This window comes from Mangifera indica, unplaced genomic scaffold (assembly GCF_011075055.1).
Source record: "Mangifera indica cultivar Alphonso unplaced genomic scaffold, CATAS_Mindica_2.1 Un_0022, whole genome shotgun sequence".
NCBI lineage: Eukaryota > Viridiplantae > Streptophyta > Magnoliopsida > Sapindales > Anacardiaceae > Mangifera > Mangifera indica.
In genome coordinates this window covers 283236-395306 of record NW_025401114.1, presented here as the reverse complement: position 1 = coordinate 395306, position 112071 = coordinate 283236, and the positions used below count along the sequence as shown (strand labels likewise).

The following is a 112071-nucleotide window of genomic DNA, read 5'->3' as shown; positions in this document are numbered from 1 at the left end:
TTTTTCATTCAAATCTTTGGGAGAATTTCTTGTACTTCATTTGTGTAATCAGTCCTTGAAGGCAATTAAACATAAAAACTTGTATTTATACTCTTGTGGGTGAAATCTCATATAACTAATTATATTGGATGCAATCCCACACCAACTAAGTGTACAAGTTTCAAGTGGTACAAAAATTTAAAACCAATTGCTTAAAAAATGGATATAAGAGACTATAAGAAAAAACTCCAAACTACTATAAAACACTAAACATTTTCTTTCCCTTAACTTTTTATTTTTAGCTTATGTTTATTGTTGTGTGAAAGTTTTAATTTGTGGATTAAAATCTTTAAAAATCATATTCACTTCTTATCTAGATCATTTTAGCCATCGAATGATTTTTTATATTTCATTCTCAAATGAAACATGTTGTCATTGAGTTCCATTTTGTCCATGATCATGTAACGAAGGATAGTTACAATTTGCCCATGTATCATTTGTTGATCAACTAACATATGCCTAAACAAAGCCACTCCCTTATAAAAAACTCCAACAAGTGCATACCAAGATTAGAGTCCATGATGAAACCCCAATCTTGTAAGGGCATATCAAGTTAGAGTCAACAACTCCAGAATCTACTTGATAACTCATGCATCATAATCATGCAACTTAATTAAAGGAATTGAAGAAATCAATCAAGACAATTTTCATGCAACTTAATAGAAGGAATTGATTTTCACTTGTACGATTTTGCTCGACCTCATCCCTAGCTTGTTGTAGCAATTTACTAAACTTGTATTACTTTACAACAGTATATTTACATGTGTACAAATGAACAAGAAAACAATTCTTTCACACAAAACTTTATCTCACATTGTACCGTAGGCTTTCCAACATATTGAAGCATAATGGACTTTAATTTTTAAAGGGAAGCTCATAATAAATAATATATACCAAACCAAAGCAGACTCATAGCCTAATTTTCAAGTGAATACATATCTTTGATGAATTATTCAGTTTAGAAGCTCTGGAAACATTACAACTTACTAAACTAAATCATGAAATAGCTAGGCCTAAACTCATCTAACCTTTGCCATATGGTTGATTAATTGAAAAGGGAAGAGTACCACTGTAATTATTATTATAAAAACACTTTTATCAATACTAAGTGTAAGATCAAATATAAAGCAAATTAGCGTTCATAGATCTTCAATTTAATTTATGAATATGTGGGATCATCAATCTTCTACAATCTTATTGCTCCATTGATTCATAAAAAAGAACCAAAAAAAAATTTCATTAGGGATGATGTCAGCATAGCACACAAAAAGATTTTTATTATGTTTCAATTAATTTTGCATGTAGTAGAACCAAGGTAATATCGTAATTGTTCTTGGATAATATAATGAAGGCCAAAAGACTTATTCCACTCAAGATTTAGTGTAAATACAAATTTATACCCATGAAGTTTTAAAAACCTGAATACCCACCTGACATTCAACTTCTGTTAATATTTTATGTTATATGTAAGGGCAAAACCTTTATTTTAACAGTATTATTAAAACTGTATATAATTTTATCTAATTTTTCTCCAAAATTTTGAAAACTAACAATTTCACTCATTCCTAAATTTTTCCAGTTTTGAAAAGTGACTATTCCCCTCACATACTTAGGTTTTTTTTTCTCCCCTCTCTAGCCATCATTTTGTCTCTGGTAACTTCTTCATCCCATTTCTTCCGTTTGGTTGTCTCTTACCACTGGTATCGTACGACCAACTCTCTACGTAATGAAAACACAAATCTCTTTGTCGCATAGAGAGCTAATTGATGATTCCGATGGTGAGAGACAATCGAATAAAGGAAAAAAGGTGGAAAGAAAAAGTCATCGGAGATAGAGTGATGGCTAGAAAAGGGATAAAAAACCAAACTTTGGTGTGGGAGAAAATAGTCACTTTTCAAAGGGGAAAAGGACTATTTCCCACCCAAATTTTAGGCCATTCTCAAACCTACACCCATGGCCAAACTGCAGTCCAAAATTTCAGTTAGAGACAAGGGTAAAATCATTATTTTACCTATAAACTTTAAAATTTTATCATTTCCCTCCTTCAGGTTTTAAAAACTAAACACTTTAACTCAGTCTCAAAGTTTGAAAAGTTTAGATTTCACCCCTAGGGTTCGCTTCCTTCTTCGACCAACATCAGCAATCGACACATTCTACCAATCTCTCATCCCCAACTACAAATGACGATGAAGGATGACCCTTCATTATCCAGATTTGGACGATGAAACGTCGTCCAGATCTGGAAGAATAGATGAAGGATGACGTTTCGTCGTTCTGTCTGAATGACGCTTTGTCGTCCTTCGTCATCGCTTCTGGATGACGCTTCGTCATCACGTCTGAACAACACGACAAGCAGCGAAGGATGACGAAGCATCGTCCTTCGTCATCTGGGTGGTGCAACGAAGAGAGTCTCTTCATTGCACGGTGGTGCGACGAAGAGATCTTTATCTCTTCGTCACATGATCTTCGTCTCTTCATCGCACCACCGTCGTCACACCAGGAGAAGGAGGAGGTCGGAGACGATGTCGGAAGTTAAAGTTGAAGAATAGAGTTGAAACTGCTATTTTTGAAAGTTATAGGAGGCGAATGAGTTTTAAAAAATATGAAAACCCTAGGTTTGGAGGTGTAAATGTTACTTTTCAAAGTTTAAAAACTTTAGATAAATGTGAAATGTTAGTTTCTAAAACTTTGGGGAGGGGGGGAGAGTAATAAACTTTATAACTTTTTAATATAAACAGTAAAATAATTATTTTACCCCTCACTTTAACAAAAAAAATTAATGAAAGTTTGGCTATGGGTGAAAATTGGGGTTTTTTATCTCCCGTAGGTATAGGTTTAAGAATGGCAAAAAATTTGGATGGAAAATAGTTCTTTTCTCTTTTCAAAACTATAAAATTTTAAGTGAAATAAAGTTGTTAACTTTTAAAATCTAAAAAAGAAAATTAAATTAAATTATATATTTTGAATATTAATATTAAAATTATAATTTTACTTTTATATATAATAAAAATTAAATAATATATGAGTATTTAAATTTTTAAAATTTCGTAAATATGAATTTATATTTGCCCTAAACGTTTGATAAGAATAAGTCTTTTGGCCTATAATGAAACTTGAAGTTCATGCATAATATGATGCTAGCAGACAAAAGCTTATAACAAAACAAAAGATCAACTAATTACATAACGCAATAATATAAAGAAATAAATTCTCCCATCACATAAATTATACAAAATAATAATAAAACAATTTTTAGAAAGGTGAGAATGTTTTTGATGGGTGATAGCAGGCGAAGGTTTTGTGGGTAGAAATCCATTAATATTGCTCTTGTAGCTAAGGCCCGGTCTCATTTGCTAACTTGACTGTGACTGATTTGCAGACATGTATCTGCCCAACTACCACGCTTAATCCTATTTTTGCCTTCCAATCCCTGGCTGAGTCCGATTCTGGGCCGCCCATTTTGTAGTCATCCATCATTTTTCATAATTAGATATGTAATCATACTAGATAATATATAGTAACATATACATTCTAATAAATAAATAAATCAAGTTGTTCAATATGCGTTATGTCCTGGATTCATTATGATTTTCCTTCTTAATTAGGCAAAAATAAATATTATTAAGACCAATATGGGTCTCATTAAGTCAAACCCAAACCCAGATAAATACCCAGGTCCAACCCCCAAAATTTTGACATTTTATGTGTATAACAAAAAATTAGAGCTCTACCCAGATTAATAATTATGAAATCGATTATTCAATTTAAAATTTATCTTATTTGATATAATAATTTAATTTAGGTAAAAAATTTTATTATAAAAAGAAAGAAAAAACCTGAAACCTTCAAAATTCCAAATGTATTTTTTTTTTTAATGGATAATTACAGGCATATAGAACGAGAGGAGGAGATAGGATAAGTTATGTGGTTGAAACAGGAGGCCTCATCCACAATACAAACACAATTTATGTTCTTATTATTTTATATTATCAAAATCTTCCAATTTTTTTTTTTATATAATTTGTCATAAAAATCTTCATCGCCATCACATTTCCCAACACAAAATCTAGTTCTCAGCATACTCACGACACGTGGCGTCTCGCTAGTAGCTGAATCCACCACCAACCGGCCCCACCTTATACCCATATCAACCTAATTTTGTCTCGGTTTTCTAAATCACGACCGTCCAGTTTACAATCATGCAGGAGAAGTAGAGCAGTCAAAGGGGCAAAATTGTATATATAAGTTTCCAATCCATTAATAAACAGCTTTCAAGTTTCGAGCCCACTTAAAAACAAAACAAAATGAAGCATGAGATTGAAAGCTGATGATGTCCATTTGTTATTGGGAAACTCAATTGTTTGAAAGCAAGAATTGTATAAATAAATAGAATAAAAAAGATTGTTCAGAGAAAGAGAGGTTATTCAGAGAATGGGAAGAGCGTTTGTGTATGTGATTCTTGGAGGAGGAGTGGCAGCTGGATATGCAGCCCTTGAATTCACAAAGCGAGGAGTTGCTCCTGGTGAACTCTGCATCATTTCTGAAGAACCCGTTAGTCTTTTTATTTTTATTTCCTATTATTTTAGTAAGCTGTGCGTAGTTTCTTCATATGTTTATGCTCTTTTTTTAAATTTAATTTGGTATGATTGTTTTTATATATGTTCTTGGAATTCCATCTCCCTGGTGAAAATTTATCGAAGACTGAAACTTCAATTACTAGTTGTCGTGGGTTTATTTGGGGTTGATATCTATAGTCTTTTCCCTGATTTTGTACGTGTTAGTAAGTTAACGTTTTTCCTGTAAGGTTTTTGATTGACCAATGGCGCGACTTTGATTATCTCTTTAAGGATGTTGCTCTGAAATTTTTTGTAAGAATTCCTTGTTGATGTTTCGGGCTAAATCTCCATAAAAATTTTAAGCTAGAAGAGAGAAGTGCACATTAGTAATTTATTGTCGTTTATTAGAAAATTATGTTTTGTTATATATTTTAAGGATTTTAAGAAATGTAATCTTGCCTAATGGAGTCTTGAGAGAATGTTCAATTGGGATTAGTGTAGAGAAGTTGGAAGCTTCTGAAATTGTTGTCTTCTTGTGCATAAACTTAGATTGATTAAGCTTTTTACTTTTCTCTCAGGTTGCGCCTTATGAAAGACCTGCATTAAGCAAAGGTTATTTACTTCCAGAGTGTATGTTCCCTAAACTCCTGAACTATATGTTTGATTCATATTTATGTAGCATGCATTTGATGTTTCTCTTTAGGAAAGAGAAGAGGTGTGTCAAGACTAGTTTAATGAATGGCATTGCCAGTGGCACCCTGTAGGCTCACAATCACTGGATCAGTTGCTTTATCTGTGATATATTGTCCAACACTGTTATCAAGAAGTTTTATGGGACATTCTTTAAGGTTTTCTTAAGGCTTGTGCTATTAACTCTAGCCTTTAACTCATTGGATTTTGAGATTATTTGCCCATGGAGGTTTTTTTTTTTTTTGGGGGTTTTCTTTTTAAGGCATATCTTTTTAATACTGAAATCTTTTGACAGTATCATTTGTTCCTACTGAGACCATTTATTCCTGAAGGCCTTCAGAAATGCCTCCTTACTGTGTAAAAGTTTCATATGAATATTAAGTTTTAATTTATCAGCATAGGTTTTAGTGATTATTATTTCCATGTTTAGTTATTCACTCAAATCTGTAGAATATGTGTATATGCATATCTTCAATCTTCTAGTCTTATCAAAGTAGAAATATATTACCTGGTTTATTAGCTGACTGTTTACAAATAAAAGTTTGAAAGTTTAAAATGGATTCTAGGGATAGTTATGGACTAATATGCTTATATTTTTTTAATGGGAAACTAAAAGATGTATATTAATTTGTTTCCTGATATTGAACATTGTAGTTCTCAATCTTACGAAGAAAGCAGTGCATACCATTTTTTTTTTTTTTTGTGCTTTTCCCTTTCCTTTGTCTTAGATTTTGACATTATATGCAATCTACTTACTTTAACTTCTGGTTTGCACAGCTGCTGCTCGACTTCCATCATTTCACACTTGTGTTGGTGCTAATGAGGAAAGGTTAACTCTAAAATGGTACAAGGAACATGGTAATTATTACCTCATTTATGTTTCTATCAACTTGAAATTATATCATAATTGATAGCGACATTCCTTTCCTAGAATATATAAGTGGTTAAGACCTCTAATGGAAACATAGATTGGTGTTTTGACTGTAGGCTATATATCACATGAAAAATTTATGTCTTCATTCTGCAAGTTAATTTGGTGCCTCATTAATAATCTCCCTGTTTCTGTATTCAGCATACTTCTCATTAGCTTCGAAAACAATTTAAATGAGGTTTTAGCGACAGCTATCACTGCAAAAAAATGTATATGTACAAATCTCTTTACTACTTGTGGAATGTGACTGTTTACCTCTGTTGACTTTATAAACAGTTTAGAATGAAGGGTCCTGTCTTCAAGTAAAAGACATTATGTTTATCTCTGATACAAGCTTAAAAGCCTCTTGGATAAGTGTGAAAAATATATGATTGCACTAATTTATCTCTCTCTCATGATCAAGTGTTTTTAAATTGGCTTAGTACTAAATGACCCACACTCAGAAAGTTAAAATTACAGTATCAAATTAACTGCATTGCTACATATTCATTGTTGTTTTACTTAATTGTTGGCAGATCTTATTGAGAAATAATTATGGCTGACATTTCTCATTGCAGTTTTGCTCATTAATCTTTTTTATCAATTGTAACTATAACTATATATTCAAGATCGATGATATAAGCTACTCTATTAAAGAACTCCTATTTTCCCATTATGCCTATTTCAGTCTGATCATTCATTTTTGAAATGGCATAATGTCAAGGAATTGAGTTGGTTCTTGGAACTAAAGTTAAGTCTGCCGATGTAAGGCGTCGGACATTATTAACTGCAGCTGGAGAGACTATAAGTTACAAGATCCTCATTGTTGCAACAGGTGCTCGGGTATTGAAACTAATCTTTAAATAACTGAAAACATTTATTGCTTTTAGATGGTCAATTGATCTTGTTTTTAATGGTTAAATGAATTTTTAATTGAATAAAATGAAGGCAGTATTAATGTTTGGTTACCTTCAGTTGTAGTTAATCGCAGAGTCACTTCCTTCAAAAAGAAAATGTTTTTATTAATGGATTTGTTTTTTAAAATCTTGACCTTAGATCTTCAAACTTTTAGGTTATTTGAGATATTATCATGTATTTGTGACTTGAGGTGGTTTAAACATAGAAATCTTACTGAATTCTTATGGCTTAAAGTGACTGTGGTTTTGACTTTCTGTGCCCCAAAATCAAATTTAGGCTTTGAAGCTTGAGGAGTTTGGTGTGAGTGGATCAGATGCTGAAAATGTGTGTTATTTACGAGATTTAGCTGATGCAAATAGGATTGCAGATGTCATGCAATCTTCCGTTGGCGGGAATGCTGTTGTCATTGGTGGTGGCTACATAGGAATGGAGTGTGCCGCATCTCTAGTGATCAATAAAATAAATGTAACCATGGTTTTCCCAGAAGCGCATTGCAGTGAGTATTACTGCTCTGATAGTTTACAAAGTTACAGCAGATATTTGAACAGGTAGAAGTAGAACCAAATAAAAATTCTATGTTGCCAAACGTATTTATCATTTTTGCTATTGCTGTTGGGTTTTACAGTGGCCCGGCTATTTACACCCAAGATTGCAAGTTATTATGAAGATTATTATACATCTAAAGGGGTGAAGTTCATTAAAGGAACTGTCTTGTCATCATTTGATATCGATTCCAATGGGAAGGTAATTTTTTTGTTGCTTTGATATCTGGAAATTTTTTTTTTTTTTTTTGGTTCCTTTACCTGCTGGAAATTCATATGGGCTAAATTTTGCTGATCAACTGATACACAGGTTGTAGCTGTTAATCTTAGGGATGGAAGTCGATTGCCTGTAGACATGGTTGTAGTGGGGATCGGAATACGTCCAAACACAAGCCTATTTGAAGGTCAACTAACTTTGGAGAAGGGTGGGATTAAAGTAAATGGACGATTGCAATCAAGCAACAGCTCAATCTATGCAGTTGGCGATGTTGCAGCATTTCCACTCAAAATATTTGGTGAAATTCGAAGGCTTGAGCATGTTGACTCTGCTCGAAAATCTGCGAGACATGCTGTTACTGCAATTATGGAACCAGACAAAACAGGCGAATTTGACTACCTTCCATTCTTCTACTCTAGAGTCTTTGCATTGTCTTGGCAATTTTATGGGGACAATGCGGGGGAAGTAGTCCATTATGGGGATTTCTCAGGAAATACATTTGGGGCTTACTGGGTGAGCAAGGGTCATCTTGTTGGATCTTTTCTTGAAGGTGGAACAAAAGAAGAGTATGAAGCTATTGCCAAAGCCACAAGGCTGAAGCCAGCAATTAACGACTTAGGCGAGCTGGAGAGGCAAGGATTGGGTTTTGCTTTGGCAGTTAGTCGAGAAGCAGTGCAATCACCACCTCCTGCTGATGTAAAGCAGAGTGGTGGTCTTGTTTTAGAGAGACCATTATATCCTTGGCATGCAACAGCTGGTGTTATTCTTGCTGCATCTGTAGCTGCATTTGCATATTGGTATGGGAGGAGGCGTAGAAGATGGTAAAAGCCGCTTGAGGGCAAGTGGTATTCATGTTGTAACATTCATAGCAGTAGGATTTGGGAGATACTTGATCTTGTATATGATAAAATAATTCTGTATTCATCAGAGGATGTATTGTATACAGAATCATATACATTATCTGATAAAAATTCTAGGATCATTTACAGGTTGACTAGAGCAGATGTTAAAGAAATATATTTTGGTTGCATTTGGATAAAAGGAAATTAGCCTCTCTAATGTTGGATTTGCTGCAAAATGTAGTTGTGTACCTTTTGCCTAACTTGTATGAATAGACTAATATATTATTTGGTCTCAAGCGTATATACCAACAAATTCCACGTGTTGAGAGAGTAATTATTTTTCAACTAAGATTTGATTTTAACTGGGTTTGAGGCCAAACTCTTAAGCTCAGCTCTGGTGACTTTGAGCCTAGAAATTTAATATTTTTTATTTTTAGAGTGTTCGACAAATAAAGTTTGTAAGTTTAAAAATTTTTAATATGAATTGATTAAAGTAATGTTATTTTAACTATTATACATTAAAACGATATTATTTTAGTATTGAATCAAACTCAAACACTTTTAAAACAAACTCAAGTTTGACTCTATTGAATGTGCTCAAAGCTCTACCTAATTCGAATCCAACCCTACTTTCAACCCTCTTGGAGATGGAAAAAGTAATAGAAGCCCTATACTAGCCGCATATACAAAATATTGCGGGCACCTTGGAAATTTTAGCAGGGAGCAGGTACAGACAAAACCTATTATGTTAACATTAATTGAAGAAAGCCAACACCAACAAGCTGGGCATTTGGTCTAGTGGTATGATTCTCGCTTTGGGTGCGAGAGGTCCCGAGTTCGATTCTCGGAATGCCCCTATCTTAATTGCGTTTTGGCCACTCTCCACTCATCTTCACGACCAACAAGAAGGGTAATATCGTCAGTTAACACACGAACTCTCACCATCTATGACCCTTCGCTTCCCATTTCCCCTTATCCTTTCCTTTTTCTTCAACTCAAATTCCATCTTCTTCAAAACAAAAACCAAATCAAACCTTCCTAAAAATGGCGACAACTCTTTCAGCAACTACGACACTCACTCTACGCTCTCACCCTTCCCCCTCAAACTCCTCTTTTCCCCCTTCTCACCCCAAACAATTCCTCAAATTCCCTTCCTACCCCCACCGCACCTCTCACCTCCGTCCTCTTGCCGCCGTCCAAGCCCCAGAAAAGATCGAAAAACTCGGCGCCGAGATTTCTTCCTTGACTCTCGAGGAAGCACGTATTCTGGTGGACTACCTTCAGGATAAGCTCGGTGTCTCTGCTGCAGCTTTTGCTCCCGCTGCCGTTGCCGTGGCACCGGCGGCCAGCGGTCCAGGAGACGGGCCGGCTGCTGTGGAGGAGAAGACGGAGTTTGATGTTGTCATTGAGGATGTCCCGAGCAATGCGAGAATTGCTGTGATCAAAGCTGTGCGAGCGCTAACGAGCTTGGCGTTGAAAGAAGCGAAAGATTTGATTGAAGGGTTACCGAAGAAGTTTAAAGAAGGAGTGTCAAAAGACGAAGCTGAAGAGGCTAAGAAACAGCTTGAAGAAGCTGGAGCGAAGGTTGCAATCGTCTAGGCTCTAGAGAGAGAACCTTACATTGATTTCGTCTACTTCTAGGGGGAATTTTCAGTTTTCACTGTAAAATTCTACGTGGGTTATCGATTGTTTCTCATGGTTTTTAGCCAATACTTATTGTGGTCACTTCAAAAGCTCTTATTGTGTTTATTAAATTGCTTGCCTGAGTTGCATTTCAATTAGCAGAAGAGTAAATTGAAGGTCTCATTTTTATGAAGAACAATGGGATGTTAAATATGAAACTTTCGACTGGTGATTAACTTTTCTATTATCCACTCGGAAAGGCTGAATTACTATTTTTTATTATTAAATTTTAAAAATTTATATTATTTTTTTCTCTTAATTTAAAAAATTAATAATTTTTTTTTTATTATTAAACTTTGAAAAGTTATATTCTCCCTCTGCCCCCTAAGGTTTTAATTTTTCAGGTAGCTCAATAGAATTTGTCCATCGAAAGAAAAAAACATCGACAATCTAAAAAAAGCATCGTTGATGAAGCATTGTCGATCTGGATGATGTTTCATCATTCAAACACCGTCATTTTATTGTTCAGTCATCATTCGTCCATTAAATTAGTTGATCGAAAATGTTTTCAAATTTTAAAATGAAAATAATAATTTTTTAAAATTTAATTTTATAAGAAAACTATTAACTTTTTAAATTATAAAAAAATATTTTTTTTTAAAATTTAATAATAAAATAATAATTTTAATATTATTTTTTTGATAAAAGTTAATGTGTAAGATTATAAATAAATATTTAAATATTTAAATGGGTATAACTATGCTTTTAAAATAAGTATTTGGCCACTCTGAGAATAGAAAGAAAGGCGCAAAACCCGAAGCCCAACTAACTCCCACACCATATTTGTGACAGCTGACAGGTAACTAGATTCAATAGCCGTACTCTTTAAAGCGACGACGTTTTTACCAACATAAAAAAGGAAGTTAACAAAAGTTTCCTTATATACACTTATTTCTAAATATTAGAAGTTCATAAGAAAATGAATAAATATTTGGTATAAAATAATTGTTGAATTTATTATTAAAATTTCAAAGCGTGTCAAAAATTAATTCCTTATATACACTAATTTCTAAATATTAGAAGTTTAATTCAATAAAAATAAAAAATTACTGGATTTCTAGCAATTTAAAAACTTCAGAAAATCTAAAATAAAATTTTCCCTTGGCTTGGCACGGACAAACCGAACAATGAACACACAGCGGGCAAACAGAGCGCGAGTGTCAAATAAAAACCACTCGCGCGCGTACCAAACGTGGACCTTCAGACAACATAACATAAATGTTTTATTGCCTTAAAATAAAATTCTTGAAAATTTTTATCTTTAATATTTTCTTTTAACGCTACAGATTTTCCATCTCTCTGATTAAGTTCCTCTGTCTCTTTTTCGTAGTCTTGAAAATGGTATAGAGAGAAAATATTACTCTTCAGCAGTACCAGCCCGGAAGCTCACATCTTCTCCAGCAGGTAGATTTTGTTTTCTGGGTTTTTTGGGGTTAATTTTTTTTAGTACCGTTAGATTTTTCTTTGTGTATGTAAAGAGGAAAGAAAGATTTTATTTTTTATAATTGCTGAAGAGTTTTATTTTGATGTATGTGAAGCAAATTTTATATATAGTTCAGTACTATTAAAGGAAAACCCTAGAAATTGTGTGTTTGGTTTTAACGTTCGTTTTTGGTCTTTTTTTGAAATTTTGATGTTTCAGTGATTAAAGGAAAGTATTTTTAGCTTGGAAGGCTGATTTTCTTAAGAAGGTTTAGTGTTTTCGGGGAAAATGGAAGAAAATGTGCCGGACAGAATAAAATCTGAGAGCCCTGATATCAGACGTTTAAATCAAAGCTCAAAGTCTTCTGTGTTAATGGATGGTGGTGGTTCAGCCGAAAATAGCAAAGAATATGGGGTTAGCGTTTCTACAAATGTGAATGATAATTTATGTGGCGGTAATTTGGGTGGAGTTGTTACAGTTGTTAAAACCAAGGTTGTTGAGACTGAAGTCGAAGTTAAAAATAAAGGTGATGGTGAAAGTGCGGAAGAAACAGCCTCTTCGGGGGATGCTAAAATTAAATTGGTTGATGATGGTATTGGCAGTGGTGACGAAGATGGCGTTTCACTTCTTGCTGATATCAGTACTGAAATAGGGAAAATCAATGCAAATGAAATTAGGGATTTTGGTGAGAGGGAGAAAAATATGCAAAATCCAGATGAGGTGAATGGCAGCAACGATGAGGAGGAAGAGAATTTCAGTGATGGAGAGTACAAGTTCTGTGTGGGTGATTTCGTTTGGGGTAAGATTAAGAGTCATCCATGGTGGCCAGGGCAAGTTTATGATTCGTCCTATGCTTCAGATTATGCATTGAACTTAGAAAAAAGGGATAGGCTTCTTGTGGCATACTTCGATGGGACTTTTGCATGGTGTCATCCATACCAGTTGAAGTCCTTTGTGGAGAATTTTGAAGAGATGTCAAAGCAGAGCACCGCAAAGAACTTTATCAATGCTGCTCAGAAAGCGGTGGATGAGATTGGTAGACGTATGGAATTGAAGATGACTTGTTCTTGTGTACCAAAAGAGAGTTTGGTTGGACTTGAAAGACCATTGACCACAAATAGTGGGATTAAGCAAGGTGTTCTTGTGCCTGAATGTGGAATTTCAAAGCTTTGCACCTATCATTTTGGACCATCTGAATGCCTTACCGAATTGAAACATGTTGCACAAATTGTTTCTATGACTAATATGCTTGAGCTTACTGAGTTAAAGTGCTGGCTGTCAGCTTTTTATCGTGCAAAAGGGGGGTATCAATTGGCTTCATACCATGAACCGCAGCCAATTCCAGGACTCGAAGACAATGACCAAAATGGAGTATTAGATGAAATTCATGTCAAGAACATGACAAGAGTCCCTATCCAAGGGCCCATGGAGGAAGAAACCAATATTCCCTTGCTGCAGAAGTCCCTTGAGGCCCCGGGGAATGGGCAATGCCAGAGAAGAAAACAGAAAAGCATTTCTGAAATTATGGAAGTAGATGTGGATAATGGAGCAAAAAATGTGGGGGATGATTCAGTAAATCCGGTAACATCATCTGGAAGAAGGAAGAGGAAAGGCAATGATGAAGCTACTGGTGGGAGTAATTCTAGTTCTAAACCAAAGAGGAGGAATGTGGCCAAGATTTTAGAAACCACTCTAGTTACTAAGGGTGAAGTCCACAGTGATAGAGGGAATGGTGTCAGGACCAAGGAAGAAACAAAAAAGGTTATTTTATCAAGGGAGAAGCAGAAGAGTAAAGGATCAACAATTGAAAATGATGGTGGTGGGAGCAAAGAAGAAAGTAATGCTAGTCCTGTGTCTAGAGAAAAGAAGATGATTCAAAGAGATGATAGCAAGTCCAAAGACCACAATGAGATGGGCTTCTTGTCAAGGGAAAGGAAGAAGAGCAAGTACCTGTCACCTCCTTACACAAATATAAATAGGAGGCAAAGCAAAAAAGACATGATAGCTGAATATTTAAAAATTTCTACTGAAGCTCAGGTTGCGCAGCAGATGACAAAGGCTTCTCGCAATGTTATTGAGTTGGCCTCCCCTCCAATTATTTCATGTAGTGATCAGGTGGTACAGAAGAAAGACTCTAAACATGATGGTGTAGGATGTGAGATGTCTCATGTCTCATGTCCTGAAACACTAAAACTTGACCAGAACACAAACATAGATGCAAAGATAGTTAAGGTATCCACAAAAAAAGTCATATCTGGAATCCGTTCCATTGCAGTTGATCTGAATTCTTTGAAGAATCATTCTGTTGATGTGGTCAGGGAATTTCTTTCCATATTTAGAAGCTCATTCTTTCATGATGGATCCAACTACCAAATTTACAACAAAAGTCAGCCTGTAAGACAGAGAAAGACACTAGAATATGGACCTGTTTCTTCAGCAAACCATCAAACTCAAACTGATCAAAAGTTCTCAGAACGGACAACTAGGCGAAAAAAGTTAAAGAAGAATGAGGAAGAAAAATTGGACATGGTGAAACTCAACCATGCTGCAACGGCACCTGAAGCAATGACAAGAGAAGAGGAAATTGATGGTAATGCAAAATTGTCTAAAGCCAATCAAGCTGCAAGGGTAGAAAATAAGAAGGGGGACAATAAAGAAAATGATGGGGAAGCTGTGCAAAGTAAAAATGCGAATGAGAAGAAATCAGATGGGAAAGCCTTACCTGCATCTCTCTCTCTGACATTTGGCCCAGGATCTAAATTGCCTTCCAAAGACGAACTTATCAAAATATATAGCAAGTTTGGGTCTCTGAATGAAGAAGAAACAGAAATGTTCTATAACAATTTTAAAGCCCAGGTTGTTTTTTTAAGAAGCTGCGATGCAGAAAAAGCCTTCAAAAGTTCTGAGGTTAGCCGGCCTTTTGGAGACTCAAGTGTCAAATTCAGGCTTCAGCATTCCCCATCTCGTTCCAAGGGCCAAAAACGTAAGGAGATGTCAAACACTAAATCTCTTTCAGGTAAGGGCAGCAAGACACCAGAAAAGAATTCTGCTTTGAAATCAATTGTTGATGAGGCCTCACCATTTAACTACATAAGGCAGAAACTGGAGACAATCATCTCAGTGTTGGAGAACTCTGCAGGAAAAATGTCCCCCGAGTTGAAATCCAAATTAGAGGGTGAGGTAAATGGCCTCTTGGAAAAGGTAATACCGGTTAGTTCTTCTTTGTCTTAGATTCGGCCATGAAAGCATGATATCTAAAATTTTTTTATTTGCATAATCTACCATTTACTATACATAAATGTTGATGCATGTGTAGATGTAGAGAGAGATATATTTCTATTGTATGGCTGCAGGAGTAAAGTTCATTTTACACATCTGTGTAGAAGGTAATATGATAGAGATTTGCTTAAGTTATAGTTGTTTACCGTCACAGTGGGTCAACCATATAGAGTTAAAATTTAGTTTATCTGTCTTTGTAAATCAGCGATGTTCAGTATATCATAACGATGCAAATTTGGTTACTTTTATCAGATTCAAATATTTCTTTTCTGCATCTTCTAAAGATATGCAATCTCACAGCATTTTAGTTGTTTAGTTCCTAGTGTCCTATTTATTGTATTAAGCAGCTCGGCATTTATCAAGAGGATGATTACATATAAATTAAAAATAAAGACCATATATCCAGTGGCTTAAAATAATTAGGTGGGGATATAAACAGCTTACCTGGATCGTAAGAACTCATTAATCAGCTCGCCCTTGGTACTACAATGACAAGATTTGCTTTCAGGTTTTGAAGATCTGAAACAAGTAATTTCTTTTTAGCACTAAAAAATGAGAAAATGGAGAAACAATTAGTCTTTCCTGCAAAACCCTAAACTGTCAAACCCTGATTTGTTCTACATTTTGATGATTGGTACCTGGAAAGATCACATTTTACTATGTCAATTTTTTTCTCTTCAGGATGCATATATCTTTCATATGGATCTTACAGATTGAGTTTGACCATTTTGGAGAGTGAAAGTGATAGTGATAAGAGTTGAACGGTTGAGTTTTGCTGAGAGTGTTTAGTGTTGGTGATTGAGAGTGAGGGACATCATTTAAAATTCAGTTACTTTAACCGACAATGGTATTTTAGGCATTCTATCGTGTTTTGGTTACAAATCAGTTTCAATGTCAAAAATGGAATTTATGCAGAATTTTCAGGGTATATCAATCATTTTACTTGTTTCAACCCAATGAAAGAATTTTCATTGCTGTAAACCGATCATTGGTTAATGAAATTGACCCAAGCTGTTTATAACAGCAGATAACTCACGAAGCCTGTAAATGAATCTTTGTGCGTAATTGCTTCAACTGTAAGTCATGCTGTCTCTTAGCATTACCTGACATGAAACTCAGAGTTAAGAGAATCAGTGAAGCACTAACATTTACAAAGAGAAAGATTCTGGATTCAAGTTGTGTAAAATCTTTAATCTATCGGATGTAATAATTGTGAGTGTGAATGCTGTACTCTAAATTTATTTGTTCAACTAATCCTAGCAAGGTTTTCTAATTTCTTTTTTTTTTTTTTTTTTTTTTTGAAAAAAGGAGTTGACGTAGACAGAAAACTAGTAAGATAGCCTGTAGCTTCTACGCTTTGGGAAATAGAGTACTTAATGGCAATTCCGCATACATGAGTCCAAGACGAACGATTTTGACGGATTAAGATTTCTTTTAGCACAAGGTCCAGAGGAGAGGCTTGAGAGAATTTTAAGAAGTGTGTGTAGGTTAAGATGCTGTATTAAACATTTGAGGTGTCACTGGTAATGGCAAATACAAACCATAGATAGGCTACGGATAATAACCAGATATAATTTTAGATTCACTAATATCATATGTATGCAATAAATTTATATTTAAACCCAAGAGATATCAATACTGATAAACCATTAGAATTTCTAGAGAAAAAATTTATTTATCACACATGTAAATCTTTAATTTATCTAATATAATAGTTATAAATCCGATTATAATACTTTGGGTTTACCACCCACCCAATACGGGCGGGTCATGGTTACCAAGGAAAAAAAAAGCACCATAATAAATTCGGCAATCCAGATCGCAGCAACCATAAAAGCAGAATTTACGAAGATTTCATTCACTGGGAGTTCGCCCAAAAGGAACCAGGATGATTGATGAATCAGAAAAATCATATTCTTCCTTCCACAGTATATAAATATTATCAACATATGGCCGAGGGAATCTCAAACAATGCATCTTATATTTCCCAAACTGACACTTTATTGTCCAAAGTCTATTAACAGAAAGAAGGAAATCCAACAATCAGTCATCAACAGGATCTTCAGGAGTTTCATCTGCTCTGCGTTTAATGGTGATCACAGGGCACTCAGCATGCTTCACACAAAATTCACTCACGGTGCCAACGAAAACCCTGCAAAAACAATTGACAATAATAAATGCTTAGGTAAGGGGATTAAGCAGTATGCATATCACAATATTAGCCATAGTTATTCCTATAAAACCATAAGGAAATTCATGAAACAGAAACTACGTAATTATTTGGGACTCTGGTCTCTGGTAGTTTCAAAATGAAATTGAGTCCTTCGATTTTAAGAATAGTGAAAAAAGATGGCAAGAAGCAACATTATCTACATAGACAGAGTATCTATAAGCACAATGAATAAGCATACCTCTGAAAAGGGCCAAGTCCCCGACTTCCCACAACCAGGAGATCTGGATGGATTCGTTGCACTTCACGGCAAATAACTTCTTTGGGATCCCCTTTCATGATCCATGCTTCACAAGTGATCTACAAGCATTTCAATATATACACAATCACTATGCAATGTAAGAATGGAAACTGAAGTAATCAAACTACAACAACTTCAAGTTGCAAAAATATTCATTTCTGCCATAGATAGATGTGAGTGGAACCATACACAAGAAAGAAGCAGAGAAAAGAGGTGGGGTCTCTAGTGGAAAGAATCAGAAAATAATTAATCCATTACCCCAATCTCATAGCATCTGCTAACAAAATACTCCAGCAGATGAAGCCCTCTCACTTTGTCCCTGTGCTGCATGTTTCTGAAATCCTCAGGAGATGCATATATACTATCCATATCATCAAAGCCTAGCCAAATCATGTTATAATATACCATGTCAAGTACCATTTATCAAAATATGCAACACTGAAATAAATATAGAATCAGGAAGGCATATAATAGTTACAATGCAAGTGATGAAGTAATATTGTAATAAAGATGAAAGCACTGAGACTCTGTTTCTTTTCAAGAAAAGAGAAGTTCAGGGAATTGTCTTCAAAAAACTTCCTTGTCCATTTGGATAATGAAAGAATGTTTAAAGAAAATCCATGAAATTCCAAAAGACAAGAAAACTTCCAGGCTTCGGCTACCCATAGACATATTATGCAAGCTCAATACAACTACAAGACCAACCTCTTGAGACACAAATTACCAAAGGAGCTCTCTCATTGCAAGATTCAATACAATTCAACTATATCTATGTCATTATTCATGTCAACCATAAAAATTCTAGAGTAGTGCTTCTAAACCAATTCAACTAAGCCTACAACAATACAATAATCTGACAACATATCCAAACAGTTTCATCACCAAAAGGAAAGATATCTTTCATTGAGGAGTTAACTATTAATCAGCGAATAAGAAAGCCAAACTTACACATAAAGATATTTTATATAAAATCATTGAAGAAAAATAACTGAAGATACTGTTCTTCAAACCAAGAGTAAAGAGAGAGTTTAGAATGTATAAAGAACTGGAATATTGGAGACTCAAATAAAAAGAAAGAAAAAGAGTTTCACATCTAATAAATAGAACATAAGAGAGTGGTATATAAGTGTGTGAATTGGACCTTAACACAAGCCAATTGGTTTTGTGTAATATGGGTTTCAATCTTCACACTTGTAAGTCCATTATATATTTCCGACATAATATCAGAGCACGAGCCAAATGGTGAGCCTAACAGTCTAAGTGTTCCTGGATACAAGTGACAACACACCCAGTCAAAAACCGACTGAGCCGACAGACAGATCTAACAGCCTAGGTGGTTGCACTTAAGCAGCGGTATTGGAGACTCAAATAAAAAAGAAAGAAATAAAGTCTCACATCTAATAAACTTGAGTAAAATAAGTAGTATATAAGTGTGTAGATTGGACCTTCACACAAGCCAATTGGTTTTGTGTAATATGAGTTTCAATCTTCACACTTATAAGCCCAATATATATTTTCGACATGAAACAATCAAACATATCTAGACAAAGAGAGATACATAACAAGTACACTGTTTAAGGTGATTTTCTTTACCAAAATTTCTCCATGAGTCTAGAGCAAAAGAAAGAGTGATAAATTATATACATTGTAGACTCTTGATGTTGTTGGGCACTGAATCATGCAGGAGATTTGTGCCAATCAGGCTTCATCCATCCAAAGTAAAAAAAATACAAATAATTATTCTATGGTTCAAGGCTGACTAAAACCTGCTTATGTGGTTCAGGTAAGTGTACCAGTGTAAGTTAATGAAGTTGTGCTTTATAGCAAGTACAATTAAGTAAAGTGCAATTTCTAGAAACTAAGAATGGCTATTTGTACTTAATTTAATTCTCTAGGTCGCTAACAGGCTTTGTAAAAGGACAAGCAATCATACAAACAACATCAGCCACACTTCAATTTTCTAGGAAAATCACACCAGCACAGTTTAATCAGGTTCTGATTCCTTCATTCCTTCTCCTTTTCTCCATTTTTTTAAACAACACAGATCATAATAAAAACAATAATCCATCAAATTCACGCTCGAACTTGTAGCCTAGGTTCTCTAATTACATACGTTAACAACTCGAAAAGTTCATTTCCACACAATCCAAGCAATTTCTCATTAATTTAAAACACAAACAAACTAGCCAGCAAATACAAAGAAATAAATACACACAAAGATACAAACACAGCTACGTATAAAATTAACTAGAGAGAAAACCATCTTCATCGGGAACTTGGACGTGGAGGAAGAGAAGCTTGAAACCGGTAGTGTTAGAGCGTACAATCTTCTCAATTGTCCAAGTGAAGGCTCCTCTGCTGCTTATCGAAGCGTGCGGATAACCTTTGATTGTCGACTCGTTCACAGCCACCATTATCCGAGTCGGCTCCGAGCTCGTCATTTCAACTCACTCACCAATTGTTCAGTCACCGAGTCAATTCACAATATCTTGCTACGTGCGTATCTCTCTTCGTTCGCTTGCTCAATCTTCCTGGATGGAGGGGTTTATCATGAATTGTAATCCGAGCGCATTTTAGTAATTATATGGAGTATGTACTAACATGTACAGGGCCCAGTTGCCAACCGTGAAGTTCTAGAGAGTGGTAATCTGTAATCGTTTGCCGCGCTAGGAGTACAGTTTTTTTTTTCGGTCCTAGTTTTAATTTCATAGTGGAAGAACTATTTCTCACCTAGATGTCAGCAAATGCAGGCGCGGCCCGAGCCCGGTTCTATAGAGGGACAACCCCAAGCCCTATTAAAGGCCCAGACCGATTTTACGCTTGGGCCCTTGGAAGGGTGAGTCAGTATCGAATCCAAATAAAATATTTTATAATTATATTATATTTATTATAATTTATAATTATTTAATTTAATTTTATAATTATACTTGGTAAGATTTTTAATAATAATTTGGTGCTTAAAATTAATTATATCTATATGCTTGTATGCAATCAGTTTAATGAAAAATTTAATGGAAGTTATATCTGAATAAATTACGCATATTATTATTTTTGAGATAAAAATTACAACATGTGCAAATTACAAATTTTAATTTACAAATAAATAAATAAAATGATAATTGAATTAGTTACAATATACAAACTAAATAGTGTTATCATTCATTCGTTCGCAATGGCATTGCTTTTCAAATTTGTGTTTTCTAATTAAATATAAAAATTAAGATAAATAAAATATTGTTATAGCTTAGTTGATTCAAGGTATTACATGTTAGAGTTCTTACTACATTTAGTTCAATATCTTCAAGCTAGTACTAAGTCTTTTATTATCATGTATCCAATCGTGCAAACACTTGATCATTTTGATCATTTCCTTGGTTAACTCGGATGTAATCATAAAAATTAAGATAAATAAAATATCACGTATCATTTGAGTTATAATAAGGATTCAACTTATATTTTGGTCCTACCATTAAAGCACATTTATATCTTATTTTTTCTTATCGATCATGTAAGACAAATTCATTTTGCAAATATCGTTATAACTTAGTTGATTCAAGATATAATGTGTTAGAGTTCTTACTGCATTTTGTATCACTACTTAATTTCATAAATATCCAAATGTTTGATCCCCCTTTATTAACATTTTTATCAATTTCTATTTGGTCTTTTGTGTTAATTGCCACCCTGTTATATGTGTTGACATGAAAAAAAAATTGTCCAATTTATTGTCGAAGTATTTTAAATAAAAAAATGTAGCCTTACCTTAAATAATGTCATATCTAAGTAACTATAATTTTAAATATATTTAATATAAACTTAGGATGTAAAACTAGGGTTGAATTTGAGACAAGCTAACTAGAGCTTGAAATAAGTTGTCATGGCTTGAACTCAAACCTGAGCTCAAGCTATAGTTTTGAAATTATTCAAACTCGAGCTTAGCTCATGAGTCAAGCCAAGTTTTTTTAATAATAAAGAAATCATTAGATATACACATTCCCCTGTCCACTCATTATTATAAATGCATACTTTACTTAGATAAGTATATTTTTAATATGAAAAATTACACAATTACCCATTATAAATACACATCCACCTATGCACTAATTAGAAATAGATACTATAAGTACATATTCTAAATACACATTATAGAGACACATTCACCCAATCACCTATTATAAAAACACATTTCACTTATGCATTATAAATATACATTAGAAAGGTAAATAAATTTAATTTTACCACAATAACGAGTCAAACTTGAGTTTGGCTCTATGAAAACTCATTAGTTTGATCCTAGATTTAAGCTTGACTCTCTTAAGCCAAGCTAAACTCAAGTTAGTGTAAGTTCAAGTTTAACTAGGCTCGAATCCGATCTTATTTTTAAAAAAACACCCTAATACATATAAGAATTGAATATTTAACCAATATTTATGGTATTTTTCTTCTAAATTAGCAACTCTTTTACTTAAATATGGATCATCTCTACACCTATCAAATGTTTTGCAAATCTAAAACAAAATATATAGCTAAATTAGTTTTAAATAATAAATAACATGACAAACTCTCTAATCGGATGTGTTGGCGACGGGATCCGTTGAGACATTGTTTTGATTAACAAAGTCTATAATTTGGTATGTGTTTGAAAAACCCTTTTCCAACGCCAAATACATTAAGTTCTACCGAACGAGCATATCGCAACAAAACTTCGATGGTTTAACAAAAAGATCTTTCTATTTACAATAAATGCGATACTTATTTCAATTTGTGTTACTACCAACAATAAATCCAATAATCGAGCACACAATCTCTAATCACTTTTTTCATATATTCTAAACCCATTTGAATAATCAAATTGATAATGTGATAAACTCATCTTTGGTGGAAAATTTTCTTCACAATGCCGATGCATTATATTTTCAATGTAAAAAGTTTGTCGTCATGTTAACAATTGCATTATCAAGCTTTAGTGTAATAGTTCTCGCAATTATTATATAATAATTAAAAATTTTAATAATTGTTACATATATAATTTAAATACTATGACTAATTTTTTGGTGAGAAAATGTTATGTATATCTTATAAGGATAGAAAAAAGAGGTTACAAGGTAAAGAAAATTAAAAAACCACCTCACTTCCCTTGTGAAAATAGAAAACCAATAGTATTTGATGATTTTAAGTGAAAGATATAAATGTGAGCCGATTTGAAAATGATAATGTGAGAAAAAAATAAGTGTAAGTCATTTGTTTTGAATTGATAAAATTTTGAAAAATAATTTTTTTATTTATATTACAGTTTGAACGATTTTTAAACTAAGTCAAATTATAAACAATATTTTTAATATATATATATATATATATAACTATATTTTTTTATTTGAAATGTAAAATAATTTAATTTAATTTAGAAAACTTTTAAATTATTTCTTTTAATTTGATTTAAAAAAACATTCAAATTATGGTATCTTGCACCGTTAACTTTAGGGAAAGGAATTAGAAGAGACACTGTTTTCTCTCTCTCTCTCTATATTTGTGATGATCCCCTTGCAATCTAAATTTTCTTTACATTATAATAGGCCATAGGAGTATTTTTCACTCTAAGTTTTACCCAATCTCAAAAATATACATATGATAATTTAAGAACTTAAACACTTATTTATAGATTAATTTTTATTATAATTTTTAGTTAGAAAAAGGTAATATCGTTATTTTATTACTAAATTCTAAAACTCTAAAATTTAATATTATTTTCTCTCAGTTTTGAAAAATTAATATTTTCTCCTCATTTTCAAAGTTTACAAAATTAACATTTCACCCTTACCATTTATTTTCCTTTTTAACCCACTACCATTCTAGCCAACGATCAGTGTTTTCCACTCATCTTCCATCCAGTCACGAAGGATAACCACCCACCACTATGAAGGACGATGTTTATCATCCAATTTGAATATCTGGACGCTTCTTCCAATGTCATTGTCCTTTATCAATGAAGATCAACAGACGATCTTGGGAGAAAATTAGCGAACGTTCTTTGTGGGAGAAACTCAGTTGGTGGCCACTGGAGATGAAACCCATAAATAGAAAGAGAAAAAATGAATTTTTCAAAATTTAATTATAGAAAAAAATTATTAATTTTCTAAATTATGAGGAAAATAATATAAATTTTTAGGATTAATAGTAAAATAATGATTTTATCTTTATCTCTAATAAAAAATTAAATAAAAATTAACTCATAAATGATTATTTAAAATTTTAAACTATCACTAATATATTTTTTAAATTAAATTAGGCCTTGAATAAAAAATACTCTATAATAAAATAATCTGTTTAGAAACAACGAATCATGGGTCAAAACGAGGAGATGACATGGAATTTGATGAAAATTCACAATCAAGAGAATAAAATAATCTGTTTGAAATTTATAAGTCGCTCGTCAAACGCATGATACTTCCATTCGTCCTCAGATGCACAAGGTTGAGAACCAAATTGTCGTCCTGTAGTATCGTTTTCAATGCTGAGGTTGGAGCCGACGAAGGGTTGGCTCCAAATAAACACACCCGTTGAAAAATGGACCAAATGATCAAATGGGCCACGCTTTGACCTACCCGCAAGGCGCAATAAAATATATAAATACAAGCGTCATCCTGCCCAGATGATCATATTCCAAATCCTAACGGCGTTAGAGACAGCCGCCACATGACTTCTGGATCCTCGTCTTCCTCTCTTTCTTCTCCTTGTTTTGTTTGTTTTGATTTAATGTAATTTGCTGTTCTTACTTGGGCAAAGATGAGGATTGCTTTACGTTCTGACACCTCTTGTATGATAAGAGCTTTTCGGCTCTTCTTTGAGCACTGATAGCAACTCTCTGAGCCAACTCTTTAATTTTTACAGTTCTTTACCATTCTTTTCAATTTATAGGAATCGATTTCTTATCCGGTGTCGTTTCAGGTTTAAACCCGATGTGCAGTTTCATGAATGAGCACTTCAATGCTCCCGCGTTTGAAAAAATAAAACAGCCAATTTTTTTTGTAGGGTCACAAATTCTTTTTAAAAATTTTGGTTCTTTTATTTTCTCGCAATTCAGTTTTTAATCTTATTAGATGATAAAATGTTAGCTAATAATAATCTAGCGAAGAGGCAAAAGAATATTCATTGTAAATTTTCAGAGGTATAAAACGAAGATTTATTAAGGCATTGCAAATGGGAAACATACTGGGCAAGCAAACAATGAAAAAACATGCTCTATCTTAAATGCTCTACAGGCTTGAGCGAATATATTTTCTTCTAAAATTGATTATAACAAGGTCTAAGCGTTCTTGACATGAGAGAAGAAAGCTTCTTATTTGACAATTCAAATGGCATTGAAATAACGTTTGTATTACCAGATAACTTGTTTTTCGGCATTCCCACTTGGCTTTCAAGCTTTTCGGCTTCATCTTCTCTTTTAATCACCTTATCAAAGCAAATATATCTTCCAAATCCTGTTTTTTTCATGGCTTCGTATACACATACATGAGCCTCAGCCAGTCTGTTTACATCCACTGTTGCCAGCAACCCATTTGCGTACATCTCTTGGGCACCTGCATAGGATATATTAAACTTTAAACTCTGCAAACAGAAATTGTTGTGATGAGGTTTGGAGGTTGCTTTTTTTGTACCTTTGAGATAGGCAATTGTTGCAGTGGGATTTCTTTGAATAAAATCGGGACCTGTAATTAGACCTGGACAAATGGTGGCAAACTTTAAGCCTCCTTCCTCGGCTATTTGCCATGCAGTCTTCTCTGACTTTAGTTTGCCCAAGGCATACCATAGCTATCAATTATCAAATGAAAGAAAAATCTTTTAATCAACTAATTTGCTAAGATGTTACATCATTTAACAATTGAACTACTAAAAAAAAAACATCATGAAATGTGAAAATAATTTCTGAAGAAATGCTGGGAAAAATACCTTCTTGTTTATGCAGAGTGATTCATCACTCCAGCAGTCTTGGTTAACAACTTTAGATAGGTCTTGTTTGGTGCCATCTCGCCAAATGCAGGCCAAAAGTGAGGATGTAAGCACACAATTTCTTACTGAGGAAGTTCTTGCACATGCCTTCATCACACTTTCAGTGGCCTTCACTTCTATCTCAGCCATACATTTCTAACAGTATCATCAAAAGCACCAGTTAGTGGTTACAGAGTAATTTTGTTAATTTCTAAATGCTAATAGGCATATGAGACTCATAATACACAGTTGAATATCTAAGTTTTATGTTAAAACTTCTTTGCATACTAAAGTCCAATGCTTGGATTATAACATTACACGTTACAACTCGTACAAATGCCCAGCTACTTCCATCTTCCCACAACCAAAAGGGCTCATTTCCTGTCCTGGACATCAATTATTAGTTCCTTCATACTCAAGGGGTCTACTATACTTTAATGCTTTTCCGTATATGATCCGGGTTCCTTTATAACTTTGCTTGGACCAGCACATAACTCCAGAGTTACTTTATCAGAATCAGATGTAAATTTCACAAGACAAAAAGATGATGATAGGTACTTAAATCTGCAACATTGAATAATTTCTCTGTTGATAGCTCGCTAACAAGGATTTGCGGTTGAGTTTAATGCCGAATTCTGCGGCTAAGAATTTGACTACGTAGGTATTGGAACCATAATTCTAGGCAGGTGGCTCCTCATTTATGGACTTCCGGTAGAATGCAACTACATAATAATGCAGACGACAAGAAGTAGAAATTTTTTGTGAAATCTAACCACCTTTTGTTACATTGGTAGGTACAATAAGCTGCATACATATAAAGGAATAGCCAAGTCACATCTAATAACCCCATTAAAATTAGCTTTGGTAACATTGTTACCTACTCCCACAATTTAGAGACATCCAATATGCAGTTAAGGCCACAAGGTAAATCCCAACTATATGCACCCATTAACACTATGAAGTAAAAATATGTAGGATAAGTGGGCATAATTCATTTATATTAAAGTTTCAATCAAGAAATTGATAGATACTTACAGAGTAGCCAGAGAGGCCAACCGGGTCAACAAATGCAGAGGTGTGGAAGATGCCACAACAGCCCTCGAAAGCTTCCACCACATCCTCAACATCAGTTAGCTTGGCAGTCACTACTGACAAATTATTGTTATACGTCCTCATCTCCCCAGAACTCTCCATCTCCCTCAGTTTCTCTATATCTTCTGCATTCATTATTTGAGTAAATATCATACCAAACCCAATTAACAGTGTACACACTTTTGCACAAAATAAAATCCGTTTTGTTACTTAAAAAAAAGAACTAACACCTATTTATTCAACCTATGTAACACAGAAACAAAAATGCGAAAACGTGGAAACAGAAACGTGGAAAAGCATTTTTCAAAAAATATAGGAAATGAAAACATAGGAAACTTATAAATATGAAAAATATAAGGGTTTTTTTTAATAAATAACAATTTTTTTATAAAAAAAATACATAAACATGTATAGTATAAAAATAAATAATAAAAAGAGAATGAAGAGAAATAATATTATAAAATAGAATTATAAAATTTATTGTAAATTGTTTTTGAGTAAGCACATGCAGATATTTAAGAAGAAAAAAGAAAAATATATACAAATCTATATAACATGCCATTGACGAGATAAGTAATACATCGAAGAGTGGAGAGGAGATGAATTCAGCATAAGATTTAAAGAGATTTCAAGTTTAACAATACAAAATATGTGTATTTAATTGATTTCACGATTTTTCTTTTAAAAGAAATGCACTTCAACATTTTTCAAAAATTTCGAAACGACTCAAAGTATTTCATACAAGTTTCGGAAAGTTTTAGAAATAGGACCGTTTCTGAAACGTGGAAACATACCCAATTGTGACTTTCTGTGCTACTTGGAGACAACTAAAAGGAAGATCCCTGTGATATTAAATAAGAACAATTGGGAAGTTCATTTTCTTTGTCCTTTAAGAAACAGAGCTGATGATAAATACATAGTAGTTGGACTAATCACAAAGATAAAAGTAAACAACAAGAAAGCCGAAATATTAATTTATCCCGAAGTAAATAAAATAAAATTATAATTTCTTTTCTTGTGGCTTGAAACAGAGAGATAAAGTGTTACCTTGATTATCAACAATGATTCGAACAGAGTATCCACGGAGCAACAGCTTGTTCACAATAGCCAAACTCAAGAACGAAACGCCACTAGTGACACAAACCACCTTATCACGGCGGTTGTCATCCTCATCACTGTTCATTTTAACACGCAACCCTCTGAACTCTTCATCGTCTTTCCTTCTATTGAGACCGGCGCACGCCACCAACATGCGTCGGAGCTCCTCAATCTCCATCCGTTTGCTCTCTTCGGTCTGCAGAAACCCCATCTCTGAAATTGAATGGAGTTTAAGAAAGAGGAGACAGGAACGCTAAAAAATCGTAAACTAGTTTGGTACGCGAAATCGTTTCGGCCGAATATCTATTTGTATGTGGAAGCAAGAACGGAAATCCAAATGGCGGAGATCGAGAGAATAAATGGCTTGGTCATGCAACCAAGTATGTTGAATTTTTGCGACTCTCCAATGGGAAGCAGAAAGGAAGACAAATATAATTATAAAAATGAGCTAAGCGCGGCTTGACTTGGCTCGCTTTGAATCACTCGTTGTCGCATAAAACGACATCGTGCTTATGTATTTATATTAAAGAATTACAACTCCTTGGTAGATATCGATATCAGAATTTTTATTTAATATTAAAGCAGCAGTGAGAATTTGAACGAGTCTAAAACTTGATTAATTAATTAATTAATCCTAAGACTCTATCAATACGTCGGTTATTAATTCATAATCTAAACCATCATGTTCAAATTAAGGGCATATTTGGTATTTAACTATTTTCTTTTTCTTTTTCATATGAGTTATCATTGACATCATGGAACTACCATGGTCATACACATCAGTTTAACTCCATATTCAAGTCACCATCATTGATATATTACAAAATAACAATCATAGTTCTTATTCAATGACTTGCTTGAAATTCAGAAAAGAATTTACTGAATTTATAAATAAAATGTTCTTCATGGAAACAGGGTTAAATTTATTAAAAGGCCAAAGGACTCTTTTCCACCCACGTTTAGGTATGTTCTGAAAATTATATTTATAAGGTTTGAAAAGTCAAAAGTCTCACCTATTCATTTAAAATCTCAATTAGGATTAAAGATAAAATTATTATTTAACAAAAAATTTAAAAAACTAAAATTTTATTACTTTTATCTTCTTAATTTAAAATTTTCATAATTCTCTTCTATCTAAAGTTTAAAAAATTAATATTTTTTATATAGGGTTTGCGAATCATCGTTGAAAACGATGAACAGTTTACAAACTCTAAAAAAGAAATATTGATTTTTCAAATTTTGATAATGGAGAATTATAAGATTTTTAAACTAAAAGAGATAAAATAATAAAACTTTAGTTTTTTTAAATTTTTATTAAATGATAATTTTACTGTTAATTCTAATCGAGATTTTAAATAGATAAGTGAGATTTTCGTTTTTTCAAACCTTGTTAATACGACTTTAAAAATATACCTAAACTACTTGGATTGGGAAATAGTCCTTTGGCCTTATTGAAAATGGTATTTTTTTACAATTATTACAATTAGGTGGAGGAAATGAAGTGAGAATAAATAGGGCTACAAAATAAGCAATTAAAGTGGGCGGCTTATTTGTCAGAGGCCAAAAGTTGGGTTGGCTTCAGCAAGGCATGATGGGTGGCCGTCGGAAGTTAAAGATACATATTCAACTTTGACAGCCTGGCCTGCTGCACCTCCTTCTGGGCAATTTACCAAAGTTGACCTTGTGATAAACGCGCTGAGTTGCATACCCCGTCAAGATTTAACAACCCACTCCTTCACGAAACCTATTGGTAATTTTCCGTGACGTCATTTTTATCTTTAAAAAAGACTTTTCTTTTTATATAAATCTTTATTCTCAATCCCAATCTAATCCGTAGCCGGACAAAAAACCATGTGTAGAACTTAGTTTTCTCGAATTCCTTTTCATGCTTTTTTTTTTTTTTTTTTAATTTAACTAATGAGGAGACTAAAGGAAAATCTATTGGCAAATTGCATTTATTGGGGTTAAAGCGCCAACTTTAATGGATAAGGGGTGAATGTATTACCTTTACATTTTTAACTTTTAAATTATAAATATCCAATCAATATTTTTAGAACTAGATCAGACATTGATTAAGTGGAGGAGGTCAATCCAATCGATTGTTGCACATATTAATCAATGATTACACTAGTTAATTTTTAAACAAACATATTTTAAAATTTTTGTATGATTTATTATTAAATGTATAATTTAAATTATTTTAGTATCAAAATTAATAGGTAAAGTGATAGGTTCATGTTTCAATAATGAATTAATTAAAAAAAAAAACTATCCGTTAAATTTAATTGATTGAATTAAGTTGCTTGATCCAATTAGATAATTTAATCGATTCAATTCGGTTTAACTCTTGAAACACTTTCAAGTGAATTGAAACCATCTTGATTGACAAATCCTTGTTAAACCGGTCAAACTAACCAGTCTAATTCTCTTTTTAAAACCATGTATCCAACTTTTGTTAAATTCATCATCATTCAAGCAATGTTACATGTTAACCTACACATAACATAATATAATACAACATTATCGTAATTTTATTTTTTATAACGAAAAATCCCACCTAAGTTGAACCACTATATTGGGTGAGAATTAACCACATTGAATAAAACAAACACTGAGTCTAACGATTACCTTCATAATTATTAAATTAGATAAATTAAGAGTTTAATTTTGATATCTTATCAAAAAAATTTAAATTCATATTATCTTATATAATATTATCATAATTTGCCGTTCAATATTTACAAATATGATTATAAATTTATAGCTGATGTTATAAATAGGATATTTATTATTATACGTTTCAAACATTCAAAATGTGAACATGGAAGTCATTCAAAATGTCAATTCGGTTTAACAATTGAAACAATGTTGACTAGTTTCCATCCAGTTTTTAAGGGCACCTACCCCCTATTTGGACTTTGTGTAGCTTTCTGGTAGGTAGATGAAGAGTAGCTGCATACTCACTCAAATTCATTATCATATGTATGGCTGAATCAATTGAGGCGTGACTAGTCAATTAGTAGCACCAATTGGAAAGTCTGCCTTCCTCCATGCTTAATACGGTGTGTTATATTTTCATGCAAAATAGCACTCAAAATTAACAAGTGTCACCCGAGTCAAAATACGTATTAATTGTCACATCTTATGTCGGCATCATTTTTTGAGAAACATTATTGCGTATATTTTTTAAATCATTTAAAAATTAAATCTCAATAACTAGTCAAATATATCTACGATTATATTGAGATTGAAAAACTTATTCCTACTTAAGATTTGGTATAAATCTAAATTTATATTTATAAATTTTTAAAAACTCAAATATTCAATTCATCTGTTAAATTTTATTATTATTATTAAAGATAAAATTATTATTTAATAAAAATATTTTAAAAAATTAAAAATTTATCACATTTTCTCTCTTTAGTTTAAAAATATAATAATTTTTTCATCAAAATTTAAAAACTTACCCTTCCCCCCCCCCTACCCCCCCAAGTTTTATTTTTACTTATTTTCACCGATGCAAACAACCATCAATATTGACTAGAACGGATTACTTGAAAACTAGCATTTGTTGGAATCTTTGTCGACTCCTCTTTGTGACGAAGATCGATGCAAAATGTCAATCTTTAATGTCTTTCATTTTCAGAAAACATCGATTAGAGTCTAATTGATGTTTTCTAAAGATAAAAGATACTAAAGATCAATGTTTTACATCGATCTTTATTATGAAGAGGAGTTTACAATGCATATAGACTTTTCAAGACTTTATATTGAATTATATTTTTAAATGATATTAAGGTCAAACTTTGGTTATATTTTTTTGATACTCTGCGATCAAGCAAGCAAGCCGAATAAATAAATAACGGGAACTCTATAATAACAAAATCCATCTTTTTGAAAGGTAAGAAGAGAATTAAAATGGGTCGGGTCAGCTAGGCTAGGCTAGGCTAAGCTAAAAGGCGGAGCTGAGTCGGTAAGTGAATCAGACGGATCAGCCCATCACGTGTTGAACGATCAGTATGCACGGGCTGGGAAACTCACCACTTACCAAGTTAGTTGATCAAATTTCTTTATTTATTTTATTTAATTTTCATTTTCTCATAATATTTATTTTCTAAAATTATTCCTAATTATTGGTGAATAAATCCAAACTTGATATTCTGATTGATTCAAGTCAAAAGTGGGAGATTATTCATAAACTATGTGCCCATAGTTGAATAAAATTTTAATTAAAAAATAATTATAAATAAAATTCTTCAAAATAGCTAATCCCAAAGACTGTCAACTCTATTAAAAAAAATAAACGCTAACGTTTCAAAGTTTAAATATCATCAAATAATAAATAATTGCTTTTTTTTATTTTTTAATTTGAAATGTACCTGATGTACGGGTCAAATTTGTCAATATAATTATTTCATTTTACGATAATTACAAAAATAAAATAAAACCTAAAATTATTTTTGGAAAATTGAAATTTTTACCCATTTTTTTATTGTATATACATATATATCATTCATTCTAAAATTTAAACAAAAATACTATAATAATATTTCATTTTTCTAAAATACCCTCATTGATATAACTCAGGTTGAAAGAGAGAATATCATCTCTCTTTTTTTCCTTAGTCTTCCAATGAAGAAGGAATCTCTGCAACATGAAAAAAAATTCTTCAATAGAGAAGACACGTGATTGAACAATAAAACTTGTGTGTTTTCTTTATGAACAATTAAAAATCAAATAATATATGGTAAATTCATATTCATGAGTTCATGTGAAATTTAATTTTGTTGTGATTTTATATTGTTATATTGTTTAATGTTGTTATTTCATATTGTTTTTATTGTTTAAAGTTATTATAATATTGTTTAATGTTATATTAATGATTATAAAATATAAAAATTTAAATCTGAAAAATTTTCAGATGAAAGAACGAGTTGACGACGCCAACTCTTTAGGGTTAACACCAAACCTTGGCGGCGACGTTAACCCCTTACAAACTTTATTTTTTAGTTTTTTTATATAGTGGGCATCATAACACCAACCCCTTGGTGTATCGTCAACCCATTCTTTATATGAAAATTTAATCAAAGGGTTGGCGTTGTCAACCCGTTTTTTATATGAAAATTTTTCAAATTTAAATTTTTGTATCCCTCCACTAGATTTATATTTTTTTTTAAGTTTTCTTCTATGCATGGGCAGGATGCAAGGATAAATCCAAAATTGATAATTTAAAAAAAGGAAAATCTTTAAATATAGTGGGATCCACTGCATGGAAGAAAACTTACAAAAAAAAAAATCCAGGTGGAGCTGCGTGGAGCCCAAAGTGCAAGGAAGAATCCAAAAATAGAGAAATAAAAAAAAGAAAACCTTTAAATGCTATGGAAGAAAACTGACAAAAAAAAAAATCCAATTGGAGATGCATGGAGCCCAAAGTGCAAGGAAGAATTCAAAAAAAGAGAAATAAAATAAAGAAAACCTTAAATGCTATGGGGCCCATTACATAAAAAAAAATTAAAACATTAAAGTTTACAGGGAGGTTGGCGTTAACCTATAGGAATTGACTTATTTGAAAATTTTACCGATTTAAATTTTTTGTATTTTATAATAATTAATATAACATTAAATAATACTATAATAATTTTAAATAATAAAAACAATATTAAATAATATAACGATAAAATTAAATTTCACATAAATTCATAAATATGAATCTACTATATATTATTTGATTTTTAATTATTCATAAAGAAAACATATAACATACAATTTTTATTGTTTAATTATGTGTCTTTTTTATTGAATTTTTTTTTATGTTGTAGAGATTCCTTTCTCATTAGAAGATTAAGGAAAAAAAGAGAGATGATATTATTTTTTTCTGCATAAATTACATCAACGAAAGTATTTTAAGAAAATAAAATACTATTGTGATATTTTTCTTTAAGTATTTGAATAAGTGATATATATATATATATACAGTAAAAAAAAAGGTAAAAATTTTAATTCCCCATTATTTTTTATTAGCTTGAGGAGCATTTCTAAATTGGCCGGCTTCGACATTATATTTATATTCAACCACACCAATCTATCTATCGTTGAATTTAATTTTTCATTTAGTAAATGCATTCGAAACAAAGATTTAAATACTTAATTTAAATACTTGAAATGTTGGAAACTTTTGACTAAAAAAAGTTTAAGTAATTGAATTTTTACTTCATCATAAATAATAACGTATCATCATATGATTGAATAATTAAAAATTAAAAATAAAATAATATAAAATTATATGATAATATATCGTTATTTAAATATAAAATTATGTAAATAATCTTATTGAAATTTTATATATTATTGTCGCATAAAATGCCTAACACCCTCACTACAAATTTTGCGGGTAGATAATTTCATTCTAACAATTATGCGGTCAAACATACGATAAGATACCAAAAAAAAAAAAAATTAAACAATTTATATCCGATCACATTACCTATGTGTAAATCCTCTCAAATTATAAATAGAGAACATTTTATCCATAAACATTAGTATGAAGAATGGAACTTGACAAATTTTATCATTCACATAACGGTCTCAAACATGTCATACTCATTTTCCTACATTCATGAGTCATGGGTATTATATTCTATGTCACCTTGTCTCCTTATAAATTACTATAACTTCTAACAAAATTTGAAATATCTACTTTTGGTATACGATGATTGTATAAATGTCTAGATTTATTATTTTATAATGAATTAATTACATTCTATTGCATAATTGCATGTAACTCTACTTTTGTCATATAATTAAATTAAGGATCGCAGAGACGTGGAAAAGACTTTACGATCTTTGATACACAACAATACCATCATATACACTTAGGCATAAACTTTTGAGCAATTGTTGAATTATCTTAAATACACTTTTAAATTCTCAGTCCAAGTATTATTACTATTATTATTATTTGTTTTTTTTTTTTTGTAACGAGAAATTTCACTTGAATCAGATAGTTTATCATATTAGAGAAGAACCAATCATATTGAGTAGGATAAACTTCACGTTTAGTAACCAATTCTATAATTATTAAACTATATAAGTTAAAAATTTGATTTTGATATATCGTCTAAAAGATAAATGAACCTATATTCTATTATATATAAAATATATTTTTTTATATTATTCAAATTATCTTTTTGTGGGATATTATTTGTTTTGGTTTAGGGTTGATTAGGATTAGCGGAAAAGATAATTTGAATGATATAAACAATGTGCCTGGTTTTTCTATATTAAATCCTTCCACATGATAAACTATGCTTACATGATGAATTTTTTATTTTGTTTTTCCATGAATTGGTTAGGATTAGAGGGAAAAAAAAAAAAGAAAGAAATCAAGACACCACTTTAAATACAATTAACAAACAATCTAGTGGAGAAATGTTTTAATAATAAAATTGTGTATATTCATTTTAGATATATAACTGTGTATATATTTATATGTATTATTACGAGATTGAATAATTTTGAATTATAAATAAAATAATATTTAATTATACAGCAACACACATCAATATATACATATTTATATACCTAAAACAGATATATATATAATATTGCTCATGTTTTAATAATTGTATTGAGTCTTGACCTAATTAAGATCTTGGTCAAGTTCAATGTCAATTAATGAAATCAACGATCAAATTAATGAAATCAAATAAAAAAAGTAGAAAAATAATCTTAAATCTTCATCTTCTCCACTTCGTGACAACTCTATTAGGATTTTGTTCCTTTTCATTTCTTCTTCTTCTCACCCTTTCCCCCAGTTATTCATAAGTGAACTCAATCTATTTTTCTTGTATTCTCAATCTTTATCGATCCCCCTAACCTAGGCCATAACCTCTTTCTCTCTTTTTTTTATCCCCAGCTCAACAAAACATAACCTAAGATCTTTGATAAAAACACTCGTGACCATGGTTTCGTCACCACCAAATTTGGTCTAATCACAATCGTAAAGTCTTTAAACTTAATGATGTAACTCTGCCATCATCATCTCCTCTCAAACTCTATTATCTTGAATTTTACTCTCTTTTGTCTTCAGTTGATTTTTAAGAGAAAGGTAGAGGTGAAGATAAATGTCGTAAAAGTCAAAAGGAGATGGAAATGAAAATTCATTTGTTATCAAATGGTAGTTGAATGATTGTGATTTCATAGTGGTGATGGCAACGATGAGTAAGAGAAAGTCATTGGATAATTTGAACTTTAGGATCATCGGAATGTAGTTGTTTTTGTTTGGCATCAAGATTCTAGCGAGAAATCAAAAGTTTGCCACAATGGATTTAAATTTCAAACAATAATCAAAGTCAAAGTGTGTTTTGATTGACTAATTCAATCATTTTTATCTATACTTGAACCATAAACTGACACAACTTGATTGGTTCAACTACATATAAAAGTGGTTCTATTCAAACATTAAAACAATTTTTTATCAATATAAAACCGTTAAAAGTCTTGAATTTCGATTAAACTAGTTTAATTAATCGATCCAATCAAAATATTAAAACCATGGTCATGAGTGGGGCAAGTGAACCTATCAATTTTATTTATTGATTTTGTTCACCCTATGTATTTAAACTAAAGTTTTTAGATTTAACATGATTCATCTTTCTCTATTTTATATATTATATTATTTTAAATGTGTCCCCTCTAAATTTAATTTTTAGGTTGTTTATGTTAAAAGTGAAAATTGACTAAAAGTAGTACACTATTATTTATAGTAAAACAAAAAGTCATTTCTAAGAGCTTTGCTACGGGGGAGGCAGTTGAGAATATTTAAAATTGTGAAGGGAAACTGAGTTTTGCAAATTTACTGGGTTTAATCATAATTTCAAGGAACTTGCAGGCACTTACGTTAATTTTGTAAAAATTGTGAAAACCAATGAAGGTTGACCAGGAATCAAGTTCCAATTAACAGAAAAATTACGGGCCAACGACCTGTGTGCTTAAGTTTGTGGTACATCCAATCGAAGGTGACACATGTACTAATTTGCTGTGGCATGATCAAATATTTATCCTCAGTTGCTTTCATCAAACTTTGAAATTTCATGTTAAGAGACACCAACCATTGATCTGTTATTAACTAATGCCAAAATATTCCCATTCGTAAATCAATCTTGTAGCTAAAGAAATTAAAATAGGTGTCAAAGAGTCCATAAATAACTGTAGGTTTTATCATGAAATTAGTCACAACCACAAATTTAATGAATTGTTGTGAAATTTGGTGTAAGAAAATCAAGAGACAATAAAATGTTAAGATCTCAAGTGTAAAATATGAGACTTAGATCTCATATTAGAAAGTATAGATAACTAGTATGAGGTTATATGTCTCATCTTAATAACTAATTTTTGAGGTGTAGTTCTCTCAAGATTCATATCATTTGGTATTAGAGTCATCACCATGTCTCTCAGTTGTAATTATGTGACAGGGGTGGTGATATCGGTATTGCAGTGTTTACCCAGAGCTAACAAGGAGCTAGCGCAAAGTCAGCGTGCATGGGCATGAGGCTACGGAGCATGATAGTATATTAAGATCTCAAGTATAAGGTATGAGACTTAGATTCCATATTAAAAAGTATGAGTAACTAGTATGAGATTTATATGACTTTGAGCTCTCTCATTTTAATAACTAGTTTTTAAGGTATAGTTCTCATAAGGTTCATATCACAAAACTTTTAAGGCCAAAAGATTTATTCTCACTCAAAGATTGCTACTTTTTCAGTTCTCACTCTTTAAGTTCAACGTCAATTTAATCAACCATCAGAGCAATAAAATCATATAAAATAGTAGAAAAAAAACCTTATATTTTAATCTTCTCCATTTCGTGTCACCTCCACGAGGATTTTATCCCTTTTCATTTATTCTTCTTCTCATCCTTTCCCCCAATTATTCATAAGTGAATGCAATATATTTTGCTCGTCTTCTCAATCTTTCTTGTTCCCCCCAACTCAAGTCATAACCTCTCTCTCTCTCCCTCTTTTTTTTTTCCCCCCAACTCAACAAAACATAACCCTAAGATTTTTGATAAAAACACTCGTGACCACAATTTAATCACTAGCAAATTTAGTTTAGTCAAAATCACAAAGTCTTCAAACTTAATGATCCAACTCTGCCATCACCATCTCCTCTCAAGCTTTATTATCTTAAATTTTACTCTCTTTTGTCTTCAATTGATTTTTAAGAGAAAGATAAAAGTGAAGGTAAATGTTGCATAAGTCAAAGGGAGATGGAGATGACAATTCATGTGTTATCAAACGGTAGTTGAATGGTTGTGATTTCACGGTGGTGGTGGTGGCAACGATGAGTAAATAATTTGAACTTTAGGAACATTGGAGTGTAATTGTTCTTGTTTGACATCGAGATTCTAGAGAGAAATCAAAAGTTTGCTACAATGGATTTAAATTTCAAACAATAATCAAACTTTGAAATTTCATGTTAAGAGACAACAACCATTGATCTACTCACTAAATGCCAAAATATTCCCATTCGAAAATCAATCTTGTAGCTAAAGTAATTAAAATAGATGTCAAAGAGTCCAAAAATGCCTATAAGTTTTGTCATGAAATTACTCACGACCACAAATTTAATAAATTATTGCCAAATTTGGTATAAGAAAATCAAGAGATAACAAAATTTTTAAAGATAAAAGATTTATTTTCACTCGAAGATTACTATTTTTTAAGTTCTCATTTTTTAATTTTAAAAAACTTTTTTATCTGTTTATGGGTTATTAAAATTAATTAAATCCATTAGTTTTAAAATTTTATTTCATTTTCTTTCCTAAATTCTAAAAAGTAACAATCCCCCCCACTTCCAGCTCAAATTAAAAAAAAAAACAATATTTTTTCCTTAGAATTTACTCTTCCATTTTTAGCTACCTCTCCCTTCGATGGTTTTTCTCCCTTTATCTCTCCCTCCGACTAGTGTAGATCAAAGTCGAGAACACGAAGGCATTTATTTCTAAAGAAGATGGGGTTTTCAAAGGTATGGTTTTCTATCTTTTGATTTTTCCTTTTATCCAACTTAGTCCCAAATATTGAAATAATTTCAACCTGTAAGATCTATCTGAGGCCCTAACTTCACAAACTTTACTCTCCAGTAGTATTAATAAGGTGTATAGCACCTTGCCTGATTGTCGAAGGGTGAGTGGAAACATTGTGTTTACTGCATAAACATGATATAGGCCTTAGCTTGCTTGTTTAGAGGAAATCTTATGTGTAGTTTTCTTTTTGATCATTTACTTATTTTAAGTTTATTGATTTTAAGTTGTTTTTGAGTAGTTATACTGGATTTTGTGGTGAGAAGAAATTTAATTTGATTGAAATAAAAACTCATTACATATTTTTTTGGGTCCGGTCAGGCTCGAAATTCTTCCCAAGACTCAAAATGTTTGAATGAACTGGGCTTAGACAGACCAGATGAAGCTCGAACAGGTCTACCAAAGCCCAAGACAAAAAATTTTGGGCCCAGGCTTGAACATGCTGAACCCAAATGGGCAGACCCGATTGACAGGTCCAATCATACCCACATAATTATTGTACTCTTTTTTTTCATTATGGTATTTACTAACTCGGGTGAAAATGGGTGGGAAAAATTGTTGTGCCTAAAAATGATTGATATATAATTTTTTGTTATTTTATTTGATTTTGGAATAAATGGGTTTGGCTCAGTTGAGTTGGGCTTGAAACATTGGACCAGAAGTCCAATATAATCAGTGCTCTTCGCCACGAAGAAAGAGCTTAAAAAACCAGAGCAGATTTGGAAAAGAAAGGAACAAAAAGAGCGAAACAAAGATACTGCAAATTGGCAGCTGAGGGCGAGATCCCACGTGTTGTGTTAAGGACATCATTATGAACAATATAACGGAAAACTTTCCCGTTCCTCACAAGAAGTTTTCAGTTGATATAAAGGTAAAACCCCACTTTGCTTTTTGACTTAATTTCTCTTAATTATTAATTGTTTAGCTAATTTTCAGCCCTTACTCTGTTTTGATGTGGATTACATTCTGTTCATGTATGTCTTTTCTCAAAAACAGCTGTATTTGAATCTAGGGTTCTTTTTTCCTTCCTTATAACACTTAATTATTAACTGGATTGCTGAAATTTTGCTTAAATCAGTATATTATTGATAAGTTTAGGTGAAATGATTTAGTGGGTAATGGAATTAGGCATCCAATACTTTTTTTTAGGATTTTTGTTTGTGATTGTGATTAATTCTCTAGTTGGAGTAGCACTTTTGTGTCAGATAAACAACTTTTAGTGTTAATTTTCGTGTTAGTGAGATGTTTAATTTTGAAAATTATCAGGGATGTCTCCAAGTTTTTGAAAAACTCATGATGTTCTACTGATACAATGGTTGTTCATTCTGACTTTTTCTCTATAATTTGATAGATTTGTGTTTAATCTTTGGTCACGTTCTTTCATATATGTCTGTGTAATTATGTCTTTCATTAGGAGAAATGTTTAGGAATTATGTGTCTGTGTAATGAACGCTATTGTATGAAAAATTCATCAGTGCCTTATGTGGGGGTGTAATGTCATCAAACATACTCAATGTGGTGTTTCATAGTATATTATAAGTCTTGAAACAGGCTCATTAAAGGTTTGAATTGTTGATGCAGCAACAAGATTTTTCTTTACAGGTGATATGTTAGACCAGTTCTAAGAGGCTTATTCATTAATGTTCTCTAATTGCGTGTATTTTGCATTGCAGGGGAACAAAACAGATATAGTCATATGCAGTTATGATGATCATTTTCTTGTAAGTATGAGGACTCTGGTCGGTTCATGCATATATCCGCATCTATGTGTATGTGGTTATATATTTTTTCTATTTGCAAAACACTTTTCAGGTTATTGCTTCTCAGATAGGAACCATGGGGACGATTCTGCAAGCCAGGTCTGCAAGTTATTTGTTGCAAAATAATCAAGTTACTTATTTCTAGTCAGTGTGGCATTTTGCAGTCTCAGCTTATAGATGAGATGTAAATATCTTTCTTGATTGCCAGGAAGGACGAAGGAACGTCAATGAATCCAACTTTCAATGTGTCTGTACTATTTGGAAAACGAGACGAGGTAATCCAGCCTGCATTTTTTTTTTACATTGATTTGATATCTCAGTTTAGTTTTCCTTGATTTTGACTGAATGTAAAACATGTAGCCAATGCTAGTGGCATGTGCTCGTCAGCTGATTGAACACATAAGGTATATTTCAAATTCTGCTAATCTTTAAATTATGAAGTTTACCATGTCTTTATTGAAATCATTTTCCTTGGGCTGTTTAATGCTTAGTCAAAAGTAAATCAGAATGCGTGTGAATATTCAAAGAGCTCATGAGCCATTTTTCACCAAAAATAACAGTATTATAATTTCAATCGATTTGCAAGTGATGCATATTTAAATCTAATATCAGTAATATATAATTTACTCTGAAATAGATGCTGATCTGTTTGCAGTAGCACTGGCTCCTCCCAGCCGTTGGTGCTTTCTCTTGGCCTTAAAGATCATTCTGTGGTATAATCATATTCTATAATATCAGTCATTTGTAAATTATGAAATTGTGAAATTCATTAGAACTGCATGTTTTGCAGGAGACATTAAAAGGCATTGTTTGTGCTGTGACTGAGAACCGCCTCTGGTAACTAAATGTTGTTTTGTTACGTAGCAATACTATATGTACTCACATTGAGTACACAAATAGATAGACACTTATGTATGTTATCATGTAATTTGGTGTTGGTTTATCTTTAATTCAAAATCACTCAATCACATCATTACATATATAAATGTATATCTATTTGTATACTCAAAATAGATATATAATTTTATTATTTGTTCAAATGTCGTAATTTGATTATCAGGTTTTGCTTACATTTTAAGTAATGCAACCTGCAGTGAACTCATTCCTCACCTTGTAATAATTACTATCATATTGAATGAAGAATCTGATCAGTCACATTCGCATTAAATCATTGTAAATAAAAAAAATAAAATAGTTATTTCTTTGCTGTCTTGGGAAATTTGTAATCAAATTAGAGAAATTATTTAGTACATTTGTTGATGCAATTTTTTGGTATATTTTCTTTCTGTTTCATATATTTCTTCGAAGTTTTGTTGGGTTTCGTTTAAAGTTAGAAGGCAGATAATGATACCTTTTCATGACACCAAATGTATCGAGTTCGGGAATTGGTGGATTTAAAAATTATCACTTATCACTTTTTGAGATTTTTATAAACATAAATTCACTCTCTTAAGATTATCTTTGGTCCAGTCTGGTAAGTTAGTTATTCGGAAAAGTCAGAACAAAGAAGAAAGGACCGCAAGAGAGGGAAGGGAAGGGAAGGAAAGCAATACAGAGAGGAAGAAGAATACTCAGTTCACGTGTTTTATTGCACCAAAATCCCCAATTCCTAACCTTCTTTTACACGACTTCTTATTTACGAAATACGAACTAGAGGCTTAACATAATGGAACGGAGCAACGCCGTCGTCTGACATGGGTATGAAACACAACTTCTCGACTTATTCTTCTTCTTTAATGCATTTTTTGTTTATACCCAATTCTACCCTATTTGGCTGCTAAGGGATGCCTCGACCATAAACTAGATTTACTAAAGATATTAGAATTAAGTTAATAGACATTAAGTGAAAATAAAGTTTGAAATAAGTTTCATTAAAAGAGTACTTATTGCTCAAACGCCATAATAACTTCATATAAAAGACAAAAAGCAGTCTGTTTGCTACATATATATATGGGGAATAAACATTTGCTACCAGTTTCTGATTTTAGCGGTGTATACAAGAAGCTTCAAAGCTTCAAGGTTATTGATGGTCATAAAACAAATATTTTGTGTAACTAAAAGTTTAGGATCTTGATGGATTCTGGGCATGACTGAGCTGTTGGAGACAAACATACGGTTCCACACAGAGAGAATGTATTTAGAAATACAATATCATGCCAAGAAATTACAAAATGCTACACACACAACAAATGACATCTCAAAATTTTGGTGTTTGCCTTGCCACACAGCTCACGCATATGCTACACTAAAATTACAATCCAACACCACCTCTAAACCCAACAATTACCTGCCAGAATCGCAATGAGCTCTTACCACAGACTCTGAAGATCAGGCCTTCAATTTATCAACATCACCATCAACTTCTTTTTCATTTTCTTTTTTTATTTTTCCCTCATTGGTTAAAGCGTGCAATTGTTTTTCTAACTGCATGGAAAAAGAAGATAAGATACCTAGTCTGACTATTAACACCGTGTAAGGCGGAAAATAAATATTAAAAGAAATATTAAATTTGTTGGCATTTATAATTTGTACATCCTGTCAAATAAATCCAAGCCATAATTGTCTACATTCAAATGGTGTAATCATACAGTCATCAATGAAAACGAAAGATTTAGTATGCCAAGGAAAAACCAAGTTACCACAGAATAACATAAATATTTTTGGCATTGTTCATATTTGTCAAATTGTTAAGAAGGCATTTCTCAAAAATAATTGAGATGTCTCCTTTTATAATCACCATTATGAACAAAATTTACTACTAATTCCTCTCTCACGCATCTACTACAAAGGTAAAAGAGACAGGAAACGCAACCATTTAGAACAAATACAAAGTTGAATTTGCATACCAAGTTAAAATTAATGCATACCTGGGCATTTTTCAATTTTTGTCTCTGCAATTCTTCCTTAAGGCTTCCAACTCTGGCATAACAAATGAGTTTCAGTTAAATGTGAACAAAGACAAAAAAACTGCATAACAACATTTCCTGTTTTTATTATTATTATTTTTTTAAACTTTCTCATACCTCTGTAGCAAAAGACTCAACTGAGACTGTAGTTCCCTCTCCCTGGTGGAAGCAGGTGTCATCTACATGTTTTATAAAGTATAACATTAATAAAATCACAAACAAACAAATTCTAACCCTCTGCAATAGCATTCCTATAAAAGCATTTAAAAAAACAAGAAAAAAAAATACTTCTTAAACCTAGTATAATAAGCCCACACCAACAACATAATCTTAGCATTACAAACTGAGGCTTTAATATACAACTTCTCTGCGACACTGGTTGCAACAAGAATTGAATTATAGTAGAAAAGCAGCACTGAACAGCCAAATTACAGGTGATCAATTTCAGTTCTGAAACACAGAGTTTATTTTTTCATAATAAGTTTAATTTTTTTATTTGATCATTAATTATGCGTACATGTAGTGTAATAAAATTAATGCAGGTTTAGATTAGGTTTCCTAAATCCAGCTATTCTGTGCTCGGTGTTTAATAAAAACTAAAATAGGAAGATTACTCTAACCTCTTATGTTTCAATCCAGCAATAAATCAAAAGTAATATTGTTGATCAATTAATTAGTCATAGCCTTCATGAATGGGGTTGGAAAGAGAAAATATTATGTTATCTCATATTCATTAAACTACCTCGTCAGGCTATCATGATTTCATCCCTAGTAAAAGTTGATTGAGCCTATTCTTGCTTAAGAGAGAGATATATAGAGAGATGCCACATACCTGTAAGAGGTCATTAGTAGCAGCCTCAGGCAATTCTGGAAACTTGCCTGATAAAGCAAAGGATGTCACAACCAAGAAAGTTACTGATTGGAAAATTAAGTGGCAAAATAAGAATAGAAGCTAAATGGCAAGCATTACCAGAAGTTTCCTCCACGTATTTGATCAGTTTAATAATCTCTTCCTGTCAAATAAAATACAGAGAAACAAACAATATGAATGTAGTTCAAAATATAAGTATGAAATGTGCAAAAAAGGGCATAGACATAGGAAAATACCCGTTGTGCGGTGTTCTGCTGCAATATGTATTGCAGGGGTGGGAGAAGTGAGGCAGCTGTAAAATTTGGAGTTGTTGGACTCACTGAACCTCCACTAACTGGGCTAAGGAAGCTGTTCATAGGTCCCTGAATGAAAGAAAATAATGGCAATGGTTATGAAGCCATTGCCTAAAAGATAAATTGCTAAGTTCCATACACTAACAGGAAATCAGTCACAAAAATCAATAAATACAAACTCATTTATACATCATATGTGCCCCAAAAAGTGTGCAGAGTGTACATGAACTCAGATATAAAATGTGTCCATGACATAATCTGAACAGTATAAACCATAACTAACTGAAACATTCATACAAGCACTAATTTAAAACTGTAATGATCATTGATTTCTGCCAATAAAAGGAAAGGCAAAAATAAAAATAGACTGAGACGGGCAAGTCAGACACATCTAACAACGAAGATAGTTATCAAGCCAAATGAAGAATATGGAACTATATGTTATGCAGTAAATGTAAGTTTTTTGGTAGGCAAATCCAACTTCAATACACAGGCAGCAACGCTATTAACAAAGTAGATATTCAATCAATATGACAGATACTTTTACAACATGGCATGTCATCATTTTTCATTTCCAATGATTGCATTGCAATTTGACAGATAATACAGTGAAATTAAGCATCTATGGCTTTTCTTTTTTTGCTTCTGTTATTATTCTTTTCCATTTACATAGCTTCCAAAGAGTTTCAACTTTAGTGGAAATAAACGTTGACACTAAGAACCAACAGAAGCAGCTGAACAAACAACTAACATACCCTCATCATATTTATGACAATATTGGTGTGATTGATATTAGTACATGTTTAAGACATTTAGTTTCTTAAGGAAGCAGCACAATACTATTGGATCATTTCAATATCAACAAAGGGATATGTGTATCAAACTTAGATTATAGCCTTCTCATGCAAAAATACCTTGGGGCTCAGCTCTGCTGAAGTAACTTTAAAGCGTCCCTTGCGTTGGACCAATGCTCCGTCTGATGTGTCCTCTGCTGCACAAACAGATGCAACACAAAAATAGAAGATTTATTATAAAGCATAAAGCATAATAATGCCTTCATTGACAGCTATGTAATAACTAATTTTTCAGGATGTTGACAGCTATTAATAGCTGATTTTTAGGGATTTTATTATTTTGTATTTGTCGTTATGTTAGGGCTGTATTAGTGACTAGTTTTTAGTTTTTTTTCCTATAGAGGTATTTTTCTTATTTTAGAATTTTTGTATATATATGAACAAGGATGTAACCCAGAGTAATATATGACAAAAAATGTTCTCTTCCTCTCCTTGTCTTATTTCTCACAACATGGTATCATAGCTTATACTCTAGGCCACTGCTTTCTAGGAAGAGATCGTTTATTTTTTAAAGCTTAAGTGCAACCTATAACCTACTTGGGGTTTTTATAAATTGCTATCCTTTTTCAGCCAACAGAGGAAATATACAGCCTGCCTTGATTAATCAAACATGACCTAAGAGAAAATTTCTAAGACTGCCACTGAAATCAGCAGAGTTAAAGTTGGACTGTTGGGCGAAAATCCTACACTGCAGATCAGGCCGGTAAAGCTAGATGGAATCAATTACCTTGCTTGGCCAAGGTCATGTCTTACATTCATCCAAGCTCGTGGTTTGCAAGGTTATATTACAGAGGATAGGCCAAAACCAAGCATTATAGACCCAACTCTCAACCAATGGGTATTTGAAAACTCTTTAGTCATGTCCTGGCTTATCAACTTGATGCAACCACAGATTGCTCAAGGATATTTGTTATAAACAGTGCTTTCAAATTATGGAGTGCAGTGTTTCAAACATATTCACAAGTAGGCAATGATGCTTAGGTCTATAAGTTACAAAATATGGTGCATGGGACAAAACAAGGAGGCATGACTATAGCACAATACTTTGTTGAATTGAGTGGTCTATGGCAAGAACTTGATTATTATCAAGATTTTCAAGCTGCATGTCCTGAAGATGCAACTAAATTTCATAAAGTCATAAAAAGGAGCAAATATATGATTTTCTTGTTGAGCTGAACATGGAATATGATCAGATGTGTGTTCAGGTTCTAGGAAAGGATCCTTTGCCCTCTTTATGGAAAACATATTCCTATGTTACACAGGAAGAAAGTTGAAGGAGTGCTATGTTACACACATTCTCAGTGGACAAATCAAGCATGCTCCAACTCTCTTCGTGAACAGGTTAAAGTTAGTGAGACAAGCACCTCAAATGTGATTATTGTGGAAATCCTCGGTATACGAAAGAACATTGCTAGAAGCTTCATGGTCGGCCAACTAAAGGTTGTGATAGTAAGCGATTGGTGCTTCTAGATCACAAGCTAATCTACCTAAAATTGTAAAAACGGTGGTGTCAGATGAAACTATCAACAGTGGAAGTCATTCTAATAAGAAGATTCAAACCCTAAAACGTCTTTTCTTCCTCAACTATGGTTGCTTCTTCTAATTTTGCCAACACAAAAGCATAACTCTTACTACTAACTCTCCTACTAGAAATAGCCCTTGGATTATAGCATCAAGAGCATCAGGTCATACGACTAGCTCCTTCAAATCTTTTCTAACTTATTCTCCTTGCTCAGGTAGAGATAAAGTCCATATAACTGATGGGTCTTTATCACTTATATCTGGAAAAAGTTCCATTAATTGTACTTTTTCAATCAATCTTCACTCCTTCATATTCCTAGTTTTCCTAATAATCTCTTATCTATTAGTACACTCACAAATTAGCTTAATTGTAAAGCTGTATTTTATTAATCTTTTTGTGTCTTTCAAGGGCTGAACACAAGGAAAAGAATTAGCTATGGTAGAATGCAAGATGGCTTATAATTGATAAATGAAGGTTACAATTCTTTACTCCCATCATAAACCCAAGCCTTGTTAGGAGAATCAATGACAAATAATCAATAAAATCTCATGGGATATTGCATCAAACTAATTGTATTAAAACTAGTGCGCACAATAAAATCTCTAAATGAAAGAATTGACAATTTTTTAGAAGTGGCTCAAGCCCTTATGTTTACCATGAATGTCTCAAAACCTTATTAGGGGGATGTTGTACTTTCAACCACATATCTTATTAATAGATTTGTAAGGTACTAATTCTTACATTATTCCACCTAGAGTTTTTGGTTGTGTATGTTTTGTTCATAGGAGGAACATAGGTGAATTAGACCCTTGAAATCTTAAGTGTATGTTCATTGACTACTTTGAAACTCAGAAAGATTATATGTGTTATCACCCCGTACCAGAAATTTTTTTGTGAGTATGGATGTCACATTTCAAGAGTTAGAGCCCTATTTTTCTCCATCTCAGTCACCTCTCTAAAGGGAGATTAGGGAAGAAGAGATGATAATATTGAGTCAATATGCACGTATACATGTTTTAAATCCAATTTCTTGTGGTGAAGTTGAAAAAAGTAAGAGTCGGAGACTTGACAGATCAAACTTGAAAACATATACTTGCATAGACAAGGCAGCTAGGGCCATTGAGCACATTCTACCAAGTCAAGTGCTACCTCTGAGCTCAATTCTTATGGAAACCTACAGTGAGCCTTCTTCAACTCTTGATTCTTCTAACTCTGAACCTAGTATTAATGATCTTAGCACTCCTATTGTTGTTAGAAAAGGTGTTGGAGATTGTACTAAACATCCTATTTCTAACTTTGTTTCATATTATTGATTGTCTCCTTCCTATGGAGCTTTTGTATCATCTTTGTCTTCTGTCTCTATTCCACGGGATTTGCAAGAAGCTATAGATAATCTCAAGCTGAAAAAAGTCATGGTTGAGGAGATGAAGGCCTTGACAAAAAAATGAAACATGGGAACTTGTTGATCTTCCATTAGGAAAGAAACCAGTTGGGTGTAAATGGGTGTTCACTGTTAAACACAAAACAAATGGATTAGTTGATAGATTCAAAGCTCGATTAGTGGCAGAAGGGCCTATTCAAACCTATGGTGTGGACTACCAAGAAACATTAGCCCCAGTTGCAAAAATGAACTCAATTAGAATCCTTTTATCATGCACAACTGATCTTGCATGGGATCTACAACAATTCAATGTCAAGAATTTTTTTTTTGCATAAAGATTTGGAAGAAGTATACATGGAAATTCCTTCAGATTTTTATTGTGAGAAAACTAAAGGGAAGATATGTCGATTAAATGAGGCACTATATGGCTTAAAGCAATTACCTAGGGTATATTTTAGACCTGACAAAAGGATTTTTAAGACTTTTATTTGTCACCTAGTACAATCACCTAGGGAAGGATTTTTATTTTAATTGTGACAAAAGGATTTGTATGTGACAAAGGAAATATATTTTAGATCTACCACAAGAGACAGGTATGCTAGGTTGTAAGCCTATAGATACCTCTATTAAATTTAATCACAAATTTCAAGGAGATGTTGGCAAACCTGTTGATTTCAGTCAATATCAAAGGTTGGTTGGAAGATTAATTTATATTTCTCACACCAGGCTAGATATTGCTTATGTTGTAAGTATAGTAAGTCAATATATGTATGATCATCAAGATTCACATCATGATGTTGCTCTTCGTATTTTGAGGTATTTAAAGTCTACACCAGGAAAGGAATTGTTCTTCTATAAAAATGGTCACCTAAAGATAAAAGGTTTTACAGATGTAGATTGGGCTGGGTCCCCTGATGATAGACGGTTTACATCCAGTTATTGTACTTCTATAGGTGGTAACTTAGTTACTTAGAGGAGTAAGAAATAAACTGTAGTAGCAAGATCAAGTGCATAGTTAAATATAGAACCATGACCCAAGGTGTGTGTGAAATAATGTGGCTCCGAAAAATTAATGGCAGAGTTATGTGTTTATATTGTGATAATAAGGTTGTGATTAGACTTGCTAATAATCCAATTCAATATGATGGAGCAAAGCATGTCGAGATTGATCAATATTTCAAGAAGAAAAAAATTAAACAATGGGATTCTGGATATTTTTCATATACTTTCAAAAAATCAGCTAGCTGATGATTTCACTAAAGGGCTTACCTATAAGTCTATCCATGTTCTGGTTTGCAAAATGGGCATGTGAGATAGCTATGCACCCCTTTGAAAGGGCGTGCTGACAGCTACGTAATAGCTGATTTTTAATGTTGATAGCTATGTCATAGCTGATTTTTTGGGATTTTCCTAACATGTATAGGTTGTTGTGTTAGGGTTGTATTAGTACCTATTTTTTAGTTTTTTTTCCTACGAAGGTATTTTTTCCTAGTTTAGAATTTTTGTATATATGAACAAGGATGTAACCCACAATAATACATAACAGAATTTTTCCTCTTCTCTTCCGGTTTTATTTCTCACAACAGTCTCTAATTTAAGTTGGTAAGAAATCATAAAGCAATGAAATCAAGACAGATATACCCGAAGGAACACTATTTGAATCTCTCCTCTGACGATACAACAATGAACCACTATAATTCCGATCAGACTGACTTTTTGGCTGCAGAGAATCCCTTCAAATATTTCAAACAGACGAGACTTATTTAGTATCCATAATCAAATCTTTTCAATCAAGAATCAATGCATAGCTTTGTGCAGCACATCTTGACAACAGGCAAGCTTTTGAAATAAAGAGATTTTGACATTTTGTATCATGTCTCACTATCAAAAACCAAATCATATTCTAATATCAACACATTATTTTCAAGCAGGCATTTTGTGGGACATAGGTTCCAAGCAAGCCAATTATTTCGTCCCAAGTTCACATAGACGCTTTCCAGAGTCACAAAAAGAAAGTGCATAGATCATACAGTTTAATGTGTACCTGCACAACTATGCTCTGCATCCATCAACAAAGAAGAGTGGTAGAACTCACATAAGCAATTTACAGAACTCATTCACAAATAAAGATGTGGCACATGGAAAAATCCTTTCGAATTAATGAATCTAAGATTCACATTATTTCAAGAATGAGCAGCATGCAAAAACTTTTTTGGCGGTTTTACCGTAATATTTCCAGAATAATTTTCTTAAAAACATGAAATAATATATCTAAGAATTCTGCACAACTCGGTAAAGGTTGCAAAACATGTCAAAATTTAATTTTAAGAATGCAGTATAAAATTGAGAGAAAGCTACAAATGGAACAATATAATATCTATTTCTCTAAAAGTGAACAAAGAAGGAAAAATTGAACAATATAATAAATTCAACTACAACTACGATTAAGCTTACCTGTCCCCTTCACCAATAATTTTCTTAGGAGCAAAAGAACTATCAGGTATTAGTGAACCACTCAAGAATTTTTTATGCTCAGAAATGGCTTGACATGCTAGAGAGCTACTTCGCCCCGAATTTTCACCCTCATTTCTTCCAGTTTCTTGGTCCAAGGCCCCTGGTGATGTATTCTGAAGAAATCGTTGCTCAATATCTAATTTGGCAGTATCCTTCCAACCAGGGTTCATTGCACCTTCATCATCCTCTCCAAAATCAAAACAACCTCTGCATCAATAAAGAGTAAACTTGATTAGAGGAGAGAAAGTTCTATCTTTCTCATTTGCAATTTTCTTTCGCAAATGCAAGAGAGTAGTAATGGTTAGAAGATAACAACAATGAATTGCGCAAAAAGTAACTAAAACGAGACAGAAATAATCATTACTTAAGTGCTCGCAATGGTTTCACAGGAAATAAAGCAAGTGAACTCTCCAAATCATGAATATTGTTGAAGCCATCCTGAAACAAAGAAAAGGAAAATGAGAACATCTGATGATAATTTAAGGAAAATAATCTAGAGAATTCTTCAGCTCATACTTCCTGACTCGGTGCAGCACTTGAATGGTTAGATATCTCTAGGGAGAGTCCTTCAGCTGGAACCCCAACACCATCGTAGTTATCCCTCTGCTTCCCACTCCCACTTGGATCTTCTTCATTTGTTGTAAAATCATCATCCTGGATCTGCAGGCAACACAGTGCTTTTGATATAGTAAAAAACAAGAGGTGCAAATTTCACACCATTGAAACAGCAAGGAATTAAATTAAACCAACATCAAACTGATAACTGAAACTACTTACAAGTGCAGCCTGACTTTTCAAATCCTCAAGGTTGAAATTCCAGCCACTTATTCCTTTTATGTACTCTTGCTGCAAGGTAAACAGACTTTAAAATCAGGACAACATCAATTTGGTCAGCAGACTCTATCCAAGGAATAACACTTATTTTAGACACTATATACAAGAGTTATAAGCAATGATATGGTTAGAATTTTGGTGGAGGAAAATCAATTTAGGAAGAAGAATGTGACAGCTTTTTCCTTACTAAAGTAGGAAGTGTTTCTTTTGTTGTTTAGACTTATTTTCCCTTAATAAAATTTTAGTTTAAGAAGATTAGTATTCTTTCATTTCATTCCTTTAGTACCTGGACTAACCATAAATTTAATTATAATTTCAATAGTTTCATAATAAACATAATTACAACATATGCAAACTGGTTAATCTATGAATTATACTCTCTCCAATAAGGAAATTCCTCTTCACATAACACCCCAAAACACTAATTGTTGACACCTATCACCTGAACACACAGTAAAAGTATGCAGCAATGCTCAATGCTAAAATTGAAAAATAAAATGGAAGCTGCATTTCCCCACCTGTGATAGCTGCTCTTTATCCCCAAAGAGAGCTTTATTCTGCAGTAGATTTGCCTCTCTTGCCTGGAGCATAAGACATCAGGGGAAGTATAGCAAAATTTAGGACCTGTTTTACAAAGAAATTTGCAATGCTGAAAGAAAATTACAGAATAAGCAAGAGACCTTGAGCATCCTAAAACGTTCACCTAATGGTGCGAGATCATCGAGAATAGTGCGAGCCAGATAATCATATGAACGTGCATGTTTAAAGAAATGGTGTTTCAAAAGCTTTTCTGCTGTTGGGCGTTTATTTGGATCCTTAACTAAGCATGCAGCAACCATCTCTTTGAAAGACTAGAAAAATTGAAGCATTTTCAAAAGGGGTTAGTTTGCAGTTTCAGAAAAAATCGAAGGATATCAGTAAAAAAGTGTTTATTGAACACAAACCTTTGAGAATCTCTTATCCCTCTCATAATCAAGACCTGGAGGTGCATTTTGTAAGGTCATCAGCAAAACCTGCATTTGTGCATAAGAGGATAAGAAGACTCAATACCAACACAGTAGGCACCTATGAAGAGCTTCAAGTACGAAAATTACTTTCATTGGCGGATACTTTGAAAAAGGGGCATGACCATGAGCAAGTTCCAGAGCGGTTATTCCAAAAGACCAGATATCTGCTCTGTTTATACAAACAAACCTTATGAAAACTTCGACCTAAAACTCACAAGCAAAAACTAAAAAATAAATAAACAAAAACAATCCACTCACTTAAAGTCATATCCATGCAATTGCTGCATCACTTCAGGAGCCATCCTGTGAAAATAGTAGATGAATGTATATCTGAATATATGAGATTTATCTGTTTCAGAAAATAACAAAGCGGTGAGGTCTCAAACTACAGGCAAGAAAATTACCAGCATGGAGTTCCAACAAAAGTATTTCTGGCACGTTGCCTATCTCCAGTTTCAAACATGCATGCTGATACACCAAAGTCCGCTAACTTGACCACACCATTAGAATCAAGCAATATATTCCCTGACTGCAGGAAATATTACAAGTATATATACTAAATGTTGAATAGAAACCACAATTAAAATGGGATAAGGCAAGAAAAGAAAATAATTATTAAATAAAGGAACAGTTTCCAAACAATATGAGGCAAGTTGTACACGAGCTGACAAAGAAACAACAATGCAACGACGTATAAAACTAGATGGGCAGAGATAAGAGTGTTGATGCCTTCACTAGAAGATATAAGATAACCCCTTTTTAAAAAGTGTTCATCACATTTCAGACTTCAGAGTTGGCTTCCAAGTAAATCAAGTTAAGTGAGATATCAGAAAACAGATATGAATTTGTTTCTTGGATACAATATCATATTGAAAAAATTCTTGTATAAAATTGGGTTTATCCAAAAACAAAATCTGTGTATGTATGAAGATATCTCTTTCTATCATTGTTCCCTGCTCTAATCTGCTCGTGAGCATCCCTACAAAACTATGGAGTTCTATGACTATTTGTTTCCAATATTTTTCATGCAGAACATTTATTTCTAATTTTTATAAAGGAAAGTGTTCCCAACTGCATGTTAATGATAATAAAATGCAATGTGTAACTACTAAAATAGGCAGAGTAGGATACCTTCACATCTCTATGGATGTGCCCATGAGCATGAAGATAAACAAGCGCTTTGAGAGTCTCCTTCAACAAAGTAGCAATAACAGGCTCTTCAAAACCTTCTGGATAAGACAATTTCATGATATGAAGGCATGAACCCCCAGCCATGTACGGCATCACAACCCAAAGGCTGTGACCAGTAGTGAAAGAGCAATGGGCTTGCAGTACATTTGGATGATCAATCAAAGTCATTGTTTGTACCTCACGTCTGATACCATCCTGAATCATTTGCAAGGAGAACTCTTTAATGTGATAAGTACGTAAATTCTCCAGAATACTAGATGATATTGAGAGTCTTAAAACATTCAGTGATAGGCCATGGATACACTTAGCACAGTCTTATAGACGTAGAAACAGATCATTTAAAATTCAATGAAGGGACAAAATACCTCATGCATTGTTATAGACATAACAGGTTTAGTCAAAAGAGCCTAGAACTATATTTGTAAGGCATTCATCAATGCCATAGTGAGATGATTCTAGTTTAAGCTTCTAGCAAGAGGTTATTTAACAAAGTATTGAAGTCAAGTTGATCAGGTGGTCGTAAGAACAGATCCCTCAATGGATTAATTAAATAATAATAATTTGTGTTCGTAGATGGAGTTGTTGTAATTATGGTTGTGTTCGATCCACATGACTTGCTGGTTAAAGGCGTGTTAGAACATAAATACTATTGTTTGGCAATCATCTAATAGTTTAAGCTTTTAGATCAACCAATCACTTAATAGATCTTACAAAGTTATTATATATCAAATATGACAGGAACAAGAGCAAGGTGCAGTTATGTTATGGTCTTGGTAAGCACTAGGAAAATAACAAAATGGGCAAACATTCAAGCACCCATAAAGCATTTTTTTGTTAGGAATTTTACATAGGGTGATTCTTCTTTTCTTTTTTATCTTTATGTGTCCCAAAATAGAGAAAAGAGTATTGTGGCACATCATGCTCATGAAGATGTAGTACACTCACCAAGTCATTATTGCACTTTTCCAGATCAAGGACCTTGATAGCAACTATTTCATTAAGTGGAATGCAGAGAGCCCTATAGACAGTAGCACTGACGCCTTCACCAACTTCTTCATATAATTTATAATCTTTGGCGTTGAGAGGAAATCGTTTCTCCAAAACACAATCCATGATCTCTTCTTACAGCACACTTTAAACATCCTCTTTACTCCTAAATGATCCACAAAAGATTGATAAAACGGACGTTATGCACATGAGAGTCAATTCAATGTGGGGCTTCTTCCAATTAGGGAGCATTTTTCCTTTCCTCAGCATAAAACAGCATGTGAATCAAGTAACCTCATCAACATTATCTTTTAATCAATAATCCTAGCATGCATAACCATATAAACCTCCCAAAAACTTGGATATCACAAAAAGCCTTGAATACTATCAAATTGTGTTAGTGTCTATCAAACATAGCATCCCAATAAGAAAATACTGCTTTATCCAATATGAAGAACACTTAACTGAACTATTTCAAAGTGCGGTGCAAACAGAAGAAAGACCACATTAAGCACTATAAGGCATTTAACAGAGGCAATGAAAGCTATCAAGTTCTATCTCCTGTATCTTTTGCAGTTCCACAAACCAATATTATACAACTCCAAACTAATAGATGCGATCCAAAATCTAACCCAAGTCTCTCCTTCATGGAATGTGAGAAAAATGAGATTCAATATTGGAAAGAGATAAATAAGCTGTAACTCCTACAAAACCAAAACGCTGGAAATTTGGATATTCTGTAACCTGCGGGAGAAAAATAAGCATCAATCACCTTAGCTTTTAAAATATAGCTTATACAACATGATTCAGAGAAACAAAGCAAAAGGATTGCAAATAGCATTGGCACAGACTGATAACACAACAAAATTAACAGCATGGGCATCCTCATACACAAGTTTGATAAGCAAAACAATCGCAATTTCACAGAAGAAAAACATTTATAATTATGATAAAGTTGAGCAACACCATGAGTTGGCAAGCTTATCAACTCAAGAAGTTTTCTTACCCTACCCCTCAGGCCTCCCGACAAATCAATTGGTCCTATTTATTTCTACACAATATCCCTTAAGAAGTGTGCATGTATTGTATTAAGATTAACAATCAGGAATTAGATTATAAATGAATTAGAAAAAAATTGAAAACTGAGAAAGTATCAGGTCTAAATGAGCCCACAGTTTTGTTACCGGTAAAAAATTCCGAAAAAAAAAAAAAAACAAACTTAACACCTCATTTTCCGCATCATTTACATTCTCTAAACTTGTAAAAGAACAAATATCAATCTTTCTAATTTCTCGGTTCAAATACCAAGCAAGCCCCCATTTTCACATGCAAACTAAAAACCTAGGGTTCGGGTGTTACTTTAGTAAAAGACAGGCGAACTAACAAGAACTGAATCTGATTCTGACCGGCTAAACAAAGTAACAAAAACGACGTCGGAGAGAGCTGGACAGTAAGTACCTTATAACAAATAATCAATAGTTCATCGAAATAACAAGTAGCTAGTATCAGATGTCCGACAACACCGAAAAAAAAACGGTGAGAGTTTCAGATTTCTCCGTCTCTGTCGAGCGTTTGGAGGTCCTCTGAGATCGAATCTCTCACCGTTTACACATGTAATGAAGTGAAATTTAAAAGAAATAAATAAATGCGAAGCCTATTTATTTACTGACAGAAAAAAATAATTTATTTATTTTTCTCGAACATACAGGCAGGGAAATAAGAAGGGGCAACTGTTTAGGCAACAGGAAGAAGATTTGAGTCCTGAAGTGCTGAGTTGGTGAAAAGACGGAAAGAGGGTTCGGCAATTTATCCGGAGAATCGTTAGATCGCACAGTTGGAGACTTGAAGTTGGGTCAACTTTTATTCCTGATTGGTGGGTATTATTTAGTATGGAGTGAATAACATTTTCCCGCCCCAAGTTTGGTCGACGAACACTTTTCTACCCCCATAATAACATAAATTATATTTTCCTAACTAAAATTTAACACTGTCAGTCGCATGTTACAGATAATTATAAATTTTATTAATTTATTTATACAATCTGATATGATAATATATAATTAAAAAAATTAAAATTAAATAATTATACTATTTAACCGTATATTATCACATATAAATTAATATATTTTATTAATATATTTTTTTTTATTTATTCATTTGGTCAAGGAAGGAAGCTCTCAGTATCCACGAACAAAAAAGAGATGGCAGGGAGATCTAACACTATTTACTTTCTTTTGTCTTCTTCTTCTAACACTATTTCTTTCGATCATCACGGGTGAGTAATGTATTTAGTTAATGGGTTTTGGGTTTCTTCTTGAATTCGGATTGGTGGGTAATTTGAAAAATGGGGAGAATTTTAGGGTCCTTGTTATTTTTTAATTAATTTATTTATTTGCTAATTAGTTTTTCACAAATTTAAAAAATATATATATATTGCCGCTAAAAAAAAAAAGTATCTGAAAAAGCTATTAGTTTCTGATTAACAAGTGGTTGATAATTATATTGTTTTAATAAAGGCTGATAATATTTGATTAGTCAACATAATAATTCATTTTTTGTTGGTGGAAATATAATTATACCAAGTGAAGAGACTGTAATGGATTTGGACCTAACTTAAATCAACAAAATTATAATAATAATAAGGCCAAAGATATTTTTTACCCAAGTTTTAATTTAATCTAAAAAAATATATATATATATATATATATGATAGATAAAAAATTTAAACATCTACATATCCTTAAATTTCTGTTAAAATTATCGTTAAATATAAAGACAAAATTGTTATTTAAAAATAATATTAAAAAATATATAATTTTATCTCATTTTCTCTCTTAAGTTTTAAAAATTAACATTTCACCCTCAGACTTCAACTTTAAAAAGTGATTTTCCCCCTTCCTTTCAAATCTCTAGTTTTTCGTTCATTTCGAAATCTAAAGGCCTTGAACTTTGTTAGATGATACTCGTTATCCAGATTTGATCGATGCTCGTCATCCTTGAATAACGGTTATTGTCCTTTGTACAACGATAACTCTTTCATCCACTGTAACGTAGCCATTCACCAAGAACCAATTAAGTTAAAAAAAAAAAAATCCAAATTTCCAAATTCTTGTAAGTTTTGTAGAGGAGATGTAACATGAGCGAATTGAATTTTTTAAAAATTGTATTAAAATATAAAAAATAAATAAAGGAATCATTGACGGGCTGCAATAATAATATACTCCAAATAATAAAGCCAATTATTCTGAAAGTTTGCATGTGCTGGGTTGCACTAAACTCGCTGCTTTTTCCTTTTTGGTTAATTATTCTCTATTTATGGCATAAATACACATGCAATTTTCAACTTTTTTTTTTTTTAATTTTGATCTGTCATCTTGTCTTAGTAGAATGTTTTAGCCCTACTCTCTTATTTGTTCTATTAAGTGGTACCTTATTAACATTTAACTTCTCGGTTTGTTAGTTTTCACTTATCGTTTAGGATATTAACATATTTACTTTGACTATGACTCCCCTATTAATAATCATTCGTCACAAGGGAAAAATAAATAATTGGGACATTTTCGACCCTTTTTATAGAATTTTGATTTACTGGCATTGTTTATATCTAGAATTGTATTATAACATGTTTATTTTAAGGGTCGTTTAGTTCTAATTAAAAAAAGTTATCTTATAATATATCTTTTATTATTTATGTTATCTTATTTAATTATTTATGTTACAATAATTTTTTATTATCAATAGTGATATGATAGATAATGCAAATAGTAATATGAGTACCACTTTCACCTTAAGTATTAAAAGATTCTTAAGATAATTTTAATTTTGTTATAATTATATTTTTATTTATTATTTTTTGAAAGAAATAGCTTTATTTAATTAATATAAAAATATATTTTAAAATAATTATATCTAATGACATTTAAAGAAATTAATTTATTAGTATTTTTTTATTACTTATAATCAAATAAAATAATTATTTATGTTTACTTATTTTTATTAAATTTTAATATATATAATAATTATTTATGTCTAATAATATTTTAAATAAATAATTTATTAATTTTAATAATAAAATATTGTTAAAATCAAACACCACTTAAATATGATGAATTAGAAATAAGTTACAATTATTTAATTATATCAATGGTATTGTAATCAGAATATTATGAAGTATTTTAGTGACCTTGTCAACAGCCACCTCAGCAAAATCCTTTTAGTTTGTCTTATTATGATTTTTTATTTTTTTTAATTTGTTTGATTTGTTCATATCACCTACATACAAGGCCGTTGGAAAAGACATCAAAGCTGACTTTTTACGATAGATCTGGTTTAATTTCATAATCAATTATTATTTAAGTCCAACCACCTTCTTTTATGATCGTTTATGATTACATACGGCGAAGGTAATTTTTCATACAAATTTTATTTCAATTTTAAAAATATATTTATAATAATAACAAAATTTTAATGATCTATCTATAATTCAATTGTTATTAAATTTTTTTATTAGAGATAAATACATTGTTAATATTAAAAAAATATAAAATTTATTATTTTCTCTCGTAAAATTTAAAAATTAATAATTTTTCCTAATTTAAAGTTTTTAAATTTTGAAAAATAACATTTTTCTCCTAAACTTAAAGTTTTCATATTTTTCAAACTGTAACTATCCCTTAACTTTTAAGAATAACAATTTTATCTCTACTCTTCAACTTCAGCTTCCGCCCCTTCCTCCTTCGTCTGAGCCAACAAGAAAAGTTAGTGTGACAAAAAAATAGAGATCTCTTTATTACACCATTATGCGATGAAGAGAGAGATAGAGATCTCTTCATCATACTATGCAATAAAGAGTCTCTTTGTTGCACCATCATTAGACGAAAAGACATCTCTTCATCACATCAGTGTTTATCATCGACTCATGTATTGGAGAATATCAAAGAGGACATTGGAAGAATGTCAAAAAGTAAAGTTTAAAAGTGAGGTAAAACTATTGTTTTTGAAAATTTTTGAGACGGTTATGATTTGAAAAATATGGAAACCCTTGGTTGGGGGGGGAGGGGGAATAATACTTTTTAAAGTTTGAAAATTTTTAAACTGAAGTGAAATATTAATTTTTAAAACTTAAAGGGAAATATAACCAATTTTATATTATTTAATATTAACAGCAAAATGATGATTTTACTAACAGAAAAATTTAATAACAATTAGATTATAGATGAAAATTTAGGTTTTTTAATTATTATAGGTATGATTTTAAATTAAGAAAAAACTTGGATGGGAAATAATCCATTGCCCTAATATATAAGAACGACCGAATGATCGAAGTTCATCTATGATGACAACAACCAAATCTTCCAATTAACTTTCCAGAATTAATTTTTTTTCATGGGCCATGTTCCTCATCAACTGGGCTGATGGTCCAACTTCCAGTGCAGGCCCAAATATGGTTGGGCTTAGATATATACAAATCTTAAATTAACATCAAAGTGAAATCACATATTCGCACGCATGTTTGGCTTAACAACCCTGTCCACCTACTGAATGTGTAAATCACATTTTCCCACCAAAATTCGGTTTTAAAAATTGATGCTATAAAGTTAAATAGTAATATCATCATCCTAAAAATTTGAAACAAAAAATAAAAATAACTCTTTCATAAGTCTCCCTTAACAATTTGATTATTTTACAAGTTTGAAAATTTATAATTCAGTTTTTATATTTACAAATTTGAAAACTCTAGTTATCAGAAGTTTACTATCACCATAAGCTCATCATTGTTTCGAACTCTTTTATTATTTCCTTTATACTGTTTAGCTTTTTGACATCAATCAAGATATTTACAAAGTTCGTCATGTCCAACCATAATGTGGATGACTTTGAGATATTGCCAAAATTATTGTTTCTTCTTAAGGTCAATGGTGCGGTTGTTAAAGAAGTTTTAAATAAAATTATCAATGAAGATCTTATCAATCTTTTCAACATCAAGGTTGGTGGAGTTAAGAGTGTTGTTAGATTTGACCACGTTTGTGAGGGTGGCAACATGACTTCCATGTTGTAGTTGATTTTCTCACGCTATAGAAGTTATGGACCAAGGTGGAGATTTGTTCTTTCATACGGTAGCTTGCACAAACTGGTTGTCGTAAATAATTTGTCAATGTAAGGGGTGGTAGTTTGGTGGCAACAATAGTAGTGGCGGAGGTTGATCAAACCATTTGGAAAAAAGATAGTGATAATAAAAACATAAAAAAAAAAAAATAGTATTAATACAAATTTGATATCTTTCAAATCTTGTTAATTTAAAGTGAAACAGTAGAAAAAGGTAATATGATAATATTTCTTTTTAACACTATGTAAGATTTCTTTTTCGTTAATAAAAAATGTGATTTATGAATTTAGTAGATAGAAAAGTGTTCTTAGACCAAAACTTGGGTGGTAATATGTTAGTTGCTTTGACATCGAATTATCATTTGAAATGTAAATTTTTTAAAATATAGTATAATACAAAACAAGGAATTAAACCCATAAATTTAATACAAATTTTAATTCGAGTTTTTTATTATAATAAATTTATAATGTTTTTTTTTTTATTTTAAGTTGTTTGATTGTAATTTAATAAGACCTTATTAAAAATTCAGTCTCATTGTTGCATGAAATAAAATTTTTTTACACGTTCTAGGAAACTTATAACTGCAAAAGGGGATTCAATGTTGCACAGCTAACTGAAACTACTAAATTAAGGGAGTTGTTTTTATGTTATTTTTCTTCACGGGCATTAAATTGAAATAAATTATTCTATTTGAAAATAATTTATTTATGAAAATTGAAAACTATATTTCCGTAAATTTAATTTAAAGAAAGCCCTTTAAAGCTGGAAAGTTACGAATGGAAAGGGAATACCCTAAGTAAGGATGGATTCGAACCGAACTTATTTGAGTTAAAGTTTGAGCTTGATTCGAATGAGCCCGAAATAAGTTAGCTTTAAATAAGCTCGATCTCGAGCTATTCATCAAACTTACAAATTAAAAATTTTGATACAAAACAATATCGTTTTGACTAATATATATTAAAACGATGTCATTTTAATAACGAGTTAGTTAAAGCTCGAGCTCGAACTCATTTACAGCGAGTTTGAGCTCAAGTTTTATTTCTGCAAACCGAACCAGGCTCGAGCTTGATTTGGTTTGAATCCTACCCTAAGAGTAGGTGGGTTGTCACAATGCTTGATAGATTCATGAAATACACCGATTATCAACTTGTCGTATTTTTTTAGTTAATCAAATATAAATAAAAGGCTAAAAGACTTGTTCCCACCTAAGGTTTAGTCTATATGTAGACTCCCACTTATGAAATATCAAAAATTTAAACATTCACCCGTTATCTAATTTCTGTTAGAATTTTTTATTAGTGATAAAAGTAAAACCGTTATTTAAACAGTAATATTAAAAAATAAAATTTTATCTTATTTTCACCATTTAATTTAAAAAATAACAAATTTTTCCAAAACTCAAGTTTTGAAAAGTTATAATTTTCCTTTGTTAGGATTTTCTTTTTTTCTTCATCTTTGCCAGCGATCGGTATCCGTCAATGTCACTGTCGTTGGAGCGAAGATCAGTTTTGTCTCTCCCTCTTGCGTCACTCTCTCCCTCTAGATCGACATCTTCTTTGATCTTCGTTGTCGTTAATTCAATCTGCTGAGAGCCAACAACATTTTGTTTATTTTGTCTGCCATTTCTGTTCGTCACTTGTTTCATTTCAAGAGCTGACGACAACAAACATTTCATTTCAGGAGCCAACGAAGAACGAGCTTCAGTTGAGAAGTCGGTCGCTTTTGAATTCGTTGGAGACAAGTGATATTTGCTAAGATTTGGCTAATAATGACATAATCCACCGATCCTTCAGTCATTAGGAGTGACAAAGAGAGCTAAGGGAAGGTTGTCGATCTCAAAGAAGACGGTTAGAGTACATTTTGTCTTTGGAAAATTAGTTGGTTTTTGAATTAATCCTAAAAAAGGGAAAATGATAATTTTCAAAACTTAAGTTTTAAGATAAATTGTTACTTTTTAAAATTAATGAGTGAAAATGAGTTAACAAAAATTAAATAATAGATAAATATTTGAATTTTTAAAACTTCATATATATGAATTTATAAGTAAATACGCTAAACCTTGGGTAGGACAAAGTCTTTTGGCCTAAATGAAGACCAAAGTGATTGGTGATATTACAAAATCATATAAATGAATTAAAATTACTGTCACATCATTTGGTAATATAGTTTCATAAAATGGATAATAAAGCAAATTCCATTTGATGATAACGAATGGTTTTTGAATTTATTATGTAAAAGATAATTGATAAGAAAAATCAGAACAACGAAAGATGAGATCAATCAAATTTATATCTATTAAGTTTTCCTATACAAATCAATCCTAGTAAGGAAGAAAATGCAATCTATTCTGAGAAATATCTTTGATAATGTTGCATGCCGATCACGAAATTATTGTGATATAATAAAGGTTTTTCTACTCAAGTTTTAGTTAATTTTCAAAAATATATCTATAATATTTTAAAAACTCAAACACCAATTTATATATTAACCGTTGTTAAAATTTTTTTGTTAGGGTTAAAGATAAAATTGTTATTTTATCAATAATATTAAAAAATATATAATTTTATTTTATTTTAAAATTTTGAAAACTTGCATTTCACTATAGCGTCAACTTGATTTTTAGGGTTTTTTTGCCTTTCTGACAATAATGATAGTAGCCGCCACTATTTTCACATTTTTCTAGGCATTGGTTGTCTCTCTCCCTGACAGAAGATTTCAATATCTTCATCTTTGTCTTTATTGATATCGTTTGTTGAAAATTGAGATTGCTAGCGTTTTGAAAAAGATGGAGATAGTGACAAGCATCGTTGCCATCGCTATCACTAGAGAGAGAAAAAAACCTTAGGGATTGAGAGAAAAAAATTATTTTTTAAAGTTGAGACTGAGATAAATTATAAGTTTTTAAAACTCAAAGAGGAAATAAAATAAATTTATATATTTTTTAATATTATTGATAAAATAATAATTTTACTTTTAATAATAACTAAAAATTCTAACAATAATTACTCTATATGTGAATATTTAAAGAGCAATACTATGTGTACCTATTTTGGATACACAAATGTATACACACTCATATGTGTCATCATATGATTGGTTATTGTTTTATTCTTAATTCAAAATCATCCAATCACATGATGACACATATAATTATGTATATATTTATGTACCCAAAGTGAGTACACATAGTTTTATTGATATTTAAAATTTTGAAATATTGCTATATGTTTTAGGAATTTGCTAAAACTTCGGTGGAAAAAAGTCTTTTGGCCAATGACAAATAAAAAGAAGCACGTTGACGAGCGATTGTACATGGTTGTTAGTTTCACGTATGTTATTGATAGCTGAGGACGAGCTTCAATCATGGGGCTGAAAGGTAATATTGAAGGGGGCTTATGTTTTCTTTAGACAAATTAATTGAGTGTTAAAAGTACTCCCTTAAAGAGCAATATTTTCAAAATCGAACCGGTGATCAAATCGGTTATCTCATTAATTTATAGTTCGATCAGTTTAATTTATTATCAAATTATAATAAATAAATTTTACTTAAAAATTTGTAAAAAATAAAATCAATCAGGATATCTACACCTATGAATATTAGAACATATCATTTTTAAAAAATAACAATTATTTATTTGATTTCAATGAAACAATTAAAATAAAAAAATTCAATTTCATGATTAAAAAATATAATTATGTAAATTATTATTTATAGAAGACATTTCAATTGATATAAAATATTTTTTTCTTATTTATTTTATTTTAAAACTTATTTTTCCTTACAAATCTTTATAAATTTATTTAATCTAACAAAAAATAATTAAATTATTCAAAAATAATTAAAATTTAAAAAAAATTAAATTTTGGTCAAACTCGATCAAACTTGGTCAACTATTTGTTCATATTAATCAGATCATATTTAAAACAAAATTTTGATTCAACTGATTGAAATCGATCTGATCTGATTTTAAAATTATTATTAAAAAGTTAAAACAAAACAAAATTAATAATCTTAAACTATAACATCAATGTATGCAAGATTGCTCTTGGAGAAAACAATATCATAGATGTCATATGGAGATGTCAAAAAGTAGGCCCCAAGGCCGTTACCATCGTATTTATGTTTTATTTTAAACGTATTATGTATTTTCTGTGGTTATTTCTGTCATAGTAAGAAGAATATTGAATTGGCAACTCACATTTGATAATGAAACAAAATAATCTCATGAAAAGCTGTAAAATCATGTGCATCGAAATGCTGACACATGCACCTAAAATGGTGCATTTATATCACCTTACCTTACTCTGCTTCCGTATCTGATTCTCTCTTAATTGTTTAATACATATTTATTAGGCCAAAGCACTATTTCTATCCAGCTTATGCTGGAAACCCAAACTCCTGTCATTAATTTTTTTTTAATTTAAACACCTATTCATAATAAAATATTTATTAAAAATTTTAATTAAAATTAAAGATAAAATTATTATTTATCGAAAAAATTAAAATTTTATTACATTTTTCTTCCTGTATTTAAAAACTTATATTTCCCTCAAACTCAAAGTTTGAAAAGTGATAAAAACCTTATTACGGTTTATTCCTCTTTCTCCAATGCCGATTTCTCCTTCCCTAGTCGTTGATTGTCCTCTCTTTCCCCTTTATGTATCCTTTGGTCTCTCTCCTTGGCCTCTCCGATCGTCTTTGGTTGGAGACGAAGACAAAATCTTGGTCTCTTAGACAAAGACAAATGGTCTTCGTCTCTCTGATAAAGATTTGTTGTCTTTGTCTTTCTGACGAAGACTTGCCATCTTTGTCTGAGGACGAAGACTAATCATCTTTGTCTCTCTAACGAAGACTCGTCATTTTCGTGTGAGAACGAAGACTAATCATTTTTGTTTGAGAGATGAAGACGATCAGAGAGGCAAGGGAGAGAGACCAGAGGATAGATAAAGGGGGAAGGGAGAACAATTGACGGCCGAAGAAAGAAAAATCGATAGCAGAGGAAGAAGAAGAGAGATAAGAGAGGTTTTTGTTATTTTTCAAACTTTGAATTTGGGGAAAAACGTAAATTTTTAAATATAAGAGAGAAATATGTGATAAAACTTTATTTTTTAGTAAATAATGGTTATACCTCTAATCTTAACTAAAATTTTTAATAAAAATTTGATTATAAGTAAGTGTTTAAATTTTTAAAAGTTAGAGGGTACTATACCTTGGAGTGGGAAATAGTCCTTGAGCCTTTATTAAATGCAATCAAATTTTACCATGTGACATGGTTTCAATGAACCATGATTCCTTATGAACAATCTGTCCCAAAACTCTCTCGGGTTGGGTCCCCCTTACTACACGAGATATAGGCAGCGAGTTTATCTTTGAGGGAATAATCACCTGTTTCGAATCTAGCATTAAACTTTGCTATAAAAGGCGGCAAAAGCTAACTTACTCAGCACTTCGAACTTTAATTTCAGCTCCAAAACGAGAAGAAAAAGGAAAAGTTCTCCGTTACCTCAACTCAAAGTAAGGAATTCTCTAAAGGCGTTTCAAGATTTCTTCGAACGTACATTTGTTTATATCTTTTACGATTAAATGAAGCTTCCTGTGATGCGTTATTCTTCATTGGTTCTAACCGACAGAAACCTTTTAGAAACCCTCGTGATAGTTAATGTCTTTTCGTTTTCTTCTAATCTATATGCGCCGTATGAATTGTGTTAGCTGAATTACAGGTTTTCGGAGCGTTGCCAGTGGTGGAACTTGTAATTTGTTTAATTATTTATTTGATGAATGTGGATGGGTATTTAAGTTATTTTCTCAAAATAGATTTAGAGTGTGAAAATGCCTGAAGAGGGGAGGAGAAAGAGGCATTGTGGAGAGCTTTATTCGTTTTCGTGTTGTAAGAATTTACCTACTGACGATCATGCTCAAATTGGGCAAAGCGGATACTCGAGAGTGGTTCATTGTAATGATCCTGACAACCCTGAAGTTAGTCAGCTCAGCTATAGGGGAAATTATGTATCGACTACTAAGTATACTGCGACGAATTTTCTTCCCAAGTCTTTGTTTGAGCAATTTAGGCGAGTTGCAAATATCTATTTTCTAGTCGTGGCATTTGTTTCGTTTAGTCCGTTGGCACCGTATTCGGCACGCAGTATTCTGGCACCTCTTTTAGTCGTGATTGGAGCAACTATGGCCAAGGAAGGTGTGGAAGATTGGAGGCGAAGAAAACAGGTAATTTTTCAATTTTCTTAACCTTTTTTCAATATTTTTCTTTGGAGCTCAATAGGCGCTTTCAGGCTGGTGGTTTTGTTTTTCCTTTTAGCATCCATGCACATAATTGCTTTGTATAGTAGGATCTTGTTTGGATTTTGCTTTTATTTTTCTTTACACGTGCTCTTTTCATCTTTAGATTTCTTGCAATCTTCATATATGCTTTGGTAAAGCATCATGGAAGCTTATCTTGTTCCTTTTAACATCTTCTTTTCTTATCCTGTTTTGATACCCTTGTTTTAATTCTATTTCTTTTTTACTGTAAATCATGTATTGGCATCAGGATATAGAAGCCAACAATCAAAAGGTCAAAGTGTATGGTAAAGGTCATACTTTTATTGAGATCACATGGAATAAACTCCGAGTCGGTGATATTGTTAAGGTTCATAAAGATGAATATTTTCCTGCTGATCTGCTACTGCTTTCATCGAGCTATGAGGATGGAATCTGTTATGTTGAGACGATAAACCTTGATGGAGAGACCAATTTGAAATTGAAGCGTGCCTTGGAAGTGACATACTCCTTACGTGATGAGAAATCGATTCAGAAGTTTACAGCAGTTGTCAAGTGTGAGGACCCAAATGAACATCTGTATTCTTTTGTTGGAACATTGTTCTATGATGGCAAATCATTTCCACTTTCCCCACAGCAGATTCTTTTGAGGGATTCCAAGCTGAAAAACACTGATTATATCTATGGTGTAGTTGTTTTCACTGGACATGACACAAAAGTGATGCAGAATGCTACAGATCCTCCTTCCAAAAGGAGCAAGATTGAGAGGAAAATGGATAAGATTGTATATGTCCTTTTTTGTATTCTTATTTTGATATCATTCACTGGGTCTGTGTTTTTTGGAATTAAAACTGGAAAAGGCATTTCTAATGGAAAGTATACACAGTGGTATCTTAGACCAGATGCAACAACTGTGTTTTATGACTCAAGAAGAACAACACTTGCTGCTTTTCTTCATTTCTTGACAGGCCTTATGTTGTATGGATATTTGATACCAATATCATTATATGTCTCTATTGAGATTGTTAAGGTTTTACAAAGTATATTCATCAATCAAGATCAGCATTTGTATTATGAGGAAGCTGACAAGCCAGCACATGCTCGAACATCTAATTTAAATGAGGAACTTGGTCAGATTGATACTATAATGTCTGATAAAACCGGTACTTTGACATGTAATTCCATGGAATTTGTCAAATGTTCAATTGCAGGCATTGCTTATGGCTGTGGTATGACTGAAATAGAGAGGGCTCTGGCAAAGAGAAGACAGGATAGGCCATTTGAAGTTGATGATTCTATAACTGATATAGACCAAAGCAGTAATAATATTGATTCAGGAAGATTGATTAAGGGATTCAACTTCACAGATGAACGCATAATGAACGGACAGTGGGTGAATGAACCACATTCAGATGTCATACAGATGTTTTGTCGACTGTTAGCAATTTGCCATACAGCAATACCTGACGTAGACAAAGAATCAGGTGAAATTAGTTATGAAGCTGAATCACCAGATGAAGCAGCCTTTGTCATAGCTGCAAGGGAGCTTGGCTTTGAATTCTTTGGAAGCACACAAGCAAGCATCTCACTGCATGAGTTAGATCCTGAGAGTGGTAAAGTAGTTAAAAGGTGAGTTTCTAGGGTAGTTTCATATTGTCCTTAATCAGAAAACATATTAGATTGCCTGCCACCATTTAGGAAAGAATTCAAGTACTGAGCTGCAGTAGTCAGTTTAAGTATAGTTTACTTTCTGCTCTGAAACCCTAATCCATATGCTAAAAGCTTTGCATAATAGCTGCCAAAGACAAATTTTCTTTTCAAACCCTGAGAGCTTACATATGCACCTGAAATTTGTATTCTTTTTTTTTTTTTTAATTGAAGTTTTATTTATTAGAGAACTAAGCTTTGCCTTTTTCTCATCCCGCCTATTCCTTGAAATGCATAATAAATGTGATGCTACAGACAAGTGCATCTGCATTATATTGTGGTACAATACATTTGCTGACATTTTTTTCATTATCTGTGGTAGAGGACATTCAAAGCTGGTAGCAAGGTTTCGCTTTGCTTGAGAGAAACTTTGTTTTTGTATGACTATTTGATATGGTAAACAAACTTTTAGAAGAAAGATAGGACTAAAGTGGAATGCAGGTTAGTAAATGTGAGAAAAATTTAGGACTTCAGGATTTTTTTTTTTAAAAGGAGAATCAAAGAGACATTACCTTAGATAGTCAAATTTAGCATTACTTTAAATAAGGAAACATCTTTCATTGGAGAAATGGAAATATTGGTAGTGCTTTAGTTGATACACTTATGTTGTATGTGAAGTGCCACTTTTCTTGATTTTTAAGAATGCCTTTCGGGGAACAATTATATCCTGTTATTTTTCTCATTTGTTTGGCTATCAAACTGAGAGAACTACGGCACTATCCTGTGCTTCATTATAGGAAAGCTGCAGGATGAAAATACCTGTAATAAGGTGTCACAAGTTCCAATTTAATCAATATGTATATTATTCTTGATTTTTATATTTTGATCCATGAAATTCAGTCAACATATTATGTGACTCTGTTCTATTTTCCAGGGTATATGAGCTTCTTCATGTGTTGGAGTTCACTAGTTCTCGCAAGAGGATGTCTGTTATTGTGAGGAGTCCGGAGAAATGGTTGTTCCTGCTTTCTAAGGGTGCAGACAGGTTAAAATCCTGAAGCATAGGTACTGTCTCCTTGAATTTATGAAGTTGTAAATTGGTGCACTGATATTATACTATTTCTGTTCATGTAGTGTGATGTTTGAAAGGATCTCGAAAGATGGACGGCTCTTTGAGGCTGAGACCAGAGTACACATCAACAAATATGCTGAAGCTGGTCTACGAACATTGGTAATTGCATATCGTGAACTTGAGGAAGAGGAGTATAGAAGATGGGAAGAGGAGTTTTCAAAAGCCAAAAATTCTCTAACTACAGATCGAGGTGCTTTGCTGGCTGCAGCTGCTGATAAAATTGAAAGGAATTTAATTCTTCTGGGTGCTACAGCTGTTGAGGACAAACTACAGAAGGGGGTCTGTATCAAACTTGAATTTCTTTCATCAAGTTCATGATGTATGGTCTCTATTGTTGTTTTTGGCAGACGGTATTATTCAAATGAAAGGCCCATTAAGTACTCCTTCCTTTTAAAAACCTGCTTTTGACCCAGTTTTTATCTCTGTAATCTTAAAAATGCACAAGACATCTTAACCTATATCATGAAGATGCTAATTACTGTGGGAAACAGAGCTTCTGTCAGTTTTAGGAGCACTCATCAGTTAATTTGAATTTTCACTGCTTTCTTTTGTGCAGGTTCCAGAATGCATTGATAAGCTTTCACATGCTGGAATACATATATGGGTCTTAACTGGTGATAAAATGGAAACTGCAATAAATATTGGGTATGCTAAATGTTTGATGCTGATTCATCCTTTTTTTTTTCCTATTCACTGTGGAATTTAGGTATTACAAATATTAAGTATCATATATTCTGCAGGTATGCCTGTGGTCTACTGAGACAAGGAATGGAAACTATTGTGATCACCCTAGACACACCAGAGATAGAAGCTTTGGAGAAGCAAGGGGAGAAGGAGGCCATTGCTAAGGTACATAATTCTAAAATTAATTTCATAACAATACTATCGGTAGGAATCTGAAAATGAGTATTTTTTTAGGCTTCTCTTGAAAGTGTCCAAATGCAAATAACAGAAGGAAGATCTCAAATTGCTTCGCATAAAAAAAGTTCAGTTGAGTTTGGTTTGGTAATTGATGGTAAGTCACTGGATTTTGCTCTCGACGAGAAGCTTGGCAAAATGTTCTTGGAGCTTGCACTCAACTGCCATTCTGTTATATGTTGTCGCTCTTCACCCAAACAGAAAGCTCTTGTATGTCTCGTGATTGGATGTTAATTAAATTTATATGGTAGTGATAGGAGTTGTCAACTTTTGCTGATATCAAAATAATCTGATAGAATTCTAGATAATTGTAGGTTACAAGACTGGTGAAAAGAACAGGTAAAACAACACTAGCAGTGGGTGACGGGGCAAATGATGTTGGTATGCTTCAAGAGGCTGATATTGGAGTTGGCATCAGCGGTGTTGAAGGAATGCAGGTCAATATTTCTGTGTGTGCATGTGTGCGGTTGCATGCTCGTCTACATCTCTTTATCTGTTTTGAGTTGCTGTATGCTGTTTTATTGTCAAAATTCTATTCCATCCTTGCAGACCCTTGGCTACCAGCTTTTTTTATTTGACTTGAAATTCATTGTTTTTGATGTGATTCTGATAGGATCCCGACCAATCATAATCTTTAATTATGATTTCAATTGCATTATTTCCTCATCCTATCAAATTCCATCTTTCTTTGTTGTGTGGAGCTTCTGATATCAATTCTGTTATACCTGTATTAACAATTTTTCTTTGCCTTTTTGCACAATTTCTGCCTCCTAGATATCTATTTGAATGATAAATTCCTAGTATGAATCACTCTCAAAGCATCAAATCGTTTTAAATTTTATATACATATGAAAGAACAAAATTCATATTATTTACATTTTGGGTGGAAAAGAGTTATGATAAAATTCTATGAATTATTAAAATAAATAGAATGAACTCTTAAGTTTAAAGTTTACCAATCTTGGAACTCACTTATGCAGAGGTTGGGTTATGAACTTAACCAAGCTCGGCTTTCCCAGGACCTAGCCTTAGGGGCCAGCATTTTGTAATGACCTCTATGGTGATACAGTAGTAGATTCATACTTCAAATTAGCTCACCACCGATATTCTTCCCTTTTCTCAATCTGACTGATCCTTACTTGATTAGTTCTTAAAATCGTTTGATTTCGATTTCATTAGAATAGTTGAATGAACCGACTTAATATATACTTTCACAGTGTTTCCTCTTTTATGTGAGGATTGAATTTCAGTTTTGTTGCAATCTATAGACAGGAGATGACAACATTTCCTGCTTGATTAAGATTTTACTTGATCATCCAAGCACTTGGCAGTTTAAACGATTAATGTTCTTCAGAGGGATTGGTTTTGTTAGGACAATGCACCCTATGTGGTTCTACCTCTGGGACTGAACTTTCCCCTGTGCTTTTGCGCTCAGCAGATAAACTGTTTAAAATATCAAATTTCTGTGGCTACTTTGAGGATTTAACTGCTGTATAGGTTTTCCTCTCTCAGATAAAATTTGGTTTTTTGGAAAAGGGATGTTTTGGATAGATTGACACATCTTGTTTTCCTTCTCCCTCACTTAATGAACTTTCCCCTACCTTTAGCTTTTGCTCCTTGATGAAAAAGGATGTTCACTTTGTCTATCATTACTGAGAATAAATGCTGTCTACATCTTCCTCTCTCGAATTCCAGTCTAATTGTAATCTTTAACCATTGCTTTCATCTCCTAGGATACTTCTTAATATCTTTTCAAGCCCAACATATATGATTGTAATAATGTGGTTACTGATGATTTGGTTGTATCATTGAGTGCAGGCTGTGATGTCAAGTGATTTTTCAATAGCTCAATTTCATTATTTGGAACGTCTGTTGCTGGTGCATGGCCATTGGTGTTACAGACGAATAGCAATGATGGTAAAAGTGTTTTCATGATCTTTGGTTGCTCTCTTAAGATAAACTGGATAAGCTCTCTGATTTTGTATATGAGAAACTGAATCAGAAATTTTTGGCAACAATCAACAGAATGATTCTGCTGAGTTCAGTCTATTAAATATTATTATTTTTTGTGGATGCAGATATGTTATTTTTTCTATAAGAACATCACATTTGGGTTCACTCTATTTTGGTTTGAGTCCTATGCTTCATTTTCTGGTCAGCCAGCGTACAATGATTGGTACATGTCATTCTTCAATGTCTTCTTCACCTCACTTCCTGTTATTGCTCTTGGCGTTTTTGATCAGGATGTTTCAGCAAGACTGTGCCTCAAGGTATACACTACTTTTTAATTTGAAAATTATAAGGAAAACCATAATATATATATTTGCATACATACATACATGGAAAAAGCAGAAAGAGCATTTGTAGTATCATATGGATCACAGAATTATTATTGCTCTACAAGATATTAATATAGTGCAACAAAGGACCAAACAAAATGGACATTTATTTGCAGCATAAAGGGGAATACTTAGAAACACTCCTGACATAATTTCCAAAATCACCTGTATTCCATGGTTCTAGGATAGACCATGTTGCAAAGCCATTCCAGAGGGTTCCTTCCAACCCTCGTATATGTTGGTATACTGAATCTAATATGACTGTATCTTTGCTATAGTAGTATTTTTATGTGAACACCCAATTTAATGTTCAACTATTGGTCCTAGAACTTTAAGGTGAATATGATATTGCTATATTGTTACAATATCAAAGTTCCAACCTTATACCTTTATGCGCCACTGAGGCCAGAAGTGCTAACTGCATCTATTTGGCAGCGTCCTTTGTTGTATCAAGAGGGATTACAAAATATCCTGTTCAACTGGCTCCGCATTCTTGGATGGATGTCTAATGGAATTCTTAGTTCCATAATTATCTTCTTCTTGGTCACCAACTCCAGTTTTAACCAAGCTTTTCGGATTGATGGTAAAGTGGTTGATTATGAAGTATTTGGTGTGACAATGTATACTAGTATAGTGTGGGTTGTGAATTCCCAAATGGCACTCTCCATCAACTACTTCACTTGGATCCAGCACTTCTTCATCTGGGGAAGCATTGCATTCTGGTATCTGTTTTTAGTGATCGGTGGTTGGCTCCCAACAAAGATTTCGACAACAGCATACATGGTTCTTGTGGAAGCATGCGCTCCTAGTCCATTCTATTGGCTCACCATCCTTGTTGTCCTCGTCTGCACTCTTCTACCATATTTTTTCTACAGGGCGTTTCAGGTATGGTTTCATCCTATGATCCATGATATAATCCAATGGGAGCGATCTACAGATTCAGAGATTAAAAATCCTAGTGAGTTGCCTGCCGGCATCGAATTCAAAATGCGTCATTTGAAGGCAAGTTTGATGCAGAAGAATTCATGAAACAAAACTAAAAAATGTCTGACCAATTTACTGATCCCCTTCTCCTCCAGGGCAGGAATGTGTAATTGTCTTATCATTTGATTATGTATACCATAGAAGGTTTTGCATAGTTCCAGAAAATGTAGTACTCTCTTAACATTTTTAATGTAATTTTTCTAATAGTTGAGTTTCTTACCAACTAATTTAATATCAGAAAATTTATTATAAATAATCACTCCAATTATTTATAATTTTTATTAATCGTTTTTTTATTTGTATGCATTTGTATGTATAGGAACTTTTCAAATTGCGGAAAATCGTCTTTTCATCAAATTTCGAGTGGAAAAAAATCATTGTGTAACGTTTTTAATTACATGTCAGAAGATTGGGCGGCTTCAGGTCCCTCATGTTTTTCACCGGTTGGATTGAAAAGTTACCAGTGGAAAGACCTGGAATTTTCGGCCACCAGCCGCTGAGCTACAAATTTTTGTTATGTAGTTGAACCAGTCATGACGTGAACTGAAGAAGAACTAGCTCGAGACTTCGTTTTCTTTTACTACGAAGAGTTTGGCTTTGATGTCAAGTTGAGCCACCGACGAAACGTCAGCTTTCATGGTTAGTTCTTCAATTTCTATTAGTTGATAAAATTGGTTCAAATATGTTAGAGATTAAAAATTAGGTTTTTTGTCTTACCTTAATTGCTGATAAATGTGTATCCATGGGCAAATTGTTGTGTCACTGAAGTTAAATTTCAGTTCTCATATGCGAAGTTTGAAAATCACAGGATAGAGGTGGTGAAAATGCCTCTCTTTGTTAACATCATCTTGCACATTCAATTATGTAAAAAACTACTGTAATTTTGCTGTCAAATATGAGCTAATGTTGCATGTCTTTCATCCAAGAGTTGGGCAATTTTTTTATTTAGTTTTCGTACTCAAATTTATAATCACATATTCCCTATCAAAGGTCGGAAATGGTTGTTGTCATTGGGAGCTGCTCCTGCCAGTATATTGATAGCGTAGTTCAACTTAATTATCATTTAGGATTGTATTGGTTATAAATCACAAATGTTATCCCACAAAGCCAGAGGCCTCTTCTAAACACTACCAGACTTCTTTGTTCTTGTTCAACTGTTAATTCACTTCCTCACTCCTGTGACATTCCTTGCTTGAAAGAACGGCAATGTTTGGAGTCGTTTTCCCAAACCGAAGCTTCCTTATGAACGTCTCTACCTTCTCCCAAATTGACACGTTCCACTGGATACTCGACATGAACACTTTTGTAGGTAAATTACTCAACTATTTTCATCCTAAATTGCACCTGCCACTCTTTAAGCAGTACCTAATTGTATAAATCTAACTTGTGCAGGCGAGGCATATGATTAAGTCCAAGAAATCTGTATATTCCTCTTAAACAACTTTACTCTACCCTCTGATAAAGCTTTAGCTGTATACATTCAGTCACCTGGATCACCGTTTGTATTTTGTGGTGCTGTTACGTTGGCTCTCCCCTCAGCTGTGCTGTCACTGCCGTGGCCAGAGCCTGGGGAACAGATGCAGCTTACTGCACCAGATTCCACCCCTCTATCAGGGAAAATTGGGGTTTCTGTTGAACATTTAGCCTCACTGCCATCATTGGATGTGGTGGCCGAGAAGAGGATTGAACGCCTGGCTATGAAAGTTGGGGAGAAATTGTTTAACTTTATGCAGTCGTTTTGTGGCGTTGATGGCTCCAAATTGATTGTTCCTATGGACATTTTGGATCGCTGGTTTAACAAGTTTCAAGAAAAGGCTAAGCGCGACCCTGAGTATCTTAAAGGTTTTGCATTGTAATCCCCCCTGTTTTTCATTTGTTTGGAGGTATAATTTATTTGTGTTATTGCATTTTGATTCGAAGAATTTTGCCGTATTTTCTCTTGCCTCTCGAACTCTTAGTTTTCACCTGAATTATTGGTTTTTGTTTGATAATGGCAAATGTTGTTGAAATTAGATAATAGCATATTAGGAAAATTTCCAAATATAGGCAAACATTTTTTTAATTTAATAAAACCTAGACAAGTGTATAGTCATGTGAATCAAGTTTTATGGGCATACCATGATTAATTTTGTTGAATACATATATACTTTATCGAAAATTTTGAGTTAGGGCAATGTAAGTGTAAACTACTGAGTTTATTGGGTTTTTGATGATAAGATTTAGATAGGGTTAGACTTGAATCGAACCAATTCGAGCTTGGATTGGATGAGTCCGAAAAGAGCCGGTCCTAGTTGAAATATGATTTAAACACATAAGATTTATCAAAATTAATTGCAATAAAACTAAACAAAAACTGAATTATTTAACATTAATGCTAATTAATCAAATAATTAAGATTAGTGAGAAATTCTGAAGAGTTGAAAATGATATGATCTGATTCCCTTTGAAATTGTTTACAAAAGATTTGAAGGCTGAAGGTCCCCCCACTTGACTAACATAATTTTTCATTATTTTAATGTATTCTAGAAGCTTTTTTGTATTTCTTATATGTCAAGGAATGTGTTACGCAAGATGCCACTAGGGCTGTCGCTTCAGTGTAATGTAGTGTTTGTTATATTTATTTATCCTTATTAAATAAATTGAGACCCGTAATAAAAGCTAGCTGTCTGAAAACAAACGTTTATCTTTGTGTTGTGCCCAAGTATCAACGTCATGCGTTGTGTTGCGATGGAGACTCCATTTCAAAATAATAAAACTATTTATAATCAGTTTGAGTATATAAATAAATATATTTATATATATTATTATATAATTTAAAATTTAAAATAAAATAATAATATTATTATTTATATACACATTATAATATTACTCATTCTAGAAAGTCCACTATTAAGAATTTTGTCTTTTTTGGTGTAACTTACACATAATCTTCAGGACATATTTTTTATGGGTCACCTGCATGCCTTGTAATTTAATTATTAAATAATTATTATTTAATAGAGGGCTTTTAGAATAATAATTATAATTTTCGTTTAATATTTTCATTTCTTCTTATTTTACATAAATTATATTATATTTACTACAACTTGTACAAAAGTCAAATTAGAAAACAATACTAAAAAATGAGAAAATGAATTTTCTAATTAATAAAATTATAAATTAGTATATATTTAATATATACTATCAAATAATTTAATAATTTTAAATTAATGATATAATTATAGTCAATCATATAATGATATATCATATATATACTTAAAAATAGGTTCGCATAATATTACTCTTTTAAGACATTCTTATTATTATGGAACTAAAAATTTTGAATTTTTGTTCTATTTTATCGTTAATTTTTTTGTATAGTTTAAACATTTTGATTAGATATCCTCTTCTTGTCATAAAGTTACATATTATTATATAGATGTTTCTTTTCTTAAACTTTATCAAAGTAACAATTCTGATAGGTCTTTAAAAGAAAAAACTTTTAATTACTTAATTTTTTAGTAAATCTTGAAATTAGTCTAAGTGTAATTTCGATACTTTTCCCATAAAAGAGGAGTTTAGGGTGTTATTAAGTCTCTCGTTTTTAGAGTTTCTTGTTTTTCTTTGATAATATATTCATTTATATAAAAAAAAAAAAAAAAACCCTTTTCTATTTTTTTTAAATATGAGAATGTAAATGAATTTTTAAATTTATATTTTCAAATACAAGTGCAATAAATAGAAATATTAATAAGATTTAAGATGGATTAAAACATTGAAAATATGCAAGTAATGATTTCTTTTAGAAAATATTTTCAGAAATCTTGAAAACGCTAAAATCGTGTCATCTTTTTCCTCGGATAGATGTATAAAGGGTTTACTGTTTACCGGATTACTTTGTATAATTAAAACCAGCTAGCTCACTAAAAACTTCAATAAATATTCACAATCCATTTCTGTGCTGAAACCTAAACCCAAATTTCCAAACTTTTTAGATAACTTGTGTCTAGAGATGCAAGGAGATAATAATAATAATAGCTCTAGTGTTTGTTCTGCAACTGTGTCGTTTTGTCCCAGCTTTAACAGCTACGCCTCTGGTAATCTGGTTGACATTGCAGGCAAGGTTGTGGAACGACAGGAAAACGATGAGTTTAACGGTAGTCTTGCTGAGGATTTCGAGTTTGTTTCTGATGGGAGGGTGGGATCTGATGGGCGTGAGATGTTCGTGGATGGGCAGATCCGTCAGGTTTTTCCGGTGTTTAATCGTGCGCTTTTGTTGAATGAAGAAGACGGGTTTGATTACAGTCCAAGGAAGCGGCAGGTTTCGTTGAAGAATCTGTTGGTTGAAGAAGGAAGAGAAGGTCCACCACCACCACCGTCGTCTTCGAAGGAGGAGGATGAACTGGAGGCAGTACCGGAGAAAATCTACTGTGTTTGGTCACCGAAAAGAAACAGGGTTGCAGCATCGCCTAATAGAAGCAATTCCATGGGTTCAACGTCGTCGTTTGGAGGGTGGTTTAAGTTTCCTCGTTTGCTCAGAAGAAGCAACAGTGAAGGTGGTCACAAAGATTCCTTCCTCTTTCTTCAAAAAAGGAAGACGAATGCAGATTCCACAACTCGGAAACAACTGGGCTCAAAACAAGCTAAGGTCAAAGGATGTGGTGATAACAAAGTCAAATTATCAGCAGTGCATCAAGCGAAATTATCGCCTTCACGAGAAGTATTTTTGATGAAGAAGAGCAAACCCATAAAAGAAGTTCATGACAAGAAGAGATCATCGTGTAAACAAGATTTAATTGGGTTTTTTGTGAATAATGTGAGCAGTTTAGGCAAAACTATTGCTCCATTTTAATCAACATTTGACGCAGCGATTTTGGTGAATAAAAGACTTATATGTATTTCTAAGGTACAAAATCAGATTATTATTTTTTCTTAGTATAATCCAGTACTGGATTTCACCTTTACTAAAGCAGTTCAATTAAATATGGGGTTACAAAAATGAACTTTGAAGGATAATAAATATAATAAATTTAGGGGCCAAAGGACTATTTCCCACTCAAGTTTAGTTACATTCCCAAAGTTACGCTTAGTAGATTTAAAAAAGGGAAATTATAAAAAATAGCCAAAATTTAGGAGGTCTAAATGAAATTATCTAAAATATTCAGGTTTAAGTAAAAATGTCCAGATTTTATGAAATGACAAAACTGCCCCCATATATAAACACAGTAAATTTTCTTACTTCCCACGGTCATTTTACTGTGCAAATTCAAAGAAAATTCAAAATTTCCTACTTTTCCACGGTCATCCCACGGTCGACCAGATTTTCGTCGATTTTCTTGCTTTCCGGCAACCGCAAATGGTAAAGAAGGTTAGTATATCTCCCGTACTCTTATTTGAATCAAGTTATTGCTCATATTATTGAGATTTGATTGAGATTTTACGGTTTGAAATTTTAGGGTTTTGATTTGAATAATGCTTAAAATGTTTTGATTCTTGGTTGTTTTCGTTGAATTAATTGAGGGGTTTTGTATTATACAACGTGTAAATTTGATTTATGAAAAAATCGGAGGCCAAAACAACCAAATTTTGACCGAAAATGGCTGCCGAAGGATCGGCAGTCCGATTGTGGGAACAGTATTTCCCACGATCAAACGATTTCTCCCACGGTCAGCAGACATTGATCGTGGGTTAGGGGGGTAAAATAGCTTTGTTAAAATATTGGGGAGCCGAGGGAGATTCCTTAGAACACAGCAGGTTTTTCTGAAATTTGCTATATAACAGTTGACCTGTTTTAAAAAGGAATTTTCATAAGGGGGTAAATTGAGAATTTTGTTATCTAGGGTTTCTGATAGTGTAGTTTTCGAATTTTATATCTGTTTTTTCTGTTTTAGGGTTTTTCCATATATAATTTTCAAATTTGAGATTCAATTTTTCGAATTTTGGAGCTTTTTGGCATAATTTACGATGTAATGACGTAATTTTAACTCAATATTTCGATTTTTTCGTTTATAGGATATATTGATTTGTGTTTTTGAATTTCAGTTCCGTTTTTTCAAATTTCACCGTTTTACGATAGATCGATTTGTATTTTTCAGGTTTTCGAAGAATTTTTTGATTGTTACCATTCTAGGGTTTTTCAACTTTTAGAATTTGAATTTCAGTTCTGTTTTTTCGAATTTCACCGTTTTACGATAAATCGACTCGTATTTTTCAGATTTTCGAAGAATTTTTCGATTGTTGTCATTCTAGGGTTTTTCAACTTTTAGAATTCGAATTTCACTGTTTGACCGTGGGAAATACTGTTCCCACGGTCGGACTGCCACGATTTTGGCATCAATTGACAATACCCTTCTAATTTTAATAAAATTTCATTTAACCCCTTCTAGTGAGTGAGGAGATTTATATAAATGAAGGGAAGGTTAATTTTGACATTTTAGAAAAAGACATGAGCATTTTTGCTTAGGAATAGTGAATTTGAGCATTTTTGCTTAGTAGGAGGGTATTTTGGCCATTTTTGATAATTTTCCTTTAAAAAATCCAAAGACCCATAAATTGACCAATTGAGGTTAAAATTTTTTGTCAGAAGAAGAGTTAAAATTGTTATTTTACTAGTAATATTAAAAAAATATAAAATTCATTATATTGTTTCCCAAAGTTTTAAAAATTAATATTTTATCCTTATCTAAAGTTTTTTAACTTTAAAAAACAACATTTTCCCTCTCCCAAATCTTAGGGTTTTTTTCTTCTCATCTCCGACCACCATCTTTAGCACCAACGACCTCTCTTCTTCACTTTAAATCGTTAGTGGGCACATGAGAAACAACTTGGAACAGATCTCTTCATCTTTGATAGAGAGATTTCAAATCTTTTTGTTGGAGACAAATATATCTATTTTAGGTTACTTTTCGTGCATCGACTTACAATTTCATTGACTCTAGAGATGGTGGTCGAAGAGATGAAGAAAAAATTTAAAAAAAAATATGACTTTTTAAAGTTAAAAAATTTTAAATAAATATAAAATTATTAGTTTTTAAAATTTAGAAGAAAAAATATAATTAATTATATATTTTTTAATATTATTATTAAATAACTATTTTATTCTTATTTTTAATAAAAAATTTTAATGATAATTACAGTGAGATTTTAAATTTTTTAGACCTTATGATATAATTTGGAAAATGTAATTAAACTTAAAGGGGAAAATGTGTTTGGCCTAAATTTAGTAATTTTGATGGGACTAGGGCTGTTTGAATTCAATACTCTGTGTCTGTCTGCCCCGACCAGTCAAGTGCCTTGGTTGGTTCGGCCTAATAAACCACTCGCAAACACGACAACGTTTCGAAAAGGGAAAAGGACAAATTTTCACCCTATTTTTAATCTAATTTTAAAAGTATATCCATCGTGATAAAAAACTTAAATATTTATCAAAAGTTTAATTTGTTAGGATTAAGGGGTAAATTTGTTATTTTATTAGTAATATTAAATAATTAAAATTTTATCTTATTTTTTCTCTTTAATTTAAAAAATTAACATTTTTTTTCTAAATTAAGTTTTAAAAAAATTTACCGTTTTCCCTTGAAATCTAGTCACTTTCTCCGGTGATGATCGACTAACGACGGAGAAGTTTTCATCTAAAGGTCTACCGTCGTCCAGATTTAGATGACAAACGTCACGGAGAGTCGTCTATTCTAGACGACAAGCATTGTTCTCACTAGTGGATGAATGTTGTCCAGAGAATGGATGATATTCGTCACTCTCCCTCTGGTCACGTCATCATTGATGACCAGAGGGAAAGTGAAAAGAAATTAGAGATTTGGGAGGATGAAAGTCACTTTTCAAAATTCAGACATGAAGGTAAAAGTTAATTTTTAAAATTGGAAGGAAAAAATGTGATTAAATTATATAACTTGAATATATACAGTAAAATAACGGTTTTACCTATAAATTTAATAAAAAACTTAATTACGGTTTAAAGATAAATAGGTACTTAGATTTTTCATCAAGTATAGATATATTTTTTAGATTAAACTAAAACTTGAAAGAAAAATATTCCTTTTCCCTTTCGAAAAACTGTTTGGGCGCTTTGGGTTACTCTAGTCTCTAGGCCACGACTCTTTTTGGTAGCCGCGACGATTTAAATCGCTTATGCTCTGTTTTTTCCTGTGGCTGGGGCTATCAAGACGTTTCGGCTCGTTAAGTTGGCCCTTGCATGCGTCCTGGATTCAGTAATTCCAAAGGCTGAGGCTGACCCACCATACCATCATCGAATTTATACAGTGATATTTGAAAATAAATTTTTTTACTGTTAAAACGCGCAATTTTGTCTATTGACATAAATCAGGTAAAATACAAAGACGATTCAATACGCCAATTTGGCCGTGTGTGATCTGAGCACGTGTAAAGCAACGTGTGAAACAAAACAAAGAAATATCCCAGAAGAAGCTTAAGAAGATTAATAGCGTTGAGCCGTTTATTTATTTACCCTTCCACTCTTTAAATTTCCCAGCCGAAACTCAGAACTCCAACTACTCAACTCGCCATTAACTCAATAAACCTGAACATTAAACTCTCCTTTTGTTTTAGATATGCAAAAAGAAGATAATGGTATTGATTCCTTTTCCTCTTCGGTGTCGTTCTGCCTCAGCTTCAACAGCTACGCCTCTGCTAAACTAGCTGATATAGCCTCCAAGGTTGGCCAAGAGGAACAACGAAACGACGACGGCGACGATGATTTCGAGTTTGTTTCTATCAAAAACGATCCCGACGCCTTTCAATTCTCCTTCGACGGTCAGATCCCTCAGGGTTTTCCGGTGTTTAATCAGGATCTTCTATTAGATAATGATCAAAATGATGATGATGATCAGAAGATTCGGCTACCGTTGAAGAATCTGTTCATCGAGGGAGATCCGCCGTCGTCTTCGTCGTCAGATGCCGACGAACTCGAGGGTTTACCGGAGGAAACGTACTGCGTTTGGGTGCCAAACAAAAACAACTCACTCGAATCATGCCCTTCTCCTAACAGATGCCAAAAGAGCAACTCAACCGGTTCATCGTCATCGTCAGCAGCGGCAAGATCATCAAAACGTTGGTTCAAGTTTCGCGATTTGCTTAAACGAAGCAACAGCGACGGCGGAAAAGACCCGTACGCTTTTCTCAATAAACCAAAAACAAATCCTCCTCCTCCTCCTGTTTCTGTTTCTAAAGCGAAAGAGAGCACGAGTGAGGTCAAAGCCACCGTTAAAACGAAACCCGTGTCGGCACACGAAGCATTTTATGTGAAAAACAGAGCCATCAAACAGGGCGACAAGAAGAAATCATATTTGCCATACAGACAAGACTTACTGGGATTTTTCGCCAGTAATGTTAACAGCATGGGCAAAAGTTTTCCACCATTTTGATGGACTTGGGTTAGAGAATTTCAAGAGTTAAAATTATTTATTTGTAAATAATAAATAATTTTGTAGCCAGTATCTTCTTGGTTGCTTAAATCAATAAAGAACAAGCACTCATTTGCAGATCATTTAATTCCATTGGGATGATGGGTGTTAAGAGTTTAAAGCTTAGAATTTGCCACAAATTTTAGTTTGTGTTAATGAAAGCTCAATTTTGCTCCCCTCTTGCATCTGATTGTTACAGCACACAATAGCCAGGCCCCATTTTTAGCTGTAACCTACCCATCCATATTAAAGGATTTTATTATAGCTTCTTTAATAATCCTACCTGGTCCTACTACTTACTAATGACGTATAGAGTGTAGGCTAGAAGGCTTATTTCCGCCTAGTGTTATATTCGTAAATTTTTTTAAATTTAAATGTTTACTTAATTTTGATTATTATGATTGAAACTAAAATTATCATTTAAATATTTTATTTAAAAATTTTTTTTATGTTAATTATAAAAATTAATAATTTTTCTTCTAACATCAAATTTTTCAGGTTTAAAAATTGACTTTTCCTCTTCCCTCAAGTTTAGGGTTTGCACAATCTCACTATTTTGTTCTAAAAAATTTTAGTTTCAACCTTGCTTCACCTTCAATTTCTCGATCGTAATTAATGACCTTCTCCCTCTGTCTTCGATATTTTTATTACTGAATACAAGTTATTAATATCTATCTCTTTATCATATCTCTGTTGTCTGACGTGAAAATCAATCGAAATTGAATAAGGGATCACGCTCAATTTTGACCATTTTGATGCTTTACATAGATGAGAGACATTAAAGAGGCTAGTGACTAGAACAAAATAAACCGTTCATTTCACATCAACACTAAACATGTGAAATAAACCAAACAAATTTGCATCTTATCATTCATAGGTGAATTTTATTTATTGGGGCTAAAGATTTTGGAATATATGGGAACAATCCCACTAAAAGATTTGAATTGGAAATTACGTTCAAGATGAGCACGTCATTGTTCATTTTTAATAGCCTTTTTTCTATATAAGGGGATTGATAGTAAATCTTTATGATGCGTCAATATGCAACTCCACTTGCATTTCTTTTTTGATCGTCTAGTCATGCTGTGTACAAAGTAATAAATAAAAAAAAGGCCTGTTTGCTTGGGTCATCTCATTTCATGGCACGTCGCTTCATGCATAAGTTAATGATCTCTTTTATCAATATTCAAGGGACTTAGGAGTTTTCGGAGAAGATTAAAAAATAAATCAAATATTAATTGTGTCTACTTAAGCTTAGCCATATACGCTTTTCACTTAATTAACATCCAAAGACGGCATCGTTTAAAGTTCAAGTTTACTTTTTGCTACGTGGCACATCCTCATTAGCTGTGTTAGCATTATTGTTTTTGCTGACCCGGTGACATGATACGCATTGGTATCACGCTGAATTTTCATTGCCCATTCACTGCACAATTCAAAACAAAATCAACAAAATAACCGTAAAAGAATGCTCATAATAAAGATAGTTTGAATGACAAAAGATAAACTCTATATACAAAAAAATATAAGTTTAAGTATTCTCTGATGACATGTTAAAATCAAATTTTTGACTTACTTGATTTAATAATTATAAGATTGATTATTAGATCTGAGATTTATCCTATCTAATTTAATTGATTGGTTTTTATAAAAATGATGCTCTAACTCAGGTGAGATTTCCTATTATCAAAAAAAAAAAATAATTGTGACTTCGTTGAATTTTCCTAATTCTATCAAGCTAAGAAACATAGTTTTGTTGTCGGGTGAGATCAAGAGAGGAAAATGTTGTTAAAGTTCTTGAGTGCATACCTACACATTTTGTCTTGTCACCCTTATTGATTGATAGTACACCCTATGACCACATGCACAAGCCTTGTACACAAATCACCTCAATTGACTTTTGAGTGCATTTGGTTAAAGGTTTTTAAGATTATCTTGGTAATTTATCTTTTATTTCTTTGTTTAGTTTATCAGTAATAAAAGATTATAGTAATCTTCTATTACCAATACTGACATGACAGGTAATATAGGTGGTAATCTGATTACCACCTTCACCTTAGGTATTTAAAGATTATTAGGGTAATCTTAAGTTTATTATAGAAAAATTATTATTTATTAATTTTTTGAGATAAAAATAAATTTATTTTTAATTAATATGACAAATAATATAAAAAATATTTAAAAATAATTATATTCAAGGGCATTTAAGTAAAATATTTTATTAGTAATCTTTTATTACCTTTAACCAAACACAATAATTATTTATACCTATCAAATTTTATCAAACATAGTAATCATTTATACCCAATAATCTTCTAAGTAATCTATCTTCAAGGTAATATTTCTATTTTAGTAATTAAATATTACCCAAACTAAACACCCCCTTAATGTATAATTGATTTCTCTTATTATTTCTAATTTTGTCTCCACCTCTACAACGGTCAGGACTTGATCTGGATTGGACTCTAATGGCTAACTAATGTTGATATTACTAGTCAAAACAAGATTGATTTGGACTAAATTCACGCTTAGACCAAGGTTAGATCTGATTGTTAAAACATTGTTTGAGATGCGATTTGTTACCAGTAACCAAATTTTGTCCACTTGTAATCTTTATTTAAAAAAATGTATATTCAATCAATCATACATATGGCTAATCTTTCTTTTATGTTGATTAGACAACGTTGATAAGTGTTAGTTTGTTGGCTTAATTGGTTCTCTAAAAATTCAAGATTTACATGGTTAAATTAATGATATTTGTTTGTATAAGTAATAATTATATAATAACACAAATTATTTGTAGATGAAAATGGTTTTCATCATATAAAATAATGATTTTATTCTTATATCTAATAAAATTTTTTACCCATAGTTAGTGCATGAGAGTAAATGTTTAAGTTCTTGAAATTTTATAAATATATATTTATCTTTGTATTAAAACTTACAGAAGACTTTTATAAAATATAATTTTGTCTGTTGAAAGTATTTCAAAGTTTTTGAAGGCTCATATAATTTAGATTATTGAGAATTTTTGATATTCCCAAAAATTAAAGATAGAGAATCTTTGATATTTCTAAAATCAAAGATTAAGAATCTTGAATATTCTTAAAATTAAGGATTCAAAATTTTCAGTATTCCTAAAATCAAAGATTCAAAAAAAGAAATAATTGATTTATTGTTGATTCACAAGATATCATAATTAACAATTTTCAAGTTTTATATTGTTTGTATCAAGGTTTTCAAAACCAGATCGGGATAAAAATCGTTTTAAGTACTAGTTTCGGTCAGACTAGTTGAACCATTTGAATCGGTCGGTTGAACTGTTTAAACTGATCGAATTATAATTTAGTCATAAAATTTGTATGTATATGTTGTTGCTTTACTTATTACTTCTCATATAAATACTCTTTAATTCTTATATGTTAAGAGAGGACAAAGTGGACGCCCTTATTAATTAAAACTCTTTCTGTGGCCTGAATTACACTTCAAACTTTTGTTGTTAACTCAGTAATTGACAAAATAAATGTTCTAAGGTTGCAAGTGTTCGGTACTATGTCAATTAACACGTGCAAAACTGATTCTGGAGGTTTTCTATTGGAAAATGTGTTTGCATGGTATACTGTAAATGAATTTAAAATGTTTTCAGTACTGAAAAAAGGGATGCTTAGGCACAAGGAATTATGTGACCATCGTAATTTAAGTATAGAGACTGCACATTTTATATAGGTCCTCAGCCTTTGACAATATTGTGCTGATGACTGCAGACTGGCCAAGAAACAGACTTTGTTTTAGTTTCTTTTACAGGATTAGGAATAACTGGTTTCTGTGGCCTGGATTACAGTTCAAACTTCTGTTGTTAACTCAGTAATTGACAGAATAAATGAGAAGTTGCCGGTCACAGTAGCAACGGAAATCCCTGTTGTCAGCCAACGTCTGAGCCTGGGAAGTCGTCGTGAAACTTGCAAATATAGCCGTGAAGTGAAACTGCTGCCTTGTAAGCCTGCAAACCGACACTCCTCGACGGCAGCATCGTCATCGGCAGCCGTATTTAAACCGTCGTTGACAAGGAACAGGAAATTCGTCGGAGGAAGTCGTCGGCTGCAGCAACTGAGGACTGCGTCTGCATGCACTGCAAGGAAGAGGAAAAAAGAAAAACAGTGTTTTACGCAGAAAGTTTTATATGCAGCCTTGAACCGGTTCCTGCATGGACCGGGTTGGACCGCGGTTTGGGAGAGAATCGACGGTTCAACCACGGTCCAATCCGATTTCTATTCCAAAATGGTTTTGCCTTCAACAAAACCCAGCTACAGTACCGGTTCACGGACCAACCGGTTCGACCGACCGGTCCGGTCCGATTTTTAAAACCTTGGTTTGTATTACAACTGTAAATTACTATTATTATTTTATTTTTTGTTAGGCCAAAAGACTTATTCTCACCTAAAGTATGCTGTATTCTGAAATTTCTATTATTCAATTTTGAAAAATTTATTTGCCTACCTATAAATAGATAAAGTTAATAAAACTCTAACTCATTAAAATTTTATCTCATTTTCTTCCTAAATCCTAAAACCTAACCATTCCCCTTTAAACCAAATTTTAAAAAACAATATTTTTTTAATAGGATTTTGTTTTCAATTCCCCACGACATCTAATGTTATTGTCAACAGTCTTTCCTTATTGACTCTTTCTTTTTCTCATATGATGTCTCTCTTGACATTTATTTAAACTGAAAATATGAAGACAAAGATGAGAGATCTATTATTCAATTTATATTATTCAATTGCCATTAAGTTCAGCATATACTATTTAATTTATATATATAAATAAATAAAATTACAATTGCTTCAAATAAATATTAATTTAAATTGTAATGATTGATATATCATAATACCATATAAAAATTAAAAATAAAATAATATTTAATTAAATCATATTATATATTATTAATATTTAGAAGGGTAAAAGATATATTCTTCCCTATAGCTAATTCATTTTCAAACTTTTATTCATTAAATTTTAAAAATTTAAATACTTATCTGTTACTTAATTTTTCAGTTAATTTAATTTTGAATAAATGATTTATCCTTTTCCAATATAATAACAAAAATACCCACCATTCGCAATCTTTTCCGTGATTAATTCCTGCCGTTTCCGGGCCTGGTTGCACTTCACCTTCTGCAATTGTCGTGGCCTCTCTGATCATCAGCACTGTCGCCTGACCATCATCCAGCCATCCTTCATAGCCGTCGTCAACCCCGTCGCCCCCTATTACGCCACGGTAAAGTCTGGTTGTGTTTTGTGGAATTGATTGGTAACCAATTGCATCTTAAACGATGTCAGATTCAACCTTGATACGAGTATGAGCTTGGTCCAAGTCAACTTTGCTTTGATTGGTTATATCAACACTAATCATTGGATTTCAATCGAGATCAAATCCCGATCATTATAATGATGGTGATAATATGAGAAATAATAGGGAAGACATATTATATATCAAAGTCAACTGAGGTAATTTGTGTAAAAGGCTTGTGCATGTGGTCGTGGGGTGTATTGTCAAACAATAAGGGTGACAAATATGTGGGTTGTTATGCATCCACGACCACCATTGACAACTTTTTCTTCTCTCAATCTCACTCGACAACAAGACCGAGCTTTTGAACTTGATAGAATTAGAAAAATCCAATAAAATCACAATAATTCAATGTTGCGGATACGAGGAATGTGAAAATATAATAACATTTGAATAAGAGATTAAACTGTGACTTAGTACAATTCATTTGATTGAACCATAATTTACTAAATTCAACCTCTAAAGAGTTTTTTAAATAATAAATCAGACTAGCCAATCTATCAGATTTCAATCGGATCGGCTAATCCAATATATAAATGGGTTTGACAATAATGGTCTCAAATAGTCATGCACCTTTGTTACCTAATAAAAGCCTATATACTATCTCACAGCGGTTCTTGTGAGTCATTTGTTAATTATAATTTTTATCTTATATTCCCACGTACACTAATTGGCTTGCAATTATATTGTAAGTACAAAACTATGCAAGAGAGGAATATAAATGCTTATGAAGATATCATTGAGGAGATAAATTAAAATTAAAAGCCTATCGGGAGGGAAGAGAATAATGGTTCCATCACACACCTACTGAACATATTAAGGTTCCATTCATCTGTAACCTGAGTTTCTAGGAATGACATAAATTGTTATTTATTAAATAAAGCGAACATTTTATATGAGAGTGGCTTTAATTTTGGATAGTATTCCAAGTAGGGTTGGATTCGAGTCAAGTTGAACTCGAGCTCGCTTGAGCTTGAACTCAGTTCGGTTTACATATAGTTGAGCTCGAGTTCGAATTTAAGCTTGGTTCGAATTCAATTCGACTTGTTTTTCGTTATTAAAACGATGTCGTTTTTGTATCAAAATTTTTAATTAGAAAATTTGACAAATAGCTTAAGCTCGAGTTCGAATAAGGCTGACTCGTTTCAAGCTTATTCTAACCAAACGGATTCAATTCGAGTCCAACCCTAAATTCCAGGCATCTTTCAAGTGACTTGAAGTCATAAAGTTATCAACAAAATTTAAATATTAAAATTTGATTGAGAGAGATTTTAGTACTTGTAATGTGTAAGCTCTTGGAAGCTTCTTCAAGGTGTTCTTCAGGTCTCCACTGTCTGTTATAGTGGGTAAGTTAAACCATCCATCCACTCTGACGAACAATACAATCTGAAATAAAGAATTTTTATTTTAAAAAAAGAAAAAAAATCCGTTGCATTTAGTCAAGTAATCGATATTTGTATTCATTTAAAACTGATTTATCTGAAATATGTCATTGAATAAAATTTGTCTGATTAATTTAAGTAGTTCATATCAAACTATTTTTCTTCAATAGACTTCTTATCTTCTCCTTTTAAAAATAGTTCATTGTACTATTTTGTTGCCTCTTTCCGTATGTCTTTCACATTAACCTTTAAGATTGTCAAACATATTATGGTAAACTAGAATACATACATATATATATATATATTGAGCATTTTTGATATATTTTTTCTAAATTTTATGCCTCAACACAATTATTCTATGAAAGAGAAAACAGTTTTACATAGCATCAAAGAAGAATATATACAAACTTGCAAAGGAATAACAAAAATCCAATCTTTGGAACACCAATTATGTTAAGAGAAGCTTTACCTACCTTCCAAAACATAGCGATAACGGCACTCAAGACTTTCCATATTTTTTAGAATATGACGAAAATCCATATGAAGACTTGGGATACTGACTGATAATCCCACCTGAAAGAAGAAAACAGCTGTTTATAACAAAAATTTGAAAAAAAAAAAAAAAAGAAAAAAAAGAATTCGAAGGAGTTGAAATTATGCAAAATTGATTCCCGAAGTCTGTTTGTGACATTGATAACTGGAAACAAAAAACTTTGCGGGGTTAAATTGTTATGGTCAAATGAAATGATTAACATGGTAAACAGAGGAATGAAACAAATATTTTACCTGCACCATGATAATGGAACTCGTCGGTGGTAAACTACGAAATACAACCTCCGGAAACGCCATAACAATAAAAATGAAAATTAAAGCGTAGACAACAACCAGATCAGCTTGTTTCTGTGTTCTAGCTTTCTTTACCCTATCAGCTAATAATATCTTATGATCTGGCATCGAAGATGCATCCGGCTCCGTTAAAACTGACGATAAAACTGATGAATCTTTACTATTCCACCCAGAATTAGCCCATGCAGAAGCACGACCATTCATCATCATCATCATCAACCACAGACACTGCATCATCACTACCGTAGCAGTTTTTAACCACTTCAAGGTTTTTAAAATATAGTTAAGCGCATGATTTTCATTCAGAATTTCTTTTGAGGAGCTTGATCTCATCCATTGCGCTTCAAAGTTGAAACGGGGTGCGATATGTTTTTGCCAGTTGATTTTGAAGAAGTCGAGTCCACTAAGCTTTTCACTATAAAACATGGAAATTTCGTACTTGGTATACATTTAACAGATTTGACACAAGAAGAATCTCCGTGAAAACTTTTTCCTCGTTCCAGCGATAACCATGTTGGGTTTGCTTTGAATAACAATGCTGGGTTTGCTTTGAGTAACAAAGGAGTTGCCATGAAAATCTGAATAGCATAGAAAAAAAAAACCCAAATACTTGAAGCTTCGGGACAATATGGTATTAAATTAGCGATACTCTATATTTGAGCACTGTATATATATTCTAAGCAGGCTCTTTATAAAATTACTTTTATTGAAAGGAAAAAAAAAATTTACTTTCTATACATATATTAATTTGTTTAAACTTGCAGTTTTTCAATTTAATTGTATTAATTTGTATATCTACTAGTATTCCTATTTATTATCTAGTAATTTTCCTATTTAAATGTGATCTTTGAGTAGAAGGAATAAAAAGGAAAAACCTATGTGTGTGTGTGTGTGTGCGTGTATATATGTGATAAACGAGCCAACTGGAAAAGCAATTAGGGACTTGAAATCGTAGTGTAATTGATTATTGTTATGTGATAAACGGATGAAGCTTGGCGTTTTACATTTTGTTTTGTTTTTTACCTTAGGCCAAGTCACTATATCCCACCGAAGCTTTTATACAAACCCAACTTTTCATCGGTTAACTATCAAAAATCTAAATATTCATCAATTTATTAAATTTCACCGTTACTATTAGGGATAAAATTACCATTTAGAAAAATTATATAAAGTCATATTTTAGATTACCCTAAAGTTAAAATTTTTTTTATGTCCCCTAACCTCATATTCTCAAGGTTTAAAAACTGAACCCACCCCCCCCCCCCCCTTTAAGTCTAGGGTTGCAAACTTTTTCTCATATACAACCGCCCCCAATGTTTTAGAAAGTTATAGTTGAACCTAGCTTTCTTTCTTCTTCTCTTTGTGACAATTTGTCGAGAATGGTGGTTGAATCTCTTTCTCCTTCCTTCCCTCTCTCTCCTGGTCACCTTCTCTTCATTATCCGACTGTCTTCATATGATGAAGACTCGATGCTAAGTCTTCATTAGACGAAGACCCTTCATCTTCGTCTGAGATGAAGACATAGAGTGGTCGGGAGGGAGAAAGTTGGTGGCTGAAGATGATAGATGGTCGTTGCAGATCATATTTGGAAACTAAGAGAGAGAGAAGAGATGAAACTGAAATGTTTTAGAAAGTTAGGGGGTGACTGTAATTAGAAAAAATATAAGAGTTTAAAATCTTAAACTGGAGAGGGGGAAAAGTCAAATTTTAAACCTTGAAAATATGAAGTTAGGGGACAAAAATAAATATTTTTAAATTTTAGGGCAATCTAAAATATAAGTTTAAATAAATTTTTTAAATGATAATTTTATCTTTTACAGTAATAGTGAAATTTAACAAACAGGTGGATATTTAAATTTTCTATAGTTGGTGGGTGGAAAGTTGGATTCGCATAAAACCTTGGGTGGAAAAGAGTCATTTGGCCTTCCTTAAATTTGATTTGAAGAACCTTGTCATAGTCCTAACTAGCATTGCGATGCAGTTGCGCTTGATTCTATTGTTCATTATGTCCATGTGGCGTACATAATGGCGAACCTTGTCCCCATGGAGTTTTATTAAGGCAAAAAGACTTGTACCCACTCAAGGTATAGTGAAATCTCAAACTTTCATCTTCTAATTTTTAAAAATTCAAACACTCATTTATGAGTCAATTTATGTTAAAAATCTCAATTAGAAAATTTAAAAAATTGTAAAATTGTCTTTTACTAAAAAATTTAAAAAAATAAAATTTTATCACATTTTTCCCCTCAAGTTTAAAAATTTTACAATTTTCCCATACCAAAAATTTTCAAGTTTTGCAAAGTAATCATTTCACCCTCAAATCCCTAGGTTTTCTTTCTCCCCTTTTTGGTGATCATTTTCGGTGATGGTGACCATCTGAAGAAATCTAGGAGAGCCAACAACCATCTTCGACAGACGAATCCTCGTCTTCGTTGATGAAGAGATGACGTCTAAGAAGAGATGGAGACGTCTGTCTCTTTCTAGACGTCAACAAAGAGATGCCTTGTTGTCTCTATTGATGAAGAGACGTGAAGATGAAGATTTGTTTGCCAAAGATGGTTGTTAGCTTGCCTGGACTCTTCAAATTGTTGCTGTTGTCAGAGAGGAGAGAAAGAAAACCTAGGGATTTAGGGGTGAAATAGTAACTTTTTAAAACTTAGAAACTTTGGTTAGGGGTAAATTGTAAGATTTTTAAATTTACGGAGGAAAATGTAATAAAATTTTAATTTTTAAGTAAATGACGGTTTTATTTCTAATTCTAACTGAAATTTTTAATAAAAATTAGGCCAAACGACTATTTCCCACCCAAAGTATGCGCTTTTGTCAAGTTTCCCCCCATTAACTTTGAAAATACCATTTACCCACCCGTGGCCAGTTAAATTTAACAGGACCCTAACCCCTGAAAAATTTATCTCATTTTTCCCCCTAAAATTTTAAAAACTAACAATTTTCCCAGACCCAAGTTTTAAAAAACAGCGTTTTGCCCCTTAGGGTTTTCAATTTTTCAGAGTTAGCTTTCCGACGCCATTTCTTTCTCTCCGGTGACCTCCAGGAGACTCCTCTTCCTCTTCGGCGCGGCCTCCTTCCAGTGATTATGCTAGGCACAGTCGTCGAGTCTTCTTCATCGACGACGAAGACCCCGTCTCTGGACGAAGACGATTCGTATTCGTCAGAGACGAAGACGACTCATGTTCGTCTCGACGAAGACCAGTCGTCTTCGTCGACGACAATTTCCAGGACAACCGCCGAAAGGAGGCCGAGCCAAAGAGGAAGAGGAGTGGCCTGGAGGTCGCCGGAGAGGAAGAAACGACGCCGGAAAACTAACTCAGAAAATTGAAAACCCTAGGGGGCAAAATGCAGTTATTTAAAACTTGGGTTGGGGGAAATTGTTAGTTTTTAGGGTTTAGGGGAGAAAATAAAATCAAATTTAAGTTTATTTTTAATAATACAGAAAAAATGACGATTTTACCCTTGAAACCGTTAATTTTAACTGGCCACGGGTGGGTAAATAGTATTTTCAAAGTTAATGGGGAAAAACTAGTCAAAAGCGCATACCTTGGGTGGGAAATAGTCGTTTGGCCTAAAAATTGACTCATAAATAGATATTTGAGTTTTTAAAAGTGTGAGAGTGAAAGTTAGAGATTCACAATACCTCGGGTAGGTACAAGTTTTTTGGCTTTTTATTAATTGCAGTTTAGATCTTTGACCTCTCTAGTCTTTCGGTAAACTATATTCAACTAAATTCGAAAGAGTTTATGTTTAGAATTACTTCTTATTGCTATAGAATGTAACATTTGGTTTTTCCAGATATCCTATACACTTCATACTGCAAAGTAATTGATTTTCATTTCTGGAATTTGAGTAGAAGTTGTCCGTGAAAACATGCTATTACATGCATCTAAGTGGGCATGATATAGGCTAGCAGACTAAAGGCACAAAGTGGAAAAATACTTCTGTAAACGAAACAGAAAATCGGGGGATTGATTGCAAATCTATTAACGAGTCATGTCAAAAATCCTGTATCTTAATGATCAACTACCCCCTAAGGTAAGTAAAGATACTTGCGCCATTGTTTGAATGTGTAATTTATTGTGTTGATGTATGTTACACACCGTTGTTGAATATATCGAAATATATAATCGTTATTAGTTTGAGCATACATAGTGTTTGTTCATGCCACATTAAATTTTCCGTATGTTCTGTCGCAGGGACACTGACTCCTTTGATACAAGTAAGAAACTTCCATTTTGTGTGGGGCTCCTGTTACGCTTGTTAAAAAAGAACCATCTTGTACAACTGGTTTTGATCGCTTTCCAGCCTGTGTGATTGCATATCTACACTGGATTACTGATACTTCCCTTCATGCTGCTTATAATTTTGTCACTGGATTGCATGAATGCAGACCTGACGGGTTTGTTTTATTGTTAACTATGCCATGGAGGCATAGTTACTAACTTTTTCAGTATTTTCACAAAAACCCTTCTCCAAACCTTAATTTAAGAATTCTTTTGTAGAACATAATTGAAAATTTTATATATTTCATTTGAATTGATTACATTGCTGGTTTGCTTAGATTATATCCTTGCAGCTTCGAGAATCTTTTTCTTTGCTAAAGATTTTCTCACAGCAATCAAAAGATTAGTAGCCAGTTAGGCATAAAGTCCTATCTGAAATCTTCAATGACAAAAATCAATCGTAAATCCTCTTCAAGTGTTATAAAGGTCTTGGCGGTCAAATTTACAAATATTTTTAATTACAGACCGCCAATTGCATGGGCAACATGGGATCTCATAGCTATGGTGGAACGTGGTGCACATGATGGACCAGCAACACATGCTGTGACCTTTGTGTGGAATGGACAGGAGGTAATTGAAAAATTGGGCTGTAACTTCACCCTCTGTTATTGATATTTTTTTCCATACGTTTGTATCTCTTGAATTTCATGTAAGGCTAGAGCCCACTTTAGGAAAAAGTTTCAAGCTAGATCATTCTATCTGCCGAGCTTACATCATTAGAAAACTATTTGTTTTAATGGTTCTTCTTTGAAGTTGAGTTTGTGTTACAGGAAGAGGATGTAAAGTTGATCGGAGATTTTACAGGAAACTGGAAAGAACCAATCAGAGCTATCCACAAGGGTGGATCAAGATTTGAAGCTGAGGTTAGACTTACTCAGGGAAACTAAGTGTTATGGATTCTTATTTTAAAAATTCCCATGCTCTACTGAATCTGGAGAATGCTGCTTGATTGACTTTAGTATTTTATCTTATTTTTGAGCTTAATATCTCTAACCTTTCTTTTTCCTAACATAAATTACCGTTTGAGGTTGAAGAAACCCAAACAATTTCTTTCTAGAATTTGATAAAGTTTATCGCCATCAGGTGCTACTATAAGTTCATTATTAATGGGCAACGGCGGCATTCAACAGCTTCACCGATAGAAAGGGATGAACGTGGCAATGTCAATAATATAATCATGGTTGGTGATATTGTCGGCGTGAGGCCTTATATGCGGGCACATAAAAAGGTTGGCTTGTGCAATTCAAGACCCCTCCCTCTTCACTTCCGATGAAGAATTGTTTAAAAGATTAAAAATGTGCAGTAAAGGGCTGGAAGACAGTGAAGTCATATTAATCATTATATTTTCTTCTAACTATTTCAATTTTGATGTTACAGGATGCTAATGTCGTGAAGGTGACTGAGAGGCCTTTGACTGAAAGTCAGCGCTTTATGCTGGCAAAAGAAGCTCGGTGGATCGCATTCTCTGCCTTTCGGGAAGTAGCCTATAAAAAATCTCATGCCAACCCAACCAACATTTTTCAACATCCGTTTGTCCAGGTAAAAAATAATTAAACCATAATTCTAAATCTATAAGGTATTCTCACTTAGATTTACAATTATCTTGACCAATTCCTCCCCAGAGTAAGATTTATTTAGATTTATTCACTCGTCAATACATTATTTTAAATATTATAAATATCATATATTAATCACCTTAATATGCACAACAAAAATATAAATAAATTTGAAAAATATAAATAATCTAAAACTATAAAGATATGTTAATATTTTAAATAAAAATATTAAATATAAATGGGTGGAGTTCAGGGCAAGGTGGGGACATGTATTCTAGTCTTCGATTGTGGAGATTTTTTTAATTTCGCTTTTTATCCTCTTTTTTGTTTCTATCGAGAAATCTCTTCTTTATTAAAATCGAAGAGAATCGAAGATTTTAAATTCAAATCAAAATCATCATCTTTATGAAATAGAATATATGTATTAAACTGAGAGACAGAGCGTCCTATAATACTTAAAATTAGTTCATTCATAATTTTACCGTTTGTAGGATCAATTGATGATGTAATCTTTCATTTTACTACTTAAATGTATGATTATATTGTGTTCCAATCATTTTGTTTTCACTTTGCTTTACTGGAATTAAAGAAGAGTGACATACGTATATAACACTTGCCATAATTGCAACCGAAATAGGTTAAGTGGATAACAAAATTGATAGAATATTAAAATTTCTAATGAAAAATCCTAGATTTGAGGTTTTGCCAAAAATGCAAATAAGCCTATAACATATATACTCCGAGGGCAAGGGGACCACGATATCCATCTAGGGCAGTCTTAAAGAAACATGTTGACGATGTGTTGTTGAGTTGCTATTACTTATTAGAGGTGACCAATCTGTAATTTAGAAAATAAATGTAGCAGCCACATGTGTGTCTCTTCAATACATGCCGAAATGATGACAAAATAATGTTGACATTATGTTTCCAACGTGATCAATCATTCAACGAGCATCCCATGTGTATATATATAAACTGATGATAGTTTCCAGTAGACGAGGTGATGCATTTTCTTAATTTATCGGTCAAGTCTATATATAAGCGACATTTTTCCAATATTAATTCAACTGGAGGGGACGACAAAGAAGCTAGCATCTCTGCAATGGAAGATGGTTGTGTAATTTCAGTGCTGGCTTTGTTCAATGAACATACCCGGTTTGTATCCATGCCAACCCCAGGTCCTCATCTCTCTCACTTTCTCTCTCTTATTAAATGTGTATACCTTATTCTCACTGTTTTCTGCTACTGATTCATAATAAAAATTCTGTATTAATTATGTCCAATTTGAAAGCGGAAATTGCAGGGATGTAAAATTATGTTAAGGGTTGGGTTAAATTCAAGAACAAAATGGACTGAGTGGATAATTCCCCATAACAAAATAAATGTATTTGATAACAGGAGTTACACTACAGTCCATGGAGATTATTTCTCTCTGCAATTTTAAAAGAGACCACTAAAATCGTGAGGCGGAGTTTTCTGTCGGAGCAAATCCATGAAAATAAGATTGTGGCCAAAGCTATCTTGATAAAAAGTTGATAGAATAGAGGGGATGGGAGCCCAGAAACCGCACTATCACCACAACCTTGTTTTGTTGATAGACTCTTATCCATCAATCCATCATCTACACCATTGATTTCCTCAAATCATATCCCCTTCTTTTACCCCCATATTCAATTCTTTCACCTTCATCTCCTTGTTTCTCGACACGTGTTGCCCCTTGATTCAACAAAAATAGCCACAGATAGAGAAAGCAGAAGGGATATTTTCTCTGGTGAAATTAAGAAAAATCGTATGCATGAGGATGCATGCATGCATAATAAGATACAGGCAACATAATTATAATTAATAAAATTAATTAATTGAAATTTAAAATGTTTGTAAGGTGTGATGGGGGCAAATGTTTGCATCTGGGACGTCTATGCCTCATCTACAAAATTAGAAGCTCTCATTAACCCATCTTTCGCTTTTAAAACGAGGGGAGTGCAAGTTGAAATATGGTATAAAGCCATCCAATTCTAATCTCCCTTGCACAATGTCGGCCGCTTCAGTCAATAGCTGGTGCCTTACCTCTCTTTCCCCCGCTCAGTCCTCAGCTAAAAGAGCCGCATTACGTCCCTCTGTTGTTGCTAGTCTCAACTCCTCTCCTTCTCCTCCCAATCTCATCAGAAAGCAACCCGTTTTCGCTGCCCCCGCCCCCGTCATCAATCCTTCTTGGGTACTCCCTCCCTCTCTCCCTCCCTCCTCCATTTTACTGTCAAGTTTCATAATTTGACATGATCATATATTAATATTTCCATGAAATTTACTGTAATTTTCCAAGTTGATAAGTTTCAGGTCTGTTTTAACGTAAAACATCATACACTTTTATGTCTAGTGCTAGATCATACACTTTTATGTCTAGTGCTAGACTGAACTTAATTGTTGTCTACGTGGCAATAAGCCTGAAGACGACTGACCTACAGAATGACACGTGGTGATGATGTACACATAATTTTCTTGGATTGACCATTCAAACTGGAAGAATACATAGCGCAAAGTAACAGATTTATCATCTGGAATGGAGATGATAAAAGCTCTTCGAGTCATCCTGTCTGTTCGTTTTTCAAGTCTCGCGTACTTGTCTTTGTTTATTTTCTTCTTCTCTACTGTAATGTTGTTAGTGGAGTTTTATATATTTCTGAGATAAACTTAATCAGTGATTTAATAAAACGATTTGCAGAGAGAAGATATGGCAAAGCAGTCTTACGAGGAGGCCGTCGAAGCTCTCAAGAAACTTGTCATGTAAAACCTCTTTCCACCTAACATTAAACTGTTCTTCACTCACCTCTTTTGTTTTTATTCTCTTCGTCCTATTTCTGTGTTCACGTTAGCTTCCTGTAGTAGTACCACTTCACATACGCAAGTGCATATTCTTTTCTCACAATCATTATATACATACTGTGTTTAATTTTTGGCCACCGTACATGTTTATTGTAAACTGCAGCGAGAAGGAAGAGCTGAAACCTGTAGCTGCTGCAAAAGTAGAGGAGATAAGGGCTCAGTTGTCGACTCCGTCTGGTACCAAACCCATCGATGATTTATCTGAGAGGATGAAGGATGGCTTCATTTTCTTCAAGAGAGAAAAATACGAGTATTCTTCTTTTTCACACATACGTTTTGATTTAAAATTGAATACACTTCCTAATTTAGCTTAATATGTATTCTCTGTTTTCATATACAGGAAAAACCCAGCTTTGTACGGTGAGCTTGCCAAAGGCCAGAGCCCTAAGGTACATATCTCTAAATTTCCTACACAACTCATGAAAATTTCTCCTAATTTTGGAAACTGGGTATTGATTCAATTGTTTTTTTTTTTTTTGAAACAATTGCAGTATATGGTATTTGCTTGCTCGGACTCGAGGGTTTGCCCATCACATGTGTTGGATTTTCAACCCGGGGAGGCTTTTGTAGTCCGTAATGTTGCTAATATGGTTCCAGGATTTGATCAGGTTCTTCACATAATTTATATTATTTCTTTGAATTTATTTCTTTCACCGTTCAAATGAATGACGTTTTGATTCAATTCAATCAGACTAAATACGCTGGAATTGGATCTGCCGTGGAGTACGCAGTTCTGCATCTCAAAGTAAATTCACTAAGCTTTTACCTAATCTTTGTTGTCATATTATTGTCACAAAAGTGAATGGATTCGTAAGTCGAAGTGTTAATTTCTCACAGGTGTCTACCATTGTGGTCATTGGACACAGCGCTTGTGGTGGCATCAAGGGACTCATGTCTTTCCCGTTTGATGGAAACTACTCAACGTATGACCCATTTCTTTATAAAAAAAACCCTTAATTTTCGTAACATTGCTTGCGTGTAAAAATCACTCTCAGTATGAAAACTAATACACTCCAATTGGTTGATTGATAATATGCAGTGATTTCATAGAAGAATGGGTCAAAATTGGTTTACCTGCCAAGAAGAAGGTGTTATCAGAATGTAAGGATTTAGATTTTGGAGCTCAATGTTCATCCTGTGAAAAGGTATGTTAATTCTTGCAATCTTTAATTGCCCTTTATGTATCAACTTGTTGTAAATCATACCCTTTTATATTATGAATGTGTGAATTGTATATATTGCAGGAGGCTGTGAATGTGTCCCTTGGAAATCTGCTGACTTATCCATTTGTGAGAGATGGGTTGGTGAAGAAAACACTGTCACTCAAGGGTGGTTATTATGATTTTATTAAAGGAAGTTTTGAACTGTGGGGACTTGACTTTGGGCTTTCTCCATCACTCTCTGTATGAACATCAAACATTTATCAGTGACCCCCCATCTCTGTTTCTGTTTCTATTTCCTCACTATTTTGTTAATTTCCTGCAATGTACCCTGTATGCTTTCATGAGCTACAAGTAATTCACAATAAATATATATGGTTGGACAGTATCAGAGTCTTGTTTTAACAATAAATGATCATTAAAAGTTTTCTTTTTCCAGGAAGTATGTGTTGGTACCATAATTGGCTTTATTCACTACTGCATTTTTCCTCTGTTTTTTGCCCTTGTTAGGTTAAAGATGTGGCCACCATACTCCATTGGAAGCTCTAGGGACAAGCATAGAGGTAATCAGTCATCACTGCAAAGATGAGGCTCCTTTTACTTCATTATAGCATAAACTGGGTTGTGTAGACAAGTCCTATTATGGAGTCCGTCTCAATTAATTAATACTGTTCTGGCAAAGTTCCTTGACATTTTCTAGCTTCTCAACTTCTTGATCATCCATTTGCAGAGTTAGAAACAGAGGTTTTCTACAACCCTGGAAACCTTTTTAGTTTTTCTGATATTTAGATTGATAAAAACGTTAATTCGGTAACATTGAACTTGAAAAATTCAAGTAAAAAAAGGAACAGACAAAATTTAAAACAATAATTGACAACATTCAATATCTCCATCATCCCTAATCAGTTTACCCACTTTGTTATCTCTCAACTAGATCAAGTGCAATCAAAATTAAAAGTCAATAGATATTCAATCTAATAATGTTTTTACAATAATATTTTCAAAGGGATTATGATCAGACCCTAATCGGTTTTCACATACGGTACCATTTTCCAATATGTTCTGCCTAAAATGTGAAGGGCAATGGCTACGAATGATTTGATGATGCTCTGTCCTAATATGGCTGGTGTATTGACAGTGGTAAGGAAGACCTCTTATTGTTAAAGTAAAATACCAAATTGAGAGAGGCCACCAAAACTTGAACCTTATCTAGGGTTTTTACTTTCCTCCACTATTTCTTTTCAACCTTATTATAAGTGACTTACAGTTAGGGTTGGATTTGAGTCAAACTGAGCCTGAACACTAGAGATGGCAACGGGGAGGGGCGGGGAGGGGATAACAATCCCCGTCCCCGTCCCCGTAGGGGATATCAATCCCCGTCCCCGTTACGGGGATTTTTTGTTATCCCCGTCCCCTCTCCGCGAAAGAAAATCCCCTCCCCATCCCCTCCCCGTCCCCGCGGGGAAAAATCCCCTCTCCGTCCCCGCGGGGAAAAATCCCCTCCCCCTCCCCTCCCCTCCCCTCCCCTCCCTTCCCCATACCCTAGCTAATAAATTTTAATTTCTCAATATTTTATGAATATACACTCTTCAATGGTGCATTATTAATAATTCTAATAATCAATAAATAAATTTTACAAAACTACAAAAAAATACATTTTTTATTAGAATGAAATTAATTAAACAAAAATATATCAAAGAGATCTCACAATTTCTGTATAATATTCCACCTTTTATAGAAAATATTTTAATCTAAAATTGCTAAACCCTCTCTAAAATTTTAAACTGCCCTAAATTGTAGGTATAACGTCCAGCCATATTCTACATTAGCAATGGAAAAGCCAATTAACTTAATTGGCATAAATGCTATTAACTATTATTTTCAATAATAAATTTAATAAAACAAAAGCCTACAAGTAAATAAAGTAACTAGTCAACAAGTTAACATGTGGTTGATATTCAAACAGGGCACAATGTGATTAGCCTCAATGACTTGACTAAATTCATTTTGCCTATCAAATTAAACACTAAAATTCCAGCCTTTCAAATTTTCCAGACCCAAATATCATTTTCTTTTAGTCACCTTCAAATTTGTAAAGTGCATACCAAATTACAGCCCCTAAAATAGAATTCAAATTACAGTATTGATGGCCGCACAAAGAAAATGATAGAGGGAAGGTGACTGAAAGAAAATTACAGCCGCACCAATATGTCTCAAACCTTGACAAAATAGAGACAAAATAGAGGGAAGAAGCTTACCTCCAACTACAAGACAAAAAAACTTTGGCTGGGAGAGGGAGTGTGCAGTGCAGCTGTGGAGTGAAAAATGAAAGCTTTGGCTGGAAGAGGAAGGGTGCGGCTGTGGAGGAAAAATGAAAGGAAAAGGGGATTTAGGGTTAAAAGTGGGTGGCAATTTTGTAATAAAAATTATTAGTAATATAAAAATAAATTTAAATGAAAAGATTTAATTTATTTTTTAAATTATATTAAATTTGAGTTAAAAGTATTTAATTTATTTAGTTTAAATTCATATTTTAAAATAATTATTAGAATTTATGATTGAATTGATGGTTTGAATTTGTATCTTAATTTAATTTAAATTTATTATTCAAATTAATAATTTTAAATATTATTTAGATAAAATAATATCATTTTGTTAATAAAACACAAACTTGAGTTCTAAATTTAAATTATAAATTCAAATTGAATCAAATTACAACTACGAAATCGAGTAAAATTTAAAATAAACCAAGTTAAACTATTTTTTATTCAAATTGAATCATATTTTAATGTATTGTGTATGCTCTAATTAATCTTTCTCTTAATAATCTTTTTCTCTTTACATATGTTTAGTAGATTTTAGAAGAAGATCATTTACCCTTGATTCCATGGAATTTAATGAAATGGGCATGTATATGATGTTGTTGTGTTAATCCCTGCAGCTTCTTTATTCCAAAATATTTCACTTCTGATAGCATTTGAGTAATTCTAAAAGGGTTTGTTAATATTTTGATTTACAAATTAATTAAGTAATTAAAAAAAGGTTTGGATCTAAAGCAGGCTTCCTCCATTCCAACCACATACAATGATGTATCTCTTAAAATTTACCATCAAAACTCAATATTTTTCAACTTAACACCAACTAATTAATATCAAAATTCAATATTGATGTGACGTCAATTTATATAAATTATAATGTAAAAGTTTTATAAAATTTAATAGTTCAAAAAAAATTATATTAATATATTAGATTTAGGGGGTGGGGCGGGCCGGGGAGGGGCGGGGAGGGGCGGGGCGGGGGCGGGGCGGGGAGGGGAGGGGAGGGGAGGGGCGGGGACATATGTATCCCCGTCCCCAACCCGTCCTCTATTTCGGGGATTTTTTTTATCCCCATCCCCACCCCTTTCCCCTTTTTTATCGGGGAATCCCCTCCCCGTTAGGGTCGGGGAGGGTCGGAGCCCCTAAAATAGGGTCCAAATTGCCATCTCTACTGAACACAATATAACTTGGTTTTAGTTCATTCTTTCAGTTGGCGAACCCGAGCTTCGGCTCAAGCTCTTTGAGTCTAACATATTGACTGGTCGTGTTCAACTCGTTAGTCAAAAGTAGAGTTTGGGATCGATTCGAACTTAATTTAGGCTTGCCGGATGTTATTCTTGATTAATCACACTACACTGTTGACTTCGCTAGGGAAACGACTAGCAGTTGTCGTAGAAAAAAAGTGATTTTGACTCCAATGGGTCATTGCCGAAAATGAAGGGTTGCTTGACAAAGCAACTTCAATTGTTGAATGTGGATGATTGCTTTAGAGATGACAAAAATGTGATCGATTGGCGACTAAAAATCTGATAGGATTACGTTAGTTGATGGAGGGATGAAGAGAGGAGTGAAGAATTGAATACTGCTAAGAAATGAAGAGTTTCACAAGAGAGAGAGGGAGGGAGAAGTGTAGTCTTGGCCACGGTTTATGAATCGACGATTTCGATTCAAAAAAATAAAAACCTTGAATCGAAACAGTTACAGGATGGTTAGTAACCGGTTCGAAACTGACGATTTTAATTCATGATCTTGGTTCGAAACTGACATTGAACCATCAATTCTAATACATGACCCTAATTTATTTTTTAAATTATTAATTATAATAATTGAAAATTAAAAAAAAAGGTTTGGATTTAATTTCTCAATTAAGCTTCTTACGTATCTTTTTAGGGTTTAGAAAAATCAAAACCTACGTAGTTCTTTTACCTTTGCATATCTGATAGTTGACAATATCCTTTTACTTTATCATTCACCTCCGCTATCTTGACTATTGGTTCTCGTCATCGAACTATCCATAGTTAAATTAAACGATTTTTCATTGAAGTCCACTTTTATATCTTGTTGGCGTAATTCAGCTCTTGTCCAATCGTCCACGCATATTTGAGCTTCAATAGATTCGGGAGCCAAACTTGATCGCCTTTCATCCAATATATTACTTTCTTGACTAAAAGTTTGTTCTACTGTGACAGTTAATATTAGTGCTGTTAGAACTTGTTTAGCAATAGTTGCTAATGTTGGAAAGGTTGATGCACATTAACTTCACCATTCTAGAACTGGAAAGTTTTTACCTATATTGCTGTCACCAAACTCAAAAATAGTAGTTAAATAAATATCAAGCTCCGAGGTGGAGCCTAATATTTCTCTTGGTCTTTTGCCCCTTTGCATCATTATACGATCATCATAACTTATATTTTGGGTTGATGATGGGGCAATAGGTGGTAGAGAGAAAGAAGAACCACTTTGGTTACTATAAATTAATGAATATTCAACATAAATTTCCTTAATTAAATTCATAATGTTAGTTATAGTTAATAAAATATTAATTTCATTCTCACAATCTAATTGTATATATTCATAATATAATGTCAAATAATCTGTAACACAATCTAATTTAAACCTAGGATCAAAAAAACAAACAATAAGAAAAATTTCTGGAATTTCTATATAGTAAGTTAACCATTTTGTTTTCATTAAAAAAATAGTTTTTTTTAGAATAACTTCTTGTTCGGCTTCTTGCAAAGCCCCAATAATATTAACAACTTCATTTAAAAACAAATGAGAAGTGAGATAATAAACTTCATTTAAAGTATAAGTTGCATTATTAAAATTTATAAATATATTTAAAATTATTTTACAAATATCCCAATGTTGGGGATATAATATAACTTGTGACACATTTTGTGAAATAAATGTGCACAATAATTTCTTATAATCAAAACACTCGTTGAGTAATTCATCTGTTGAATTCCAACGAGTCGGCACATCTTTAAGAAATCTTTTTGGTAATCTATTATGTAGTTTATAAAATTTACCTCATTCTTTCATAGTTTAGGGATGTGTCAATAAAAATGAAATTGTTGTTTTTATTGGACTAATATAATTATTAAAACATTTTAAACCATTATGTACACATAAATTAAATACATAACATGCATATCTAATATGAAAAAATCTACCACCTAAATTAAGTTTGCAAATTTTAGTTAAATTAGTTATTGAGACCGTATTTGAACGTGCATTGTTAAATGAAATTGAAAAAATTTTAAAAACTAATTTATATTCTTCTAATATTCCTTTAATTATTCTATAAATATTATCGCTCGTATATCGGTCATTAAACACCCTAAAAACTAAAATTCTTTTTTGTAATTGGAATTTATCATCTATCCAATTACAAGTTATATCCATATAAGAGTGAACTTGTCAATGATCACTCTAAATATCACTACATATAGACACACGTCCATCAAAATTTATAAAAAAATTGAATTAATTTTTTTTTTGTTTTTTATATAAACTTAATAACGATTTTTTTAATGTATTTCTTGAAATAGTTTTATGTGCAGGATTTAATGTAGTTTTACAATAATTATTAAAACCTAAATTTTCACCAAAACTAAATGCTAAATGATCTATTGCTACCGTTTTTACAAATTCTTCCTAACTTTTACTATCACTATAAATAAATAAAGATTTATGTGAAGAACCATATCCGGTTATTTGTGTTTGACCTCTATTTTGCCCTATTTTTTTTGGATGTTTCAACTCCAAGTACTTTTTGAATGTCCCGTATCCACCTCCTTGTTTGAATTTATAAATTTGTTTACAATAATTACAAACAACTTCAAAATTACCATCTTCTTTTTGTATTTTCTTGAAATGAATGTAGAAAATATCGGAGATAAGAATTTTTTAGGAGTGTTGTTCCATCTCCACCTGTTGTTGATGTTGTTGTTGCTACTCCACCTCTACATATTGACTTCCACTTTTTTGTGTTGAAAAATCACCTATAAATTGATTTTCATCACATTTAATATATGTAAATATTGAACGAATCTCTTATTACCTGAAGAATTTTCACTACTTGCCATTTTTTGATAATAAATAAAATTAATTATATAAATTATATGATTAATGTTGAAAAATAAAATAAAATTAATTATAGGAATAAATTCTGCAATTAATTATGAATTATATTGATAAGGCCATTAATTGTTACTATTTTAATTTATAATTCCCTTGTGTTATGTGGAAATTTGATGCAATCTAATAGGATTACTTATCTTTTTGCTTTTAGGAAGCTTTGAGCAATTTTGGAATAAATAGGGCTAAAAAGAGGAAAAACTGGAGCAGATATATTAAACTGGAAATTTCCTAATGCAGACTAGGCGTGGGCACGTGAAAGATGAAAGCAGAATCTGGAAAGCAAATCTGAACGCCCAGATCAGCTGCAAGAGTCCAGAAAATATTGAGATTTGCTTCCTAGAAAAAGGATAATCACCAGCTGGAAAAGGAAAAGAGGATTAATTGAGCTAAATAAGGAATGGTACTTTTGGAAGAAGGATTTATATTAAAAATACATATCTTTTCCTTTCTTTTTGGGAAGATATGTATCACTTTGCTTGATTGAATAGGAGATTAGGATTGATTTCAATTTCCAGATTTTTAGGAGGAAGATAATATATATACTCTTGTTTTTATTTGAGATGATCAACCATTGTATTGAGAGAATTAGAGAGCAAAATATGGTTTACAGTCGCTGAATTATTTATCTTGGTTGAAGGGATCTGAAACCATGGAACTACAATGATTGTGAGATTTATTTTTGTTCTTTAATGCATCTTTTAATTATTTGAGTATTGGTTATCTTTCTGAATTATATTTCATGATTGTGTTGGTTGATTTCTAAGATGCGCAATTAGTTTATCAATTAATATAATCTATTGCTAGTTTAGGTGCTGAATCCGTAATTGTTCAATCCATCTAATCGAAGTGGCGACTAGGTTTATCGTTTGCTGCGTCAGAAACTTTAAATCCTAGGAAAATAATCAACTAGATTAAATGCAACGTCGTACGTTTGTGTTGTCTTGCTTCGTTGGTCTTTCTAATTCGTAATGCTATTGTTTAATTAAATTCAAGATCGTATCCGAATTATTAATCAATAAGGGTTAATTGGAATACATGTTTTTGGTTAACTAATCGTAAGGAATGACAGGTAAATTTAATACCACAACGAATATTCAATTAATTAATTTGATATTTTGTTTCGATGATCAATCGTAGTTCCATTGGTGGATGTGACCGAAGACCAAGGTTTGTTAAATCAATTTATTCCTTTTAGATTACTTTTCTGAATTTTTATTTATTGTTTTCTATTATAATTTGCATTCAGTTCAAAACCCCCCTTTTATTTCTTTGTTTCGATTATTTGTAACGACGTACTAATCAAGGCTCTTCGAGGGATCGATCCCTACTTTCCTTTACTACATTTTTGTTACAGGAATTTAGGATTTAATTTGTGTGTCAACGACAGCACGTACCATATATAATAGAAATAGAAATTAGAATTAATAAAAAATAAAGAAAGAATTTGATTGAAAGGTTGAGAGAGTATTAAGAATTGAAAGAATGTGAAATGAGAATAAATGAGAGAGTTTGAAAGATTGAGTGAGAGAGTTGAGAGATTGAATGAATATATATAGGGAAAATTAAAAAAAAAAGGAGGGTGGAAACGGATTTTTGAAATTTTGCAGGGGACAACGGTCCTACATATTGCAGGGGATTCCTTGCAATATGCAGGGACCGTTGGTGCCCCTTTTAAAATTTAAAAAAATAAAAAATTCAAAAAAAATTTAAAAGTTCCAGTTCATAAAATTTGAACCGCTGGTTTAACTACCGATTTATAAACCAGATTTGAACCGACGGTTTTATGGTTCAAAACTAGATAAACCGAAACTGAACCATCAAAATTCGGTTCAGTCCAATTCCGATTTTGGTTTTATCCGAATCGGTTTCGGTCTAATTCATGAGCCAAACCGACCCATCACCAGGTCTAGAGAAATGGAAATAAAATAAAAAACAAATGAAGAGTTTCACAAGAGAGACAAGAGGATGTAAAATTAAAAACCTTAGAATTTGTTTTAATTAAATGCAAAGTTACAAACGCATGTTAGCTCATTTAATCTAGTTGCTAATTACACAACACATGTAGATGCATGCTAGTTGTGCTCGACTCGGGAGCCATGCGAGTCAAGCAACTTCTGTATTTGGGTTAAAGCTCGAGATCCTTAATTTTAATGTGTAGCTCAAGTTTAAGCTTGAATTCGTTAATGTTAGACTCGTTTCAGACTCATTTGAACTGAACTCAAACAAACTTAACTCAAATTCAACCTTAATTGCAGTTATAGGAGTTTGCATTTTGCATTAAAGCTCTTTGTCTCCATGGAGTACTTTTTTCAAAACTACTACAATTAAATCTCTTTTGATATACTTGAGAGATAATTTGAGTGATAAAAGAAAAAACTCTTATATAATAAAACATGAATCGGTTGGTTTCAACCTAATGTAACGAGTGTCATAAGTAGATATTGTCTTTTTAGTTGTAATTAATTTCGACCCAATATGGCAGGAATCATCAATATATATTATGTAGACCAAAAGACTATTTTCCACTCAAACTTTGACAAAACGAAATTTTTAACTGTTTAAAGTTTGAAAAGTTGTTTTTTCAACTGTTTATCAATTTCCCGAGTGAAAATTAGTTAACTAAAATGGCAAGAACGTTATTTTATTTAAAACTCTAATATATTCTAACATCTATCAAATATTTAAATGTTATCATAATAATTTTACTATATATATAGTCCAAATCATTAAGTTTGATCATTTAAACATATGAACATTTGCTACAGATATGATTGTCATCATGATCATATTATATAATACCCATTGATAAGTCTCAAGAGAATTCTTGTTATTTTAATTTATTTGAGTTTATTTAAATTTAAAATTTTGTGAAGATGAACGGTCGTGCATGGTTCTTAAATTCTCTTTCATCAACTTAGTATCATTCATGCAAAGTGAACAATCTTGAAAGTGAGCATATAAAAACATAACTAACAGTTTAAAAGTAAACAACTAGCTCCCTAAAAACTTGGTCTTAAGCACACTTATTCTTTATTTACACCATAACACATCAGCAGATTTGTCAGCAGTTCAAGTTCAAGTCAGCTTTATGAAAAAATTTCTAAGTCACTTTTGTAACACAAATGAAGAGAATAAATGAAATGCTAATAATTTCTTGGCAATACGACTCCATTGCCGCATTTTGATATAATCCTTTAGTGTCTAGTCTTCAGTCTTCTTCAGCTGTCCATAAACCTTTCTTATATCGGTTTTCATTTCCTTGTATCGGCTTTGTCTTTGTCATTATGATCCCTTCTTCTTCCTTTAAAAGAGAGAGCAAGATAGTGAAAGAGAAGAGTTTTGGCAAAAAATTTGTGGAGTTTCTTTTGCATATAAACACTGTGTCGTGGAATCACATTTCCACGTAAGGTTGACTAAATAATAATTAAGATGGATATAAAGAGAAGTTAGTAGACTGATACTGATGATTTCCCCAAACATAAATGGTGCCGACTTTGGATTAGTTTAGTTACTCTTACTGTCTCAGCCAGTCCTGGCACGCATCTTGATAAATCCCAATTCATCAAATTACATTTAAGAAAGGGAGAAGGACTATTTCCCACCCAACTTTTGATGCGTTCTCAACTTGCCACCAACGGCAGATGAAAATCCAGTTTTCCCATCCGTGACCAAACTGCCGTCCAATTTTTCAGTTAGGGACAGGGGCAAAATCGTCATTTGCTATTTAAAACATTAAAATTTTTAAATTTTACCGTTTCCCCCCTCCAGGTTTTAAAAACTAATAACTAACCCATCCTCAAAGTTTGAAAAGTTTAGATTGCACCCTTGGGGTTTGCTTCCTTCTCCGGCCACCATCGACGGCCGACGCATTCGACCGATCTCCCATCTCCGACTACAAAGGACGACGAAGGACGACGCTTCGACGACGACTACAAACGACGACGCTTCGACGAGGGACGCTTCGACGACGACGACGCTTCGTCTGTTCTTCCAGATCTCCGTCTCCGTCTCTTCGTTTGTTCTTCCAGATCGACGCCCCCCATCTCCGTCTCCGTCTGTTCTTCCAGATCTCCCATCTCCGTCTGTTCTTCCAGATCGACGCCCCCCATCTCTGTCTCTTCGTCGCATCGTGCGACGAAGGGATCTCCGTCTCTTCGTCGCACCGTGCGATGAGGAGAGAAAGATCTCTTCGTCGCACCACCGCCGTCGCACCAAGAGAAGGAGGAGGCCGGTGACGAGGCCGGAGAAGACGTCCGGAGTTGAAGTTGGAGAATGGGGGTGAAATGCTAGTTTTGAAAGTTATGGGGGGCGGCTGTATTTTGAAAAATATGGAAACCCTAGGTTTGGGGTGAAAATGTTAGTTTTTAAAGTTG

At 32.7% G+C, this 112071-nt stretch overlaps 11 protein-coding genes, 2 non-coding genes and 1 pseudogene across 20 annotated transcripts; 11 read left to right on the top strand and 3 right to left on the bottom strand.

Moving 5' to 3' along the window:
• Positions 1 to 4313: 4313 nt before the first annotated feature.
• On the top strand, positions 4314 to 8869 carry LOC123206053 (monodehydroascorbate reductase 4, peroxisomal-like). 2 transcript variants are annotated; one of them, XM_044623148.1, is made up of 7 exons: positions 4314 to 4590; positions 5174 to 5225; positions 6063 to 6143; positions 6920 to 7038; positions 7390 to 7609; positions 7739 to 7857; positions 7966 to 8869. In XM_044623148.1, the coding sequence occupies exons 1-7, from the start codon at positions 4471 to 4473 to the stop codon at positions 8695 to 8697; spliced, it is 1443 nt and encodes a 480-aa protein (XP_044479083.1). In that variant the 5' UTR covers positions 4314 to 4470; the 3' UTR covers positions 8698 to 8869. The 2 variants fall into 2 exon arrangements, with proteins under 2 accessions (XP_044479083.1, XP_044479085.1); XM_044623150.1 differs by lacking the exon at positions 6920 to 7038 and having other exon boundaries at positions 7481 to 7609.
• Positions 8870 to 9498: 629 nt separating this feature from the next.
• TRNAP-UGG lies at positions 9499 to 9570 on the top strand. The gene has a single exon. It is a non-coding gene; the product is annotated as a tRNA-Pro (tRNA).
• Positions 9571 to 9653: 83 nt separating this feature from the next.
• Positions 9654 to 10495, top strand: LOC123206030 (50S ribosomal protein L12, chloroplastic-like). Its single transcript, XM_044623119.1, has one exon. The coding sequence runs from the start codon at positions 9759 to 9761 to the stop codon at positions 10311 to 10313; it is 555 nt and encodes a 184-aa protein (XP_044479054.1). The 5' UTR covers positions 9654 to 9758; the 3' UTR covers positions 10314 to 10495.
• Positions 10496 to 11630: 1135 nt separating this feature from the next.
• On the top strand, positions 11631 to 15369 carry LOC123206028. Of its 2 annotated transcripts, XM_044623117.1 has the most exons (3): positions 11631 to 11801; positions 12040 to 12358; positions 12395 to 15369. In XM_044623117.1, exons 2-3 carry the CDS (start codon positions 12109 to 12111, stop codon positions 15049 to 15051), a joined length of 2907 nt encoding a protein of 968 aa, XP_044479052.1. In that variant the 5' UTR covers positions 11631 to 11801; positions 12040 to 12108; the 3' UTR covers positions 15052 to 15369. The 2 variants fall into 2 exon arrangements, with proteins under 2 accessions (XP_044479052.1, XP_044479051.1); XM_044623116.1 differs by having other exon boundaries at positions 11633 to 11801; positions 12040 to 15369.
• A 1622-nt stretch (positions 15370 to 16991) lies between these two features.
• Positions 16992 to 20251, bottom strand: LOC123206029 (universal stress protein A-like protein). Its single transcript, XM_044623118.1, has 4 exons — positions 19831 to 20251; positions 17829 to 17950; positions 17511 to 17629; positions 16992 to 17251 (listed from the first exon to the last, which is right to left on the bottom strand). Exons 1-4 carry the CDS (start codon positions 20009 to 20011, stop codon positions 17143 to 17145), a joined length of 531 nt encoding a protein of 176 aa, XP_044479053.1. The 5' UTR covers positions 20012 to 20251; the 3' UTR covers positions 16992 to 17142.
• Positions 20252 to 24346: 4095 nt separating this feature from the next.
• On the top strand, positions 24347 to 24439 carry LOC123206059. The gene has a single exon (XR_006499939.1). It is a non-coding gene; the product is annotated as a small nucleolar RNA snoR1 (small nucleolar RNA).
• Positions 24440 to 24726: 287 nt separating this feature from the next.
• LOC123206037 (cinnamoyl-CoA reductase-like SNL6) lies at positions 24727 to 28222 on the bottom strand. The gene is made up of 5 exons (XM_044623129.1): positions 27696 to 28222; positions 26592 to 26773; positions 25518 to 25712; positions 25226 to 25379; positions 24727 to 25147 (listed from the first exon to the last, which is right to left on the bottom strand). The coding sequence occupies exons 1-5, from the start codon at positions 27955 to 27957 to the stop codon at positions 24852 to 24854; spliced, it is 1089 nt and encodes a 362-aa protein (XP_044479064.1). The 5' UTR covers positions 27958 to 28222; the 3' UTR covers positions 24727 to 24851.
• An 11293-nt stretch (positions 28223 to 39515) lies between these two features.
• LOC123206035 lies at positions 39516 to 41757 on the top strand. The gene is made up of 7 exons (XM_044623126.1): positions 39516 to 39700; positions 40503 to 40550; positions 40642 to 40688; positions 40798 to 40864; positions 40950 to 40993; positions 41245 to 41302; positions 41380 to 41757. The coding sequence occupies exons 1-7, from the start codon at positions 39641 to 39643 to the stop codon at positions 41428 to 41430; spliced, it is 375 nt and encodes a 124-aa protein (XP_044479061.1). The 5' UTR covers positions 39516 to 39640; the 3' UTR covers positions 41431 to 41757.
• Positions 41758 to 42687: 930 nt separating this feature from the next.
• On the bottom strand, positions 42688 to 56717 carry LOC123206040 (serine/threonine-protein kinase BLUS1-like). 4 transcript variants are annotated; one of them, XM_044623132.1, is made up of 21 exons: positions 56408 to 56716; positions 54908 to 55693; positions 53903 to 54157; positions 53176 to 53300; positions 53030 to 53074; positions 52859 to 52940; positions 52709 to 52777; positions 52445 to 52615; positions 52283 to 52345; positions 51708 to 51776; positions 51447 to 51590; positions 51295 to 51368; positions 50871 to 51137; positions 50058 to 50149; positions 45574 to 45650; positions 44603 to 44728; positions 44466 to 44508; positions 44328 to 44374; positions 43613 to 43674; positions 43457 to 43508; positions 42688 to 43013 (listed from the first exon to the last, which is right to left on the bottom strand). In XM_044623132.1, the coding sequence occupies exons 2-21, from the start codon at positions 55073 to 55075 to the stop codon at positions 42918 to 42920; spliced, it is 2127 nt and encodes a 708-aa protein (XP_044479067.1). In that variant the 5' UTR covers positions 55076 to 55693; positions 56408 to 56716; the 3' UTR covers positions 42688 to 42917. The 4 variants fall into 4 exon arrangements, with proteins under 4 accessions (XP_044479067.1, XP_044479068.1, XP_044479070.1 ...); XM_044623133.1 differs by having other exon boundaries at positions 45574 to 45647; XM_044623135.1 differs by lacking the exons at positions 42688 to 43013; positions 43457 to 43508; positions 43613 to 43674; positions 44328 to 44374; positions 44466 to 44508 and having other exon boundaries at positions 44619 to 44770; positions 45574 to 45647; positions 56408 to 56717.
• A 9759-nt stretch (positions 56718 to 66476) lies between these two features.
• On the top strand, positions 66477 to 74555 carry LOC123206014 (probable phospholipid-transporting ATPase 8). 2 transcript variants are annotated; one of them, XM_044623105.1, is made up of 12 exons: positions 66477 to 66570; positions 66777 to 67278; positions 67601 to 68958; positions 69911 to 70021; positions 70111 to 70387; positions 70665 to 70753; positions 70849 to 70957; positions 71027 to 71236; positions 71341 to 71463; positions 72845 to 72943; positions 73105 to 73296; positions 73801 to 74555. In XM_044623105.1, the coding sequence occupies exons 2-12, from the start codon at positions 66886 to 66888 to the stop codon at positions 74392 to 74394; spliced, it is 3555 nt and encodes a 1184-aa protein (XP_044479040.1). In that variant the 5' UTR covers positions 66477 to 66570; positions 66777 to 66885; the 3' UTR covers positions 74395 to 74555. The 2 variants fall into 2 exon arrangements, with proteins under 2 accessions (XP_044479040.1, XP_044479039.1); XM_044623104.1 differs by having other exon boundaries at positions 66516 to 67278.
• Positions 74556 to 74692: 137 nt separating this feature from the next.
• On the top strand, positions 74693 to 79237 carry LOC123206034. 2 transcript variants are annotated; one of them, XM_044623125.1, is made up of 4 exons: positions 74693 to 74988; positions 75549 to 75658; positions 75742 to 76191; positions 78447 to 79237. In XM_044623125.1, exons 3-4 carry the CDS (start codon positions 75927 to 75929, stop codon positions 79178 to 79180), a joined length of 999 nt encoding a protein of 332 aa, XP_044479060.1. In that variant the 5' UTR covers positions 74693 to 74988; positions 75549 to 75658; positions 75742 to 75926; the 3' UTR covers positions 79181 to 79237. The 2 variants fall into 2 exon arrangements, with proteins under 2 accessions (XP_044479060.1, XP_044479059.1); XM_044623124.1 differs by lacking the exon at positions 74693 to 74988 and having other exon boundaries at positions 74995 to 75658.
• A 3563-nt stretch (positions 79238 to 82800) lies between these two features.
• Positions 82801 to 83848, top strand: LOC123206026. Its single transcript, XM_044623113.1, has one exon. The coding sequence runs from the start codon at positions 82914 to 82916 to the stop codon at positions 83724 to 83726; it is 813 nt and encodes a 270-aa protein (XP_044479048.1). The 5' UTR covers positions 82801 to 82913; the 3' UTR covers positions 83727 to 83848.
• A 9938-nt stretch (positions 83849 to 93786) lies between these two features.
• LOC123206023 lies at positions 93787 to 97192 on the top strand (annotated as a pseudogene).
• A 2012-nt stretch (positions 97193 to 99204) lies between these two features.
• LOC123206027 (carbonic anhydrase 2-like) lies at positions 99205 to 101926 on the top strand. Its single transcript, XM_044623114.1, has 10 exons — positions 99205 to 99409; positions 99914 to 99975; positions 100178 to 100324; positions 100415 to 100463; positions 100566 to 100682; positions 100766 to 100819; positions 100912 to 100997; positions 101114 to 101219; positions 101319 to 101477; positions 101745 to 101926. Exons 1-10 carry the CDS (start codon positions 99227 to 99229, stop codon positions 101781 to 101783), a joined length of 1002 nt encoding a protein of 333 aa, XP_044479049.1. The 5' UTR covers positions 99205 to 99226; the 3' UTR covers positions 101784 to 101926.
• The last annotated feature ends 10145 nt before the right edge of the window (positions 101927 to 112071 follow it).

What these genes read in the sequence shown, in the direction of transcription:
- LOC123206037 (XM_044623129.1), bottom strand. Translation starts at nt 27,957, where the DNA reads ATGGGGTTTCTGCAGACCGAAGAGAGCAAACGGATGGAGATTGAGGAG. An exon ending in AATCATTGTTGATAATCAAG is followed by an intron (nt 26,774 to 27,695) that starts GTAACACTTTAT and finishes TAATGAATGCAG; the next exon opens with AAGATATAGAGAAACTGAGG. An exon ending in AACAATTGCCTATCTCAAAG is followed by an intron (nt 25,148 to 25,225) that starts GTACAAAAAAAG and finishes TATCCTATGCAG; the next exon opens with GTGCCCAAGAGATGTACGCA.
- LOC123206027 (XM_044623114.1), top strand. Translation starts at nt 99,227, where the DNA reads ATGTCGGCCGCTTCAGTCAATAGCTGGTGCCTTACCTCTCTTTCCCCC. An exon ending in TTTGATGGAAACTACTCAAC is followed by an intron (nt 100,998 to 101,113) that starts GTATGACCCATT and finishes GATAATATGCAG; the next exon opens with TGATTTCATAGAAGAATGGG. An exon ending in GGCTTTCTCCATCACTCTCT is followed by an intron (nt 101,478 to 101,744) that starts GTATGAACATCA and finishes TGCCCTTGTTAG; the next exon opens with GTTAAAGATGTGGCCACCAT.
- LOC123206029 (XM_044623118.1), bottom strand. Translation starts at nt 20,011, where the DNA reads ATGACGAGCTCGGAGCCGACTCGGATAATGGTGGCTGTGAACGAGTCG. An exon ending in GCAGATGCTATGAGATTGGG is followed by an intron (nt 17,630 to 17,828) that starts GTAATGGATTAA and finishes AAATGCTTGTAG; the next exon opens with ATCACTTGTGAAGCATGGAT. An exon ending in GGACTTGGCCCTTTTCAGAG is followed by an intron (nt 17,252 to 17,510) that starts GTATGCTTATTC and finishes TTGTTTTTGCAG; the next exon opens with GGTTTTCGTTGGCACCGTGA.
- LOC123206014 (XM_044623105.1), top strand. Translation starts at nt 66,886, where the DNA reads ATGCCTGAAGAGGGGAGGAGAAAGAGGCATTGTGGAGAGCTTTATTCG. An exon ending in ATTGGAGGCGAAGAAAACAG is followed by an intron (nt 67,279 to 67,600) that starts GTAATTTTTCAA and finishes TATTGGCATCAG; the next exon opens with GATATAGAAGCCAACAATCA. An exon ending in GAAACTGCAATAAATATTGG is followed by an intron (nt 70,754 to 70,848) that starts GTATGCTAAATG and finishes TATATTCTGCAG; the next exon opens with GTATGCCTGTGGTCTACTGA.
- LOC123206035 (XM_044623126.1), top strand. Translation starts at nt 39,641, where the DNA reads ATGAACAATATAACGGAAAACTTTCCCGTTCCTCACAAGAAGTTTTCA. An exon ending in TATTTGGAAAACGAGACGAG is followed by an intron (nt 40,865 to 40,949) that starts GTAATCCAGCCT and finishes TAAAACATGTAG; the next exon opens with CCAATGCTAGTGGCATGTGC. An exon ending in GCCTTAAAGATCATTCTGTG is followed by an intron (nt 41,303 to 41,379) that starts GTATAATCATAT and finishes CATGTTTTGCAG; the next exon opens with GAGACATTAAAAGGCATTGT.
- LOC123206034 (XM_044623125.1), top strand. Translation starts at nt 75,927, where the DNA reads ATGCAGCTTACTGCACCAGATTCCACCCCTCTATCAGGGAAAATTGGG. An exon ending in CGACCCTGAGTATCTTAAAG is followed by an intron (nt 76,192 to 78,446) that starts GTTTTGCATTGT and finishes TTGACATTGCAG; the next exon opens with GCAAGGTTGTGGAACGACAG.
- LOC123206040 (XM_044623132.1), bottom strand. Translation starts at nt 55,075, where the DNA reads ATGGATTGTGTTTTGGAGAAACGATTTCCTCTCAACGCCAAAGATTAT. An exon ending in ACATCCATAGAGATGTGAAG is followed by an intron (nt 53,301 to 53,902) that starts GTATCCTACTCT and finishes TATTTCCTGCAG; the next exon opens with TCAGGGAATATATTGCTTGA. An exon ending in AAAAATTGAAAAATGCCCAG is followed by an intron (nt 43,014 to 43,456) that starts GTATGCATTAAT and finishes TTTTCCATGCAG; the next exon opens with TTAGAAAAACAATTGCACGC.
- LOC123206028 (XM_044623116.1), top strand. Translation starts at nt 12,109, where the DNA reads ATGGAAGAAAATGTGCCGGACAGAATAAAATCTGAGAGCCCTGATATC.
- LOC123206026 (XM_044623113.1), top strand. Translation starts at nt 82,914, where the DNA reads ATGCAAAAAGAAGATAATGGTATTGATTCCTTTTCCTCTTCGGTGTCG.
- LOC123206030 (XM_044623119.1), top strand. Translation starts at nt 9,759, where the DNA reads ATGGCGACAACTCTTTCAGCAACTACGACACTCACTCTACGCTCTCAC.
- LOC123206053 (XM_044623148.1), top strand. Translation starts at nt 4,471, where the DNA reads ATGGGAAGAGCGTTTGTGTATGTGATTCTTGGAGGAGGAGTGGCAGCT. An exon ending in AAAATGGTACAAGGAACATG is followed by an intron (nt 6,144 to 6,919) that starts GTAATTATTACC and finishes CATAATGTCAAG; the next exon opens with GAATTGAGTTGGTTCTTGGA. An exon ending in TTTCCCAGAAGCGCATTGCA is followed by an intron (nt 7,610 to 7,738) that starts GTGAGTATTACT and finishes TGGGTTTTACAG; the next exon opens with TGGCCCGGCTATTTACACCC.